The 126,627-nt window shown below is 44.7% G+C and overlaps 1 protein-coding gene and 1 pseudogene across 1 annotated transcript; one reads left to right on the top strand and one right to left on the bottom strand.

The window, feature by feature from the left end:
• Positions 1 to 9,801: 9,801 nt before the first annotated feature.
• On the bottom strand, positions 9,802 to 98,012 carry STAM (signal transducing adaptor molecule). The gene is made up of 14 exons (XM_037837660.1): positions 97,781 to 98,012; positions 69,753 to 69,837; positions 33,634 to 33,709; positions 33,439 to 33,534; positions 32,952 to 33,098; positions 28,543 to 28,633; positions 26,679 to 26,871; positions 25,373 to 25,467; positions 22,741 to 22,829; positions 19,116 to 19,203; positions 18,673 to 18,727; positions 18,026 to 18,179; positions 16,258 to 16,409; positions 9,802 to 11,583 (listed from the first exon to the last, which is right to left on the bottom strand). Exons 1-14 carry the CDS (start codon positions 97,818 to 97,820, stop codon positions 11,403 to 11,405), a joined length of 1,542 nt encoding a protein of 513 aa, XP_037693588.1. The 5' UTR covers positions 97,821 to 98,012; the 3' UTR covers positions 9,802 to 11,402.
• Positions 78,154 to 78,630, top strand: LOC119535168 (annotated as a pseudogene).
• Positions 98,013 to 126,627: the final 28,615 nt, after the last annotated feature.

Raw genomic sequence — 126,627 nt, 5'->3', positions numbered from 1 at the left:
CGTGGGGACCACCCCAGCACCCTCTGCCTCGCCAGGCCCGGGTCTGTGTCATGGTCAGGCCCCAGACCCTCACCACTGCTGTCTAATAGAAACACAGTGCGAGACCCGCACACATGGGGTTAAATTAAAAGTTAAAACCAAAAGTTAAATAAAGTTAGGTGGCACAAGGGTCACCCTGAGGTAGAGTCCTACCCAACAATGAAGTTATGTTCAACGGGAAAAATACTTCACATTGCTTCAGTTTTCCAATTAAAATTAAATAAGTTTTAAAGTTTGGTTCCTTAATCGCACTAGCCCGTCAAGGGGTCAAGAGCTCAGGGGCCGGCTCGGCCTGGGCGCCTCCGTCTCTCTAAAGCAGGCACAGAGCCCTGGCCTCCCCAGGGCGAGGCGGAGAGGGTGACGGCGCAGGGCCGGGCCGGGCGCTCAGCCAGCCGGGGGTGTGGGCCTCACGAGGCCACAGCACCCGGTTTTATTCCAAAGAGAAGACAAGACTCTATTTCAGGAGAAATGTCCTGGTCATCAAACAGCACCTACTTTAAAGAGCATTTTTTAGCTCTATGCTGGCCAAAAGAAACATGTCAAACTGGTCGGGCTGAGCCCGTTTTTAACCTGTCTTAAGGTGCTTTTTTTTTTCCTGCTGGGGTTCACCCTGCACAAATTTTTCAGTTTGAATCTAAATTTCCTTTATTGTCAAAGTTCTGGGGCCCCGTCACGGCAGCCCCGAAGAAAGGCCATGCACAGCGGCAGCCTGTCCCTGGAGACTCTGGCCGCCCCGCTCCTTCCTCACCCGAGGAAGGGACGGTCCAGGAGGGACGCGGGAGGGGGCTCAGTCTCGGCTCGGCCCCTGGAGGAGGACGGGGATCTTACCAAACACCCACAGGAAGCCTCGGGGCCCGAATGTGTCCCCGAGCTCAACTGCGCTCCTCCCCGCCTGGCCAAGGGAAGGAGGGTTTATGCTCCAGGCTGCATATACTCCTTCTCTATCACTTTAGCGTATAGAGAGCATTTCTTTAAAACTCAGAAATCAGCGGTGGCTAGCCCCCCTTCTCTTCTCAACATGGCTAATTTACAGCACAGCCTACGCTCTAACTCTTGTTTGGCAAAAATGAAATGTTCCACATGATTGATATACATGGGAACAAGGTGTGCGAAATGCAGATTTCACATCTGCTACATGTGATATTGCCCACAAGCAACGTTAGATGAAACGCAGAACACAGCACCAACCAGAGCTGTGTGGGGATTTACACACACACAGGTACACACACCAGCTCCCCCTGCCCACAGCATGGGCTGTGAGCTCACCTTCTGATCTCAGAAAACCCTGCCTCCCACTAGTCACTGACGAGGTTCTCGAGTGCCGCGCTCCTGACCCTATCGCATAAGCCCCAACGCATGTCACTGTGCAGTTTTGCCTAATACCATGATTCTTAGAACACATTTGTACGTTTAAACAGAATACACTGTATTCTGAGCTCCATTTCACCACAATTATAACAACTGCAGTCCAGGATCCCAGTGTATCTGTTGGGAACACTGTGGATGCTGTTTCTGAGCTGTGTATTGAGTTTCACATCTCTCCAATGAGAATTCCAGGACTAACTATCTGGAAACAAACAGCATTTGACTAATAAGCCAAGAAGTTACGGACAAAAAGAGTATTTAGAAATATCACTTACAAAAGACATTAAACATAGTAATTTAGATCATGCTACTCAATTTTAATTTAGTGCTTACCTCTTATTCAAAAATGGGAAATAATTCAAAGGTTTTAATTTCAAAATATTTACTTTTGACAATACTATCAAAACATATTACCTACACATAGTTCCTTTACCAATTAATCTCACTATCCTCTCTTTTATTTAAGTCTTGAAAATAGCTTCCCTGACCATTTTGAATTGTAACATACATAAAACATTTAGCACAAACTGGACTCATTCAACTTAAATTTCTCCATTGAAAGCATAAACAGAACCATGTTTCAATAAATATTCTTCAGCAAATGAAAATTTTTGATTTTTGTCTGTCACATGTATATGGCAGCATAGTTTAATACATATATATAGATGCTGGATGAAAGTTAAAAAAGAATTCTGTTCCTACCATGCTACAAAGACCTTAAAGAAATCATTCTCTTTCAAATACATGAAAGGCATGCAGAGAAGTAGAAATATAGAAATATTCCATAGTTTAATGGAGTAACCAAAAGCACAGTAATTTACCTCTCCCAGGTGCTGGAAGACTTCCTTCAAATCTGTGTTCTACCTGAAGAGAACCCTCGACCAGCCCTCCCAGGGCCCCCGCCCCAACCATGTAAACCAACTACTATTTGGCAACCACAGGAACAAAACCAGACTGTGCTGAGTCCTGATAATAAACTACTCCACTAAGACCTATTAGAATGTAACTCCTTTAAAAAGGAGAAAAAAGCATTAACTACACAAACAAAAAATTGGTTTTTACTATGACATAAGACAAAGAACTTTTTTGATGGGATGGGGAATGGGATAAAACCCAACCAGTATTTACTCCTTGACCCATTCGAGAGAAAAATCAGCATGGGATGGCAAACCTATTCCAAAAGACAGTGATTATTCCTGCTTACAAAAGGAGAATACAAACAGCCAAACAATGATAAACAACTAGAACTTTGTCTTCCCCCCTACCAAAAAAAAAAAAAAACAAAAAAAACTATAGCAAAAAGCTTATCTAGACAAGTTTATTCAATACTTCAAATAAGCAATGATTTCTTTATCTGATCCCATTAAATAAAAAATAAATTAATTTAGCAGGCTTTTTAAAAAATGCCAGCAAGAATCCAGTCTTCTAAAGTGTAAGTAGCAAAACTGAAAATAAATGTATTTTATTTTTGGAATTTTACAGAGCTATATAAAATAACATTATAAAATAATGTATTTGACACAAAAAAGTTGATTAAAAAAGATCAATTTTTCTTGAACTTAATGGCTAGGCTAATACACATTTATGTGAATAACCTATAACTAAACAATAGAGAATCATATGTTTTAGGCCAAATATTTGTGATGCCAAAAAAAAAAAAAAAAAAAAAAAAAAAACCCACACAAAAAACCATGCTATTGCTGATTCTGCACTCAAATTCTTATTTGGAATATTAGAAAAACAGGCTTTCTTAGCCAGCACCAAAGATGGAAACTACTGGTTTCCACAGTACTCTAGCATCTCCTGCCACCTGCTGACTAACACACAAAGCAGCGAAAGGCTGGTGAGTGACAAATACTGCCTCCAACACCACCGTCAGGCCGACCGACCAAAGTACCACCTGCTACAAAAACACCCAGAACAGTAACTTCCTACAGCCCAAGGCCACCTCTCCCCTTAATCTGAAACAACATGCAAATACAGCACACGCAGCATCACTATAACTAAAGATCTAGTGAATGAAAGCCTTCTGCCTAGAGCACAGATGCTCCCAGTCGGGTCACTCACCCAGGAAAAAAATCTCAGCACTTACTACTGCAAATAAATATCCCCAGATTACTTCCAGGAAGTCAGTTATGACCATATGCTAGAAACAAGGCTTCCAAGATTACCTACCTATAGAAAAACACGTTCCCAGGCCTCAGTACCTAGAGAAGCCTGGGTCCTAGGTCACTGTACCCTTGCAGCCAACCGCATTCCGCACCCCACCCTCCCAGCCTCTGGGGACACGCACTCAGGGAAGGGCAGGGAGATCTGCAGGGAGAGGGAGAGGGCCCGAGGGCCTGGTACCACCCAGTCCTACAGCTCAGGGGCACAAGGAGGCCCGGAGGCAGCCACGGACCTGGCCAAGGCTCACCTAGCCGGGGGTGAGCACCCCATTCCCTGCACCAATGAGCCCACGAAGTGACCTTCCCACTTGTGCAGAACTGAGCTCCGGCAAGGTCGCCGTGGCCCGGTCCACACTCCCCTCGTCACCCCGACCACCAGCCCTGCCACCCAGCCCTTCGCTGGCGATCAGGGGCCGCCGGCTACGGAGCCCTGCCCGTGCAGGTCAACATGTGCCGGCCACCGCTGCTGGAGACGGGCCGGTTATAACGGAAGCTTGGCACTGGTAAATATTAAACATTAAGTGAATTTACCTGTACTCTTGATCTCTTCAGTCCCTTTGGGCAACAATCTTGAAGTTACAGAATATCAAAGATACTTTTACGGAAACCTCTTTTCCATGAGGGAAGAGGAACAAATTCCAAAACAGGACTTACATTTTTTAGTGTTTTTGATTCTATGGAAAAATAACCACATCAGTTGGACTTTCTACGTAACTTTTCCTAACTTACAGCATCTTAGGCTAACAGACTAACATTATACATAATCAATTTCATTGAAAGCCTTCTCAACTGTCTGCACATCGTATGTCTTCAAGTAACAAGGTGTGTAAGGATTCTGTAGTTAAAAACCTTATTCTTCTTACCATGGAAACAAATGTTTATTCCATTTTGAAAAGCCATTACCAACAAATAATTTAAGGTCCTAGCTAGCTGTTTACACACATTATTGCAACTTGTGGGTGTGTCTCACTTGAGCGTGGTTATCAGTTTTACTCAGCCAGCTTTCAGTTGGTAACCAACTTGATGAAAATAAATAGCGATTAGAACTTTCAAAAAGGAAGGACTTTCCCCTTTCCTCCTCTTCAGTGATTTCAACATCTTAATAGAAGATCTAACTACACAGTAATAAGAAGTCTTTTAGAACAAACATGCCCAAATTTATGCATCCCAAACCAGACCCATGATTGCTGATTACATTTCTAAAAACACCTAAAAGCCAGCCAGAGTGAAGCAGCTGAGTGGAGCTGACTGTGCTGGAACGGGGAAGGAGACTTCCTACTAGTCTTTCAGCAGCACACCTTTTCTTCAGTAACCCCTCCTCAGTCTGAGGACACAGCCGCGGGGACCACACATCCACGGCCTGAGTGTACACTCGGGACGCAGGAACCGCGCTTTCAGGCTGACGGTGCTCACTTAGGCGTGCAGCTTTGGCTGTAAGCGCGGACATTTCTGCTTCATTACCTCTAAACATGAACCACATGGTTCTGACTAGTTCTTTTAGGGGTGAGGACAGGGCAGCGAGTGAAACGATGCCATAAAGACACAATCAGACGAACCCCGGACGTGGGGCCTTCTGTGAGACTCCGGGCCTGGGTCTTAAAAGTCACTCCCGAGGCACAGCCCCTACCTTCGCAGAGGCAGCAATCCAGTCGGGGAAGACAGACACTGTACAATTACAAGTGTAATGAGTGGAAGATGGCGGAGTGGTGAGGAGCAGAATTTCGTCTCTCCCCTAGAGCAGCTGGCAATTACCCAAGAACTATATGAAACTGTTTTCGGGGTCTCCAGCAACCAGTCACACATCAGACGCAAGTTTGGAATTGGAGGAAAAGCTGAGAACGAAGCGAACATTGTAAGCTCCCTGGAGCAGGGGTCTGGCGCCCCTCCCCACCCAGACCTCACAGACTGTCTGGCTGCCGGCTCCCTGAAAGGGGGGAAAAAAAAACCAAGAAACAGCAATTTGCTGAGGGCAAGAAGGGAGGCTCAACCCAGCCTCAACTGCAGAATTAATTAACAAATTAATTAACTAACTTTGGGAGCTGGGGTGCTAAAGAAGGGCTGGGCTCCGAGAAGTGGGGGCACGTAAAAGTGGGCACCCATTCCCAGACTCCAAAAAAGCCATTTTTTTTTTCCCCTACATTTTGTCCCTTCTGGCTTCTCACTGATCCCTTATCTTTTTGCATTTCAATAGCCCCCGGCAGGGGTGGAACTGCAGCGGCTGGAAAGTAATTATCAGACAATAGCCCAAAGCATATCTTTAAATGCTCTATTCTGACACTGACAAAACTTCCAGGCTGGGGAAAGACTTTTAAAAGAGACTCCTTTTTTTTTTTTTTTCCTTTTTTCTTTTTCTTGATTTCTTTTCTACTTTTTTTTTTTTTTTCTTAAATCTAAAAGTAATATATGTGGCTATTTTCTATCGGAAAGCCCAGGTTGAGGGACTAGGCTGGGCTTGAGGGGAGACAGAGTACCTACAGTGTCTTTGAATTCCGTATTCACTACTGAAGGCCTCCACCCCCGTCTTTAATTGGCAACTCAGGCTGACCAAGGAATCTACCTGGAGAGGCCCCAAAGAGGAGAGAGGAGAAGGGAATAGTGCCCCTGAGAGACAACTGGAGTTCTGAGGATTGGGAGAGTGGAGGGAGGCCCAGCTCAACTGGCAGTCCTCCTTCTGGGAACTCAGACCCCAGGGGCTGGAATTCAGATTCCGGCTTCAATCAGCCACGCCCCTGACAGGATCAGAGTCACCAGGAGAACTAAAGGCTCTATACCTCCTTACACTGGTGGGGGAGCTGCGGGCTGACCAGGGCCACCTGCTGGACAGGAGAGGAAAAGCACCAATTCTAAAGGCCTCATAGGAGGGTCTCCTTCTCAGGAAAACTCCATACCCTCCCAATGAGACCTGGGCCTCACTAGACTGGGAAAATGTGACTAGGGTCGACCATATCTGAGGAGACCCACTCACAAAAAGGTTACACAGAGGCAGAACAAGAAACAGAAAAAACAAGAGGGGAAAAATTCTGATCAACTAAATAGAACCTAAGTTAGAGGTCTAGAATAAGTTGAACTGAATAACAGAGGCCAGAGAACAAAGCCAACCAACAAGAAAACCACTAGGTAAAAGACATAAAAGTCACTCCCATGAGGAGAAAAAAAGACAAGGAGACTATTCCAGATTAACAGACAGTACAGGGACATAAAAAATGCAGTGTATCTTAAATGGATCCTGGACTAAAAAAAAAATCTATAAAAGTTTGGAGGGCAACTAAGCAGAATCACTTGTTTCCTTAGATGTCATAATGGTGTAGATTATGTAGGAGAACGTCCTTAACCCTTAGGAGTCTAGTTTACAACATGTGCAATTTTCAAATGTTCACCCAAAATAGTGTGTATATACACACACGTGTACATATAAACATGTATGAAGAGATAAAGCAAATGTGCTGAAATGTTAATGAAAAGTGAGTCTAGATGAAGAATATTTGGATGTTCAACTTATTATTCTTTCAATCTCTCTATAGGTTTAAAAATTCTCAACATAAAAAGTTGGATGGAAAAGTGTCACGCATGGTATCATACTTCAAGGTGCCAACTTAGTAGGCTCTGAGGTATGTTAGAGACAGGGACAAACACAGTGTACATGGAAACCAACCATACAAATAAAATTGATAATGCAAAGACGTCATCTTTATATGACCTGAGTGAAAAAAAAAAATAACAAAGACTAAAACATTCAGTGGCAAGTCAGATCAGTAAAATAAGTTTGGTAAAATTCAAAAAGAAAAAAAAACATGTCACAGTTAGTGTGACTAACAGGAAAACAGTCAAAGACGATGTGCCATATTTCCTTGTAAGAAATAATAATCTTATAGAAGACCCTTATAGGCTGACGAATATTTTAAAGAAAACATTGCTCACTTACTGGATAATAGCAAAACTAAACAACGTACTTTTAAAAATCTCAGACTAGCTCGTGCACACAATGTTTTGGTACACATTTCTGACAGTGAGTAACAGGAAATGCACAGCAGCCCCCCGCCCCTCCCTTTAACCCCACCCTCCAAACCACTGGTCTGCTGACTGGGTGCACCCACCTGCTGCATAGACAAAACGATCCACTGGGATAAGAGAAGAAAACATTAGAATTCCTGTTAGAAACTTCTCTCCCACCTGTTTTCGATTTCTACTTTCTGGTATGTTTTATTATGTATGATATGCAGTAGAACTTGGACAATTCATAAGTAAATATACACACATTTTTTGAGGCTATATGTGCAAACATTTGTTATTGATCAGGGCATCTGATTATGTTCGGTACTACTCTCCTTTAAAACCGACAGAGCTGTTTTAAGTCTCTGAACACCAAAAGCGCTTCCCACCGGCCTCTGTGGCTCCTCCTCCGCCCTCAGGAAGCAAACGCGTCTCCTCGTCAGAGCCCGGGCGGGCGTCTGGGAGCAGACAGGGCAGGCAAAGCGCAGCACGGCCACACGCCCAGCCCAAGGTACAACACTAGACCACGTTCAACGTGGAATCCAAGACTTCAAACACCGAGATCTAAAATGCTCTAGAGTATTGTTCAACTATTTTTGAAGGCAGGAACATCTCAGAAGAAAAATATAATACTAAGGATATAAGTTCAAAGAAAGACTACAATAAAAAAGAATGTACAAAAATGAGTCAGCTTTGCCTAAATTCAGGGGATATGTCATTATAAACAGTAGAGGAAATAATCTAAGTACCTGATAAGAACATTTAATTGTACCATGATTATAAATAAAGGAAAATTAAAGGTAAGGCCTTTGAGAAAACATTTTAGGTAAGTTTCTTCTATATATTCTAAGGGATACAAAACAACAAAACAAAAACAGAAGAACTAAACAATTAGAAAATGATCCAAGAGTAAAAGGTTTAAACTATATTTTGTTATATATTTAAAAAGTGATATAATAAGAAGTGATAGTTATTAGGACAATTGTTAAGTAAACAGAAATAGATGAGGAAAAGAAAATAGTGATATTTAATGTATTAGATGAAAATTTGACCAATTCTATAACAATGGACCTCTTTTTAGAGAAACAATTGACATAATTTGTAGCTACAAAGTTTATCACGTAGGGCACCTCTTTGTCTTCTATAAACTTGAAGCTTTAGACTAAAGATATTTTCAAGCTGGATTATACAAATGTCACACTTGAAAGCTGTATCTGTCAGTAAAGAATGATAGTGGCCTGTTAAGCATTTTAAAAACAAAAATTAAGAAATATAGAAATAAAGTTCCAGAGACGTTTAAAATGAAGACGGTCCCTCCCCTTGCTGAGTAGGGAGATAGCGCACAAGGAAGGAGGCCGGAGCTGGGAGGACTAGGCAGGACTAGCAGGACTAAACCAGGACTAGCAGGACTAGGCAGGGCTAGCAGGACTAAGCCAGGACTATAAGGACCAGCAGGATTAGCACGACTAGCAGGACTAAGCCAGGACTAGTAGGACTAGCAGGGCTAGAAGGACTAAGCCAGGACTAGCAGGGCTAGCAGGGCTAGAAGGACTAAGCCAGGACTAGCAGGACTAAGCCAGGACTAGCAGGACTAGCAGGGCTAGCAGGACTAACAGGACTAGCAGGACTAAGCCAGGACTAGCAGGGCTAAGAAAAACTAGCAGGACTAGGCAGGACTAGCTGGACTAGCAGGACTAGGCAGGGCTAGCAGGACTAGCAGGGCTAGCAGGACTAAGCCAGGACTAGCAGGACTAAGCCAGGACTAGCAGGACTAGCAGGACTAGCAGGACTAGCAGGAAGCGAGACCCTGCTGAGCGGCCCCAGGAGCATGCAGGGTGAGGGCGCTGACACAGGTGTCTGAAGGCCCGTGTGGGCTGCTCGGCTGGGACTGGGCTGCGTTTTTCCCATCTGGATGCCACTGTTTTATGTAAACAAACCTCAAACTTTATAAAGGATATAAATTGGAAACTAAAATTTGCTTCACAGAAATTCACATTATAGTTAATTCGTTTTAGAAATCTATTCCTTCAAATAGGGACAGATATCTTAAAGAACATTTTCTTAAAAGTGCAACACAGATTTCAGAACAGTGGCCCGTGCTCCCGAGCAGGCCGCCCTTGCCCGTTTCCATCCTGCCGTGTCATCTGCAAGGGGGAGGAGCAGTGCTCCACCTGTCAGAGACTTTCTCACCCGGGATTTTCATTCTTAAAAAATGAAAGGCACAAACTAATAGAGGATCTGTTTTAAGTATTCATTATTTAAACTTTATAAGCCAAGTAAGCCTAGTAATGCAATAGATAAGGAAAAACATATACATATTGTAATAAGAGTATTTTCATTTCACGATTCTTTGGCTTTTATAGGGCAAAAACATTCTAGAGAATCTGTAATTGATTTTTCCACATGAAGGGTATCAAAATTAAAACAGGAACACCAACCATGAGAGGGAAGCACTTAAGTTGAAGATGGTGTTTAAATCTGAACCTATGAAATCAGTCACCATTTAAGAGAGGACTTCCACAGATGGAATCCTTTGTGAGAAAGGAAGCAAACCAACTACCTGATAACAACAGTCTCAGAAAACAAAAATTAAATTTTTACTTTTGGCACAAAACTTGGTAAATCAATGTGCCTAATATGTTGCTTGACTCAAATTTTCAGTTGTTTAAATAAAAGTGTTAAATAGTAATATAGTACAACCAGGGGAATTACAAATATTTAAGAAGAAAGGCTAAAATAAATGCCAGTGGAAAATATTTTTCATATAAATTAAAAGAAAAATACTCAAATTCAAAAATACTTCTGAAAGGAAGCCAACATAATTCTATTAGAATCCCATAGAGCAGCCCCAAAATCCATTTGGAAGACAACAAATACAAAAATTGTTATGCAAAGTCAGAAATATAAATTACTTTGAAACATCTGCTTATATTCATTTTAATAAAGAATTAAAGGCTACAATGTGTTAGAGACACAGATTTAAAAGACGGGTGAATTAAATTGTGTTTACACCCTAAATAATCACAAGAGATGGTCAACTGTAGTGTAACTTGTGCTCCTTTCCAGTTTAAGCGCGTCTCCAGTGCCGCTGAAAGACACAGTTCATAGCTTAGAAACCTCATAACTATCTTTAACTATGAGGAGGGAAATCGTTACTTCTTTTAAAATAAGATAAAAAGAATGTAATTCTACTTAATTTGCCTCAGGGTCTCACAATATTCTGAAAAATCCTGCCAAGATGCCAATATTTAAAAGGGAAAGTTATCCTGTTATAATCACACCAAAACTTGACTCCCGCACGCTGGTGTGCCCGCAGCCCGTGCACAGAGGCTGACGCGTTTCCCTCGCAGCAGTGAAAGGTTTGGTGTAACCTGAAGCCGAAACAGGGACAACACGATGCCTTCACGTCAAGATGCTACCACTGGGTTCTCCTGCAGTCTAGAAGGACAGGCTAATTGTCTTAAATCTACACAAAATGTTACAGAACATGGTAGTTGTTCATGATTAAAATAAAATAGTAATGTAAATTAACTTAAGTGTTAAATATATTCACATGATCACCATCGTGAAGCAAAATGGCCTAGGAAGTTACACATCAGTATGTACATAGTATTTGCCACAACAGGGTTTGTAAGTCTGACTTTTTACAGACCATGTAATTTTACGAGACACTCTGGAATCGGTTGTTCCGTATTATGAAAGGCAGGAATTAAATGTAAGTCGCTTCATTCCTCGGGGGTGGGGGCTTCCGAACAGTCAGTGCAAACTGCGCGGCGCTCTGCCTGCGCCCACCGGGGAGGTCCTGGGCGCCGGGTCCTCTCGCCGCCAGCCGCCTCGGGCCTACAGCAGGGCCTTCGGGGGGTAGGGCTGCGGCGGCGGGGTGTAGTCCGGCGGCGGGGCCACGCCGCTCCCCGCGGGCGGGAACACGGTGAGGTCGGCGGCCACGGCGGCGGCAGGGGGCGGGCTGAACACCGCGGCCTGGCCGGGGTACGCGTGTCCTTGGACGGGCCCGGCCATGGCGCTGTGGAGGGAGACACCCGTTAGAGGCAGGCAGGTCGCAAGGCCATTTACAAGCGGGCGGAAGTTACCCCCAGGGGTTCACTCACTCGGTCGGCAGACATTTATTAACTGCCTACCCTGGGCCAGACACCCTTGTTTCAGGCACTGGTATATTATCGTAAAGAAAGGGGGAAATTTTTGCTCCCATCACAGAGCTTACTTTCTAGCAGAAGGAGAAAGGAGGAAGAAGAGTGAGCACGGCAGGCCCAGAGGCCCTGGGCTGAGGGGTCGCCAGCATGGTGTGGAGGCAGCATCTGAGCAGGGACCTGAGAAACGAGGGAGGGCCCGGGCAACCATGTGCAAAAAGGGCATTTTCCAGGCAAAGCACCCAGGACGCCCAGGGCAGGGCGAGCCAAGGGCAGGGTCCGAGGTGCAGCTGACCACAGGGCACCCTGCAGGCCACGGCACAGGCCGGGCTTGGCCACAGGAGCAACGTGGCTGGCCGGGGGCTCCTGCAATTGCACAGGGGAGTGCTGACAGCAAGGCAGGGGAGAGGACAGGCTCTGCTTCCAGATGGATTCTAGAGGCTTCAGGACAGGATCACGGGCAGAGTGGCGACAGGAGGACAGCAGTGGGCTGGGGAGGGGGCATCAGAGGGCATCCCTGGACATGTCCTGTGAGACATCCAGGAGTCAGCCATGGAGTGTGGGGTGCGGGGCGAGGCTTGGAAAAGACAGACTGAGGTGTGCATCCTCAGCTGTGGGTGGTGCCCGCTGTCCCGGGGCTGGACCCCTGAGGGGGGAGCAGGCAGAGAAGAGAGCAGTCCATCACAAGGGGGGTCTGAGGAGGGTGGCATGGAGGGCAGAGGACCAGAGAAACGGTGATGGGCAGGGAGGAGTCTCTCCAAGAGGAGGAGGGGAGGGGCAGCTGGCAATGGGGTGGGGGGGGTCACTGGGAACAGGCGGGCGCCTCTGGCAATAAGGGAACCGGGCAGCTCTGCTGGCCTCACTTCTATTTCCCTGAAAACACAGAAGCAACTGCAAGGCCTCCTGTGTGCCCGCCCGGCGCTCATCAGCTCTGCACCCACCATCCCTGCCCTCCTGCCCCGACGCTGCGGCCGTCCACGCCCCACCGAAGGCCTCCCACTTACACACGACCTCCTGCCAGGGCGGTCCTGACTCACCATCTCCACGGCCTCTCTCCAGTTCCCAACCTAGTATGTGCTTTCCTACCATTTGTAAGGCACTACGTTACCCATAAAGAGAAACACTAAGTCCACTAACACTGATATTGCTCCAACATTTCTAGTAAAAGTGTAAAACATGCTACACAACAGACAACTGCCCCAAATTTTCAAAATATTGCCTATCTTCTTATTTCTGAACTACTTTCCTCCAGTGTTTTATTGTTTATATAGCAATTGTTAAATTCAATGCCCTTGTACTTTGTTCAATTAAGCTGATTCACTATTACAGTAAATGGGACTTCACAGCCACACCTCACCAACTACCAGGGGCCTTAGGGGTGCTTAAAGGCCTTCCACATGCTGCTCTGTGAGACACAAAGCTGTGTTACTTCCATCACTGAGGGCCAGTGCCCCGCTCTGGAGCCAGAAGGCCTGCTGGGGAGTCTCGGCCGGCGGACACTGCCCTCGGGGGGCCTCCTCCAGGCGGCTGCGAGGAGGAAGTGCACCTGGCACGCACGAGCACCCCGCGGCTGGCTGTGGCTGAGAGTGCCCCTGCCATCTCACGGCTATTTCACATGCTCTCCCTGCTTCCGATCTGACTCCTTACCCGGCTCCTTGGCTCCTCAACGGAACACCCCGGGGGCTTCACACCCAGCACCCCCTCAGCATGACCTTTAACCCCTCGGGAGGAGGACCCTGCCTGCCTCCCACGCCTCCTCTCTGCACCCCAGGGTTGCCGAGCCTATTGCGTGATGGGGATCTCCTCTACTCTCCTCGGCTCGGGCGCATATTCTTGCAAAGCTGCCCTGGTCCCTGGGGCTCCCGAAGTGCCCACAAGTGCCTCCAGGGCAACTAATATCTTGTGATCAATTACAGACTTTTTTTTTGCATGTTTTCCCCTGCTAGCCAGTAAGCCCCTTGAGGCTAAGGAACTAAATCACACTTGACTGTCAAGGGCCTAGCAGCACCTGGCACAGACTAACTGCTCCATAAATGGGCTGTGGGGGCCTCGCAGCTTCGCCCCACCGTGCACCTTCCCCAACTTTCGACGACTGTCCTGGGGGGAAGAAGGACAGGAAAGGGTAAAGCCCAGGACCAAGATTATATGTAAAAGAATAAGAAATTGCCTCCCAGATATGAAACTACAGTGAAAACCTGCCCACCGAAAACCAAAAATCCTCACTGACCTTGATCTGCAGCTGGGAAGTGTGGGTCAAATGCTGTCCACCCCTAATGCATGTGATTCTGACTCGCCCTCCTCCTCCCAATTTTGTTAACCTGCTTTGCTTGGCTGGCAATTTCTCATTTCCTCATTTAAAAAATAAGCATATATATGTGTACATATATATGCACACACACACACTTTCGTTTTACACTTTTATAAATATTATATATATTACATATTCATATTATCCTTTAAAAATTGCTTCAAAACCTTTGTGCAGTCCTTGCAAGGAATAAAAAAATATACCTCACTGGCCTAACGCAGCCCCTGAAATTCCCATCATTAAAATGTAAAGATCTGTTTACCTAGCACGTGCTGCCTTCCTACCGGCTGTGAGGCTCCGTGTTGCACAGCGTAGGTGTAAAGGGGCATGAGCTCCACTCCAGTCCTCGAGACACTATAGTTACAAGCATGGAGCATTGCTCAGCCATAACTACACGGATGAAACTTGAGGACATCGTGTTGAGTGAAAAAAGCCAGCACACAAAGGGAAAAATTTTGCATGATCCCACTTCTCTGAAATATCCAGAACAGGCAAATCCACAGAGACAGAAACTAGGCTCGAGGTGACCAGGGGCTGGGGGGAGGGAATGGGGAGCGGCTGCAGAACAGGTGCAGGGCTTCTGTTCGCACAGCACTGTGAACGTACACAATGCTACGGACAGTGCACTCGAGGACGGTGAAAGCAGGAAATTCCATGGTATACGTGCGCTATCACAATAAAGTTTTAAAACAGAGAGATGCTTTAGTGGGGGCGCCGACAGGTGAAAAGGCAGTTACACAGCAGGATGCAATGTGACAGCAAACACGGGGCTCTCTGACAGCAAAAGGGGGGGATTGTGTCAGAGCTGGGGGCAGCTCAGCCAGGAACTGAAGAACAGCCAGGAACGGGCCAGGCAGAGAGGTCTGAACATGTCAAGGAAGCTCCCTCCAGAAAGCACGGGCCGACAGGTGCAGGTACGCTGAGAGAGGTGCAGTGGCCCACGGCGCCGCACAGGTGGAGCCCGACCCCTGCCACCCCCATCTGTAAGGACGACTCCAAGGCCTGGACCCAGAAGATCAGGTCCCAGTGCCTCCAGAAACACGGGGGCCCAGGAAGCAAGTGACAGGGAAGCAGGACAAGTGGGGGCGGGGGCTCCTGGCTGACACTGAAGTACCCGGGGGCCTCCCATCCACAGACTGGCTGGCTCTCCCCAGCACCGACCTCTACCATCCCCACGACCCAGACTCTTCTGGAATGGCCACTCCCCACATGCTGCTCATTTTGCCAGATTTCCACTTAAAAAAAGCTCAGGGACAGAGGCAGTGACACTGAAGGTTGCTCCTGAGCCACGTAACCCACAAGGGAAGGCCTTCAAGAGGCCTAAGGTCACTTCAACGTCCCAGATGTGGCCTCAAAGTAAGGCCTGACCTGCCCAAGCTCCTCCAGAGGACGGCTCTTTGAGGATGAAGAACACAAAAATAGCCAGGACAGTGGAGAGGTCCTGGGCATCACCAGCCCTGACGGAAAATTTACTAGAAATGCACCTGTCTCACCCAGAAACTTCTGAGGTGAGTCAGGATATCACAGTCTAGAACAGGTACTCTCAGAAGCCTATGCTTCATTCACTTCATGGGAAAAACTTCCACTTAGATTCCCACTGAGGCAGAAAAAGCATTTATATAATTAACAAGCAACTCCGTGATAGGGAGGACTCAAGTAAATGAGGAAACCTGGGGCCTGTCCTCATGTATTCAACTTCTTGCCCGGGGACCTACAGGGACAGACAACTGCTTGTGCCGTCTCGTTTCTAACGGTCTACTTTTCTGTAATGTAAACAAATTGAAAAATGTAAAAACATTGGAATGTAAATTCCAAGGTAGGGCAAAAGTGAGGAAATGTTTGTCTTTGAGACATTCTAAAATAGTAAATTGAAAATTTAGATTTTATAAGAAATTTGTGGAAAAATGATAAATTATCATTATCAAATTTAGGTTTTTTTAAAGTCCTTATCAAGTATCATCATAGGCTCAAATAAAAACAAAAGCAAAAGAATGCACGATAGAAATTTTAAAAATTAAAAAAACCAGAGCTGAAAGGGCCTGGAGCTGCTCAGCGAGTCGGTGAAAGGGGCTCTGAACTGCCGCGGGGGGTCCGGTGGAACCGACCATCCCCTCCCCACCACCAAAGCTGACACGGCAATAGTGACCCTCTACCCACAAATTTCCTGCCTGGTTCATACGGTTACGGATGATGGGGCACGCTGGGGTTTTAAGAGCACAAACTCTACACATCGTCCAATTACTTGGGGTAAGACGCCTGGGCCTGCTGGCCGGGAAGGGCCGGGCTGGCCGGGGGAGGCAGCTGCTCGGCGGGAAGGCTGTAGCTCTGCAGACGGCTCATCTGGCTGCTCCCCGCCACCAGGTAAGCCCCGCTCGGGGGAGGCCCCGGGTACACCTGCAGCGGGAAGGACGGAACACGTGAGAGAGAAACAGGCTGCTTACAACACAATTGCACTACATGTTTAACAGGCACACCAAACTTTCTTTACAGGGGCATTCAACTGCAAAATGAAAAGTTACGTATCTGGAATTGTGAATTTTTAAAAAATTACTTTTCCCATTAGACGTTTTACAAAGCACTTTTCAGCGAAGTGGGCTTCTGTTCGTTTTTGTTCTTAGGTAAACATTAGCTAAATTCATTTATCTCCATACAGAAGCAGTAAAGAAACTTGTTGAGACTGTTACTAATATGAACTCCTTTCCATGTTGGTATTGGAAGCACCTCTCTAGAAGGAATCCCAGAGGATGTTTAGGAAGTACATGTGGATCCATCATTTTATGCCAGTAGACGACGTTTACCTATGGATACAATCTGTATTTCCTACACTGCAGTACACTGAACATCCGACAACCTAGCCTTCCGCGGCACGGGTCTGCAAACTACTCCTACAGCGGCCCAGACGGCGATCGCTTCAGCCTTGGGCCCCGGCAGTACGGAAAGCAGACAGACAATACGAAAACAAATACGCATGGCTGTGTTCCAACAAACTTTAGTTACAGAAATGGCAGCCGGCTGGGTTTCTTTTAATTCTGAAGAGATTTAAATCTTAACCCTTTAAAACCTAAAACACACAGAATGTTCTAATCTTCTAAAGTATTCATTAGCACCTTCCATGTCACATGTTTGAAAAGATGGGGTGAGGCGGATGCTGTGGGCTGGCAGCCGTGGTGTCGCCAGGGGACGACGACAACACTTGCCTGGCGTGGCCCTCTTACACCACCACAGATGCCACCACTGGGCTCCAGAGCAGCCCCAGAACTGCCCCTGGTCATGCTGGATGTGAGGGTTTTTCTGCTCAGGCTGGTGTCAGGCCCCTGGAACAGTGTTCCCTGGCCCCCGTCCCATAGCTCAGCTGCTCTCTCCAGGCTCCCCTCCCCACCCAAGCCAGAATGATGGCCTCAACAAAGTGTGGGCCCACGTTTGTGGGCACAGTGGCTCGTTTGGCTAACGACCCCTCTGCCCAGAAACTTCTGAGCTTGCAGTGGACAGACGGAAAGGGCTCCGTGTTGCATGTGTTCTCACGGAAAGGACAAAAAACACTCCAGATTAAAGCAGCTCACTATAAAACTCCAAACTGTACCTACGCAGAAGAATTCAATAATAATTAGAAATTCTACTCAGACAAAAACTGCAGTTCTTAATCCGATAATTAACCTATGAAGCTTTAGAAATATAGAGATATTTGGGTCTCACCCCTGAAGATTATGATTCAGTAGTCTGGGGTGAGCCAGAGTATCTGTATTTAAAAAAAATAAAAAAAAAAAAAAAGGGTAACTCTGATTTGAACCCCTATATAAAAGCAATCAAAAAAGGACTATGGGTATAAGTTGTTTATTCTATACTGTTTGCCAAACAGAATATTCTTTTCAATTTTATTTTCATCCTAAACATTACTTTTAGAAGAAAAAGTTTTCAGAAGTTTCTGTGCATGTTTTAGAAAGAGTTATTCCAAACAATCTCAAATGTATCTGAGACTATGATAGGATACACCTGAGTAGCTAAAAGCTCACCTGAGACCCAGCCACGCCAGGGGTCTGCACGTAATACTGCGGGTTCTGTAGCTTTGCGTACATGGAGTACATGGGGTCTTCATTGATTAACTTCGTGTACAATGAAAGGGCCTCCATCACCTTCACGTTAAGCTCTGAGAGCTCCGAGTGCTTTCTGAAACATCACACCAATTTGAAACAGCTATTTAAATGATGTGATGTTCTAAATAAGACACATTTAAATACCAAAAATAGCAAAAAGTGGTAAAACAACACATTAAAAATTTAACCTTGTGACAGAAAATACCCTGCATTTTAGCCCCGAGGCCACCAAAATTCCATGTGCTGGGGGGACTCTAGCTCACTGTGCTTGTGCTTCCATCTGCACCTTGAGGTACCCAGGCTCCCCCCAGTTACTACAGACAGGCCCCTGGAGCTCCGGAAATGCCCCTTTTACAAAGATGGGAAGAAGTCAGCCCTTATTCCCAAAAGGACAAACACAGTGAAGGTCAACTAAGGCGTCACTCAGAAGATGCACAGGCGAGCCTAATTCCACACGCCTACTGAAAACAAGAGGACAGGAGGTGGTTCCCTGGGTACATCTTTAAAAAAAACCAGAAACAAGGCAGCTCGCCCCCGACGCATGGCAGGTGCACGCTGCTCCTCACCTGTCAATGTCCTCCAGCTTCTCGTCGATGAGCGGTCCCATCTGGTGGCACATTGCTGAGGACAGGGTGGGAAGAAACATAAGAAAACACAGCACAAGGACGCCCACCTTTCAGAGATTCCTACAGCTTAAGGAATAAAGCTTTTAATACGGAGTAATAAAAATTATATTAACCTCAATCCACAGAGCTCAAGATTGCTTTTCTTAAAGTACAATGGTGACAACTCAATCTAAAATATTTAATTTAGATAGAAAACTACAATTCAAATTCTACAAAGGCTTGAACTGCATATAAAAGTGAGACGGGGCCAAGGAGAAGTGAGAAACTAACTTGTTTTTTATATCATTCTCACTTTTACTTAAATATAAAACCACTGTGTAACAGAATGATAGATGTAAACTGAGTGCTTTTTTATTGCCAAGATAAATGGAAAACAAGCTGACCTTCAAGATGAAGGAGCTCGGGCAGCTCTGGCTGGTCATCGCTAGGGTCTGTGCTTTGCAACATTTGCAGCAACTGGTCCATTTTATCCTACAGGAATAAAGCAGTTAGTCGAAAAAGCAACAACCCTCCCGCAACAACACGTGCTCATGGGTGAACGGGCCGTGGACACAGCATGACAACCCGACTGTGCTTTCAGGGACTGGCTATCCCTGGGTGCTCCTCCACAGCGCGTGACGCCAGCGTCCGGGAAACTCCCCACCGACCCGGAAGCAGCTAACAGAGACCTCTGCAACAAACCACAGCAGGAGCGCGCTCGTCTCCCGGGCCCAGGGCTGCCTGCAGTTTCGGGTGGCTCTGAGCAGGGAGCTGCTGGCCGGTCACACCCACCACAGCAGCAGGGGGGCCTCCGTCCGGGCGGCAGCGCTCGTGGCTGACCACTCAGCGACGCCTCACCCCCTGTGGGGGCCACCACAGCGGTTTAGCAAGGCCAGGCCCAGCTGTGTACAGCTATTCTCCCAGGCAGGGCTGTAGGGATGTGTTCTATGCTTTCTTTCTTCTAAGGTTTCAGTTCATCATAAAGGTCTTTCCCCTATGTGGGAAAGGCTGGAAGGTGTTGCAAACCAATGGCTCAGATTCATTTCAGAGAATTCTTTACTATAAGGACCAATGGAACCAGTGAAGCCATCACATCCTGTGTATTTATACGTATGTCCCTAAAAATCAAAATACAGATCTAATGTACCAAAGACTGTTACTAAAATAATTACCAACCTTTCCCAACATATGGCTGCTAAGTAATTATGTTACTAAACACAGGTACATATGATAAACAATTTAAAGACTACCAATTCTAAGCAAAGCAGTTATTTAAAACCAAAACAAAAACTGTACTCTGTGTAGAAGGAAAGAAGTTTGAGAAATGAGTCAATCACCAGTGAAAGTGGCACAAGTGTATCAAAAAGCCCTTCCCAAGTCAGAAGAATCCTATACTTTGAGAGGGACACTGTTTTCAATGTAAAAGATTCCCAATTTTCATTTCATTTAGTCTAATAAATGAAAGCTTATGAAGGAAAAAAGTTTGCCTGAAACAAAAAAAACTACAGCAAAACGAGACGGCAAGTCCACGCACGCGTGGGCCAGTTTTGTTCCTCTGTTCACCACGTCCTGCCCACTGCCCGAATGACGGACTGCAGGGGCCGGGCTCTGGGGCAGACCACCAGGGGGGCAAGGGCCCTTCCGTGACGCATTCGGCAAACACGGTTTCCCAGGCCCTCCTGGATTCCTTGGCACTTTGTGTAATCTTTTGGAATCTGTTTCTCCAAACAGAGGTCTTCAAACTTTGGCTCCTGTCTCCCCTAAAAGAATGCTATAAACCTGTAAAACCCCTCATATTAATTTTAAAGACAACTTCTCACATTTTCCACGTTTTAAGGGTTACAGAGGATATAATTTCCAGAATATTTTAAAATGTTGAAATTTTAAAACAAAACTGTCATTTAAACATAATCTTTTAAATATACCCCAAGAAATTAAAACACAACAGCAATTTGCACCCATCGTTAACATTTAAAAATCACAGTGACAGTTTCTGTCAGGAATTTCAAATTGCTCACTTTTCCTCCTTAAACTCACCATATTTCCATCTGACTTCTAAAAATTTTTATCCTAATGTAATATCCTTCAAAGTCTTCTGTTGGTGACCTTATCAAATTTCTTTGCAATAAAAATATGTATACAAATTGATGACAATGCTAAGTGTTAAAAAAAATTCTTCTGGAGGAGTTCATGATTACTATTAGCAAGTAATAGGTCAAAACAACATAATTGTATTTCAAATTTGAAAAAGAAAACAAGCCAGAGTTCAGCATCTACTCTATTCCTCTTTCATTGATGAAAATCATGAGAAATCTTATTCACATAAATAAGTAAATGAGGTTTGTTATAGAAATACCATGCAGTTCTTTGAATATCTTCTGAGTTTTATGCTAGAAAACACAATGACCTGTCACAAAGAATTACCTTTAGTAATCTATAGCTGACAATTCACTTGGTCCTTCTAGTTTGCTGATAGCAAAAAATACAAACCCACCTGAGCTGTGCTGCCCAGTCATTAGACTCATTACTCTTTTAACCTGGACCCCGATACCTGAAACTGTCCATGGAGATGTGGACACTCCGAGGCAATGGGCCCCAGCAAGGCTCAGGGTGGATAAGGGCAGCCTTTCTCCTGGAAAGTGGGAGAGTTCTCAGAAGATCGGTTTTAGGAAATAGTATTCATCAGAACTGAGGATCTGAAAAAATTCTCCTACAACGATCTACAGCAGAGTGAGCAAACATCTGTCAGGATCAGGCTTAGCAGCTGCGCCGCCACTGCAGGGCCAAAGTGGCCCCAGACACTACGTACCTGAGCCAGCTAGGCTGCTTCCAATAAAACTTGTCTACAAAAATGGAAAATGGGCAGGATTTGGCCTGTGGGTCACTTTGCATCCCTGACTGATACAATGTAACGGGTGGTTGTTGGCTCCATACTCTAATATTGTGCCATTAAGCTGGCTCAGTGCAGTTATGTTAATAGTACTCAAAAAGGTGGTAACAGGGAGCTCAAGGAGAAAAAGGCAACCACAAACATGCTTAAAGGTGGAAAAGTGACCAGTTTTAATCTTTTACTTTTTATATAGACAATAGCAGAAATGTCTAAAAGCTTAAATTAATAGGATAGATTACCTTAATTCAAGAAAATCCAGGTTTGAGCTCCCAATAATACAAGTTTGGAAACTAGTGTATGGTTCCAAAATGTATGGTTTGAGCTGTCACCAAGCTGACACTATTTTTTCAAACACAATCATGAAACTATGTACTGTTGTTTCAGATGTGGCAGTGGCCTACGGAAATAGTTAACATAAAATGAGCATAAGCTTTTCTCCAAATACTACAATGTGTTCAATCCAAGGAGGAACCAAGAATCATTCCCAATGATATTCAACACATTAACACTGCTTTTATGAAAGGGTTTACATAAAAATGAGTGGTAATTTAATTTCTAGAGGCAGTAAACCAGTTTTACTTATTCATAGCTCGCCAGTGAGGCGTGCCTTCCCGAGTGATGTGCAAACAACCTGAGTGCCCATTGCCAAGCACACGAGGAAACTGGCACTCCCATCTAATACTGATGGGAGCGTACGATCCCATTTTGTGAAGAGCTTAAAGGTACTTCTTAACAAAAAAAGACACACAGATCCTCAGTTTTCTGAGCAGTTTTATTCCTGGATAGCAACTCTAAAGATACAGCAATCGAGGCTCAAAAAATTCTTACTATAACACCATTTGTAATTGCAAAAAAACCCTGTAAATGACTTGGGTCCATCAACAGAATAATTAATTACGATAAATCCATTCAAAGGATGTTTAATAGGAGTTTAAAATAATGAGGTAGAGCTAAATGTACTGACACAGAAAGTAGAATGGGACTAGAAAACATTTCGAGAAGAATCTTTGTACTGTTTGAATTTTATAACAACAAAAACAAAAATACATGCATTTCTTAAGTAACCATTTTAAAGCAGACAAGAAAAACAATTAGATTTTGATACAAAGTAACCACCGCTGCCCCCAGGAAGCACTTACTTCATCAATACAGGCTGGTTCTGGCTCAGGCTCGATGGTTTCCACCTGAACATCGTCACTGAATTGCACTGTCTTCTTCTCCGTTTTAACTGCGAAATACACAAATTTATCATTTCTACATAATGAATTTAAAATTCAATTTTAAAAACTTTAATTTCCAAGAGAGAATTTGGATTTTTCTTAAATTCTTATTAAGTTGAGAGACTCCATTTTGGGAAAATCAACAGAGCATTACTTTATGAAATTCTATCAAGATTTCTTAATTTTTTCGTCTAAAGACTACATTTTTCACAAAAGATACTTCCATAAAAATAAGTTATATTCCTGAAACAAAAATTTACTACCTACCACATATCAGTGTTTAGTACACTGATGGACAAAAAAACTAAAGCTTCACAATGGCATAAACGAACCTTCACAATAGCAAAAATAAATCCTCTTTTTAAATGACCAGTCCTTTCAAAGAAAAAACTCGTTTTACAGAAAAAACATGCTATTTTATGTAGTGACCTGGAAACTGAGCTGTATGCCCTCTGCTATACCACTCAGAGAATTTTCCCTAAGAAGACAACACCCAAGCCAGCGGAGAACTTGGAAAGCGGCCGTGGCAGGGATCTGAATTTCTGACTAAATCAATCTTTATTTTCTAGTTATACTACACTTTGCAATGAAAGAAGGGAAGAAGCACATCTTCCCTTGTTCATCATGCCAGTTTTTAAAAGCATTTCCCATCGCACAAACCAGTAAACAGAAGGCTATTTTTAATATAGGGAGCCAGCCGTCTCCAACGTAACAATGAGGCATATACGGCTTCTAAGGAATGAGCTTCTCCAGATGAAGACTGTACTTTTCATCCTTGACTCAATGTGGTCAGTCAGCAGGGAAATATTATTAAGAATCAGGAGGGAAAGGGGACGGGAGAGGAGCTGACCTAAGAAGAGAAACAGTATTTGTTCAACTACCAAATGTGCTTGGTGGAGTACACTTACATTTCCCCAGTTGAGTCTCCAAAACAAGCCCATGAGAGTGCCCACTTCCCAACAAGGCTCACATGGCTTAGGAAGACTAAAGACTTGCACAAGAGACAGTGACGAAAGGCAGAGCTCGGATCCGAAGGCCGCCCCACCCAGTTCTCCGGGTCTGGGACGTGCATGAGAACTAGAGGCCATGTCACTTAGGATTCTGTGTGGGCTTTCAAGGAATAAAATGGAAAAGGTTTCATTTCCAACATAAAGAATATAGTCATCCTATTCGAATCACCATAAAGCAGAAGTCTACAAGCCATAACAAGTTTCAGCCAATTTCATTTTCCCCTGGGGAAGAACCATCAACTACAGATGCTTCTGCTCTTCCCATCTGGAGCTCTTACCCAGCACGAGGCGAGCACAGCACCGCACTGGCACTACAGGCACCACGTGCTAGCACACACGGCCAGCTCGTCTCCCGGCTGCCCACAAGCCTACGTCCCTTCTTCTCACAGGGACTGATACTACCTTCATGTATGATACGCACTTACATATGGAATATACATAAGTAGGTATAAATTAGATAAATACACTATCTTCCTGCTTCTCCAAATCAAGCCAGGCCAGGCAGGACAGATGTTTCTATCTGACAGGTTACGTGAAGAAGCCTCTGCTCCCTCATAAAGAAAACGCCAGCACCTGTTTCCCAATCTTGAGAATGTAACCCTGTTACATCAACCCTGTGCTCCTCTTTTGGAAGGTCCAGAGCGAAACATCTGAGAAGAACCAAGAGCACTCACACTGAAGCCGCACTGCTATTTGGTGGGAAAGATAAGAGGTAAGATCTTGGATCTCATCCTGAATCAAAGTCCAAGACAATTTCATCCCTTCCAACAGCTGATTCAGGACAAAACAAAACAGAATACCAGCTCCAGTAGCAGCAGCCCAGCATAAATGTCAACATACTGTGCACCAAGTTCATACAAGTCTCAACAGTGTGTTTTTGAGTTCCACCAAGAATGTCACTAAAAGAACTGGCATCAGGAATCTGACTCTACAAAAATGACAAGAGACATCCTGGCCTACCCATAGGAGGGCACGTTATACAGATCTGTAAGTCCTCTTGAAAGAGAAGTGTTCTTATGTTCTTAAAGTATCTCGTATTTATGTATAATTTATACAATAAATATTTAGGTGGTTTCAATTCTGGTAAGACACAGCAAGTACAAGAAGCTGCTGGAAATAAAGAGATGACTAGGACAAAGGACTTTTCCTAAAATTCTTCTAAATTAAAAAAGACCCATGCATTTTGTGGTTTATAATTTCATTGGTCCTTTCTATCTGGCATTATGGATAGATGAGATGAGCTTTTGACAGATAATAGTATCTTACCAAGTTATATACAAAAACTCTTAAAATGTCAACAGCCTAAAGATCTCGGTAGACAGATGATTCAACTCTTAGATTATTTCCGGTTAATAATATGGTACTACCTTCATGTATGTGTATGCACGTACATATATATCCCACCCAGAGAGCTGCATGTTCAGTAAAGACCTAGAAGGCTAACATCTAAGAGTCGCTTCTCCCAAGAATGGCACTTACTCAACATTTAGTAAGACAAGGGTTCCAGATTATCATCCATTGGTAGGCTGAGAAATACTTACTCATTTCTGGTTCAGCAGTGAGATCTGCTGTCACAAAATTAGAGGGAAATAATCCCAGGCCTTGATGGGTCTCACCTTTCCACCAGTTAGGGTCACTATGAGGAACAAAAAGAATGCTTTACAAAATAAAGATTATTTCTACAATTTTACAAAGTTTATCTTGTGTAGTGTTTAATGCCAATTATCACCAGATTCGAATCTCATGTCAATCCAATGAAGGAGGCAATGAATGGATTTTTATTACTAATAAGAACTGAGGTCTCAGAGAAGATAAGAAGCAATTAATATTAAACACACAGTTCTTGTCTTTCCGAAGGAGTGAATCTGTGGAGACATAATAGAAAGCTATAAACTCTCCCCCAAAGAAGGGTCCCCGCACCTCCAAGCACTTTCACCTTTAGGTGGTTCATGGGCGCTATGGGAAGAGGGGGCCAGGCTTGGCTGGCACGTTCCCCCGACACAAGGCACTGCCAGGGACATCATCTGTAGCGGAAATGTGCGCAAGGAGCGTGCCCGCATCCCGGTGCCTGGCACACGCAAACAGAGCTGAGGACAGCAAGTGCCCCACAAACATCTTCTGAATGAAAGAATGATCAGGGCTTTGCACAATTCCTGGCTGACAAGCTCAACCTTATCCCATTTTCTTCCAACTCAAGAAAAAAATACTGGAATATAAGAGTAATAACTATAGGAAAAACCTTGAATCTAATTTATTTTTAAAAATTACTAGCAAATTTTAATATTCTTTATCAGTAACAATTCATTTCCAAGAAGCTAACATCAGAAAACTGTAGAAAATAAACTGATTTGTTGTATCACCATTTCTATGATAATGTAAATATGTTAATCTGTGTAAAATGAATTTGTTCCACAAGGATATATCATTCTGAGTTAAAAAACAAAACTTATTATGTGTTTCTTACAAATTCCATAAATATAAACACCTGTGCTGGGTATTTTCTAAAATATAAAAGTTTTTACTAATTTAACAATCTATAATACTGTAATACTCATATTACTCTTAGATAGAACCAAAAATGAATGGATTAAGCCAGGCCACTGAAATAAATAATAGAAGAGAAATAAAATAAATAATAGAAGAGAAATAAAAGAGAAAAAAATAAAGCACAAAATAAGGATCCAGGCAAAGCAAGCAACTTTCATATAGAGCAAATATCTGAGTGTTTATATATACTTTTTTTCATCAGGTAACTGAGTTCAATAGGAATAATGGGGAAGACAGGAAATACAGAAATAATAAGTTATATGTTTTCACAGGAATACTCAATTTAATATTAACCTTTACCTGTCATCAAGAACTGTAATAATTTCTCCTGCTTTAAACGTAAGTTCATTATCTTCGGCAGCTTCAAAGTCATATATGGCACGAACCTTCCGGCCTTCGTGCTGGTGGTTTGTTAAGAGACCGGATGTGCTGGGGTACAAGCTGGAAAGTGGGGTTGGCTGTTGCCTCTGTTCCTTCAGGGATAACTCGATGGCTGGAAAATAATGGGTTTAAGAAGACCCAAAATGCTAAAATGTCCAACAATCCAAAGAAGCACCAACAGAGATCTGAAGGTAATTCAAAGAATTTAAAAGTAGTTTTCTTTCAATAGTCTGGCTAGAAACTACAACATACTTTGATATAATACACTGAAGAAAAATTATTGTTCCTTTTATTTATTTACAAATGAAAATTTTAAAATAAACCAACTAACAAAAAATTGTACAGAATGACTCATTTTTACTGATACAATTCAAATTATTCTGAGTGAATAAAAAAATGAAGACTCATGGATTCATTTGGTTTGTAGCTTAGCTGCTGATATTTTACATTTTCTTCCACTTTTTAAACATATTCCTATATTCTATAGCTTAAGTTCCCAAAATGGTCATCCCACTCTCCAGGGCAGTCGGAGCCCCAAGCCCGGCTGCAGACTCACTCCGCAGAGCCGCAAGGCTGCCGCCGAGAACCCGCGTCCTCCTGCTCCGAGGGCTGAGGGTTGCGCTGAAGCCGAGGGTCCCCAAGCTCGACCTCAGGTGCCGCCGGGGGCCCCTGCAGCACCGTCTCAGTGCATCTGACTACCTCTCTCAACTCAACCATAGCTCCTCCTTCCCGCCACCCCTGCTCTAGACTGACAGAAGACCTAACATGAAAACAATAAAGCTATCAGAAAAAGATAAAGCAAAAATTTTTTAGGACCTTGGGTAGGGAAAAATATCTTAAGACACAGAAAATAAAAAAATTGTGACTACCTCAAAATTTAAAACTCATTTGATAAAACACACCATTAGTTAAGGTATAAGTCAAAAACCAGAAGATGACATCCGCAATAGATACAATACGCAAATGATTAATACCCAAAATAAAGACTCTACACATCATTACTTAGGCAGGAAAAAGCTCAATAGGAAAAAAAAAGCAATTCACTCAAGAGGGAATCAAAACAGCCAATAAGCATATAAAAAATACTCAACCTCACTAGTAATCAAGGAAATGAAAATTAAAATGGGACACCATTTTAAACCTATCAGATTTGCAAAATAAACTCTGAAAATACCAAGTGTTTTCAGGAGATAAAAAAAAAAAAAACCAGGAGGGGTGGCTTTCCTGCACACGCAGCGAAGGTGAGCACTCACCCACCCCCGAACCCAAACCCCCGCCTCTCGTCACAAACAATCGACAAAGCCACACGCACGTGCACAGAAAACACACATGTGTACAAGGATGCTCACTGCAGCACTGCCCAGGACGGAAATGGGGAAGGCCCGAATGCCCGTCCCACTACGGTATGGTCATTAATACACTGGAACACGATACAGCAGTCCCAAGTGAACTGGATTTCTATGTCTCGTTATGAATAATGTTGAGTAAAAAGAGTAATTTGTAGAATGGTACAGAGAGTTTCATACCATATATGAAAAAAACAATTTAATGGACTCAAAGGGTGCTTTACATTATGAATGGATATATATTGGTAGTCTTATCATAAAATTATAATATCAGACTGAAAGGTACATATGATGGTGGTTGTCTCTGAGGAGAAGGGGACAAAGTGTATTTCAGCTTTAGCTATAAAGTTTTATTTCTTTTAAGGATCTCAGACCAAAAAAAAAGGTTGAATCGGAGACCTCTCTTCTTTCTGCCATCAGGGACTTAACACACGCACCTTTTGCTAGATCTTCTTCTTCCTTGCTGTTGGCCGCTGTGCCAGGGTCTTTGGCCGCCAGAGCTGGGCTTGCTTTGGCTTGCTCTGCAGCCTGCCACAAAGACAAGGACACAGTGCTGAGAGGTGCTCTCAGATTTCCTCCCCCTCTAGGAACTTGCAAGACTGCATGAATTTACACAGACTTCAGAAGAAGGGAGAAACTGCTCTGGAAAGAGAGGGCAAAGAGGCATAACTAGGGAAAACATCCCCCAGGTATGCAGGTGACATCCAGTCGCTGAAGTGGGCAGTGCAGGCCCAGGTGTGCAGGAGGCATCTGGTCACCAGGACGGAGCCATGCAAGGGGTTAAACTAAACTGTCTAGTATGCAAATCAGAAGAAAAACTAAACTAACAGCAGAGATTTAAAAATCTGAAAAATTCTGAAACCAGGAAAGGGGTTGGGAGGTGGAAAGAGATAGCTATTTTTAAAACAGTCTTTCAAATTTTAAATCTATGCAAGTTATATCTGACTGCTTCCTTCAAAACTAAAAGTCAGGATGCTATCTTTAGGAGCCCAGATTTATATTATACATAGCAATATAATTAACTTACTAACCTGAGCATATTTTGTGAACATGTGTTGTCAATGAAGTAGTGTGCAACCAACATAAACATAAACCGATTCACCCTTTTGGGATGACCAAGCCTCACACCCCTCGCCAGGCCTCTCGGTTTCTGCAGTGGCAGCCAAGGCACAGCAGTCAGCCCGGCCCACCAGCTCCTTCCCAGCCCAGAGACCACCAGTGGCCACTGCCCAGTCCATGCACTGGCACCCGCACTCCGACACACACATGCTTCTGTGTGCAACACCCCCCACCCCCTTCTGCTCCATCCGTTTTCCCTAAAACACGGCTTTCTCAATGAAGAACTCCTAACCGCCTTACTTAGGCGTTCCTGCCCTGTTCCCACATGGCACCACGATCTGGGTGCTTGAGAACGTAGGCCGTGGATCAGGCAGACCTGGGCTCAAATCCCACAGCCACCTCTCTCCAGCTCTCAAGACCCCATCTGCAGAAGGAGGGCAAAAACTGCACCCAGTCTCCCAGGCCGATGCGAGGGTCGACCTGACGCCTGCAGCTTCCAAAGTCAGGTGAGAAGGGGTCCATTCGGGGTTGAAAGCAAAAGCGCTGCATTGTCTCATGGGGGTTGCAGTGTGTGCAGATGGAACGCAGGAGACAGCCACAGCCAAAGGATGTGGGGTGGGGAGTAGACGGAGGACACAGTGACAGGTTCCTACATTTTATACGACACGCTACAATATTAGCTTGAGGGAGACTGTGGAAAGGAATCTAATTGCAATCCCCGGACCAACCAATAAAACAAATGAATTCTAACAAATATTCAGATGGCCACATGTACAGCACTTAGAACAGGCCTTGCTCCGTGGCAGACCATCAGCCCCCTTTTTGTGATCTGCCTCCCCGCCCAGCAGGCAGATGGTCTGTTAGGAAACAGGGGACACAGCAAGTACTCCGTAATGTGCTTGCTGAGTGAATGAAAGGCACACTATTCAACACCATGGTAAAATAAAGTTCCATATCCTTCATATTCATCTCATAATGCCAAACAAATGCACAAGACATTTATTTTTAGAAAAGGTGGTTAAGACTAAATTCTTTGGAGTTCACTGAATACAACTTCAATCACTTTCTATTATGATTCATCACTAGTTCTAATCTTTCGAGAATGTTTCAACCATCGTACACTCCTGAGAATTTGGTATGCTCAGTCAGAGACAAACTCTTTCATCAGGTATGAAAACTGTTCTCATGATTTAGTGAATTTTGCAACATAGGCAAACTGATCCCTTGTGGTCTGCGAAGGGATCTGATCAGCCGAGGAGCAGGTGCAGTGGAGTGCCTGAGCCCCGCACCCGAGCCGCACGCCCCTCGCGGCTCCCTTCTGCCCCCAGGTCCCAGGCCTAGCATTAACGCGCAGGGACAGGGCGGTGCTGGCATCACATCCTTCTCGACTGCCAAAGTGAGAGCCGCTGCAGCTGGGAGGTGCAAGAAACAAGCAAGCCCATCCTTAGTGTGTCAACATAATTTTCTTCTGTATTTTTATGAAAAAATACATTTAGAAAAATTTATTTTCATGGTTTTTGGTTAAGTTTGCTTTGACAAAAATCAAGTCTGATTAAAATGTATCACAATGACTGAAGCAACCAAGTGGCTTCAAAACCCAGGGAAGCCCTGCCATTAACAGCAGTACCAGTCGCTGGCCGGCCCTGAGGAAAAGGCAGCTCCAGCAGCTCCTCTCTGCGAGGCGTGCAGCCAGGCGAATGAAGCTTGAGGACATTATTATGTTGAGTGAAATAAGCCAAAAAAGAAGGTACAAATACTGCAAGGCCTCAGTAACATAAACTAACTATAATGAGCAAGTGCTGAGAATGAATGCGAGAGCACAGGTTCCCAGGGATAGAATGTGGGCAGAGGTTGGACAACCGATAATTAAGGAGCACAGAATGTTCAATAAAGCTCATTGTAAAGGTTCCTAGGTTGTAAGCTCTTACAGCAGTCACATCTACTCCTGAGTTTTAACTGTTATTTTCCAAATTCTGCAACGGTGTGCTCTTTGTGTATAACCTGGCAATTCCCTGGAACTTTGGGTATCTGTGTGACACCTGCGACTCAGAGTTCTGCAGCTCTGAAAGTCAGCATTATCCCATACAACAACTGTTCAAGAAGCTAAAAAAGAGACCAGACATCAATTAGAGATATGAATGAAACGGACTTGGTAGGACTAAGGTAGATTAGAATACAGGGTAAAGGATGATACTGACTGTATTTTAAAACTCCAACTTCTGTGTGAGACCAAAAGAAAAGAAATTTATTTGGTACAAAATTTATATTTTCGGTAGCACACTATCTAATTTAACCTGTCTGGTCAGTTTATTTAAACATCATAATTACACGGACCCTAGAATAGGGCATGAGCTCTTGTTATTCTGTATAAGCTAATGTAATACCCCAATAAATCCCAGAATATTTTGGGCAGAAAATGAAGTATTTACAAAGTCCCCTTGAGGTTCTGGAGAAAAATGTAGAACTATGAAACTTCTCCACCTGGAGAATTCCTGTTCTGCTCTTAAGCAACAGGGGCTCCCAATTTGGTGGGCCACGCCCTGGATCTAGAGGCTTGCCCTGAGGAAACCTCCCCCTCCAATGGCAAAGCTGAGCCTACTTGTAACTATGCCTAACAGTCACCCCCAGAGATCCTCTTCTGTTGCGCACATGTGGCCTCCCTCTCTCTAAGCCAACTCCGCAGGGGAACTCACTGCTTTCTCCCCTACATGGGACCTGACTCCCAGGGGTATGAATCTCCCTGGCAACATGGGACATGACTCCCAGGGATGAGCCTGGCTCTGGCATCGTGGGATTAAGAATGCTTTCTTGACCAAAAGGGGGGAAAGAAATGAAACAAAATAAAGTTTCAGTGGCTAAGAGATTTCAAATCAGTGGAGAGATCACTCTGGAGGTTACTCTTACGCATTATATAGATATCCCTTTTTAGTTGTTAGTGTATTGGAATAGCTAAAAGGAAATACCTGAAACTGTTGAACTGCAACCCAGTAGCCTTGATTCCTGAAGATGACTATATAACTATATAGCTTATACGGTGTGACTGTGTAATTGTGAAAACCTTGTGACCGACACTCCCTTTATCCAGTGTATGGACAGATGAGGAGAAAAATGTGGATAAGAATTAAATGAATAATGGGGGGTAAATAAGGGGTAGGGATGTTCTGGGTGTTCTTTTATATTTTTACTGAAAAATTTTTTTTCTAGAGTAATGAAAATATTCTAAAATTGATTGTGGTGATGAATACACAACGATGTGATGATACTGTAAGCCACTGGTTGTCTACTTTGGATGGATTATATGGTGTGTGAATATATCTCAATAAAATTACATTTAGAGAAAAATTTTTTTAAAAAAGAGCTTCTCTTCTCTTTTCCCCTTTACGTCTTAAGCAAGAGAACTTCTAAACTCATCCCCTAAATTTTAAGACTCTTCTAATTCTTGAGCTATAGTTCTCTATAGATGAAATGATAGCACTAAAAGCATTTTATAAGACTTTCAATATGACTTAATATATAAGGCAATATAGTCTATACTATTAAAACTGTAAACAAATTTAAGAACTGCAATACAACCAACCTAAATCAAACATTAAAGCAATCCATTTACAGAGGAACCATGGGAAAGTACAGTTTGGAACCTATTAATATTATATTGTAATATTTTTCTGTCCCGTTCAAATGGAAGATTATCATTTAAAAAAAAACTTCCTCTTCAGCAGTAAAAACCTCCTGGATTTGGCGACTTTGGAGAAGCGAACCTTGGCGCACGCACAACCCCGTACCGCACCTGGGAGCCGACTGCCGGGAAGGAGACCCCCTGCTCCCTCAGGTTCTTGATCATGGCGGCGATCAGGCTCAGCTGTGGGTCGTTCTTAAACTCATCTGTCCATTCAACCATGAGAGCTTTCAATTTCTCACAGACTTTAGGATGACCCTAAGGGATAGAAAAAAAGTAAGTCTGATGACTTAACACAGATAATTTAAATATAAAAATGAGAAAGTGTTGTAGCTCTCTTTCTGAATCCCAAATTAGCCCAGCAGCAGATTGTACATATGAAATGAAGTAAGCATAGCTGTCTGCCAGAAATAAACTAATTTTATGTTCACACTATGATAATGATAAAACATTTACTTATGCTGTGGATAGACAGGGACTAGAAAGGGTAAATATAATATGCAAACTATTTCACAATTCAAAATGCACAGAACTAGACAATAAAATACATGAAGTAAAAAGACTGCCTTAATTCACTTCCGGAAATAATGCTCCTTACCTTGTTTAAAACGTTGCTTACTTCACTAGCAAAATCTCTAGAACATACTTCCAAATGAAAAATTTTGCCACAGTTTGATACACACGCTCCCAGAAGCTGAAAGCAGAGAATCAGAAGTTAGAGAGAAGAGCGAATGCCAAGAAGCCTCGGTGGAGGGAGACAACTCTAGGAAGAGTGCAGCAGGGACACCCTTACCGTCAGCGCTTGCATGGCGACATGGGGGTCTTTATGGTTGACCCTTCTCATGACGGCCCGAAGACAATCCTTAGGTCTAAAACGAATGAGAAATGCAACCATCAGTCAGCGGTGCCCCCAGCCCACTGCTTCCTTAACCATTGTAGGCAGTGCAGACCACATTACAAAACGGAGAAAATGGCATAGTGAAGGGGTTTAACTAATTAATGATACAACTTAAAAACTGTACACTATTAGAGGACTTCCGGGGAAGGCGGTGGAGCAGGAGCTCCAGGACTCAGCCCTTCCACCAAAACAGCTGTTTTAACAGCAGGAACCGCCTCAAACTCCAGAGGCCAGAACCCTGTACAGCATCCCGGGAAGAGCGGGAGGAAGAGGCTGCTAACTCACGGTAGGAACTGGAAATTGCTCTCTCGGCAGGGCAGCTTCCAGCGCCCACCCCCACTCACATGGGAGGGCACACGGGGCCCAGTCCCTGGCTCGCTGCTGGTGACAGAAAGGGCCGTACTAAGCCTCTTCCCCGCTCACTGACCATGGCTTTTGACAAGTGCATGCGGGTCTCAGGGTGCCGACTCTGAGGGCAGCCACCGTTCCAGCCCTCCCCAGGCAGGGGCAGAGACCCTGGAGAGTTAAAGGCGCTTCTCAGGGCTGCGGGGACAGCGAGCTGACAGCTGCGTCTGCTGGCCAGGCCAGGATGGCTCAGCCTTGGGAAGCCATTGGAGAAGTTCTGGCGCTCTTCTAAACCATCTACAGGGCCCTTTGGAGCTGGTCTGTGCCCCTTCATGTGTCCCTGACTCTACTGTGGCTGGGAGAGACCGAATTGGGAAAAGCCTCCTGGAGTGACCCTCCTCCCAGAATGTGCCCTCCAGGCAGAGGCAGCAGAGACAACAAAAGAAGTGTGAGAAACTATAGAGGTGTACGGACAGTCTGGGACAAAGGCCTGACGGCTGCAGACACCTGGGGGACGAGGCCTGTCCCTGGGAAATAGAGGGGACAACCAAGCTCCTGTAAACAGGGGACCCCAAAACAACTAGCAAGCAAGATCCCAGGACAAGACAGAGGCCTAGAAAGACAGGGAAAACCCTGCACACTGCATTCACCTTGGGCAGGCCTCCCTGAGAGGAGGGCTGAGGCTCAAGAAAATCTCTGTCTTATCGCCAGCTGGTTACAAAACCAAGAAATAGACACCCCAGAGAGTAATTTCAGAGTTAACATTTTAAAATATTAAAATGTACAGACTGAAACAAAAGAGTACAAGACAAAGAAAGATCAGGAAATGATGGCCCATTCAAAGGAAGAGGATAAAAATCCAGAAAACACCAACAAACAAGAATGTGAACACACTGAACAAAGCCTCTAAAAAAAGGATCTTAAAAATGCTCAAGGAGATGAAGGAAAGTACAGAGAAAGAACTACAGGACATCAGGAAAACAATGACTGAACAAGTGAACGCAGCCTAGGACAGCTATGGGACACCATCACACCCACCAACGTACACAACATGGGAGTCTCAGAAGGGAAAGAAGCAGAGAAAGGCGCAGAAGGAACAGTTGAAGAAATAATGACAGAAAACGCCCCAAACTTAGCAAAAGACGTGGATAAGCACATCCAAGAAGCTCAGAGAACACCATACAGGATAGCCATGAAGCAAAATACACCCTGTCATATACAGATCACACTATCAAATGCAAAGGACAAGGAGAGAGTTCTGAAAGCTGCAAGGGAAAAGCAACGTGTTATGCACAAGGGAGGCCCAATTAGATTGAGCAGCGATTTCTCATCAGAACCCTTGGAGGCAAGGCAGCGGTGGGTTGAAATACTTAAAGTGCTGAAAGAAAACAACTGCCAGCCAAGAATTTTATATCTCTCTCTTTCAAAAACAAAGGGGAAATTTTTCTCAGATAAACAAAAGCTGAAGGAGTACAAAATCACTAGATCTTCCCCACTAGCAATGCTAAAGCGAGTTCTACAGACTGAAAGGAAACGACATTAGACGGTGGGTCAAAGCAGCGTAAGGAAATGAAGATCTGTGGTGAGGAAAACCATTTGGGTAATGATAAATGCCAGTATCATTGTATTGTACTGTTTGGTATCTAACTCCACTTCTTACTTCCTAAAGGTGCTAAAATGCAAATACATAAGAAGTATGATAAGTCTACATTTTTAGATATACAATGTACAAAGATATAAGTGGTAACAAGTACAAAAAAATGGGAACACTCATTCTATGAAGCAAATATCACTCTAATACCAAACCCTGATAAAGATACTACAAGAAAGGAGAACTACAGACCAGTCACTCTAATGAATACATGTGGGAAACTGAGTCTTCCATGTTGCCTGAGGCATATCTAGGGTGGCGACTTGGAATGCTGAGCCGCAGGCCTGCAGGGAATGCCATGCAGGCCCGCCCTGTAAAGAGGCGTGTCTTGTGACTACCATTATCTTAAACCTAGATTGGATACACCTGATGGGCTCTCCCCCACCTGAGCACCTTTAGCATATACATCTGATCTTCTGAAATAAATAGCTGGAGCAAGGCTGCATTGTCGTCCACGTAGCACGAGATGCAAGTGGGCCCCCTGCTCCCTTAATTCTTGGCTTTGTGTCCGTGTCTCATCCCTGCGTTGCCCTGTCAGCAATAAGTGGCGCCCGACGTGGGGCTTAAGAACCGGACCTGGTTCCTGACAGAAGAATCGCTTGAACGAAGGAGGTACAGCGGCGCTGGAACTCGGGTGGAGGTAATGGCCGTGTTTGTATGCGTTCCTTGTAGAACGACCCCAAGCATTTTAAGCAGGGTAATGGGTAATGTTGAAGGACACAATAAATATGTTTTCTGTATTTCCCTCTTACGGCAGCTGCTGCAGGCCAGCGGTGTCAAGGTGGGGGAGTCATAAATCTTAGAATTGCTACGGGTTATTGAAAAATACTGCTCTTGGTTCCCTACCCTTGGCTCCCTTGAACTGCATGACTGGGAGCGGGTAGGTAAGGAATTGAAACAAAAACATATGCAAGGAGTTGATTTACCTGTCACTATTTGGTCTACACGGTCTTTAATTAAGTCTGTTCTTAAAACTTTAAAAACTGACGATGATGAGGAAGAATACGAGTCTGATGACAATACTGGTCCCAATCCTCTTTCTGATGATGATAAGGGTAAAAAAGATCCAGTAAAATCTCAAGTTTTTTATTCTTGTCAATGCCCCAAACCTCCTTCTGCGCCTTGCTGGGAGGAATGGCCCCCCGCCTCCTCCGCCGCCCCTTCCTGCACATAGCTGTACCCCGGCAGTTAAACCTGCCCGCCTCTCTGGCACACAGCAGGGTCTGGCAGAAGCCAGGCGGCAAGGAGATGTAGAGGCCATATGTTGTCCTGTTGCCTTCCCTGTTACGGTTCGTGAGGAAGTGCCTCCTGGACAAGACGCTAATTATCCTGATGGGGTTTATACTTACTTCCATGAGCATGTCCCATTTGTAGTTCTTAAAGAATTGAAAAAGCTGTACAAACACATGGGGTTCATTCCCCTTTTTCAGTTGGCATATTGCAAAGTTTAGCTGAAGGTTCTCGTCTAATTCCCATAGATTGGACCATATTAGCCCATACAGTCCTTAGCCCAGGAGAATATCTACAATTTAGGACTTGGTGGACTGAGCATGCAGAACGACAGGCTGCACATAATCAGCAACAGAAAGTAAATATAAATTTAGATCAATTACTGGGCCAAGGAGCTTATTCCACTGTTGAAAATCAGTCTGTTTATAATGATCAGGCAATCGAGCAGATTCGCCGTTGTTTGCAAGCTTGGAACAAAATTGAAGCTAAGGGTAAAGCTGCACAATCCTTTCAAAAGGTTTTACAAGGGCCAAAAGAATCGGATCCAGATTTCATTGCCCGGCTCCAAGAGGCAATACACCAGCAGGTTACTAGTTCAGAGGCTGCCGATACTATTTTGCAGCTGCTAGCATATGAAAATGCTAATAAAGATTGTCAACGAGCCAATGCCCCATTTAAAGGTAAAGCTGATCTTACTGGCTATATTCGTTTATGCCAAGATATTGGGACTGAAGGTTATAAAGCAGAAATGATGGCTCAAGCCATGGCTAATTTGAGATTTGGCTCTCGTTTCACAGGAAAATGCTTTTCCTGTGGAAAAGTGGGTCATACCAGAAAAGAATGCGGTCACTTTAAAAATAAATCTCCACAAAAGCAGCCTGGTATGTGCCCAAAATGCCAAAAAGGTCGACACTGGGCTAACCAGTGCCGATCTGCTTTTCATAAGGACAGCACCTCCCTTTCGGGAAACGACAATCGGGGCGAGCTCCCAGCCCCTCACAGAAAGGGAGCGCAGCAGTAGACCTCGCTGCCAATGCTGAGGTATGTCTTCTCCCCAATAATCCTGTTAAGGTTCCCACCGGCTATTATGGCCCCTTACCTAAAGGGACGGTGGGTCTTTTGCTTGGACGCAGTTCTCTCAATCTTAAGGATGTCTGTGTACACACTGGAGTCACTGACTCTAACTATACTGGGGAAATTCAGGTGGTCATGTCTTCTTCTATTCCATGGACTGCCCATAAAGGTGAAAAAATTGCTCAACTCTTATTATTACCTTATGTACCTGTTGGTTCCTCCTCTAAAAATGGGGAAAATGGAAGTTTTGGTAGCACAGGAAAGGCAGGAATTTTTCTCACAGAGGCTCTGCAGGAGCCGCGCCCTATGTGTACCCTTACAATTCATGGGCATAGCTTTACTGGACTTACAGATATGGGCACAGATGTCTCTATTATTAGTCAACAACATTGGCCCCGACACTGGCCTTTGCAAGAGGCGCGAATTACTGTTGTGGGCCTAGGCTCCCCTCAGGGACTTATGCAAAGTGTTCGTATTTTGCCCTGCCTTGGCCCTGAGGGACAGAAGGCCACCTTACAACCTTATGTGGCTGCTCTGCCTCTTAATCTTTGGGGCAGAGACCTTCTTGAACAATGGGGTGCTACTGCACATATCCCTCCTCCTAGTGGAGTGTACAGTATTCAAAGCCACAAAATGATGGCAAATATGGGGTATGCCCCTAGCCGTGGGCTTGGCCCACGTTTGCAAGGTACCCCTTCACCCACCCAAGTCTCACCAAAATGTGACCAATTTGGTTTAGGATATAAACCTTTTTAGTGGCGGCCGCTGTTCATTCGCCTCCCAACCTGTCCCATTAGTATGGACGACAACAAAATCAGTATGGGTAGAGCAGTGGCCGCTTACAAAAGAAAAATTAGAGGCTTTACATGAATTGGTTCAAGAACAATTGTCCTTGCAACATATCGAAGAGTCTTTTAGTCCTTGGAATTCTCCTGTGTTCCCAATAAAGAAAAAATCAGGAAAATGGAGAATGTTAACTGACCTAAGAGGTGTTAATGCTGTCATTCAGCCCATGGGACCTTTACAACCTGGGCTCCCCAATCCTAGCATGATTCCTGAAAACTGGGCTTTAGTGGTCATTGATATTAAAGACTGTTTCTTTTCCATCCCTTTAGCTGATCAAGATAAGGAAAAATTTGCTTTTACTATTTTCTCCCTTAACAATAAAACCCCTTCTAAACGATATCAGTGGAAGGTTTTACCACAAGGTATGCTAAATAGTCCTACAATATGTCAATATTATGTCGACCGTGCTTTACAGCCTATTTAAATTTTCCTAAAGCTTATATAATCCATTATATGGATGATATTTTGTGCTCTGCACCTCAGGAGACTGAAGTAAAAGCTTTGTTCTATGCTGTTCAAAAAGCTTTACAGAATGTAGGATTGCATATTGCTACTGACAAAGTGCAACGTACTTTACCTGTACAGTATTTGGGTTCTAGTATCAATAGACTTACAATTCAACCTCAAAAGGTACAACTCCACAGAGATGCTGTTACCACCTTAAATGATTTACAAAAACTACTAGGGGATATTAATTGGCTTTGCCCCAAAGTAGGTATAGCTAACTATGAGCTCTCAAACCTATTTTCTCTCCTTTGTGGAGATTCTAAATTAAACAGCCCTAGATCTTTAACTTCAGCTGCAGAGAAGGAATTACAATTAGTGGAAGCTAAAGTTCGACAAGCTCAGATATCCCGTGTTGATCCTACACAACCTTTATCTCTACTTATCTTTTCCACTCCCAAATCCCCCACAGGCTTGCTTTTGCAAAATGATAAGCTTGTAGAATGGATCTTCTTGCCCAATTCTTCTGTAAAATCCATTTCCCCTTATCTAGATCTCTTAGCTACTTTAGTTGCTCAAGCCAGAAAAAAAGGCAAAACAACTCAATGGTTTTGACCTTCATTTAATTGTGCTCCCTATAACTGCTAAAGAACTCTCAGTTATTTTGCAACAACATCTAGCTTGGCAAATTGCTCTAGCTGACTATGTCGGGCAGGTGGATAATCATTACTAATGAATGGACAATGGGTACTTTATTAACATGGGGAAGAGGTTATGCTTGTGTTTCCCCAGGTGACTAATGAGCACCACTTTGGATACCGGCCCGACGACTGAAGCCATACCATGAACCCAGCAAAGAAAAGAGAATTCCTATGGGACGTCGAGCCACCAGTGATGCAGTTCCAGGGTCTGACACTGAAGACAACAGTGATCTGGCCAACACCCCGAACTAGGGAAGCCCGACATACAACTTGGGGGCAGATAAAGAAATTACATCTCCGGCATGTGCTCATTCTGAAAATTATACCTATTGGGCTTATATTCCTAACCCCCCATTGCTCCAACAAGGCAACAGTTCGTTCAGTTTTCCCTCCTCATTTTGGCTGCCTGGATCCAAACCATTGTAGGGCATGGAGGCCACGGGGCATAGGCTGTCAAGGAGACAAAACATCACCCTGTATGGCCCTGGAGGATGGCTGGTTAGCCAGAGACGGGTAAGATTCCTCAGGGAAGGAACAACCTAAGACAGGCACAGTTGCAGAGGGGCCATCAGGAGAAAACTTGGGGGCCAACAGAGGTGGGGTACAGAACCTCACCCCCCCAGCTTTGTGAGGGTCTGAACCCTCACCCCTTTTTAAGGGAGGTCTCCTGCCCCCATGGCTACTTTGTTTCCCACACCCTGCTCAGATCGGAGCCCAAGTGGCAGACAGAGATCTGGCCAGCAGCTAAAATAAAAAGGGGGATATGCGGGAAACTGAGTTTTCCATGTTGCCTGAGGCATATTTAGGGTGGCAACTTGGAATACTGAGCCGCAGGCCTGCACGGAATGCCATGCAGGCCCGCCCTGTAAAGAGGCATGTCTTGTGACTACCATTATCTTAAACCTAGATTGGATACACCTGATGGGCTCTCCCCCACCTGAGCACCTTTAGCATATACATCTGATCTTCTGAAATAAATAGCTGGAGCAAGGCTGCATTGTCGTCCACGTAGCACGAGATGCAAGTGGGCCCCCTGCTCCCTTAATTCTTGGCTTTGTGTCCGTGTCTCATCCCTGCGTTGCCCTGTCAGCAATAAATACAGATGCAAAAATTCTCAACAAAATACTTGCAAACCAAATCCAATGGCACATTAAAAGAATTATACACCACGACAAAGTGGGTTATATTCCAGGCATACAAAAGTGATTCAACTCAAGAAAAGCAATCAAATAGAACACATTAACAAACTGAAAGAGAGAAATCACATGATCATCTCGACTGATACAGAAAAGGCATTCAATAAAATTCAGTATCCTTTCTTGATAAAAACACTTCAAAAGGTAGGAATCTGGGGAAACTTCCTCAATATGATAAAGGACATATATGAAAACCCCACAGCTAGCATCAATGGTGAGGGACTGAAAGCCTTCCCCCTAAGGGAACAACACAAGGATGCCCACTGGGACCACTGTTACTCTACACCGTGCTAGAAGTTCGAGCCAGAACAATCAGACAAGACAAAGAAATAAAAAGCATCCAAATTTGGAAAGGAAGAAGTAAAACTCTTCACTATTTGCGGATGACATGATCCTATATTTGGAAAATCCCGAGAAATCTACGACAAAGCTACTTGAGCTAATAAATTCAGCCAAGTGGCAGGATACAAAATTAACACGCAAAAATCAGTAGTGTTTCTACATACTATTAATGGCCCACCTGAGGCAATTAAGAAAACAATTTCGTTCACAATAACAACTAAAAGAATCAAGTATCTAGGAACAAAATTAACCAAGGATATAAAGAACCTGTACAAAGAAAACTACAAAACACTGCAAAAGGAAATCATAGAAGACCTAAATAGACGGAAAGACATTCAATGTTCACAGATAGGAAGGCTAAATGTCATTACAATATCACTTCTATCTAAATTGATCTACAGATTAAACACAATACCAATTAAAATTTCAAAAACCTACTTTGTAGAATTGGAAAAGTTAATTATCAAATTTATTTGGAAGAGAAAGGGAGCTCAAATAGCAAAAAAGCATTCTAAAAAAAGAATGAAGTGGGAGGACTTACATTTCCTGACTAAAGATTACTATAAAGCCACAGTGGTCAAAACAGCATGGTACTTGCACAAAGACAGACATATTGATCAAAGGAAATGAATTGAGAGTTCAGACATAGACCCAACATCTATGGCCAACTGATTTTTTAACAAAGCCCCTAAATCCACTGAGCTGGGACAGAACAGTCTCTTCAATAAATGGTGCTACGGCAAATGGATAACCATATCCAAAGGAATGAAAGAGGACCCCTACCTCACACCCTATACAAAAATTAACTCAAAGTGGATCAAAGATCTAAATGTAAGAGTCAGTACCATAAAACTCCTATAAGAAAATATATGGAAACATCTTCAAGACCTAGTAGGAGGTAGTTTCTTATACCTTACACCCAAAGCACAAGCAACAAAAGAAAAAATAGATAAATGGAAACTCCTCAAGATTGAACACTTTTGTGCTTCAAAGGACTTTGTCAAAAAGGTGAAGAGGCAGCCAACTCAAGGGAGGAGAATGTTTGGTAACCATATATCTGATAAGGGTTTGATATCCGGTATATATAAAGAAATCCTGCAACTCAACAATAAAATGTAAAACAACCCAATTATAAAACGGGCAAAAGAAATGAATAGACATTTTTCCAGAGAGTAAATAGAACAGACTACAAGGAAACATGAAAAAGCGTCCTTCTTCACTAGCTATTAGGGAAATGCAAATCAAAGCCACAGTGAGATATCATCTCACACCTATAAAAATGGCCGCTTAATATTAAACAGGAAATCACAAATGTTGGAGAATATGTGTAGATAGGAATTCTTATCCACTCCTGGTAGGAATGTATAACGGTACAACCACTGTGGAAGGCAGTTTAGCGTTCCCTCAGAAAACTAAATATTGAGATGCCTTATGACCAAGCAATTCTGCTACTCAGTATATACCCAGAAGATCCGAAAGCAGAGACATGAACAGACATTTGCACACCAGTGTTCATAGCGGCATTATTCACAAAAGCCAATAGATGGAAACAATCCAAGTGTTTATTAACAGATGAGTGGATAATAAAAATGTGGTATATACATAAAATGGAATATTGTGCGGCAATAAGAAGGAATGTGTCCTGAAGCAAGAGAAAACCTGGATGAACTTTGAGGATAAAATAAATGACATATGAGTGAAATAAGTCAGATGCAAAAGGACAGATATTGTATGATTTCACTAATATGAACTAACTGTAACATGTAAACTTGGGGTCTTAAAACATAGAACATAAGGTACCTAGAGACAGACAGAAGGTAGAGAAAGGGGAGTGGTTGCCTAACACATACAGAGTTTTTAACAAGGCTGAACTCAAATGTTTGGACACGGATGGAGGTAAGGGTAATTTGTTATTAGAATTAAGAGTGAATTTGGTTGAAAGGGGTTGTTTAGAATCATGTATGTAACTGATTAACACTACAAATATAAATAAGTTCTTGCATGAACTACTACGAATGTATGGCACCTGTACAAAGAATTAATAATAGAGTGGTTTATGGGGAAAAAATTACCTGTTGCAGGCTATGGACTACGGTTAACAGTAATACTTTAATGTTCTTTCATCAATGGCTGCAGGTGTGCCATGCAGATGTTAGGGGTCAATTATGGGGGAGATAAGGGATCTGGGGTGTTGGGGGTTTTCTTTATGTCTAATAATTTTCTTTTTGGAAAATGAAAATGGTCTAAAACTGAGTGTGATGATGATTGCACAAGCAAGTCATGCCACTGTGAGACACGGATTGTATACTTTGGATGGAATATACAGCACATGAGTATATATCAATAAAATTTGCAGATAAAAAAAGAATAGAGCTGCTGTGAATGTTCATGTACATGGCAGAAGTCTTTATATGGACATATGTTTTTATTTCTTCTAGGAGAACACTTAGGGGTACAGGACTGATATTATTTCTTCCTTAAATATTTGTTGACCAGTGAGACTTATCTGGGCCTGGGTTTTCTTTGCGGAGCGTTTTCTAAAATTCACATAAGTTTATTGAGGTTTTCTATTCTTAAGTATTTTTTTGGGTGTCTCTCAATGTATTTGCCCATTTTTCTTAAGTTGTCAAATTTATTAGCATAAAATTGCTTATAATGTTTTCATGTTATTTTAATATCTTTCTCATTCTTGACATTATAATTTGTGTTCTCCCTCTCTCTAGATAGAGCCATCAATTATCCATCAAAGAATAGGTTTTTTATTTCATGGTTGGTTTTTTTTCCCCCCATTTGTCTACTTTTTATTTGGTAGATATCTACTTCTTATTTCCTTTTTTCTACTTACTCTTTTTTAACCTTTCTTCTTCTAGCTTTTAAGGTGGAAGCTTAGATCATTAATTTTATACTTCTTCTTTTCTAATATAAGCAATTTAATCCATAAATTTTGTTGTAAGCACTGCTTTAGCAACATCTCACAAGTTTTGATAATTTGTTTTCATTTTCACTTTAAGTGAAATTATGTTCTGGGGATTTCTTTTGGCCCAAGGTATGTGTTAAAGGCATACCTCAGAGATACTGCAGGTTCAGTTGTAGACCATCACAATAAAGCAAGTCACATGAGTTTTTTCCTTGCCAGTGCATAAAAAAGTTATGTTTTCACTAAACTATAATCTATTAAGTATGGAATAGCATTATGTCTAAAAAATCAATGTACATCTAAATTAAAATTAATACAGACGTGAAGTGAGGACGTAGAAATACGGCACCAATAGATTTGCTAGACACAGGGTTGCCACAAAAATTCAATTTGTAAAAAACGCAGTATTTGTGATATGCAATAAAGTTAAGTGCAATAAAATGAGTATACCCTACTTAAATATGTGTTTGATTTCCAAGTGTTTGAGGATTTCCCTCTTTCTGTTATAAATCTGTAGTTTGTGTACTGTGGTCAAGGAATATACTTTGTATGATTTCAATACTTGAGAATTTTGTTGACATTTGGTTTTTGGCCTGGAACAAGGTCAATCTTGATGAATAATCCACGTAAACTTGGGAAAAAAACATGAATTCTACTGTGGTTGGGTGGAGTGTTTTATAATGTTAGTAAGGTCAACTACAATGATATTATCATTCAGGTCTTCTATATTTATGCTTTTTACAACCAAATTTAGCAGTGTGTTGAAGTTTCCAACAGATTCATCTGTTTTTCATTTGGTTCAGCTAGTGTTTTCTTTTACATATTTTCAAGTTTTTCTGCTATGTTCATACACTTTTAGAATCGCTATGTTTCTTGGAGAATTGGCCCTTTCATCATTATGTAATAATCCTATTAGTATCCCTTGTTCTGGAGACTACCAAAGCTCTTCTGACTTTTTTCTTTAAACTCTTTATTTTGAAATACTTTCAAAGTTACAGGACCATTACAAAATAATACAAAACCCATAAAGAGAACTCTCCCCAGATACTCAGATCCACCAATTTCAACATTTTGCCACATTTGCCATATCATTCTATCTGTCCGTCTGTCTATTTGTCTACCAATTTTAGGAATATCTGAGAGTAGGTTGCGTACATCATGCCCCTTGGACACATAATGCCCCAAAGCACATTTTCTAAGAACAAGGGTATTCACTTATATAACCACCTTAGGTAGTTATCAAGTTAAAGAAATTTAACTTTGATTTAAAGCTCACATTCCAGTTTTTCCTACTTCAGTGGAAGCTCCCCCTCCCCCTCTTCCCCCTTCTTCCTCTTCTATTAATTGTGGAAACATATATACAACATGAACTTTCCCATCTCAACCAATCCCAAGCTCACCATTCAGTGGGATTAAGGACATTCACAATGTTGATGCCACCCTCACCACCATCCATTACCAGAAATTTCCCATCACCCCAAAGAGAAACCCTATACCCATTATACATTGACTTACTGTGTACTTGGTCTACTTTCTGTCTTTATGAATCTGCATATTCTAATTATTTAATAAGGTGGAATCATATCTATCGTTTACATCTCACTTATTTCACGCAACATGATTTCAAGGTTCATCCATGTAGTGGCATGTATCAGGACTTCATTCTTTTTTATGGCTGAATAATATTCCATTGCACATACATATCACATTTTATTTATCCATTCACTGGATGATGGACACATGGGTTGCTTTCATCCTTTGGCAACTGTGAATAATGCCACTATGAACATCAGTGTGCAAATATCTGTTCGAGCACCTGCTTTCAATACTTTTGGGTATATACTTCGCAGTAGGATTGCGAAGTCACATGGTAGTTCTATACTTAGCTTTCTGAGGAATTGCCCAGCTGTATTCCACAGCAGCTGAACCATTTTACACTGCCACCCTCAATAAATGAGTGTTCCTATTTTTCCACATCCTCTCCAATTGCTTATTTTCAGTTTTTTCTTTTCTTTTTTTTAAATAGCAGCCATTCTAATGGATGTAAAATGGTATCTCATTCTATTTTTTATTTGGCTTTCCCTCAATGGCTAATGATGTTGAGCATCATCTGATGTACTTTCTGGCCATCTGTATATCTTCTTAGGAGAGACGTCTGTTCAAGTTGTCTGCTCATTTTTAAGTTAGTTTTTATCTTTTTGTTATTAAGTTGAGGGATTTCTTTACATATACTGGTTATTAATCCTTTGTCAGATATGTGGTTTCCAAATATTTTCTCCTGTTATGTAGGTTGTCATTTTACTTTCATGATAATATCCTTTAAGGAACAAAAGTTTTTGATTTTGATGAGGTCCCATTTATCAATATTTTTTCTTTTGTTGCTTGTGCTTTGGGTGTAAAATCTAAGAACCACTGCTTAACACAAGGTCCTACAGATGATTCCCTGTGTTTTCTTCTAGGAGGCTGATAGTTCTAGGACTTATAGCAAGGTCTTTGATCCATTTTGAATTGATTTCGGTATATGATGTGTGAGGTAAGGATCTTCCTTCTTTTCTCTTTTTTTTCTTGTAAATGCAGATCCAGTTTTCCCAGCACCATTTGTTGAAGACATTATTCTTTTCCAATTGAGTAGTCTTTGCTGCCTTGTCAAAAATCAGCTGGCCATAAATGTAAGGGTTGATCTCTGAGCTCTCAATTCTATACTATTAGTCTATATGTCTGTACTTTGGCAAGTACCATACTGTTTTGTTTACTGTGACTCTGCAATAAGTTTTAAGATCAGGAAGTGTGAGTCCTCCAAATTCATTCTTCCTGCTCAAGGTGGCTTTAGTGATTTGGGATCCCTTGCCCTTCCATATAAATTTGATGACTGGCTTTTTGAGTTTTGTAAAGAAGGTTGCTGGAATTTTTGAATGGGATTGCACTGAATCTATAAATTGCTTTGGGTAGCACTGACATCTTAATGATCCATGAACATGGAATATCCTTCCATATATTTAGGTCTTCTTTAATTTCTTTTAGCAATGTTTTGTAGTTTTCTGTGTACAAGTCCTTTACATTTTGGATAGATTTATTCCTAGATATTTGATTCTTTCAGTTGCTATTGTGAATGGAATTTCTTGATTTCTTTTTCCAGTTGTTCACTCCTTGTGTATAGAAATACTACTAATATTTGGGTGCCGATCTTGTTCCCTGCCAATTTGCTGAATTCATTTATTAGCACTAAGAGCTTTGTTGTGGATTTCTCAGTGCTTTCTGTACACAGGATCATATCATGTGCAAATAGGGAAATTTTCATTCCTTCCTTTCCAGTTTGGATGCCTTTTATTTCTTTTCCTTGCCTAAATGCTCTGGCAAGAACTCCTAGTATAATGCTGAATAACAGTGATGACAGTGGGCATCCTTGTCTTGTTCCTGATCTTAGAGGAAAAGCTTTCAGTCTTTCACAATTAAGTAAGATGTTAGCTTTCATCATCAACCTACCTGTATCTTTGACTTCAAGGTGAGTCTCCTGCAGACACACATAGTTGGGTCATGCTTTTTTATCCATTCTGCCAATGTGCCTTTTGATCAGAGAGGGTTTTTTTTCCTTTTCATTGTTTAACTATTTATTTTGAAATACTTTCGCATTTATAGGACAGTTACAATAATAATATACCCCATACATAGAACCCTCCCCCCCAACTCCAGGTACCTAAGGTTCAATTTTAACATTTTGCCACATTTGCCATATCATTCTCTCTCTCTCATTCTCCCTCTCTCCCTCTCTCCCTCTCCCCCGCCCCCAGCTATCCATTTTCTGAACACTGGAGTATAGGTTGTATACATAATGCTCTTCGAACACTTAATACTTCCATGTACATTTCTAGGAACAAGGATACTCACTTATGTAACCACCTTAAGTGCCGTTATCAAGTTTAAGAAATTTAGGATGGAGATAAAGTTTACAGTCTATATTCCAACTTTTTCATATGTCCCAATAATGTCCCTTTGAACCTTTTTTCCTCCCGTCAGATCCCATCCAGGATCATGTACTGCATTTAGCTGTCACTGTCTCTTTAGTTGCTCTTTTTTTGAAATTGTGGGAACATATATACAACATAAACTTTCCCACCTCACCCCCTCCCAAGTATACCACTCAGTGTGTGTCGGTTTGAATGTATTATGTCCCACAGAAAAAGCCATATTCTTTGATGCAATCTTGTGGGGCAGACATAATAGTGGGGATTAAGTTGGAACGTTCGGATTAGGGTGTTTCCATGGAAACGCGCTCCACCCAACTGTGGGTGATGATTCTAATTGGATAATTTCCGTGGAGGCGTGGCCCCGCCCATTCAGCATGGTCCTTGATTACTGGAGCACTATATAAGCTCAGACAGAAGGAGCGAGCTTGCTACAGCCATGAGGGACACTTTGAAGAATGCACTGGAACTGAGAGAAGAGCTTCTGTTCACAGAGACATTTTGGAGACGGCCTTTGAAAGCAGACTTTCGCTCCGGAGAAGCTAAGAGAGGACAAATGCCCCAAGAGCAACTACAAGTGACACTTTTGAGGAGCTGAAGCCTAGGGAGGAACGTCCTGGGGAGAAAGCCATTTTGAAAGCTGAACTGTGGAGCAGACACCAGCCACGTGCCTTCCCAGCTAACAGAGGTTTTCCGGACACAATTGGCCATCCCCCAGTGAAGGTACCTGTTGTTGATGCATTCCCTTGGACACTTTACGGCCTTAAGACTGTAACTGTGTAACCAAATAAACCCCTTTATAAAGGTCAATCCATTTCTGGTGTTTTGCATTCTGGCAGCACTGGCAAACTAGAACACAGTGGGGTTAATGACTTTCACAATACTGCAGTAACTTCACCACCTTTTTTACTAAAACTTCCCCATCTCCCTTAACAGAAACCCCTACACTCATTATGCATTTACTCCCCGCTCCTGCTGCACACCGACCCCAGGCCCCCACCCCAGCAACCTGTATTCTAATTTCTGTCTCTATGAGCTTGTATATTCTCCAATATTTTCTTTGTAGTTATCATAGGGCTGAAATTTAACCTTCTAAATATATAACAATTGTGTCTGCTTTGATACCACCTTAACTGTAACAGTACACACAAACTATGTTCCTAAACTCCTCCTTACTTAACCCACTCTTATGCAGTTCTTGTCACAAATCACGTTTATATATTACGAGCCCGAAACTACTGATTTGTCGTTACACTTTATCATTTGTCTTTTAGATCCTGTAAGAAGTAAAAAGTGGAGTTACAAACCAAAAATACAATAATACTGACATTTATATTTACCCATAGTCTTTGGGGAGAAAGCATCTCCTAGATGATGCCTAGATTTAGACATTTTCTTGGCCTCAAAACCATGAGCAAATATATCCCCATTGGTTAAGCTAACCCATTGCATGGGTCTTGCTTGAGCAGCTCAGGAAACTAAAACAATGTCAAAAACATTTCCAGTGTTAGACCCAAAAGAGCAGATACATGATTCCATTCATTTTGAAATTCTAAAACAGGAAAACTTAATCTATAATAAGAAAAAGCAGACCAGTAGTTCTCTAGGGAGGGGAAAATCTTTGGAGTACTTAAATGGTCTCTGTCTCAATTGGGATAGTGCCTTCACAGGTTTAAGTATTTGTCAAAACTCATTGACCTATCAAATGTAGACTTATAAGAAGTAATTTTATTTTGGATACATCACACCTCAGTAAAACAGATTTTTTAAATGGCAGGCCATGAGTGAGGCAAACTTGCAATTCATTGGAATTTATAATATCTGATATATAACTAACAATAAAAACAGAAAATAATTTCAATTTACAAAATATCTATGTGCTAGATTCCTATTTAAGTAATTTACATGATGAACAAGACACCTGTTCACTGTTCAAAGCAATCACGGTAAACTGAATCTCACAGAAGTTCAGTTCCTTGCCCATGATCATATAGTAACCAGCACAAACAGGATCCAAGCCATATAAATGAAACTAAATAACAGTATGAACCTAAAAAGGAAGTACCTTTCAATGAATTAAGATAACATAAGCTGGGAGCTCTTTATATAAGTCAAAGGAACATAACCTCAAAATATTAATTCATCAGATTGAAATGAAATATATATCCTTTAATACCTTCTATAAAACATTCTCAACATCTATATAACACTTCAACTAATAATTGCAGAATGCATCTATTCTTCTCAAATGCACACAGAACATTCTCCAGGACAGACCACATTTTAGGCCATAAGTCAAACCTCTATAAATTTAAAAGGACTGAAATCAAACAAATTATACTCTATGATCAAAATGGAATGAAATTAGAAATCAATAACAGAAGGAAAAACAAAAACACAACATACCAAAATTCATAGGATGCAGCAAAAGCAGTACTTAAAGGGAAATAACACCAGTAAATGCCCATATTAAATAAAGATCTCAAATCAATATCCTAAGCTTCCATATTAAAAAACTGGAAAAAGGAGAACAAGCCAAATGCAAAACAAGCAGAAGAAATGCTATAATAAAGATAAGAGATGAAATAAATGAAAATGAATAGAAAAATAGAGAAAACAAAATCAGAAGTTGGTTCTTTAAAAAGATCAACAAACTCAACAAACCTTGAGCCAGACTAAGAGAAAGAGAAAACTCAAATTATTGAAATCAGAAGAGAGGACATTACTACTGACCTTATGGAGGGGGGGGGGGGTTAAAAGGGATTACAATTAACAAATGGAGGCCAATAACTAGATAAACTAGATAAAATGAACAAATTACTTCAATGATATGAAAGACCGAAACTGACTCAAGAAGAAAGAAAAAATGTGAAAAGACCTAAATAACAAGACATTGAATTAGTAATCAAAAATACTTCCCACAAAGAAAGCCAAAGACCAGAATTCAGCGAATTCTATCAAATATTTAAAGAATTAACATCAATCCCTTACAACTCTTCCAAAAATTAGAAGAGGAGGGGGCACTTCCCACTTATTCTATGAAGTCAGTATTATTCTAATACCAAAACTAGACAAAGACATTACAAGACAAAAAGCTACAGGTTAATATCCTTTATGATTATAGATGAAAAAATCCTCAACAAAGTAATAGCAAACCAAATTCAGGAACATATAACATGACCTAGTGGGATTTATCCCAAGAATGCAATCAGTTCAACATATGAAATTCAGTCAATGTAATACACCATACTAATAGAATAAAGGACAAAGCCCACATGATCATCTCAATAGACAAAGAAAAAGCATTTTGCAAATACTAATGATCTTTCATGATAGAAATATTCAACAAAACTAGGAATAGAAGGAAATTTCTCTCTAATAAAGTGCATCTACAAAAACCCTCGGTGAACATCATACTTCATGGTGAAAGACAAAGTTTTCCCCCTAAGATCACGAATCAGACAATGTATCTGCTCTCACCAACTTTACTCAACATTGTACTGGAAGCTCTAGCCAGAGCAACTAGGCAGGAAAAAGAAATAAAAGGCATTTATATTGTAAAAGTAGTAAAACTATCTGTCCTTACAGATGATATGTATGTAGAAAATACTAAGGAATTCACACACACAAAAAAAATACTAGAGCTAATAAATGAATTCAGCATGGATGGAGGATAGAAGATCAATACAGAAAAATCTGTTATGCCTCTATACACTAGCAAGGAACAACCATGAAATTAAGAAAACAATTGCATTTATAATAGCATAAAAATAATGAAATTCTCCCAAATAAATTGAACAAAAGGAGTAGAATTCCTATACACTGAAAACTACAAGACATCATTGAAAGACGTCTGGGATCGAGGAATGGAAGGCAATATTGTTAAGACAGCAATAGTGCCAAATTGATTTACAGATTCAATGTAATCCCTATCAAAATCACACCTGGAATTTTGCTGAAATTGGCAATCTGATCTTCAAATTCATACAGAAATGAAATGGACTGACATCACCAAAACAACCTGGAAAAGAAGAAGAAAACTGGAAGACTCACTTTCTGATTTCAATACTTCCTACAAAACTACAGTCAACAGGACTATGTGATACTGGCCTAAGGATAGACAAACAGATTAGTGGACCAGAATGAGAGTCCTGAAATAAACCAGCACATTCATGGGCAATTGATCTTGACAAGGGTGCCAAGACAATCTAATGGGGAAAAGAACAGTCTTTCTAATAAGTAATGCCCAGACGACTGGACACCACACTCAAAAGGGACCAACAGCCTAAATATAAAAGCTACAACTATAATACTCTTGGAAAAAAAATACAGAGATGTAAATCTTTGTGATTTTGGACTTGACAATGGTTTCTTGGATATTGTACCCAAAAGTAACAAGAGAGAAAATAGATAAATCGAACATCATAACGAAAAGCTTTTGTGCTTCGAAGGAACCTATCAAGAACGTGAAAAGACAGCTGACAGAATGGGAGAAAATAATTGCAAATCATATATCTGCTAAAGGACTTACATCTAGAATATACAAAGAACTCTTACAACCCAGTAATAAATGACCAATAACCCAAATCAAAAAATGGGCAAGGGATATGAATAGACATTTCTCCAAAGATACACAAATGATCATTAAGCACATAAGAAGATGGTCAACAGCATTAGTCACTAGGGAAATGCAAATGAAATCCACAAGATACTGCTTCATTGCCACTAAGATGGCTGTAAACAAAGAGACAGACAACAACATGTGAAGAAGAAATCAGATCCTTCTTATATTGCTGGTGGGGTTGTAAAATGGTGCATCTGCACAGCAAAACAACTTAGCAGTGCCTCAAAATATTAAACATATTAGTAACCATATGACCTAGTAACTCTACTCCAAAATATAGATAACCTCAAGAGAACTGAAAATACATGTTCATGCAAAAACATGTATGTGGATGTTCACAGGATTATTCATAACAACCAAAAAGTGGAAACAAACCAAATGCCCTGCCCATCAAGTTATGAATGGATAAACAAAATGTGGTACATCCATACAACAGACTTATTCAGGCAAAAAAGAAATGAAGTACTGATGCATGCTATACCATGAATGAACCTTGAAAACATTATACTAAGTGAAGAAGCCAGTCACAAAAAACACATATTGCATCATTGCATTTCCATGCAATATGTAGAATAGGCAAATTCATAGACAGAAAGAAGATTAGTGGTTCTCAGGGCCCAGGGGAACGTGGAGTGATTGCCCAGGGGTATGGCATTTTCTTTTTAGGGTACTGAATATGTTCTGGAATTAGATAGTAGTAGATAGTTGCAAAAATTTGTGAAAATACTAAAAACCACTCAATTGTGTATTTTAAAAGGTTGAATTTTATGGCATGAGAATTACAAATCTCTACAAATTTATATCTATTTACCTACCTACCTAATTAAAACACACACACACACACACACACACCATCTGAATCCCAAATGAGCCTTGGAAAACATGACTGGGAAGGATAATTAAAAAAAAAAAAAAAAAAATGCATGATCATAGGCAAAACTAGAATTTAACAAGTAGGATTCCTAATTCTAATGATATTTAATTGCCTGTTGGGAAGCTTTCCACCTAAACAGCCTGGGGAAAAAAGAAAAAAATACCACAATAGAATATTTATTGAAAGCTTATTATGTGTTTTCTAGTTTGCTAATGCTGCTGGAATGCAAAACACCAGAGATAGATTGGCTTTTATAAAAAGTGGGTTTATTTGGTTACACAGTTATGGTTTTAAGGCCATAAAGTGTCCAAGGTAACACATCAGTAATTGGGTACCTTCTCTGGAGGATGGCCAATGGTGTCCAGAAAACCTCTGTTAGCTGGGAAGGCACGTGGCTGGCATCTGCTCCAAAGTTCTGGTTTCAAAATGGCTTTCTCCCAGGATGTTCCTCTCTAGGCTGCAGTTCCTCAAAAATGTCACTCTTAGTTGCACACGGGGTATCTGTCCTCTCCTAGCCTCTCCGCAGCAAAAGTCTGCTTCCAACAGCCATCTTCAAACTGTCTCTCATCTGCAGCTTCTGTGCTTTCTTCAAAGTGCCCCTCTTGGCTGTAGTTCCTCTTCAAAACATCACTCACAGCTGCACTGAGTTCCTTCTGTCAGCCAGCTCATTTACACGGCTCCAGTGATTGAATTTAGACCCACCTGAATGGGTGGGGTTACACCTCCATGGAAATTATCCAATCAGAGTCATCACCTACAGCTGGGTGGGGTGCAGTCCAAAGAAACACTCAAAGAGTTACAATCTAATCAACACTGATAATGTCTGCCCACACAAGACTACATCAAAGATAATGGCATTTGGGGGACACAATATATTCAAACTGGCACAATGTGTCAGGCATTCAACTCTGATTTTAAGGCTCTTTTTCTCTTCTATCCTAGAGATTTTGTAGGATTGTGACAGTATCTGATAGAAGCATTTGACTGAAGAAATAATATACTAAACACTATTTATTAGACTTTGCCTTTTTCACCATTATATTTATTTCAGGAATCAGAATCTACAAGCTCATGCTAATTTTTGCAGCTGTGAAAACCATGCTGACACATAAAAACACTGAATGTTCATTTTAAAGCACTGGTAGAGGCCAAATACAAATAAAATTATCTGACTACCAAAATTAAAGTCGTAAAAAAAAAAAGATCCAAAGATGATCCAGCTAACTGAACGAACATCTTAGAAAATAATTCTCTTTACTCGCTTTACCAAAACTTTCTGATGTATTTTGTTTGTAAATCATTTTTAAAGGAAGAAAAATTTAAACTATGGTAACTTTTGGAAAGGGGATTGGTGATAACAGACTGTGACATGGAAACTTTACTTTTTATATTATACATTTCTATATTGTTTGAATGTTGTACCAAGGCAATTTTAAAAACCAAGGCAAAGCAGCCTCTGAGGATGACTGAGTTACCGAACAGTGCCATCTGCTGGACAGTCTGGAAAGTGCAAGGGAATTGAACACTTGTAAAAAGATGCTCCAGATCCTTTTTTAGGATCACAGGAGCTGGCCTACATGCCCTGCACAGAAACCCAACCTGGTTTTGGCTGAGAAAGACAGACAACACAACTGTCAAAGCAGGACTCTAAAACAAACCCAGGTCTTGCCGACAGGCAGAAAACAGAGCACCACTGGAAGCCAGCAGGTCTGTATCACCACACACAATGAACAGGGCGTACCTCCTACTGCTGTGGCGGACCACTTTGAGTGCCTGACTCTGGGGGAAAGACTGAGGGGCAGAGCCAATCTGACAACTGGCTGGCGAGAGAAATGAAGATACAGATCAAAGACAACCAGTAACAATACACTAGGCAAAAGAGAGAAAACAACCTCCAGAATAAACTAATCAAGAAAATCAGATGCCTGGATGGCAGAAAGTCAAGAGCCACACGAGGAAACGAGGAAACGTAAAGACATGGCTCAGTCAAAGGAACAAACTAACACCTCAACTGAGATCCAGGAGGTGAAAGAAATAATTAAAGATTTTCAAACAAATCTAAATCCAATCAATGAGTTGAAAGAAAATGTCACAAAAGAAATGAAGAATATAAAGAAGACACTGGGTGGCCATAATGAAGAATTCGTAAGCTTGAGGAAACAAATGGCAGAACTTATAGGAATGAAAAGCACAAAAGAAGAGATGAAAAAACACAATGAAGACATATAGCAGCAGACTTCGAGAGGCATAATAAAGGATTACTGAACAGATTCTTTCAGAATTTTAAGAAAAGAACTGAAAAATATGGGCAGGATCTCAGGGACGTGAATGACAACATGAAGCACACAAATATACATATTATAGATGTCTCAGAAGGAGAAGAGAAGGGAAAAGGAGCAGAAAGAATAATACAGGAAATAATCAATGAAAATTTCCCAACTCTTATGAAAGACATAAAATTATAGGTCCAAGAAGCACAGAACACCTCAAGCAGAACTGATCCAAATAGACCTACTCCAAGACACTTAGTAACCAGATTTAAAAATGTCAAAGACAAAGAGAGAATTCTGAAGGCAGCAAGAGAAAAGCAATCCATCACATACAAAGGAAGCTTGAATAGACTATGCACAAATCTCTCAGCAGAAACGATGGAGGTGAGAAGGGAGTGGTATGATATAGTCAACATACTAAAAGAGAAAAACTGCCAACCAAAAATCCTATATCCAGCAAAACTCCTTCAAAAACGAGGGAGAGTTTAAAATATTTACAGATAAACAGACATTGAGAGAATTCGTGAACAGGAGACCTCCTCTATAAGAAATACTGAAGGGAGTGCTACATACAGGAAAAAACAGAAGAGAGGTTTGGAGAAGAGTGTAGAAATGAAGATATCAGGACACAGAAAGAGGGTAGAGATCAGGCACTGATGCTCAAAGAATATAGAATGTTCTAGAGGACTGACTGCTTAGATCCAGAAATGGATAGCACAATACTGTGTGATGACAGCACAATATTGTAAGTACACTGAACAAAGATGACTGTGAGTACAGTTGAAAGAGTGAGGTTAGGAGCATGTATGACACCAGAAGGAAAGAAAGAAGATAAAGACTGGGACTGTATAACTTAGTGAAACCTAGAGTGGTCAATGATTGTGATTAAATGTACAAATACAAGAATGTTTTTACATGAGGGAGAACAAATGAATGTCAACTTTCCAAGAGGCTGAAAATGGGATGGTAGTGGGGGGAAAATATAACTACTGCAAACTAGAGTCTATAGTTAACAGTAACGCAGTTATATGCTTCCATTAATTGTAACAAAGGCAATATACCAAAGCTAAATGTCTATATGAGGGAGATATAAAGGAGGGGTATGGGGTTCTTGGTGGTAGCGGTGTTGTATGAACTTTTTATTGTATTTTATTTTTATTTTTTCATTTGTCATTGTTTTTCTTTTTATTCTCCTCTTCCTCTTTTTTTGAAGAAATGGAAATGTCCTTATACCGACTGTGCTGGTGAATGCGTAACTATGTGATTATACCGGGAACCACTGATTCTTTCCTCAGGGGGGAATGTGAGCCGAAGGCACCGAGCCTCCGATCCCGACAGAGAAGCCGCACGCCCGGCTTCGGGCCCGGTCTGCGCGTAGGAGAAGGTGGTGCGCGGCTTCCCCCGTGGTCAGAACGCTGGGGATGCTTAGGGCGGACTTCCTCATACCACGATTTTTTTAATCCTCCGTCATTTTATAGTTTATTTGGAGAACTTAGGGTGATCTGGTTTATGTTACCAGGACCCTCGGCAGGTAGGTTTAGATCCAGGTGGCCGAGGCAGGGTAAGAGTCCCGAGCAGTCTCGTCGGCTGCTGGTCAGGTGAGCCACACGCCGTGGGCTCTGGGGAGGACTGAGGGGAAGGGGACGTGTATCTTTCCAGGACAAGGTAAGGCGGGGTGGGCTGAAGTACGGAAGTTAGTGGGTTTGAGTGCAGCTCATGAGCTGATTCGTACACAGGGCAGCAATCTAGATTTTAAAAAAAAAAAAAATTATTGTTGCCATTTGATGTAAGTCTGAAGTTCTATCAAGTGCAGAGAGATCTGTTTGTAAGGGCAGATTCAGGAATGGTGGAGGGGATTTTAGGAAAAGCATTTCACTTTGAGAAAGATGAGGTTTACTATCAAAATGTGACCAAGTAACAAATTGTTGAATTATGTAGTGTATAAATAAAATTTATATTTTTTAAACCTTTATTTCTAAGGAAATGATTTTATTTTTTAAGAGTTATGTGTTTTAGTGTTGTGATAGTTTGGAAAATATTCTCAAGTCTCAAGGGAAAGAAAAGAGCCATTATTGTGAAATTTTGTTTAGTCAGAACTGGGACCCAGAAATAGGGCTCCCAGGGGTGCTTTGAAAAACCCTCCTTAATTCTTCCTCTCTTGTAAAAACCCCATTTTCCTCTTCTTTAAATCATAGATATGTATGTGTGCATATTTATGTTTTTTGATTTAAAAAAACTAATATAATTAGACAAAATATTTCTGTTGTTTTTTAAAATAGGTAATGTTTCATATGGCTCAAAAATTAAAATAATTTAAAAGGTGAGCATTGAGAAGTCTAAATCTCATCTCTGTTTCCCACCCCCATCCCCCTATAGGTAACTGCTTTTATTAATTTCTTTTGTATCTTTCCACTGTTTCTTTATACAAATACATGTTTTCTCCTCATTCTTATACAAAAATCAGCTATTATTAGTCCGCATTTGAAAATTTTCCTTAATATATCCCATCAGTCTTAGAAGTATATTTTTTGTAATGTCCATTGGTACTGAGTGGTTGTCAAATTGACAAGTTTAGAAATTGTTTTCTAGTTTAACATCAGTTTTGACTATTGACATATAGAATATCTGGCACATTTTAATAATCATTTAATGATTTAATAAAAATTATTTAATAACTTTAAATAATTGTCTCAATCTCAGGAAACCTCATAGATGTATTTCCTGTAGATTATAAAAACAAATAACCTGGAATGCTTGACTATGCTGGACTTAAAACTTTAAACCATTTTCTGGACTTTTTTTCCCTGGCTTCTCGAGACATGCATGTGACTTTTAGTGTGCAGTTCCAGTGCATGAGCAAGGGCTGCAGTATGCCCAGCCAGGGGGCCGTGCGGCAGGCCAGGCAGTCTCTGTGTTTACAGATCCACAGAGCTTTCAGAATGATGGTGGCGATTTTCTTTAACATGTTTTCACATATTAAGCTGCTTTTCTCTATTCATTTTGATTGATTTGCTTTTATTAGCATATATAAAAATAATTATGAAGGGTGGATATTGACTATCCATAATAACAAGCTAAAATTTTCTATAATTGATTTCTCATATGTGCTATTATAACACGTTAATGACCTCTTCTTAGTTTTAGCCAAAGATTTACTTGACAGAAGGTGGAAAACATGATATACTGCGGGTAGCTGAGCTTGTGCCTCGACTTACCAGGCCTGGGCCAGGGGACCTGATATCACCCCCTGGGGAGGGTAGTAGGTACGGGTGTGAGTGCCCTCTGCAGCCCCCCCGAGCCTGAGGAGCGAGGTCAAGGCAGCTCCCTTTTCCTCACCCAAAAATGCCACTGGCAGGGGAGGCTTGCCGGAGGAAACCGCCTTTCTCCCAACTGCCCTTTCCCCACTTCCTTATCTTACCCACATACTCCCTTGTGCCAAGGCCACTCCTGCCACCGCCAGTGCGCATGCACCGTGGCCAAAACAACCCCCGCCCGTTGCAACGGCTCCTGCGTCCTCTCAGAACCAATCCTAGCCCCTCTCCCTTCAGTATTGCCATTTAAGGCTGCTTCACCTCCTTTCCAGCCCTGCCCTTCTTACCAGCCTATATAACCTGTAATCACCCCTGAATAAATCTTTTTGGCGCATACTCCTACTGGATGAAGAGTGTTTTTGTCCTTATCGCCGCCCTCCACACCTTGCACGCCTCTCGCCGAGGACCCTGGCCACGTCCTCCGCCTCGCCTTCGCCTCCGGGAAAGAGCCCCCGCCGCCGGTACCCTTTAAGCAGCCCCGAGAGCTGAGGGCTCGGCTACCGGCCACCACTCCCCCTAGAAGCAGTAACCCCGACCGCAACTGGTGCCCCGTGTGAGGAACGTCTCCACACAACAGTTTGGCAGGTCACCCGCTCGCCCGGACGCCTCTCCAGCTTCCCGTTTCCTCGCCTGCAAGGTAAGGGCCGCCTCTCCTTCGCCGCTTCCGGAGCCGTGGGAGGTTCCTTGCTCCGAAGCCGCTCCTCCCTTCCCCCACGCTCTCTTCATCCAGTAGGAACTCCTCCCTTCCCCCACGCTCTCTTCATCCTCTTGTATGCGCACTTCTATGACCCCCGTTCCTCCTAACACTCTCCCTCTTCCCCTCCATTACTTTGCTGTAGTTCTTTGTATCTTTATTTCCTCATTTGGTGCCGTGTGCCTCTTTGCAATTGCCCCCCCTGACTGCTCCCGTTGCCAAAGGGCACTGCTTTCTGCTCTCGCCGTCTCCTTCGGCCTTGCAGCCACAGTTTATCTCATTCTCTCTGCTCGGTAAACAACTCCTCCTCCTCCTCCCCGCCAGCCGGGCCGGCCCGGCTCGGGAACAACTCCCCCTCCTCTCCCCTCAGCTATGGGTAATCGTATATCTACATGTCAGGCACCTCAAGTTCGTGCTCTAGCGGGTCTCCTAGACACGCATCGCTGTAAAGTGTCTGTCCGGCAGCTGCAGATATACTGGGATCTCCTGCTGCCCTTTAACCCATGGCTCACCACTTGCCATCTTTGGGACCCTGTTACTTATGATCGCCTTATTAATCGAGTCACCAACGCCATGGAACATGAGAGCAAGCGCTTCCCTCCCGGCTTGCTCCCCACCTTAATAACCATCCGCTCCTGCCTTCAAGGCTCCCTCCCCCCTGATAGAGGCCCCGACAAATCCAAGGAGGCCCTATCAACCCAGCCAACAGATTCAGATAGCGATACTAATTCAAATCATGACTCGGACACGGAGTCCTTAGTCGAGCAGATTAACAACGCGCTCGAGGTGACTCCCAAAAAGCAAGATAACACTGCGCCACGCCAAGATGGCGAACTTCCTCCTTCTTCTTCCATCGAGGGGAGGAAATGCTCTGGCGATGACATCAGCCCTAAGCCCTGCCGGAAACCGCATACGCTTTACCCCGCCCTTCCACAGGGCGGAGCTAGTCCACCATCTTGTGCCTTGAACCCCGCCCTTTCACAGGGCGGGGCTGATCCACCATCTTGTGTCTTAGCCACGCCTACCGCGCCGCCATCTTGCGACGCTTGGGGCCTCCCACTCCCGCCTCTCCCTCCGGCGAGCTCCCCCTCGGAGCCGCTACCGGCAGCTGCCGCCGCTCCTCCCACCCTGCCGACTAACAACCCCTGGCTGCCTTCTACACCTCAAGGCAACCCTTGGGGCAACGCTCCCCCTACCCCCACTCCCGCACCAAGCCCTCTGCAAGCGCGTCCTCCTTTTTCTCGTGCTTTTCGCTGCTTTCCTCTTAACCTTGCCCCCACCCCACAGAAACCGTATGACTGGTATCCCATTGACTTAGATACTATCAAGCAGCTTCGCAGAGCCGTCAAGGAGGACAGGTTAGGTAGCCCATATGCTTCCCAAATACTACAGGATCTCGCCATGAACTATTGCCTCCCCCAAGACTGGGCCTCGCTTGCCCGTTCAATTTTTAACCCCGGTCAGTTTGTTGACTGGCGTGCTCACTTCCAGGCAGAAGCAGCTAAGCAAAGTGAGCAAGACGCAGCCACTGAAGTCTATCATCACCCCGAAGCCTACTTGGGCACGGGAGCGTTTATAAATGCATCTACCTATATTAATGCACCTGCCACCTTTTGGCCTATCCTTTGGAAAATCGCCTTACGAGCGTTTGCCAATTGCTCTGCCTGTCGGCCTAATAAATTCACCAAGCTCTTCCAGGAGCCGAGTAAGCCTTTCGCCACCTTTGTCTCCAGAGTCGAAGAAACCTGACCTGCGCTCGAAAGGTAAGTAATCCCCAGGCCCAATATTACATGTGCCCATCCTCAAATCCTGAAAAATTGTACTGCAATTCCCCCAACAAGTACTACTGTGCATACTGGGGGTATGAAACATTAGCCACTAATTGGAAGCCTCCTGTTCCTAATCATTTCCTTACCCTAAAGTGGGCCCCTACAGGGTGCAAACTCCCTACAGTTAACTGGCTCGGCCAAGAAAGCGAGGGATCCTGCACACATCTTAATCTTACAGTGCAGCTCCCCACTGATCCCTCCTGGTTACTCGGTCAAACTTGAGGCTTCAAAATCTATGAGAAAGGAGGCGACCGAGGATCACTTATTCTAATAAAAAAGGAGGCTATAAGCCAACCATACCAAAATACTGTTTTAAAAACACCCTCTGGTATAAGTCCCAATAAAGTCATTAACCCCCTTTTTCCACAGCCTTCCAGCCGCACCTCAAGTACAAGCAGCGCATCCGAAAACTGCACCTCAGCTGCCAACAGCGCATCGCCAACCCCACCACCCCAACCTTTTCTGCCCCCCTCTCGTTATTCCTCTCCCCTCCTCAGCCTCATCCAAGCCGCCTTTGCCTCAGTGAACTCCTCCAACCCCAATTTTACCTCCTCCTGCTGGCTCTGCCTCTCCACCTCTTCCTCACTGTACGAGCCCGTTGCCTCCAACCTCTCCTTTTCAGAAAGCACAGAAGACAGCCCCGTAGAATGCAATTGGAATACCTCTGCCGTCCCCCTGACCTTTCATTCAGTCTCCTATACAGGAAAGTGCGTCCGCCCTCGCTCCAGTAACTCTCCCGACCTCACTGCCTGTGCCAGCTACTCATCTCCCAGCAGCTCGGCAAAATTTCTCATTCCTCATAACTCCTCCCAATGGCTCTGCTCCTCTACAGGACTTACCCCCTGTCTCAGCACGAATATCATCAGTGAATATAAAGAAACTTGCCTCCTAATTGTCCTTATCCCTAGGGTCTTATACCACAGCGAAGAAGACTTCTTCCTCCGTCTGGAAAGAACTACAGCTCCTGCCCTTCTGCAAAAGCGAGAGCCCATCACCGTCCTCACAATTGCCTCCCTCCTAGGTCTTGCCGGCGCTGGCACCGGAATCGCTGCACTAGCCAGTCAAGGCTCCGCCCTAACTCACCTCAGGGCGGCTGTTGACGAGGACATTCGCCACCTACAAAACGCTATTTACCATCTAAAAAATTCTGTTAATTCCCTCTCTGAGGTAGTGCTCCAAAACCGCCGAGGTCTTGACCTTCTCCTCCTCAAAGAAGGAGGCCTCTGCGCCGCCCTAGGAGAAGAGTGCTGTGTTTATGCCAATTCCACAGGTCTCGTCGAGGACAGCCTGAAAAGGGTCCGAGAGGGACTGGAAAAGCGTAAAAGAGATCGTGAAGCCACCAGTTATTGGTCCAGTTTTTTCACTCCCATCCTCCCATACATCCTTCCTTTTCTTGGCCCCCTATTAATAATTATTCTAGCTCTCATCTTAGGACCCTGCCTCATACGCAAAATTGTCCAGCTTGTAAGAAAACAAACGGATGCCATTTTTTCCTCGTTCGTGCAAATCCAGTATCAGCGACTCGCCACCTCTGACGCCCCCCACTCCAAGATGACAACCAACCCTCCGCGACCTCAACGCCACCGGTCAACCCGCCGACCGCGAGGCCCTTCCCAATCACCTGAACATCGCTCTCGCCTCGAGTTCCAGCTTCTCTGAACCCCTGAACTTTAAACCCCTCACCTTCGCCCAGCCCGCTGCAGCGAAGCCATTGTCAAATGCCCGGGCACCACACCAACACTGAGCTCCAGCCTCGCTGAGCCACCGTCAACCCCTTTTTCCCTTCCCTGACCTCCCCCTTCCCTCACCCTTAGTGGGCCTCTCCGGTAAAGCCTCTTCCTCTAATTAGAAAAGAAAGGGGAATTGCGGGTAGCTGAGCTTGTGCCTCGACTTACCAGGCCTGGGCCAGGGGACCTGATATCACCCCCTGGGGAGGGTAGTAGGTACGGGCGTGAGTGCCCTCTGCAGCCCCCCCGAGCCTGAGGAGCGAGGTCAAGGCAGCTCCCTTTTCCTCACCCAAAAATGCCACTGGCAGGGGAGGCTTGCCGGAGGAAACCGCCTTTCTCCCAACTGCCCTTTCCCCACTTCCTTATCTTACCCACATACTCCCTTGTGCCAAGGCCACTCCTGCCACCGCCAGTGCGCATGCACCGTGGCCAAAACAACCCCCGCCCGTTGCAACGGCTCCTGCGTCCTCTCAGAACCAATCCTAGCCCCTCTCCCTTCAGTATTGCCATTTAAGGCTGCTTCACCTCCTTTCCAGCCCTGCCCTTCTTACCAGCCTATATAACCTGTAATCACCCCTGAATAAATCTTTTTGGCGCATACTCCTACTGGATGAAGAGTGTTTTTGTCCTTATCGCCGCCCTCCACACCTTGCACGCCTCTCGCCGAGGACCCTGGCCACGTCCTCCGCCTCGCCTTCGCCTCCGGGAAAGAGCCCCCGCCGCCGGTACCCTTTAAGCAGCCCCGAGAGCTGAGGGCTCGGCTACCGGCCGCCACTCCCCCTAGAAGCAGTAACCCCGACCGCAATATACCTTTTTTCTTTACTTGATTAATGGACACATTTAGGTAGTAATTCTTTGATTCATTCAAACAGAATTAGAAGGATAGAATGATAATTTTGTGAAAAATATAAATGTAAGCTTTTGGGGATGAGTTTGTGCAAAATGTTTTCCATTGGCTCTGGGTTGTCTTGCCCTGGACCTGAGCTATGGTCAAAGTTTTAAGTCCAGCATAGTCAAGCATTTCAGGTTATTTGTTTTTATAATCTACAGGAAATACATCTATGAGGTTTCCTGAGATTGAGACAATTATTTAAAGTTATTAAATAATTTTTATTAAATCATTAAATGATTATTAAAATGTGCCAAATATTCCATATGTCAATAGTCTATCAGCTAGAAGTTGATAGACTATTTCCTGGTTTTGTAAGGGAAAGTGATCTCTGACCAAGACATCTCAGAGTTGGAAGGGCAGCATGAGATAGGAGTGGAGCTCTTCCAATATATATTTTGCTTTAGTCATATTCTCAATATACAGGCCTTCATTTTTCAAAGTTTTTAAAGAGCTCTTTTAAGAATGATAGCCAACATATATTGATCGCTTATTATGTGCCAGATCCTGTTTAAATGCTTATAAATATATTTAATTATCACAGCAGCTCTAGGTACTGTAGGTTCTCCCAGTTTACAAATGAGAACTCTGAGTCATGTTTAGGATTCTTTCATGTAATTTAAACCAGGAGAAGGGTTCCAGTAGGAATGAAATTAAAGGATTTTCCTAAAGCACCATATTGATTTCCATGTGTCTTTCACTTTCTTAATGTGGCAGAATGACTTTAGTTTATATCATTCTCTGGGCATCAGTCATTTTTTCCTTTGCTTGACAAACACTTGTTGAATCCTGAACGAGCATCAGGGTTTGGGTGTACAGTGGTGCATGAAGCAGACCCAGCCTTTGCGTCAGTGATGCCAGTAGTCTGCAGGGGAGACAGAGAGAAGTAAACACAAGGAGACAGTGAGCAGGGTGTGAGGGTGCAGAGTAAAAGGAGACCCCTCCTTAGATCTTTCAGGGAGGGGCCTGCGTGAGGGGACGTCCATGCTCTGATTTCCACATTGGAAGAAGTGAAGAGCTGAGAGCAGAGCCTCCCAGGCAGAGGGAACAGCATGGCCATGAACACCGCATGGCAGAGAAAACCAGAGAAAACCCAGAACCTTCTGAGACCATAATACAGAGTAGCTGGAACAGAGGTGAGCTGACCTAAGTGAGCACGGAGTTGGGTGTTAGAGAGTTAGAAAAATGGAAGGTGATGGCTGGAATGTGGGATGCTTGAAGATGGGATTATAGAGGATTTATTAGTCAGGGCCCTCCAGAGAGACAGAACCAACAGGGCGTGTGCATGGTGTGTGTGTCTAAGGAGATTTACTGTAAGGAGTTGGCTCCATGGTGCAGGCTGCAGGCTGGAAGTGCAGATAAACGCAATGTGGTGATGATGTCCTTAGTCTAGACTCCGGGTGCCCTAAGCACCCCCAGCGCTCTGACCGCGGGGGAGGCCATGCACCACCTTCTCCTACACGCCGACTGGGCCCTATGCCGGGCAGGCTGCTTCTCTCGGGCATGGAGGCTAGGTGCCTAGGGCTCACAGTAATTTTAGGAGCCTTGAAAACATTCCAACTTACTTTAAAATAGGGAGAAAAATGAACTTTTAAGTCAAAGAAAACGTTTTCATATACAATATTGACATATCTGTCTCTATAACATTACAGTGATAAAATATTTTTAATACACTTTTCATGGCTGGAGAGGCCACGAATGCAAAAGTGCACAGACCTGGAGGAAGTCCAAACGCAGTCCTGATGCTGACCATTGCCTACCTCGGGATTACCAAGATGCAGCAAGAACGTTAAAACCACTTATTTTAAAGAGAAATCTCATTAGCCAACACCGAGAGCTTTACTTTTTAAAAAATCTCAATAATATTCACATTATTTAACCCGTTCAAACAACTCTATCAACAAGAGCTATAAAGAGATACTCCACTAAGCAACCAAATAAATACTTAGAAACTAACAGAGATTTAAAGGAACTAGAGAATAACAACTGCTAAGGGAGGAAAAAATGAGCGGAAGGAAGAAAGGAAGAGAGGGAAGGAGAGAAGGTGCACGAATGGGAGAAAAGCAATGATTAAAAAGATAAATGGACCCTCTCATTACTTAAATGTCAGTAAAGCTGAAAATACTTCCTAAGAAAATTCATAGATTATGTCAATTAGCATATACAAAGGATAACTCAGATATTAAGGAATGTACTGAGAAGGCATGTTTTATAAAAATAAATTTAAAAATTTAACAATGAGCATATCTCTAAACCTGTTGATACTGGATTTTTAAAAAAACCAGAAAAGTAGAAAAAGATTTTTAAAAATACAAATCAAATTTTTCATATGTGAAGGTGCAATAAAACAAAAAAGGAAAAATAATAATAAATGCTTCTGGTATAATGGCAATACAAAGAAAAACAAATTAATCTCTATGCCACCTTCATTATATATCATACAGAATTTCAGATGGGTTACAAATTTGTTTTTTAACTAGAAAAAAATGAGATATTTATAATAATAAAAGAGATCTGTCTTTTCATTTCAAGCAAAGTACCAAATTATTATAAAATGTGTCTACAAATGAAGGATGCCAAAGTAAAGATAAAAAGAAAAGCAAGAGTGAAAGGGAGGAGGAGAGATTCTGTCTGCATCTGGAATGCTAGATAAAAGTTCTATCTCCAAAATATACAGGAATGCCTCTAGTCGATATCCAAACTCTCAAAACATGACCTTAATCCAACTTTACACATGTTAACCTGACACATGTGAACACTCTGCACGTTAGCTCCTCTGACACTCACCATGGCCCCTCTGAAGTAGGTCTTATTCTCCTTCTCCTGTGACAACTGTGAAACTAAGGGCCACCCAACACCCCAGCTAAGGGGGAGCAGAGGCCAGATGGGGACTTCTCACCCCAGGGTCACACTGTCAACCACTGAGCTCTCTGCTTCCCTCCTCTGTACAATACAGATCTATGGCCCTTTCATGGACAACTCTACCTCCAGCTGCTAGAAACAATTCCCTCGAGTGAGGATGGTTTGAGTGCTTTGAGGATTTGGAGAACCATGGTACTATTCTCAGTTGAAGGGATGAGAAAAGGCTCTGTGGGACTAGTGGTATCTAAAGTGGTTCCGGAGGGAACTCAGAGACTAGCCACGGGAGCGGAGACCATGTCACCCCAAGGAGCCGACTGGCCAAGGCACTGCATTAAGACAGGAGCGCACTGGCAACACGAACACCTGAATCAAAAAGAATGGTCCATGGAGGGGAGTGAATGATTCCGGGGACTAAGGAACCCAGACTTGATTCCGAGCAGAAGGCAGGGGGGCATGGTCACAGCTGTTACTCGGCAACTGGGTCTAAGGGGACTCGGACGGAGTCCTGACTAGGCCTGGTCAGGAGTGGAGGCCAGGGAACAGCCGTGTGGCACAGCAGCAACCCAAAGGCCCACTAACCAAATGCGCTCCCAGGGCCAGAGGGAACAGGACCTAACATACGAGGAGATGGGGTCACGGTGGGGAGGATCTTTGGAGACCTGATACGGGGAGCACATTAGGGACCAAAATGGAGGGACAGAAAGGCCCTGGAGACAAACTCCCCCTCCCTGATTTGGCACATGCTCAAGAACTTAACAAAGGAAACTTTATTACATACACATTTTCAGAGATATTATGAGGGCACACTGACCAAATTTAGAAACAAAAATCCATATGGAGGTAATTCTCAGGCTTTAGGTACAAATAACAGAATAATCCTGTCATTCACAGAAACAGGGTTTGATAAAGGATGGAAAGTAGGCATGAGTTCAGGTTTCCAGGTGGTGAGATTGAGGTTTATACACCATGACATCCAGAAAAGATGTGTCCCCAGAACTAGCGTTTGGGTAAGAGGACTGAGAGCTGAAGATACAGGTGTTACATGTTTTTGTTTCCCAAGCTGCCTAAGCAAACACCATGGAATGGTTCAGCTTAAACAATGGAGATTTGTTCGCTCATGGTTTTGAAACCAGGAAAATGTCCAAATCAAGGCACACTGAGGGGAGGCTTTCCTCCTGAAGATCAGTGTTCTGGGGCTGGCTGCCGGCGACTGGCTCGTTTCTCACAGGACAAAGTAACAACAGCATCTGTAGGTCCCTCCCTACTCTCCCGGGTTTCACTGATGTTAGCTTCCTGCTTCTTTGGCTCTCTCTTTCTTTGTCTGAATTTCATTCTCTCATAAAGGACCCCAGTAATAGGATTAAGACCATCCTGAATGAGGTGGATCACATCTCAACCAAAGGAGCCTCATCAAAAAGTCGTATTCACAATCGGTCCACAGGAATGGATTAAATTTAAGGACATGTTTTTCCGGGGTACACACAGCTTCAAACCACCAAACACCCATAGGAGATTTCCAAAGAAACAGTAAAAAAGAAGAAAAATGGATCAAGAAAAGTTGAAGGAACATCTCTACTTTGGGGAGCAGACAGAGGAGCCAAAGAGGGGGCCAGTGGAGGGCTGAGAGTGCACCCAAGAACCAGGTGCCACGAGGAGCACTCCCCGGCCTTCCTCACGTGCAACTGCACACGGAGAACCATGACACCCGCACGGCACAACGGGGGAGGGAGGCTGCCAAGAGCTGGGGGTCACTGGCTCGGGAGGCAGGACTCCATTCACTGTCAGGGCTCTTGCTGCACTGTCTGGAAAGCACGCGACAGAAGCCAGGATGTGTAAGACTATCTCCCTCATCTGCTTTGCTTCTGACAGTCACTAATCAGTTGGGGAGAACGCTGCAGTAAGAAAGAGCCCAGAAATAACCATGAAACTTGGTAACTAGGAAATCACTAATGACTCTAAAAATCGCTGGAGAAAGTGAGCTTTCAGGAGGTAAATATGGACAAGGGCGACTAATTAAAAGATCAATATTTTTCCCAGTAGTGTTACCCTAACTGGTTATAAGGAGTATCCTTAAATGGGATAACTTTTCAAATTTTTCTAACAAAAATGCTGTCTTTTTAAACTAAATAATAATTGTGATATGCTTTATCTTCTACCCCGTGTTTTCTTCAGATTTACAGAAAGGCAGAATTGAATTAAAGTCCTCTGAAAGTCTGCAACACTTACCCAGTGCGGGACTGACCAACTTTATCACAAATATCCAAAATGAGGCCCCAATCCTCAGCAGTATTCATCTCACTGGTTGCTTTCTCTGCAAATTATAAAAAGACATTACAGAAATGTTATAAAACAAATCTCTAAAAGATACACGCTCACATTCAAATTTCTCAACTAAGCATAATCAATTACCAACAGCAAATCAGAAAAGCTGCCAGCAGTCTGGTTATGAGATGTTCACATTCATCTTTTTAAGAGAAGGAAGACAGCAGAGCAGGAAGCCCCAGGAATCAGTCCCTCCACAAGAACTACTTGAATTAGCTCTTTCAAAACTCAAGAGCCCGGTGGATCACTGCGCAGCAGCCAGGGAAGCATGGGAGGAAGAGGCTGGTAAACTGTGGGAAACACAACACAACTGCACTGCACTCTCAACGTGGCGGTCACCCCTGCTCAGCCCCTACTCCCGCTGCAGGCAGCAGTGGGGTTTCACCCCTGGTGTAGACTGCTGGTGCCAGAAAAGGACATAAAACATGGTTCCCCAGGATGGGGGTGTGGGGGATGCAGCATAGCTGATAGAAGATCACGGCTTCTGACTAGCCACCTTAGATCGCTGGGGGCCTGTTCCAACCTGCCCCGGACAAAGGAGGCAGAGGAGACTGACAGAGAGTACACTTCCTCACAGCTGCGGAAGGCAGTGCAAAGTGCCAATTCAACAGAGCTCACCTTTGGGGAGCCCAGGCTGGGGTGGAGTGGGGTGGGGTGGGGTGGGGAGTCCTCCTGCCCTCCTGGCCCCTCTCTCAACCTCTCCCCAGGGCAATCTTAAGCCAAACAGGAACTCCCTTTTGGGTCCAGTGGCCTTGTTCCAGCTGGGAAAGACAGATGAGGAAAACTCTTCTCCATGGTCCCCTCCCAGAGGTTGCCCTCCAGGCAGAATCGGTTTGAGGCAGGAAAGTAGAGTAAGAAACAAATGAGTCAGATGGCAAAGGCCTATGTGCTTTAAGTCCTGCAAAGGAACACCCAGGAGAGGGAGAAGGTCTGCTTCCTGTAGAGTAGAGGGGCATTCAAATTCCTGTAAACAGGAATTCCTAAAGCCATGAGCAAGCACAAGCCCAAGACAAGATGCAGGCCCAGAAAAGACAGGGAAGACCCTACTCTTTGCATTCACCTTGGGCTGACCTTCTTTATAGGAGGGTTAAACTCGACAGGAGAGCACCAGCCAATGCAAAGCAAAATTGCAAAGACTGTGAAAGGTGTTTTTCCTAAGGTTTGCTTGGTTTTATTAGCTCTGACACTCATGAAAATCTCTGTCATATCACTAGCTGGATGCAAACTCAATAAACAAGTATCTCAGGAATAAATCCCAGTGTCAAGATTTTAAAATATTAAAAAGTACAGTGTGCAACAAGAGTACAAGACAAAGAAACAGGAACCGATGGCAAATCCAATAAAACAGAGCAGAAATCCAGAAAACATCAATAAAGAAGACCAGACTGTAGATAAATCAGACAAAGCCTTTTAAAAAATGATCTTCAATATGATCAAGGAGATGAAGGAAAATACAGAGAAAAAAATTATATTAGGAAAACAATGAATGAATAATGTGAGAATCTCAATAAGGAGACAGAAATTTGTTAAAAAGAAACCAAACAGAACTACTAGAATTGAAGACCACAATAACAAATAAAAAATTCCCAGGAGGGCTTAAGAGCATATTGGAGCTGGTAAAAAGAATCAGTGAACTCAGCCCAGAGAATAACAAATATAATAAACCTGAAGAGAAAAAAGCCCCACCACATTGTGATCAAGCTGTTAAAAGCAAAGAACAAGGAGAGAGTTCTGAAAGCTGCAAGAGAAAAGCAATGTGTTATATACAAGGAGTCCCATTAGACTGAGTTAGACTTCCTATCAGAAATCATGGAGACAAGAAGGCAGTGGGTTGAAATATTTAAAGTGCTGAGAAAAAACAATTGCCAACCAAGAATTTTATATCTGGTGAGACCATATTTCAAAAAGAGAGAGAAGGACTTCCGGAAGATGGCAGTTAGGAAAGAGAGGGCAAAAAAACACCTCCGTGAAAAATACTAGATAAAAGTCAGAAAGTGACCCAGAACACCAGTTCCAGCGACGCACCAGCTGGAGAAGATCTGCTAAATCCACAGGGACCATGCACTTGGTGAAACTGGGAGTCTGCATTCTGAAGCAAGTGAGTCTGCTGAATATCTGGCAGCCACACTGCGGTGTGGAGAAACTGTGGGTTGGCATTTGGAGTCCGACTAGTTCTTTTTAAAAACCCAAAAGCGGCTGTGGATACGGCAGCAAGAACCACACAGGGAAGCACAGTAGGAACGGCGTCTCCACAACCTGTGGGTACGCCTCAATATATGGCATGGACGATAGCCTTTTGCGCACCCGCTGCTAATTGTCTCAGAGCTAGGAAGGCAGGGGTCAGCCCAAAGGGGAAAAAAACCATGCCCTTTACAGCCATCTTCCCGGCGGGCTTGGCACCAGCGCCATAGCCCAGAGTTGCGCCAAAAAAACCAGTGCGACGGGAAGTGTTATCAGCAACACACGCACACGCCACAATATCTGGTGTGGACAATAGCCTTTTGCGCATCTGCAGCTAACTGCCCCAGAGCTAGGAAGGCAGAATGGTGCGAAAAGGGGGAAATTAACACGCCCCATTCAGCCCTCCTTTGAGCAGGCTGGGAATGCCCCTACACGGCCCTGCAGCCCAGAACTTCCCTTAAGGGTTGGCACACACCTGTGACATACCACAGCCTTCCCTCAGCAGAGGCCCTAGAAGGGCATGGCTCAGAAGAGGGACCCACTCGGAAATCCCAGGGACCAGATGCCAATACCAAGGACTTCTGGGTCAGCAGCAGAGACAATCTGGTGAGACTGAACTGAAGGTTTAGACTTGCAACAGCCTTAAATCTCCAGGAACACCTGGGAGATTTGATTATTAAAGCCGCCCTCGCTCCCTAACCACTCAGACACACACCCCACATTCAGGGTGGACAGCACCAACACACGCAAAACTGGTGCACCAACTGGACACTACAAAAATCAGACCCCCACACACCACAAAGACAAAGTTGGGGAGAACTGGCTTGAGGGGAATAGGTGACTTGTGGATGCCATCTGCTGGTTAGTAAGAGAAAGTGTACACACCACCAAGCTGTAGATCTGACAAATTAGAGGGAAGTCTTTGAATTAGCATACATATCCTAAAAGAACCCTATCAAGTTAAGCAAATGCCAAGAGGCCAAAAACAACAGAAAATTTTAAAGCATATGAAAAAACCAGATGATATGGATAAACCCAAACCCAAACACCCAAATCAAAAGATCAGAGGACACGCAGTACTTGGAGCAATTAATCAAAGAACTTAAGACAAACAACAAGAACATGGCACAGGATATAAAGGACATGAAGAAGAGCATGGCACAGGATACAAAAGACATGAAGAAGAGCCTAGAAGAACATAAAGAAGAAATTGCAAGAGTAAATTAAAAAAATAGATGATCTTATGGAAATAAAAGAAACTGTTGCCCAAATTAAAAAGATTCTGGATACTTACAGTACAAGACTAGAGGAAGCTGAACAACGAATAAGCAACCTGGAACACGACAAAACAGAAAATGAAAGAACAAAAGAAAGAATGGGAGAAAAAAATCAAAAACATCGAAATGGATCTCAGGGATGATAGATAATATAAACGTCCAAATATAAGACTCATTGGTGTCCCAGAAGGGGAAGAGAAGAGTAAAGGTCTAGAAAGTGTTTTCAAAGAAATTGTTGGGGAAAATTTCCCAAACCTTCTACGCGATATAAATACACAAAGCATAAATGCCCAGCGAGTTCCAAATAGAATAAATCCAAATAAACCCACTCCGAGACATTTTCTGATCAGACTGTAAAATACTAAAGAGAAGGAACAAGTTCTGAAAGCAGCAAGAGAAAAGCAACTCACCACATACAAAGCAAAAAACATAAAACTAAGTAGTGACTACTCTGCAGCCACCATGGAGGCAAAAGGCAGTGGCACAACATTTAAAATTCTGAGAGAGAAAAATTTTGAACCAAGAATTCTTTATCCAGCAAAGCTCTCCTTCAAATTTGAGGGAGAGATTAAATTTTTCACAGACAAACAAATGCTGAGAGATTTTGCTAATAAAAGACCTGCCCTACTTGAGATACTAAAGAGAGCCCTACTGAGAGAGAAACAAAGAAAGGAGAGAGAAATGGAGAAAGGTTCTGTAATATTAAATGAAGGTACATTTTTTTAAGCCATATACTGACCACTGAATATAAGTTTGGCTTTCTTATCATCATAGCCATCATAAGACACAACCCTATATTAAATTATTTTTTATTCCGTATTTCAGAGAGCAATAAACAGACATTGCAGAATGGTGACATTATGAAGGAGAAAACATACTTGGTATCACATCCTGTTCCATCCTACCATTTCTTTCACTCTTTTTCAAATGGATAACTCAGGTTTATGGCATGGCATTCTTTCTGAAACACTAGAAGTCAGAAGATGAAGAGAACTGCCTCACTTTTCTGATCTGCTGATTGTAAAAGTGGGTCATCTCACTTAACTTGTAAGATGACTCTTAGTTTCCTAACTGATAAAACCGGAATTAGACTAACTAAAAACTATTAAATTTAAGTCTGGAAATATAGACTTCTTTTGAAAATCCAAAGGAATACTCTTATACCTTTTCAGAGCATTGAAAAATGTGTATTCTCAATTATGTTTTATTGGTTGGTGTAGATTAGATGCCATTGTTTGGAGATAGGCATGGGATATATAGAGCAAAGGCATATAGGGAACAGAGTTGGTGAAAATGTCTATTTATATATGGAGAGACATCTGTTATTGTAGTCACTGAACCACTAAACTTAAGTGGCAATTATTAACTTCTATTTCATACACTGAAACAAAAGAACATTAATTGTGGACCCAAGATTTGCTATTATTGCCTAGCTATGGAAAATACTGAACGATTTTAGCTTCTGAGTTCAGATAGAGGGTTTGGCAAAAAAAAAAAAAAAATCTATTCTCTGATCCCTAAGCTTGTATAGTTTACAGTGAGAACTGCTATAAACAAAACAAAATTATCTCAGTGAATTTAGTTCCTTGGTTCAGATAAAAATAATCTTAATAGCAAGGGTTACGTGTAGGCATGTTTGTAAATATACAAAGGAGGAAGAGGGGGAAGTATTGATCTGTATTCAGATTTATTCTGCAACCTATGTATGGTGAAGAATAGTGCAACAATATCCTCATCTGTGATATCAAATAAGATGACCATAAATATCTGAAAATTAAATATTATTCTGAAACTTAAAAAAAAAATAATAGAGGGGCATATAGGGAAAAAATATACCTATAGCAAACTAATTACAGTTAGTAGTACTTTAACGTTCTTTCATCAACAGTAACAAATGTACTACACCAATACTATGAGTCAACAATGGAGGGGGGTAGTTAGGGGTATGGGAGGATTTGAATTTCCTTTTTTCTGTCTATTTCTTTTCTAGAGTAATGAAAATATTCTAAAAATTGAAAAAAAAATTAATTGTGGTGATGGATGCACAGCTGTATGATGGTACCAGGGGCAACTGATTGTACACTTTGGATCTTTGGATAATTGAATGGTATGTGAACAATCTCAATAAATAAAAAAATTTTTAATTTAAAAAAAAATGAGAGAGAAATTAAGACATTCCCAGACAAACAAAAGCTAAGGGAGTTCATTACCTCCGGACCTGCCCTACAAACAATGCTAAAGAGAGGTTTCAGACTGAAAGTAAAGGACACTAAACAATGGATCCAAGTAGCATAAAGAAATAAAGACCTCTGGTAAAGGTAAACATACAGGTAATTATAAATCCTAAAAATACCATACAGGATTTTTGCCTATGTAACTCCAGTTCTTCCTACAGGTGCTAAAATGCAAATGCAAAAAAAGTAATGATAAATCTATGGTGCCATGCACAAATCTACATACAGTGTACAAAGATAATTTGTAACAAGTACAAAAAAATACAGGAGGAGAGGTGCAGAAACAGTGTACGTGTATGCTATTAAAGTCAAGTTGGTATCCAATCTAATGTGATTTTTATATAGGTAGGATGTTAAATTTTAATCCCCGTGATAACCACAAAGAAAATATATGGAAAATATATCCGGAAAGAAATGACAAAGGACTCAACGTGGTATAATACAAAAAAAATTAAATAATATAAAAGTATATTAGATAACATATACTGATAAAGGGGGCAATTCAAGAAGAAGATACAACAATTATGAAAAAGAGCAAAACCTCAAAATACATGAAGCAAATATTGACAATTCAAAGGTAGAAACAGACAGTTCTACATTAATAGTAGGAGACTTTAACACACCACTTTCAATAATGGATAGAGTATTATGATGGTTAGGTTCACGTGTCAACTTGGCCAGGTGATGGTGCCCAGTTGTCTGGTTAAGCAAGCACTGGCCTGTTATTGTAAGGACTCTCTATGGCTCATTAGTGAACCAGAAGGCTGGTTTATTAAATCATCAGTCAATTGACTGCATCTACAGTCAACTAAGGGAGTATCTTCAACAATAAGAGAATCCAATCAGTTGGATTTAATCCAATCAGATGAAGGCTTTGAAGGGAGAAGAGAGAACGTCCACTTCTGCTTCAGCCAGCCAGCCTCTTCTGGGAAGTTCATCGAAGACCTTCATTGGAGTTGCCAGCTCGTGGCCTGCCCTATGGAATTTGGACTCGTGCATCTTGCCCTCCAGAATTTGGACTCGTGCATCCCCACAGTTGTGTGAGTCACTTCTAAAAAATCTCATATTTACAGATATCTCCTGTTGGCAGTGTTTCCCTAGAGAACCTAACACAAGTATCTAGACAAAGGAAGATCAATGTGGACATAGAACACTTGACTGATCCTCTAAACGAACTAGACCTAACAGATTTATATAGATTTATATAGCATTTATATAGCTTTATATAATTTACATATATATAATAAATAGATTTATATAGCTATATATAGATTCATATAGCAACTGTTCTAGTTTGCTAATGCTGCAGAATGCAAAACACCCGAGATGGACAGGCTTTTATAAAACGGGTGTTTATTTCACTACACAGTTACAGTCTTAAGGCCACAAAGCATCCAAGGTAACACCTCAGCAATCAGGTATCTTCAGCGGAGGACGGCCAGTGGTGTCTGGAAAACCTCTGTGAGCTGGGAAGGCACGTGGCTGGCGTCTGCTCCAAAGTTCTGGTTTCAAAATGGCTTTCTCCCAGGACGTTCCTCTCTAGCAAGCTTGCACCTCTTCAAAACGTCACTCACAGCTACACTGAGTTCCATCTCTGAGTCAGCACGTTTATATGGCTCCACTGATCAAGGCCCACCCTCAATGGGTGGGGCCACACCTCCATGGAAATATCCCATCAGTTATCATCCACAATTGGGTGGGGCGCATCTCCATGCAAACAACCTAATTCAAACGTTCCAACTTAATCCCCACTATTCTGTCTGCCCCACAAGATTGCATCAAAGAATATGGCTTTTTCTGGGGGACATAATACATTCAAACCAGCACAGCAACAGAAAGCACGTTTTATAGATTTTTATAGCAACAGAAAGCATGTCTTTCTCTAGTGCACATGGATCATTCTCCAGGAGAGACCATACCTTAGGTCACAAAACAAGTCTCAGTAAATTCAAAAATATTGAGATTGTATAATATATCTTCTCCAACCACAATGGAATGAAGATAGAAATCAATGGGAGAAATGAAAAATTCACAAATATGTGGAATTTATTAACATACTCTTAAATAACAAATGGGTTAAAAAGAAAATCACAAGGGCAAGTAGGAAATACCCTGAGGTAAATGATTTAAAACATACCACACCAATACTTATGGGATGCAGCAAAGGCAGCAGTGAGAGGGAAATGTATAGTTCTAAACGTTTACATAAAAAAGGAAGTTTAAAATTAGAGACCTAACTTTAAAATGGAGGAACAAGAAAATGAAGAAAAAACCAAACCCAAAGCAAGCAAAAGGATGGAAATAACAAAGATTAGAGGAGAGAGAAATGAAATAGAGAATTAAAAAAAAAACAGAATCAACAAAGTCAAAAGTCAGTTCTTTGAAAAAGATCAATAAAATTGACACACCTTTAACTAGACTAATGAAGAAAAAAACAGAGGACAGAAATAATGAAAATCAGAAATGAAAAGGGGGACGTTATCACTGACCCCACAGAAATAAAAAGGACTATAAGAGGATACTACAGGTGAAGAGGCCACGATCCGGGAGAAAATGCCGGAGTCGCCGTCAGAGGTGCGGACTCCCCAGCAACTGCCCCCTGCCCCGCTCATGATGCAGCCTGCTTCTGCCAAGGGGTACAATCGAAGGGACTAGATCTTTATTGAATTTTGTGTTGAAGACAGTAAAGATGTTAATGTAAATTCTGAAAAATCTAAACTTACAGTCAGTTGTCTTGGAGGAAGTGATCATTTTAAGCATTTAAAAGAAATTGATCTTTTTCATTATATTGATCCAAATGATTCAAAGAATAAAAAAACAGATCAATCTTATGTTTTTTTTACGAAAAGGAGACTCTGATCAGTCATGGCCAAGTTTAACAAAAGAAAGGGCAAAGCTTAATTGGCTTAGTGCGGACTTCAATAATTGGAAAGACTGGGAAGATGATTCAGATGAAGACATATCTAATTTTGACTCTCAGACTTGATGAACAACATGGGTGGTGATGAGGATGTAGATTTACCAGAAGTAGATGCAGCAGATGATGATTCACAAGACAGTGATGATGAAAAAATGCCAGATCTGCAGTAAGGAATATTGTCATCATCGGGATTTTGAGAAAGAAAAATAACTTATCTGCAAGATTTCATGATTGAGAAAATTCCTGAGTTGATAGCTCTAAAAGCAGATGCTGTATTTGCCTTTTAACCCATTTTTTCAACCTGTTTGTTTTTTAAAAGGCTTCACTAAGGGTTGATATGTCCCATTGTATGGGGCAATTTTGAATCAGCGAAGGGAATAGCCTTATGCATGAACATTTCCCAGACTTCCATGAAGCTGTTGAGGCCCTAGGCAACTTATACCACAGTTGTAATAAATAAAAACATTTCACCTAAGCCTCCTTTCTTCATATCATAGATACTGGCACGATAGGAAGCTCTCAGCTTAGAGAAAGATTACATTTTAGATTTAAGAACATGGATTCAAAGTGGCTGAAAGAAATTGATACCTTGAACTGTTAACCTGCTGTTTCTCTGGTGTATCCTTCAGGATTGTTCCATTAAATTTTAATTTTTTAAAAAATTTACCCCACATTATTGTATGCCAGTGATCACTTTCAGTGTTCAAGATGTATCTTAGCTAAAACTAGTGAATGCCCTAAATTAGATGGTTTTTGAAGCCTGTATATTTGGTATTGTTTAACCCTTAGGCTTTTACATCTCTTGCACAGAGGACAAAGAAAGGCTGTATGTTGTTGCTTGAGAGTCTGGACATTTAGACCAAATTTGTAATTGCATTGTCAGTATGGCAAATGGGTGAAAAAAATGTTTAATATACTAGGGTTTTTTTCTTTCTTTTTTTGATTCAGCTTATACCAGGGCTGAAAAACTTCAATTTGTGTTCAGGACAATGGGACTTTTTTTTTTTATGTCTACATTCATTCTAATATACCATTACAAGACTTCTTGGCTGTCCCTTTAAGTGTCTGGTTTACTGTAATTTCATGTAGTATTACCATTTACTGGAATGGAGTTTTTATTTTTACTTGAGGAAGAATTGGGGAATATTCCTCAGTTTGAAAAGAGACTTGCTGTAATGTTCACAGGAAACCTTTCTAAAGTAGATCTGCAATAGAAAATTGTAGATGCACTTTTCAGCAGTTAGAAAAGAAAGTGTTGTGATTTGATTGAAATAAAAGTAAATGTGTTGGCCTCTAAAAAAAAAAAAAGGATACTATGAACAACCATGCACCAACAAATTAGATAACATAGATGAAATGCACAAATTGCTAGAAACACACAAACTACCTACACTGACTGAAGAAGAAACAGAAGATCTCAACAAACCAATAACTAGTAAAGAGACTGAATGAGTAATCAAAAATCTCCCAACAAAGAAAAGTCCAGGACCAGATGGCTTCATAGGGGAATTTTAGCAAACATTCCAAGAAGAATTAACACCCAGCTCAAACTCTTCCAAAAGCATCAAGAGGAGGGTTTACTCCAAAGTCATTCTAGAAGGCCACCAGCACATTCACACCAAAGCAAAAGATACCACAAGAAAAGAATATTACAGACCAATACCTCTTATGAATAGAGATGCAAAAATCCTCAACAAAATACTAGCAAACTGAATCCAACAGCACATTAAAATAATTATACACCATGATCCAGCAGATTTAATTCCAGGTATGCAAGGCTGGTTCAACACAAGAAAATCAATTAATGTAATACAACACATTAACAAATCAAAGGGGAAAACCACAGGGTCATCTTGATTGATGCAGAAAAGGCATTTGACAAAATCCAGCATCCTTTCTTGATAAAAAACATTTTGAAAGACAGGAATAGAAGGAAACTTTCTCAACATGGTAATGGGCATATATGAAAAACCCACAGCTAACATTGTACTCAATGGTCAAAGACTGAAAGCTCTCTAACTGAGATCAGGAACAAGACAGATGCTCACTGTCAGCACTGTTACTCAACATTGTGCTAGAAATTCTAGCTAGAGCAATTAGGCAAGAAAAAGAAATAAAATGCATGCAAATCAGAAAGGAAGAAGTAAAACCTTCCCTATTTGCAGATGATATGATCCAATACCTAGAAAATCCTCTGAACTCTACAACAAGGAACTAGAGCTAATAAATGAGTTCGTCAAAGTGGCAAGATACAAGATTAACATGCAAAAATCAGCAGTGTTTCTACACACTCCTAATGATCAATCCAAGGAGGAAATAAGGAAAAAATTCCACTTACAACAGCAACCAACAATATCAAATATCTAGAAACAAACTTAAAACAAGAATGCAAAGAACCTGTATTCAGAAAACTGCAAAACATCGTTAAAAGAAATCAAAGAAGACCTAAATAAATGGAAGGACATTTGTGTTCATGAGAGTTCACAAATAGACCCTCACATCCATGGTCAAGTGATTTTTGACAAGGATGCTAAGTCCATCCAACTGTGTCAGAGCAGTCTCTTCAACAAATGGTGCTGGAAGAACTGGATATCCTCATCCAAAAGAATGAAAGAGAACCCCTATCTCACACCTTATACAAAAATTAACTCAAAGTGGATCAAAGACGTAAATATAAAAGCCAGAACCGTAAAACTCCTAGGAGAAAAGGTAAGGAAGATCTTCAAGATCTTGCAGTAGCAGGTGGTTTCTTAGACCTCACACCCAAAGCATGAACAACAAAAGAAAAAATAAATGGAACCTCCTCAAAATTGAATACTCTTTTGCTTCAAAGGACTTCGTCAAGAGGGTGAAAAGGCAGCCTACTCAACAGGAGAAAGTACTTGGAAACCACATTTCCAGTAAGGGTTTTAATATCCAGGATATACAGAGATCCTACAACTCAATGACAAAAAGACAAACAACCCAATTCAAAGGGAAAAGGGGTAATGAATGTAAAACTCTGTGAATACACTAAAAGCCACTGATTATACACTTTGGATGGATTATAAGGTACGTGAACATAGCGCAATATAATGGCTTAAAAAAAAAAAAAAAGAACTAGCACAGCTGTCAGTCACTATTGCCGGTGGTTCTTGCCCTGCCCATATATTCCCTCAGCCCACCTCTCACCCCAGTCCCAGTGGACAGTTGTCCTGGAGGCCTATGGCTGCCAGCATCTCTCAATCTGAAAGCATTCTTTAGAAAAAAAGAATTAAAAGACAGCATGGTACTGACACAAGGACAGACATACAGACCGACGGAATTAAAACTGAAAGTTCAGAAATCATCCCTCACATTTATGGCCAACTGATTTTTGACAGGGGGTGAAGACCACTCAATCAGGAAAGAATGGCCTCTTCAACAAATGGTGCTGGGAAAACTTATGTCCACATGCAAAAACATGAAGGTGTAGCCCTACCTCACACTATATACAAAAATCAACTCTAAACAGATCAAAGACATAAATATAAGAACCAGAACTATCAAACTCCTAGAAGAAAATGTAGGGAAGCATCTTCAAGACCTTGTGTTAGGCAATGGTTTCCTAAACTTTACACCAAAAACACAAGTAACAAAAGAAAAGAACAGATAAAAAGGACTTATCAAAATTAAAAACTTTTGTACATCAAAGGACTTTATCATGAAAGTAAAATGACAACCTACCCAATGGGAGAAAACATTTGGAAACTACTTGTCTGCTAAAGGTTTAATATCTAGAATATTTTTTTAAAAAGCCCTACAACTCAAAAACAAAAAGACAAACACCAAATTAAAAATAAGCAAAAGAGCTGAATGGACATTTCTCCAAAGAAGATATACAAATAGCCAAAAAACACATGAGAAGACGCACAACATCATTAGCCATTAGGGAAATGCAAATCAAAACCGCAATGAGGTACCATTTCACAGTCACTAGAATGGTTATTATTTAAAAAAAAAAAAATTAGAAATGTTGGAGAAAAAGTAGAGAAACAGAAACATTTATTCAATGTTTGTGGCAATGTAAAATGGTACAGCCCTTGTGGAAGATAGTATGGCAGTTTCTGGGAGAGTTAAATATAGAATTACCATATGACCTGGCAATCCCACTGGTAGGTATATACCTAAAAGAATTGAAAGCAGGGGCTTGAACAGATATTTGCACACCAATGTTCACAACAGCATTATTAAAAATTGTCAAAAGATGGAAACAACCCAACTGCCCATTAACCGATGAATGGATAAACAAAATGTGGTAAAGACATATGTTGAACTATTATTCAGCCGTAAAAAGGAATGGAGTCCTGATACATGCAACAACATGAATGAACCTTGAAGACATCATGTTGAATGAAATAAGCCAGACAAAAAAAGGACATATATTGTATGACCACAGACATAGGGGACTGGTGGTTTGATGGGTTGAGCTCTCTACCACAGGATTTACCCTTGGGAAGACTGTTGCTGCAAAGGAGAGGCTAGGCCTCCCTATAATTGTACCTAAGAGCCTCCTCTTGTATGCCTCTTTGTTGCTCAGATGTGGCCCTCTCTCTCTAGCTAAGCCAACTTGGCAGGTGAAGTCACTGCCCTCCCCTCTACGTGGGATCAGACACCCAGGGGAGTGAATCTCCCTGGCAACGTGGAATATGACTCCCGGGGAGGAATGTAGACCCGGCATCGTGGGATGGAGAACAATCTTCTTGACCAAAAAGGGGATGTGAAAGGAAATGAAATAAGCTTCAGTGGCAGAGAAATTCCAAAAGGAGCCAAGAGGTCACTCTGGTGGGCACTCTTATGCACAATTTAGACAACCCTTTTTAGGTTCTAATGAATTGGGGTAGCCTGTGGTAGATACCTGAAACTATCAAACTACAACCCAGAACCCATGAATCTTGAAGACAATTGTATAAAAATGTAGCTTATGAGGGGTGACAATGGGATTGGGAAAGCCATTAAGACCACACTCCCCTTTGTCTAGTTTATGGATGGATGAGTAGAAAAATAGGGGAAGGAAACAAACAAACAAACAAAGGCACCCAGTGTTCTTTTTTATTTTAATTGCTCTTTTTCACTTTAATTATTATTCTTGTTATTTTTGTGTGTTGCGGTCGGGGTTACTGCTTCTAGGGGGAGTGGTGGCCGGTAGCCGAGCCCTCAGCTCTCGGGGCTGCTTAAAGGGTACCGGCGGCGGGGGCTCTTTCCCGGAGGCGAGGGCGAGGCGGAGGACGTGGCCAAAGTCCTCGGCGAGAGGCGTGCAAGGTGTGGAGGGCGGCGATAAGGACAAAAAACACTCTTCATCCAGTAGGAGTATGCGCCAAAGAGATTTATTCAGGGGTGATTACAGGTTATATAGGCTGGTAAGAGGGGCAGGGCTGGAAAGGAGGTGAAGTAGCCTAAAATGGCAATATTGAAGGGAGAGGGGCTAGGATTGGTTCTGAGAGGACGCAGGAGCCGTTGCAACGGGCGGGGGTTGTTTTGGCCACGGTGCATGCGCACTGGCGGTGGCAGGAGTGGCCTTGGCACAAGGGAGTATGTGGGTAAGATAAGGAAGTGGGGAAAGGGCAGTTGGGAGAAAGGCGGTTTCCTCCGGCAAGCCTCCCCTGCCAGTGGCATTTTGGGTGAGGAAAAGGGAGCTGCCTTGACCTCGCTCCTCAGGCTCGGGGGGGCTGCAGAGGGCACTCACGCCCGTACCTACTACCCTCCCCAGGGGGTGATCAGGTCCCCTGGCCCAGGCCTGGTAAGTCGAGGCACAAGCTCAGTCCCCGCAATTCCCCTTTCTTTTCTAATTAGAGGAAGAGGCTTTACCGGAGAGGCCGCTAAGGGTGAGGGAAGGGGGAGGTAAGGGAAGGGGAAAAAGGGGTTGACGGTGGCTCAGCGAGGCTGGAGCTCAGTGTTGGTGTGGTGCCCGGGCGCTTGACAATGGCTTCGCTGCAGCGGGTTGGGCGAAGGTGAGGGGTTTAAAGTTCAGGGGTTTAAAGTTCAGGGGTTTAAAGTTCAGGGGTTCAGAGAAGCTGGAACTCAAGGCGAGAGCGATGTTCAGGTGATTGAGAAGGGCCTCGCGGTCGGCGGGTCGACCGGTGGCGTTGAGGTCGCGGAGGGTTGGCTGTCATCTTGGAGTGGGGGGCGTCAGAGGTGGCGAGTCGCTGATACTGGATTTGCACGAACGAGGAAAAAATGGCATCTGTTTGTTTTCTTACAAGCTGGACAATTTTGCGGATGATGCAGGGTCCTAAGATGAGAGCTAGAATAATTATTAATAGGGGGCCAAGAAAAGGAAGGATGTATGGGAGGATGGGAGTGAAAAAACTGGACCAATAACTGGTGGCTTCACGATCTCTTTTACGCTTTTCCAGTCCCTCTCGGACCCTTTTCAGGCTGTCCTCGACGAGACCTGTGGAATTGGCATATACACAGCACTCTTCTCCTAGGGCGGCGCAGAGGCCTCCTTCTTTGAGGAGGAGAAGGTCAAGACCTCGGCGGTTTTTGGAGCACGACTTCAGAGAGGGAATTGACAGAATTTTTTAGATGGTAAATAGCGTTTTGTAAGTGACGAATGTCCTCGTCAACAGCCGCCCTGAGGTGAGTTAGGGCGGAGCCTTGACTGGCTAGTGCAGCGATTCCGGTGCCAGTGCCGGCAAGACCTAGGAGGGAGGCAATCGTGAGGACGGTGATGGGCTCTCGCTTTTGCAGAAGGGCAGGAGCTGCAGTTCTTTCCAGACGGAGGAAGAAGTCTTCTTCGCTATGATATAAGACCCTAGGGATAAGGACAATTAGGAGGCAAGTTTCTTTATATTCGCTGATGATATTCGTGCTGAGACAGGGGGTAAGCCCTGTAGAGGAGCAGAGCCATTGGGAGGAGTTATGAGGAATGAGAAATTTTGCCGAGCTGCTAGGAGATGAGTAGCTGGCACAGGCAGTGAGGTCGGGAGAGTTACTGGAGCGAGGGCGGACGCACTTTCCTGTATAGGAGACTGAATGAAAGGTTAGGGGGACGGCAGAGGTATTCCAACTGCATTCCGAGGGGCTGTCTTCTGTGCTTTCTGAAAAGGAAAGGTTGGAGGCAACGGGCTCGTACAGTGAGGAAGAGGTGGAGAGGCAGAGCCAGCAGGAGGAGGTAAAATTGGGGTTGGAGGAGTTCACTGAGGCAAAGGCGGCTTGGATGAGGCTGAGGAGGGGAGAGGAATAACGAGAAGGGGGTAGAGGAAGCTGGGGTGGTGGGGTTTGAGATGTAGTTGAAGTACGTTTAGTTGGAACTAAGGTGCGGCTGGAGAGCTGTGGAAAAAGGGGGTTAATGACTTTATTGGGACCAATGTTAAAGGGCTTTTTTAGTACAGCCTCCTTTTTTATCAAAATAAGGGAACTTGGGTTGGCTCCTTCCAAATAGATTTTGAAGCCCCAGGTTTGACCGAGTAACCAGGAGGGATCAGTGGGGAGCTGCACTGTAAGATTAAGATGTGTGCAGGATCCCTTACTTTCTTGGCCGAGCCAGTTAACTGTAGGGAGTTTGCACCCTGTAGGGGCCCACTTTAAGGTAAGGTAATGATCAGGAACAGGAGGCTTCCAATTAGTGGCTAATGTTTCACACCCCCAGTATGCACAGTAGTACTTGTTGGGGGAATTACAGCACGATTTTCCAGGATTTGAGGATGGGCACATGTAATATTGGGCCTGGGGATTACTTACCTTTCGAGCGCAGGTTTCTTCGACTCTGGAGACAAAGGTGGCGAAAGGCTTACTCGGCTCCTGGAAGAGCTTGGTGAATTTATTAGGCCGACAGGTAGAGCAATTGGCAAACGCGCGCAAGGCGATACCTCTGAGGATAGTCCAGAAGGTGGCAGGGACATTAAGATAAGCAGACGCATTTAGAAATGTTCCAGTGCCCAAATAGGCTTCAGGGGGATGATAGACTCCAAGGGCTGCATCTTGCTCACTTTGCTTAGCTGCTTCCGCCTGGAAGTGAGCACGCCAGTCAACAAACTGACCGGGGTTAAAAATTGAACGGGCAAGCGAGGCCCAGTCTTGGGGAAGGCAATAGTTCATGGCGAGATCCTGCAGTATTTGGGAAGCATATGGGCTACCTAACCCGTCCTCCTTGACGGCCTTGCGAAGCTGCTTGATAGTATCTAAGTCAATGGGATACCAGTCATGCGGCCTCTGTGGGGTGGGGGCAAGGTTAAGAGGAAAACAGCGAAAAGCACGAGAGAAAGGAGGACGCGCTTGCAGAGGACTTGGCGCGGGAGTGGGGGTAGGGGGAGCGTTGCCCCAAGGATTGCCTTGAGGTGCAGAAGGCAGCCAGGGGTTGTTAGTCGGCAGGGTGGAAGGAGCGGCGGCAGCTGCCGGTAGCGGCTCCGAAGGGGAGCTCGCCGGAGGGAGAGGCGGGAGTGGGAGGCCCCAAGCGTCGCAAGATGGCGGCGCGGTAGGCGTGGCTAAGACACAAGATGGTGGATCAGTCCCGCCCTGTGAAAGGGTGGGGCCCAAGGCATAAGATGGTGGACTAGCTCCGCCCTGTGGAAGGGCGGGGTAAAGCGTATGCGGTTTCCGGCCCAGCTTAGGGCTGATGTCATCGCCGGAGCATTTCCTCCCCTCGATGGAAGAAGAAGGAGGAAGTTCGCCATCTTGGCGTGGCGCAGTGTTATTTTGCTTTTTGGGAGTCACCTCGAGCGCGTTGTTAATCTGCTCGACTAAGGACTCCGTGTCCGAGTCATGATTTGAATTAGTATCGCTATCTGAGTCTGTTGGCTGGGTTGATAGGGCCTCTTTGGATTTAACGGGGCCTCTATCAGGGGGGAGGGAGCCTTGAAGGCAGGAGCGGATGGTTATCAAGGTGGGGAGCAAGCCGGGAGGGAAGCGCTTGCTCTCATGTTCCATGGCATTAGTGACTCGATCAATAAGGCGATCATAAGTAACAGGGTCCCAAAGATGGCAAGTGGTGAGCCATGGGTTAAAGGGCAGCAGGAGATCCCAGTATATCTGCAGCTGCCGGACAGACACTTTACAGCGATGCGTGTCTAGGAGACCCGCTAGAGCACGAACTTGAGGTGCCTGACATGTAGATATACGATTACCCATAGCTGAGGGGAGAGGAGGGGGAGTTGCTCCCGAGCCGGGCCGGCCGGCTGGCGGGGAGGAGAAGGAGGAGTAGTTTACTGAGCAGAGAGAATGAGATAAACTGTGGCTGCAAGGCCGAAGGAGACGGCGAGAGCAGAAAGCAGTGCCCTTTGGCAACGAGAGCAGTCAGGGGGGGGCGGTTGCAAAGAGGCACACGGCACCAAATGAGGAAATAAAGATACAAAGAACTACAGCAAAGTAATGGAGGGGAAGAGGGAGAGCGTTAGGAGGAACGGGGGTCATAGAAGTGCGCATACAAGGGGACGAAGAGAGCGTGGGGGAAGGGAGGAGTTCCTACTGGATGAAGAGAGCGTGGGGGAAGGGAGGAGCGGCTTCGGAGCAAGGAACCTCCCACGGCTCCGGAAGCAGCGAGGGAGAGGCGGCCCTTACCTTGCAGGCGAGGAAATGGGAAGCTGGAGGGGCGTCCGGGCGAGCGGGTGACCTGCCAAACTGTCATGTGGAGACGTTCCTCACACGGGGCACCAGTTGCGGTCGGGGTTACTGCTTCTAGGGGGAGTGGCGGCCGGTAGCCGAGCCCTCAGCTCTCGGGGCTGCTTAAAGGGTACCGGCGGCGGGGGCTCTTTCCCGGAGGCGAGGGCGAGGCGGAGGACGTGGCCAAAGTCCTCGGCGAGAGGCGTGCAAGGTGTGGAGGGCGGCGATAAGGACAAAAAACACTCTTCATCCAGTAGGAGTATGCGCCAAAGAGATTTATTCAGGGGTGATTACAGGTTATATAGGCTGGTAAGAGGGGCAGGGCTGGAAAGGAGGTGAAGTAGCCTAAAATGGCAATATTGAAGGGAGAGGGGCTAGGATTGGTTCTGAGAGGACGCAGGAGCCGTTGCAACGGGCGGGGGTTGTTTTGGCCACGGTGCATGCGCACTGGCGGTGGCAGGAGTGGCCTTGGCACAAGGGAGTATGTGGGTAAGATAAGGAAGTGGGGAAAGGGCAGTTGGGAGAAAGGCGGTTTCCTCCGGCAAGCCTCCCCTGCCAGTGGCATTTTGGGTGAGGAAAACGGAGCTGCCTTGACCTCGCTCCTCAGGCTCGGGGGGGCTGCAGAGGGCACTCACGCCCGTACCTACTACCCTCCCCAGGGGGTGATCAGGTCCCCTGGCCCAGGCCTGGTAAGTCGAGGCACAAGCTCAGTCCCCGCAGTGTGTGTGCTAATGAAGGTGTCGGGGACTAGTTTAGGTGATGAATTTACAACTATGTAATGGTACTGTGAACAATCGAATGTATGATTTGTTTTGTATGACTGTGTGGTATGTGAATATATCTCAATAAAATGAAGATTTAAAAAAAAAAAAAAAGAACGGAGTCCTGATACATGCAACAACATGAATGAACCTTGAAGACATCATGTTGAATGAAATAAGCCAGACAAAAAAAGGACAAATATTGTATGATCTCACTGATAGGAAATACTTAGAATAAGCAAACTAACAGTCAGAATCTAAAATACAAGTACCAGAGGACGAAGTAGGAGAAAGGAGTAAGAAGTTAAGACATAAATTATTCAGAGTTTCTATCTGGAATAATAGAAAGTAGTGACTGGAGCAGAACATTGCGAATACAATTAACAGTGCTGAATTATACATTTTAATGTGATTCAAAGGGGAAATTTTAGGTTGTACATACGTTACTACAATAAAGAATTAAAAAAAAAAATCACGGGAATGTACAACACAGTGAACCCTAAGGTAAACCATGGATTATAGCTAATAGTACAATTATTAAAATGTGTTTTCATCAATTTTAACAAATGTACCACACTAATGCAAGGTTAAACAACTGATGGCATAGGCAAATGACGCATTTTATGCACGATTTTTCTGTAAACCCACAACTTCTCGAATTAAAAAAAAGGAGGGGGGATAGTGGTGGAAACTGCCTTTATTTCCTATCACAACTATTTTCCCCATTCACACTTCAGTAACTTTTTACTTTAATATAAAAAATAAGTCACTATATATAACTTTGTAGCTAGCACAGTGTGACTGTGTGATTGTGAAAACCCTGTGGCTTGCACTCCCTTTATCCAGTGTATGGACAGATTAGTGGGAAAATGGGGACAAAACTTAGATGAAGAATAGGGTGGGATGGAGGGGATGGAAAGACCTAGGTGTTCATTTTTACTTATATTTTTATTTTGGAATAAGGAAAAGGTTCAAAAATTGATTCTAGTGATGAACACACAAATGTATGATGATGCTGTGAATAATCGACTGTACACTGTGGATGACTTAGGGCGGGTGAATATATCTCCATAAAACTGTATTAAAAAAAGGTAATGAACAATGAGGGGGGAGGACGGAAAGGGGATGTTTTGGATACTCTTTTTGTTTTAAGTTTTATTTTATTTTTTGGAGTAATGAAAATGTTCAAAGATTGACTGTGGTGAAGAATGCACAACTATTTGACGATATTGTGAACTGATTGTACGCTTTGAATGATTGTATGTTATGTGAATATACTCAATAAAATTGCATTAAAAAATAATGAGTGGGGCGGTTGTACAGGAACTCTGTATTTTCAGCTTGGTTTTTCTGTAAACCTACAATTTTCTAATAAAAACTCTTAAAAAAAAAGTCATTGATTTTTCTTTTAAAAAATTTATATACAGTTTACTCTCACTAGGGATTAAAGACTAAAATAAAAAATATTACTTTCATTACTAAATAATTCTTAGTGAACAAACATGGGTTAGGTACAGATCTCATCAAAATGTCTCAGACAATTATTTAGATAGTTTGCTTTGTTTGGGGGGAAATTGTGAGGGAGGGATGGAAGGAAATTCATGAAAGACGGAAAACAAAGCTTTGACTGAATATTTTCTGTTAAATCAAAATTTGACAAATTAAGAGCATCAACAGAGGTATAGCAGATTGAACAAAATCATCTACTTTAGTTCCCTCCCTTTATTTCTTAAAAAGACAAACACAAAAGGATGAGGAAAACATGAGAGGAAATACCAGCAACAATATCTTGAAATCTGTATAACAAGATAGATACATAGTAACCACCAGCTGAGAGGCCCTAAGAAAGGTGAATTCCATACCGGCAGTAAAAGCTTAAGAACTAACCAGTTTTCCCACTGAATTCTGAAACTCCTCAAGCAAGAACTGGTAGCAGAAAGAGCGGCTGAACTGGAGGGTAATAAGGCAAGTGGACTTAGCATGAGGAGAACGGCGTGAATGCTGTCTGAGATGCAGGTAGATCCCCACTGCACCTCCCTATGCAAGACAGCTAGCAACCACCTCTCCCCTCCCTGAGCAAGAATCACTGTTTGCTTCTGCAGGACAAGCAGGGCTTTTCTGGACTAGAGGACACCAGGTGCAATTGAAACATGGGTACCAAAAATAAAGCGGTCAAGCAACTGTGTGCATGCAGAGCCCTGCTGTGCAGGCCTGGTGGCTATCCTCAGAAAGCCCTCCCGGCCAGGAGAGCCCTGGGCTGGGGTCTGGGAACTGGACTTGGGGAGGGTTTCTGCCATTCCCAGACCTGATCAGAGTGGCTCACTGCACCTAAACTGTTTGTACCAATGATGTGGTTTATGCTGAGCACCAGCTTTCCTCCTGGGAGTCTGGCATTTGGGGAATCACAGATAGTGCCAAAGAAAAACCCTGGGGAATGGGTCTCTAATGATCCTCACTGGCTGGCACATGCATCGCCACCACTTGTTGCCAGGGAGTTAAAAATGCTCCGTGTGAGTCCACCGATGGAGGACACTGGAAGCTCGGGCTGGTCTCCCTGGATTTCTCCCATGCACCTGTTCCCTTTGTGCTTGGCATCCTTTCACTGGAATACGTCATGGCCGTGAGTACAACTATACATTGAGTCCTGTGAGTCCTCCTAGCAAATCACTGAACCTGGAGGCTATCTTGGGATCCCCAAACACCCAACCTCCCAGAAATCAACATATTCCCACTCCCTTACTCCCCATCCACAATCAGATCTTCACCTTTGAGTGGAAGATCAGAAGACTCTTCTCTGGAAACTGCAGGCCAGCCCAAAAGGAAAGACCCGAAGATGCCAAAGAAAGCAGTGGGGGAAGGCGGTAGAGAGAGGGTCCACAGTTAGTGGAGCACCAGATAAACCTATAACAAAACTCAGAGTCAACAAGGCCAAACCACAAGATCGGAGCTTCCATCTGCTTTTTACATCTACAATAGTAATCAAGGATATTCAGCTATCTGAGAAAATCTTCTAACATGGAAGATGAAGCAAACACAGTAAAAAGAAAACTGAACAAAGCAGCTTTGAAGAAACAGAGTCTCTGTAGAAGGGGAAAAAACATCAAAAAAACCAACATGAATATCTTCCGAGACAACAGTCAAAAGGGAAGGATAACCAGTATTGCCCGGAAGAAAGACACTCTAGCAATGACGTCACCAAGATCGTCACTAACTGTGCCAGTTTGGATGTACTATGTACCCCAAAACTCATTTTCTTTGATGCAATCTTTGATGCAGACGTATTAGTGTTGATTAGGTTGGAATCCTGTGATTGTTTCCATGGAGATTTGACTCAATCAACCGTGAGCGAGACCTTTGATTGGATAATTTCCATGGAGGTGTTGCCCCACCCATTCAGGGTTGGCCTTTATTGGATCACTGGAGTACTTTAAAAAGAGCCACACAAGCCCAGATGCATAACAGCTAAGAGTGACATTTTGGAGAGCAATTGAGTGACATTTGAGAAAGGACAAAACACCCCAAGAGCAACATTTTGGAGAACACCATTTTGAAATGCAACCTGGGAGCAAGCAGATGCCAGCCATGTGCCTTCCCAGCTAACGGGTTTTCAGACCCCACCAGCCATCCTTCAGTGAAGGTACCCTGTTGTTGATGCCTTATCTTAGACACTTTATGGCCTTCAGACTGTAACTTTGTAACCAAATAAACCTCCTTTATAAAAGCCAATACATTTCTGGTGTTTTGTAAAACAGCATTAGCAAACTGGAACACTGACATTCTTATTTTTCTAACCTGAAATGGACTGGAGGGTGGCGAGGGCACCCATAACAACATTCCAATCTGTAAAGGTTGGTCCTGATGATATAATAATGAAGTTCTTGCTCTCCCACTCCCCCAGTGCCCTGTTGCCTGGGTCAACAGAGCCACTGGTTTCCCCATTCTGACGTTACATTCTGACGAGAGCTGGGGGTAGGTCCTGGTCAGTTTAAAAGCAGGAAATGGAAAGTGGCCAACTCTATCCCAATTCCTTGAATGCTTACAGTACCTGATCCACACCACAGCCCTAAGGATAGAGCCTCATTGACCAGTCAGTCATGGCTACCAAAGAGTGAGGGTAGTATAAACTGGCGGCAGCAGGTGACAGCCAAGTGGTAGTGGTAGGGTGTCTCTGCCTAGCCATCCTATCATCTTCTAACATGGAAGATAACAAAATTCATTCCTAGTGGAAGAATTAATACAAATATACAAAACATTTGAGATCTTGGTAAGGTGATTTATTTGCAAGAATTTATAAAATTTGGACATATATTCAACAAAATGGAATGAACTTCGACTCTGTGCCAAGCACTGTCAAAAGGAGCTTACAATCTAAAAGAGGAGATGAAACCAGCAGATAGAGGCCTAAATATAAGACAGAAAAGGTGTCACAGAAACAATGAAAAGCCCTAAGGAAGTTCAAAGAAAGGTAATGAGCCAAAGGGGGAGAGAAGTATCAGGAAAGGCCTCTTGATAAGTTTTACAACTAAGACATACAAGAACAGGATTAATAATGAACTCTTCTGTTTCTGTTTAAGTGAATAAAGTCAAAAGTAAAGTTATGAAAAACAGAAAGAGAAATATAATGAAGCTAGGCTGGCAGTTGGGGATTGAATCATGTCCCCCACAAAAGGCATGTTCAGGTCCCAAGCCCTGGTCCTGTGGCTGTGAACCCATTTGTAAACAGGATTTTTGAAAATGTTAGCTGAGGTGTGTCCAAACTTAATCCAATATGGCTGAAGTCCTTATAAGCAAAGGAAACTGGAGATGGAAAGAGAAGCCAAGGGGAGTTGCCAGAAGATGGAAGTCACAGGACCATGGAAGAGAAAGAAGACGCCACGATGTGCACTGCCATGTGACAGAAAAGCCAAGTACTGAGGATCACTGGCAGACAGCCCAGAAGGCTGGGGGAAAGCATTGCCTTGATGACACCTTGATTTTGGACCTCTCCTAGCCTCACAACCATGAGCCAATAAATTTCCTTTGTTTAAGCCTACCCATTCTACGGTATTTGTTTTAGCAGCCAGGAGACTAAGACAACTATTAATAACAATTCCACATGGTTCTGTGAATAACAAATGAAGTCAAAACTACTTACTTTCTAGAGAAAAGCAGGGTTCTTGGAAAAGGGAAAAGCAACAGAGAAAAATAAGACTTTCTTCCAAAGAATTCAAAACTTCATAATGATCTCATTTTATCCTTAGATTATCCTTCCACCAATTCTCAAAGAGAAGGCTGAGTAATTTGCACAGCAATATCCAGCAAATCACATGAGGAGCCTCATTTGAATTTCATAGCAGTTTCATTGGATTGGACAACTTCTCCCTGATAAGCAGCTGCTTTTGATTTTCTCAAGATTTATGCCTGTCAAAGCTTTGAGGGGGTGAGAAATGCTGACAGGATGACTGGCTCTCACGTTCCTCTGTAGGAAAAGGATTGCCATTTGGTCAGCTGGGAGACATAACAGTTCATCAAAAATGGCCAAAGGGGAAAGCAAGTAAGTCCTAAAGCAATTATCCTCTTTTTGAGATTATGGGAATAGATTCTACAAAAATGTCTCATCAGATTTCCTGACTACTGGAAAGTGTTAACTGTTAGGAAGAACAACAATCTGAAACTCTGCTAACCAGAAAGGGAAGGCAGCCTGGAAGGAAGAGCATGGCAGCACCTCACAGAGGAGCACAGAGCAGAAATGACAGCCGACAAGCATGAGCAAGAACAGCTTGCAGGAAAGTCAAAACACAAACAAGAGCTCCGCTTCTTAATAATCCACTGGACATCACACTTTAACACAAGAAAAACTATTTCTTTAAGAGGAGCGAAAATGTATCCACTGCTTGCCACATGCAATAGTGCTTCACATCCATCATCCCTTTAATTATTCTAATGAGGACGAGTGATGAGAAGGTCAGGCCAGAGGAGCCTCACCTGAAAAAGCACAGTGGCGCAAACCCAATCAGCAAGTGTGCCTTCAGGAGGTGAGGCTAGAGACGTTAAAAAAAAAAGAGAGAGAGGTAAATGCTACAAGGTCTCCCACGCTATGCTGAAAAGTTCAAATTAATGTGAAATATTTTAACCACAGCAACCATAGGATTGCATTTACATTTTAGAAAGATCACTGCCAGCAGCCTCTAAGGTGGCCAGGACAGACTGGAAGCAGGGAGAAACGTCCTAACCTAAGAGAGCAGGGCGAGACCTGTCCTAGCAGCTGCAGTGGGGACAGAAACGGAGGGAGAGAAGGAGTCAAGGGCTGTGAGGAAGAGAAAATGTGCAGGTTACAGCGACACCTGACTCCAAGAGCGCCCGGCACACAGCAGGCAGGGTACACCTGAGGCTGGGAACTGCAGAACTACAACCAGAGGAGTCAAGATGATACTCAGGTTCTGGGCCTGTGTGACAAGGTAAACTGAGGTCCCAGATATCTAAACACAAGAGTTGAATTACTGCAAGAAATGCAATGTTCAAACCAGTGCCATTTATTCATTAAGTATTTACTGAATGTTTACTGGTGCTGGACACTGATTTCATAGCATATTTGTTCACACAGCAGTGAACAAATCAAACAAAAATTCCTGTCCCCAAAGAACTCACATTCTAGTAACATGTTTAGGTGCGTTTTTGGTTTTGTTTTGTTTTGTTTTGTTTTAAGGAGAAAGCTACTGCCAGCCCTTCATCTCTTTACGTGAAATGTTGTATTACATAAATCGGTTAGTGGTTTTCCGATTCAGTTTCAGTGTATAAATAAAGCTAAGGATAATAAATTTTAAAGAAATGCAACTGTATACAAATGTTAAGTGATTAACAACTACATTAAATGAATTACTGGGAGTACTTTAATATCACTGACATATTCACTGGTAGACAAAATGAGAAGGAATGTTGTTAAATGTATTCTACATTCTGTATTCTATATGCTATACTAGTAGATATTACTATTTTACTCTGTGCAAGGATTTTGTATTGTAAGTCTCTGAAAGCTCACTTTGATAGACTAACTTCTCATGATATTTCTATACAAAGATCATGAGGAGACAACTGATCCAAATACCAAAACTGACTAACTTTAAAAAGCTTTTCCCAGGCAAAACAAACTTCCTGCACTCAAGAAGTGTCTAGCAGGCTCAACTGACACATCCTCCATTCAACAAACATTTGTTAAACACCCACTATAATAATTAAAGAACATAAGACAGTATACAACCATCTTTAATGCTAAACAACAAAAGGTGGTGCAGGATTTTGGAAAGGGGTGGAAATTACAGTGGGCTAGAACCGTGGTTCTCAACTGAGGGCTATTTTGTTCTCCCAGGGGACAGCTGGCATTGTCCGGAGAATTTTTTTCTGTCATGACTGTCGGTGGGAGTGGGAGTGGGGGGGTACCACTGGCATCTAGTGGGTAGAGGCCAAGGATGCTGCTAAACATCCTACACTGCACAGGCCAAGCCCCCACAAGAGAGAATTATCTGGTCCAAAATGTCAATAGTGTCACTGCTGAGAAACTCTGGGTGAGAATAATCAGGAAATGATTCATTTAGCACAAGCTGGATTCTGAGTTGGCCTTAAAACATGAGAATATGAAGAAAGGTGGAAGAAATATTAGAAGCAAAAAGCACAAAGCAAGAAGGAGCCTGTATTTGAACTGGCAGTGCAGGTTGGGAACGAGTTCAATGGTAAGCAATTCATCCAATGGGAACATGCACTCAAGAAGTCAGTAGGACATAAAAGTGACTGGGTAGTTGGTAGCTAGATTATATAGACCCCTGAAAACTAGATAAAGGAGCCGGAAACAGATGAGGTAGATACTAAGTTGTTTTATTTTAATTTTTTGCCCTGGAGAGTAATGTAATAAGTTGTAAACTGCCTGAGAACAGCAACCATGTCTTGTTCATCAGTCTCTCTCATGCCACTGAGCACAGTGACCTGTAAATAGTGTGGGCTCAGGGCTTAGGGAATTAAATCCAATCTCCCAGTTAATTATTAATTACGTATTATTGCTGATTGCTAAAGTTCCATCCACTGCTAAGATGCAGGACATCTCTTTAAACTGGAACAAAAACGCTATTATTTATTAAGTGCCTACAGTCAAGGTACTGTAATAGGCCCTCTATACATTTTATTACATTTAATCACAGAACAGAGTAATGTGATTTCCCTCACTTTAAAGATGAGAACACTGGAGCTGAAAGAGCTTAAGTAACTTGCCCATGATTTCACTCTGAGCTGTGAAATAGTGGTGATAGGATTGAACCCTTTTTTAGTGTTACCCCAAATCTCTACATTCCTGCGACATGCTGTAAGAGTTAAGAGTAAAATTCAACCCCCACCTTTCATACTTAAAGTAGGCAAAGATACATAAAACAACTCCATAAAGTTGTACTTACGCTTCTTTACCATGGTAATTGTGAAATTCTGCCTTAAGGGAATAGAACTTGGTACTTGGCTTGCTTTCATTCTACACCTGTGTGCCAAGGTAGTTCCTAAGTGCACTCCAATCACCCCAAAATTCCCTCGGAAACTCAAACTCCCGTAATTATTGGCTGCACTGCCACGATCAGCATCTAATATCAATGAATCAGAAAACGAGCAATGAGCACTTTAAACGCCTCCGCAGACTCAAGGTCCTCTGCCACGCTCTGCAGACTTAACCTAAGAAAAGCGCCCCAACGGCTCAGATCCTCAACTCGGCTTCAGCTGTTGCCCAGATCCCACCCTTAACCGACGCTGCCTCGTCCAGTTACACTGCAAAGGAGACGCGGGGCCCCTCGTTCGCGAGCGCCCAGGGCGCGCTGTCACCGCGGTCAGCTGCCCACGGCCCCGCCCGGCCCCGGCGCCCCCGCGGCCTCGGCCCCGGCCCCGACGCAGCCCGGGACCCCCGGGGGCGCGCCGCCCGCCTGCCACGCCCCTCGGGAAGGCGCCTCCGGGACGCGGACCCGCGGGCCCCGAGCGGCGGCCGAGCACTCACCCACATCCTGATCGAAGGGGTTGGAGGCGAAGAGCGGCATCTCCGCGGCGTGCGGCCGGCTCGCAGGGAGCCCCTCGACAGCCCGGAGCGAGCGCGCGGCGCAGGAAGGCAGGCTCCTCGGGCGCGGACAGCGCGGACGCGGGCTCAGCAGGCCCGACGGCTCCTCCCCGGCCTCGCGGCCACTCGGCCTCACCCGGCAACCGCGGGGGCGGCGGCCACAGCGGAGCGCGAGGACCCCGCGCGCGGCATGCCGGGAGTCGGGGCGCCCTGGACTCTGCCTGAAGGGAGCCCGCCCGAACCCGCCCGAACCCGCCCCAGTACGCGGGCCGCCGCCGGGCTCCCGCTGGAGTCAGCCACGCCCGGGAGTGGGGGCCGTGCCTGGGCCCTCTGCCTCCCCAGGGCCGGGCTCTCCGGACGGCGGGGTCCTCCCGGCGCGCCTAAGCCGGCCCGCCCGCCGCTCCCGCTGGGTCCCCGAGGCTGCCCGGGGAGCAGGGTCGCGCGGGGCTCGGTACCTTGGTCGGCGTCGCAGTCTGCGGTCCCGGAGGAAGGCTGGTCCGCTCTCGGAGGTGCGGTCATGGGAGCGGGTCGCGCTGGGTCTGTCCCCGGCCCCGAGGAGGGGGCGCGCGGCGGCAGGGCGACGGCCACTCGCGACTCTGGGAGCTCCCGGCAAGGACTCCTAGGTGGCCTCCTAAACTCAGCAAAAGAGAAAACTGAAAAATAGACTTGGAAGTTAGTGAGTCCTAGTGACTTAAAGTGCTTATTTAATAATGTTACTTAGGAGTTTTTTCAGCAAAATTAGTCTCAAATGCAGAAATCGCGAGAAGCATTTCCTGAAGACTTTGTATCCCATTTGGAGCAAATTTCCTTAGAGCATCTTGCTGATAAACTGAAAGTAGGTAAATCATACCCAAATTAAAACACTTCCAAACGTCGCTTGTAAACAAATACTTGCAACATGTCCACAACAGGATTAGTATCCATGAAGGCTGAAAAAGTAATTCTCTCTTCTAAAAGTGAAAATGAGTTTAAGCGGGAGTTAGCAATTAAAGCAATAGTTAAACCGTTTTTTGTCACTCAGAGGTTAAAAAGAATACTGTTCAGTGCGCGCAAGGGCGTGGTTGGAACCCTGCACACACTTTGTCGGCTGAAGAGGGGTTTGATGTGATCTTCTTGAAGGAAATATTTGTGAGCATGCACCAGAAACCTGTAAAAACACCAATACCTTTGGACCCAGCAATTCCACTTTTTAGAATTTATCCAAAAGACACTTTAAAAAAAAAAAAAAAAAAAAAACAGGCAAAGATAGTAAAGACAACATTGTCTATAACGCTGAAGCATTGTAATCCAGCATGAAGAGATGGGACAAGCCACTTCCCTTCTTGGTGCAGTTTTGCATCTGAAATATAGGGACAGTGGTTGGGTTGCAGGCAGCAAATGGATGGTACCAGAGAGCCCCTGGAGCAGTGCTTGGCATACACAGAGCACTAAGGAAGAGTAAGCAGTCAGTATTAGTATGGTCCAAGGAATTAGGAGTGCCCACAATGTAAAAACCACGCAGCCATCGAAAGTGATAATGTAGATCTGTATTTACATAGAAAGACATTTGGAATACATTAAGTTTTAAAAAGCAAATTACAAGACTATGTAAAATTACAAAATAACTCCAGCTAAAGAAAGACTGAAAGGAAAACATGGAAATACTGATGTTTATCTCTGAATGGTAAGATTCTGGACAATTTTTTGTTATGCATTTAATATTTTCCAGATATTTTGATGATGAGCAGGTGTTTCTCATAAAAGCAGAAAGTTTTTTAAAGAATGTAAAAAGTATTTGTTAGTAACGCCAGGTTCTTAAAATGTTGAAGAGACAGTGCAAGTACCAAAAGCTTGGTTGTGTTTCATTATGACAAACACAACAGTCTTCCAAAACATAACTAGGGATTTGAAGCAGAGCATTCTCCCACAAAGGCTTAAGTCTTGATTACTGGGCTGACAAAATCAGGTGACACCTTGCTACCTCAAGTTCCTGAGCAGTGTCTGGGGCACATGATCATAATTGGCCTCGTTCAGAGCCAGGTATTTATGAAAATGCATTTTGTTTTGCTTTGTGCTCCAGTAATGAGACCAAATTAGGTGTCACCAGCACTAAACTAATGATCAAATTGTTCAAGCCTTGATCATCAACATATGAGCCTTGGAAATGGTCACAGAAAAATACATATTAGTCTTGATAGCATTATGTATATATCCTGGCCTAGAAGGATGACATTTTTCTAATCCCTCTTTAGCTAGTTCAGGTCATTAAAATTAATACACTAGAACTACTAAACATTTTTAATGGGAAATTTATAATGTTATGTTTAACATAAAGGCCAAATAGAAAAGTGAAATGGTTTGTATCTTGAGGTTAACTTTCTCTTATTCCTTTAAAACATTCTCTCCAGGAGTTGCAGGTTTAAGTAGTACCCTATTTTTTAAAACATTATAAAGAATAGATTAATTTTACATTGAAATGTTTCTTTAATATTATGTGTTGAATAAATTCTATAGTTAATTTTTAAATGGTATATCTCTGTGGCCCATAACGTTCTTTGAAATTACCTGTATAACTGCTTGTTGAATTGTACTTTGGGAGTTACCACCTTTCTGTGGTATATGTTACATTTCACAGTAGGGAGGTGGCTGGGGTTGTGGCACTGTGACCCAGGGCATTCTTGGAGGTTTGCTCTCTAACTGCTTGTTGAATCATGCTTTGAGGGTTGTTACTGTTTCATGTATATGTTGGATTTTGCAATAAAAAATGAAAAAAAAAAAAGTTTCTGTAATACTGTGTGTTGAATAAATTCAGTAGTTAATTTTAAAATGTTATTTCCCTTCATGTCTTCTAAATTGTAAGGTTTAGGAGAAGGAAAATCTAGGAAATTCAATATTTCCAACCTGAGTGAGAATGATTAATAGTTCTCATATTTAATCTGTCAACAGCCGCACTAGTAATATTTATCATCTTTTAGGTGAATTCCTACATTCCACTCATACCATTCTGCTAGAATGATTTTTCTAACTCGCAAATATGATTATGTCATTCCCCTGCCTAAAATTCTTACATAGTTTTTCAATCACTCAGTCGTTCAATAAATATTCATTAACTACCTTATGCCAGGTCCCATTCTAGACGCTGGAAATACTGTAGGGATAAAAAGCTCTTTGTGATACAGCTTTATTTTTTTTGGAGTACAGCCGTGGGGAAGACAGTCACTAAGGTAATTAAAATTAATTGCATGATTACAAGTGTGTGGAGTGGTCCACTGCCTTCAGGATTAAGTCCTAATTCTTTTAGTGTTACAGCCTCAGTGAATTGACCCTAGAGTACCTCTTACACCTCATCTTGCCACACCCTTAACCCAGACTGTGTTCTCAATCTTTCTGAACTCCCTGTGGTTGTTGGATGCCACTGTACTTTCTCATTTCTTCAAATGAGAACTCTTTTTGCCTTTCCTGCTCATATACTCTATTTAGCGCCTACGTCTGCACTAAACCTACACCCAGAAGCCTTTCCTTTATTAGTACCTTCCCCATATTAGGCCCCGTTTTAGTTTACTAGGTTGCTTAAAGCAAATACCATGAAATGGGTAGGGTTAAACATGGGCACTTATTTGCTCACAGTTTTGAGGCCGGGAAAATGTCCGAATCAAGGTGATGCTTTCTTGCTGGTGATCCTTGGCTCCTCTGTCAGATGGTAAGGCACACGCCAGCCTCTCCTGGTCCCCCTTCTCTTCTGGATTTTGTTGATTTTGGCTTCTTGGATCTGTTGCTTTCTCTGGGTTTCATTCTCTTATAAAGGACCCCAGTGACAGGACTAAGACCATCCTGACCAAGGAGGCTCACACCTTAACCGAAGGAGCCCCATGGAGAGCTCCTACTAAAATGGGTTTACATTAGATTTAAGAACATGTTTTTCTGGGGTCTGTACAGGTTTAGTCCACCACAGGCACATAATAAATATTTGTTAATGAATTGAATGGCTGCATCTGTCAAAGCACTTAATGGTATTATATTTGATCCAGGTGTCTATTACTTCAGAAAACCACCCCAAACTTCATGTCTCAGGGAAACGACAGTCATTTCTTTTGCTTACATATGGGAAATGTGGTGAGACCTCAGCAGGGACAGCGTGTCGTTCCGTGCAGTGTCAGCAGGGTGGCTGGGAGGGTAGGATGACTTGGCAGCTGCAGGCTGCCATCACTTGGACGTTCACCCACACGTCTGGCAGTTGGCTTCCTCTCTGGGGCTCCAAGCCAGAACAACATGTGGCTTCTTGTGTGTCGGCCTGGTTCCTCAGCACGCTAAACGAGTTTTTGGCCAAGCACTGCAAGAGACACGAGGAAACTGCCATGGTCTTAAGGCCTGGGCTGGGAAGTGGGTGCAGCATCATTTCAGTGACATTTTACTGGACAAGCAGTCACAGCATCTTCACATCAGGAGAAAGGAAATAGACCCTGCCTCTTGGGGGGGCTATATTTTAAAACTACCACAGTATGGTAACTTTGTACTTGTTGGTATAAACATCAATCTCTGTACATCCCTCTATTTCCATTGCAGGCTCTTCACAGTCATAAATGTTTCATAAATGTTTGCTAAATGTGGTAAAGAAATAAAATATTAAAATGCCATAGTTCTATTACCAACATGAGGGGGTAACAAGACTCAGGCTTACATTTTTCACCATAAGCAAATGAAACGACAAAATATATGAAACAACTGATTTTGGATGCAGGACAAGAGGTAGTGTAGGACTGTGGTGCCAGGGAGAGGGGGGTCGTGCCGTCTGGTTGCCTGGAGTCGGTTTCTGGACTGTGTCCTGGGCAGAAGAGACGGGGATGACCCAAAATGAACCAACAGTTCTCGCAGTGTTGAAGAGACCAAAATCAGAATTTGGGGAGCCCAAGGGGCTAGCAAACTGGAGGACAGAGGAGGGAGCTATGCCAAGAAAGGACTCCAGAAACCTGTGCAGGAGTCCCAGTGCTAATCTAGACAGTGTTAGAGTAAAGCTCTACAAAGCTGAGAATTACTACCAGGCGACTATAATCTGAAAATTCCCGAGTTTGTCCAAGTCTGGAAATCATTCGTTTCCAAAGCCAGAGGGGGCAGGCCTGGTTGAATACACTGGGGCATGTCAGAGGAGTTGGGGTAAACCAGCTGGAGAGAAGGCTACTCCAGACCCACCCTAAAAATGTTAAAAAGTAACCCTTGAAAGGCTCAAACTGGCCAACACATAATTTAACTGAAGGGTAGAACAAGTATGAAACTTAAAGGGAATACAAAAAAAAAGATACAGCACTCAACAATGAAGATGCTACAACTGCCAGCCTTCAATACCAGATATACAGAGGCAGGAAAATGTGACAGGAACCAAGAGGACAATCAGTCCATAGAAACAGACCCAGAAAATAGAGACAAATGAACTATCAAAACGAACCAAGAGGAAATTCTAGAGATGAAAAATGAAATATCTGAACTGAAAATTTCACTAGATTAGCCATAGCAGAAGAAAAGATAAGTGTACTTGAAAGTAAAAGACCAGAAAGTATGCAAACTGATGGACAAAGAAGGCAAAAAAAAAAAAAAAAAAAAAAAAAAAAAATTTCAGTGACTTATGAGAAAACATACAGCAGTGTTTTACATTTGTAATTGAAGTCATAAGAAGTGAAAAATTGGGAGAGAAAAATGTCCATATTTTCCCAAATTTAATGACAACTATATTCCTATAAATCTGAGATGTCAGTGAACTCCAACCTTGATCAACACAAAGAAAATGACAAAAAGGTACATCATGGTCAATTGCTGAAAACAGTGATAGAAACAAAATCTTAAAAGCAGCGGGAAAACAAAAGGAGACATTTACACCCAGAGGACTGAAGATAAGAATCACAGCAGATGTTAGAAATTATGCAAGATCAAAAAGGGGGCGCAATGGAACAGTGTCTTTAACTCCTGAAAGAAAAATCTGGCAACATAGAATTCTGTACTAGCAAAAATATCTTTCATAAATGAAGGTGAAATAAAGAATCTTACATGCAAACAGAAGCTGAGAGAAGTCATCACCAGCAGACCTGCACAAAGAGAACTAGTAAAAAATTAAAAAAATAAAAAAGCCTTTAGGCAAAGGAGTCTGGTATCACATGGAAATGTGAATTTGTACAAAGGAATGAAGAGCATCAGAATAGCATGAGTGTAAGTATAACAGAGGGTCTTCTCACTTTAAAATGTCTTTGAAAACAAAAAAAAATCTGTTGTGGGGTTGATTACATAGGTGGAAGTAAGAGATGGGAAAACAATTTCAAAAGGTTAGAAGGGGGAAGTAGTGTTGGAAGAGTTCTTACATTATACATGAAGTGGTATAATATTATTTGAAAGTAGACTTCAGTAAAGATGCCTACCCGAAGCCCTAGAGCAATACTGCCCTGCCCAAACAGAGAATCAAACAAGAGAGTAGAGATAGTAATACGATAACAGAAATAAAATGAAATCTTAAGAAAACATTCAAATAATTCCAAAGAAGGTAGTAAAAAGGACTTATACACACTTGGAAACTAAGTAGCACACTCCTAAGTAACCCATGGCTCAAAGGAGAAATCAGTGAAAAAACAAAAATAGGGAAAGTAAATGAAATTAAAAGCTAAGTTTCTATAGCCAGATGATGAGGAAAAAGAGAAAAAGCGCACATTGCTAATTTGAGGAATGAGAAGTGACATCGCTAGAGATGCTACAGGTATGTTAATAAATGACTATGATGACCAACATTATACCTGTCGATTTGACAGCTTAGAGGAAATGGGAGTTTCTTCAAAGGCACAAACTCAGGACAGTTAACCTAAATAACTCTATTTCTATTAATGAAACTGAATTTCTGGTTTAAAATTTTCAGCAAAGTTAACTCCAGACCCAAATGGCTTCACTAGAGGTTACCAAGGGGTGTGAGGAGATTTGGGGGAGGGGGTGATGGATTACCTTCATTATTTGATTGAGGTGATGGTTTCATGTATGTGTGTGGATATGTGTGTGTGTATATAAATATATATACACACACACACACAGATACTTAACCAATTGTACACTTAAAATATGTACAGTTTATTGAATGTCAATTGTATCTCAATAAAACTGTTAAAAATTACAAGAAATTACATCCTTTGCAATTATTTACAGTTATGATGAAAAGTTTTAGATAACCACTTAAGAATATGCAAGAAGGTACAAAGTTACAAAACAAAAAGGTTTGAAAAACTACAGGGTCAGCCCATTCCCCAGCAACCTGACTGGCCGCCTCCCAGCCTCTCCTAGCAGATGTTCTCTAACAGCTGCTGCTTCTGACTAACCCAAGGTTTTCACCTTGATATTGGCAACATGATTCAACATCTTTTTTTGAGTGGGCTGGACAATCTGTATAATCAGAGTGTATAAATAGCCTATTAGCAATGAATATTTCTTAATAAATATAAACTCTCCCGACTTATTTTAGCGCATGGCTTAAACTTTTGTCCCCCTTCCTACTATAAAGATCCTACCTTTTCTTTCTGAACACCCAATAAATGCCGCAGGCTGGGTGTGTGGCTTAGCAGCGCTCACCGAAAGGTCTGGGTTTGGTTGACCCTACTGACTCAGTCTGCAGCTGGTGTGGCCTGAAGGATCTTTGAAAATGAAGCCCTCGTCAAGGAATGTGCACTCCACTCAAATTTACCATTCATTCCAAGACTTTTCAGAGGCTTTTATGCATATTAAAATAAACCATGGAAAATTTTGAAAACAGATGACCCCAATTTTGAAGGTAGTTAAAAGGTTCTGAGCACAATGGGGAAAAAATGCCTATATTTACAGTAAGGAGATTTCCTAGAGGAAAAAGCCATCTTCATTCTAAAATTCCCTGAACTACACGTATGCCAATGTAGAAAATGTTCCAAAATGGAGCATTGAAAATATTATTTTTATATAGTGTTTAATTGCATTGGAGTGGCAGTGTCCCTGTGCCCGAAACCTGGGGTGTAGGCCCCACCCTCTCCAAGCATTGGGGTGGCAGCTGAACTCTCCCTGAACACAGGGCACACCCTGTTCTCTCTGAGCTTTGGGGTGGTGGCCAAACCCTCCCCTAATCTCAAGGCTGAAGGCCTGCCCTCTCCGAGATCAGGGGTACACCTGCCCCCTCCACATGGATGAGTGACCTGCTCCCTTGGCCCTTGAAGTCATTCAGTGTGTCCCTTCTCTCCCCTTCGGTCCAGGCTGGCAGTACTGCTATTCTTGCAAATTTCACAAAAACTTTGTTGGCTTTGTGTGCAGTTCAAGAGGGTCCAAACCACCAGACGGAAGGACTTTGCTTGGACCCTTCCTGGATAGCTGCATTTGCAGCCCTGACTTCCAGGGAAACGACCGGCTGGACCCATGCTCAGTTAAACCCTCACGTGGAGCACCATTCTCTGGGGACTTGCCTCCTACAAGCTCAGGCAGGGCCCGGGGAGAGCCACTTCCAGCCCTGCTCTCAGAGCGCACTATCTGGATAGGCTGAGAATTTTGAAAATCACCAATTTCTGGTTCCTTGGTGCTTAAGAGTTTAACTTAACCATTTCCTCTCGCATTTAACTATAAGCTGCAAGGAGAAACCAGGCTGCCCCTTCCACACTTATCTCAGACATCTCCTCTGCTAAAGATCACTTTCACGTTGCACTTTCAGTCTCACACCGGTGTGGAGAGCCGTCTCCCGGGACGGGCATAGCGCATGCGCTGTAAACCTGCTCCAAAGTCCCCCCGCCCATCGAATGAGCCAAGATGGCGCCCATATCCTGCTTCCGCTTATGACGTGCACACTCACTATTCCTATCTGCCAATTGAGTGCATATGCGCGGCGCTAGATCATTGGTTATGAGTAGAGTACTTAAGAGTTTGCCCAAGCGAACCTCGGGGAGACAGCCCACTAGGAGCCGTACCTGACGGCCACATCGAGGCTGCTCTCCCGCGAGGCACTCTGCCCCGCGTGGAAACCTGTAACAGAGAATGCTTATCTAGCTTCAGTAAAAGACTTGCTCTCGCAACCGCCGTGTGGCTCGAGTCGTGACTTCCAGCCAGGTCAGTTTGCGTGGTCTGCATCTCTCTCTCTCTCATCCCTTGTTTCTCCCCTCGCCGGCCGGGGAACAGGGGTCGAGCGGGGCGGCGCCGGACAAGTGGTGGCCCGTACGGGGAACGCTCCTCCTCCTGCCTCGCTCTCGACGGTCCCTCTGTGAGGAGAGCAGCGCTGCGCATCGAGCTTACGGCGGACTTCCCGCGCCTGATCAACGCGAGAAGGTGAGTGCGTCTTATTACATGATAGTTAGGGCCCGTGGGTTTTCAGGTGACCCCGGGGGACTCGGAAGAGCTCTCCGAGTGACTGAAGTATAGTGCCGACTGCAATCATGGGGCAGTCCGGAAGTTCACCTCTCTTAGCTCCCTTAAAGAACCTTTTGAAACAACGGGGTATCTCGGTCAGGAAAAGCTCCCTTCAGCGTTTTCTTGATGATGTTGATACTTTTGCCCCTTGGTTTGCCTGCACCGGCAGCCTTAGCCTACCCTCTTGGATGAAGCTCGGTCGCGACATAGACCGAGCGCGCCAGACGGGCGTGTGTATGGACCCGATTCTAGTACCCATATGGGAGACCGTCCGTGCGGTCCTTGAACTAGAATCGGCTGCCGGCCTAAGCCCGTCCTCTGCCTTGCAAGAAGCACGGTGCGCGCTCCAAGAAACCCAGTCAGTTTCGTCAGCGGACGGCTCCTATAAGGGCAAACCGCCGGAGTCCAGTGACTCTGACTCAGAGTCAGATAGCGATACTGGCGAGGAGGCGGAAGCATCCCCGCTAATTGAGTGGGAGGAGCCTCCCGCCACACCCGTGCGGCCTTCCGCCCCGCCAATGTCTACCGCTGCACCCCCAGGGACACCCCGGCTCCCAACTGACGCCTTGGGCGGTCCCACCAAAGGACCTCGCCGAGAGCTCCCTCTAGTGGCCATGCCCAGTAAATGTAATTATCCTTTGCTGCCAGACCCGGAAACCCCGATGGGCCGGTCAGGGGAGGGGCAACCTTTGCCGTACCCCCCGCCCGAGTACACAGGCCCTCAGGACCCTTTGCCATTAGGTAGTGGTGGGAGACATTTCTGGAGATGGAACCCTTTCACAACATTTAGACCTTTTGGCATGCTGGGTGGCTACCAGCCACTTGAGCCGCAGCCAGTCTCAGAAATGTACCCGGTTATTATCAATCCCCAAGGTGGCAATCAGCACGAATCATATGATTACAAACTATTGAGGGAATTGAGGCAGGCCGTCCATCAGTATGGCCCCAATGCCCCTTATACCTTGAACATGATCGAGAACCTCTCTGCTCTAAATCATACACCCGCAGATATTTTTCAGCTAGCCCGTGCTTGCTTGCCGTCAGGCCGATTCATAGATTGGAAAGCATGGTTTGAGGAGTTAGCTGAAGAGCAGGCCGCAAGGAATGCGGCGGGGAGACGTGGCGGGTGGAATGCTGACATGCTGTTGGGGAGAGGCGCCCATGCCCAGAACCAAACGGGTTTCCCACAAGAGGTCTACGCCCAGATCTTCCGCTGTTTTGTGGGTGCCTGGAAAAAGCTAACAGGTAAGGGAGAGGCTCAGGCCTCACTCAGCAATATACACCAAGGCCCCACAGAACCATTTGCGGATTTTGTAGCCAGGATGCAAACCGCAGCTGAGAGAATCTTCTCAGATCCAGGAGTAGCAGAGACTGTGGTTAAGCAAATGATTTTTGAGCAGTGCAACAAGGAGTGCAAAGTTATCCTGGCACAAAACAGAGCAAAAAATTTGACAGAGTGGGTCAGGCTCTGTAGAGATACTGGCAGCCCTTTAACTAATGCAGGTCTAGCTGCCATGCTAGCTAGCTCCCTACAGGTGGCTACAAAAGGCCCGAGAACCTTAGGGGCAAAGTCTAACGGGTGCTATGGCTGTGGCCAATCAGGGCACTTTAAGAGAGATTGTCCCAATAGACGTCAGCCCCCTGCCACTCAACGGTTTGGCGAACCAGGTGCAGTAACCAGGCCGTGTGGCCGTTGCCACAAAGGCCCCCACCGCGCAGAAGATTGTAAATCGGTTTTCGATGCGCAGGGTAGACGCCTCTCTGGCCGCCCCGAGCAGATTCCAAAAAACGGGAAGAGGGGGTCCGCCCTTTCGACGGACCCCCTTGCATGCCATTCGACAACACAGGATCCGATCAAATTCGTGCGTCCCCCGGCTCAGCAGGACTGGACCTCTGTGCCACCTCCAGACTCGTACTAACCCCCTCCATGGGTGTCCAGTTAGTAGGGACCTCCTTCAAGGGGCCCTTACCGGCTGGTACTGTAGGGCTCATATTGGGGAGAGCATCCACGGCCCTGAGAGGATTAACAGTTATACCAGGACTTGTAGATTCAGATTTCACAGGCCGTGCCCAAGTTATGGTTCAATCTCAGCGGGGCACCTTAGTCATTGCAGAAGGTGATAAGCTGGCGCAGCTCCTGCTCTTACCCAGCTTACATGCAGTCTTTCCAAGCAGAATCAGACAGAGAGGGGAAAAAGGGTTCGGATCCAGTGGAGCGATTTTTGAGGGACTCCATATGTCCCTGGAGTCTCGACCTATGCTAACCATTAAGGTGCAAGGCAGATCTTTCTTGGGCCTGCTCGATACAGGGGCCGATCGGTCTATCATAAGACAACAAGAATGGCCCCCCACCTGGCCAACGAGCAGGGCGGAAGAGCCCATTAGAGGAATAGGCCAGGTTTCGGCACCCATGCTGAGTGCCGCTGCCCTTCATTGGGCAGACGAAGAAGGACACCAAGGTAGTTTTCAGCCATATGTACTAGCCCTGCCTGTTTCCCTGTGGGGAAGAGACATTCTTACCCAGATGGACGTTACCTTGACCAGTGGTTGCTCCCCAACCTCTAAGCGATTGTTAAAAGGAATGGGATATGTCCCCGGCAAAGGCTTAGGAGCCTCGTTACAGGGACGTGTAGAGCCCATACAAGCTACCTCCAACATTGTCAAGCAAGGCCTGGGTTTTTCCTGGGGGCCACTGAGGGAATGTTCCCACCCACACCCATAAAGCTAAAATGGAAAACCAGATCTCCGGTTTGGGTGCCTCAGTGGCCCTTATCACGGGAAAAGCTCTCCGCATTACACACTCTGGTGTCAGATCAGCTAAGAGAGGGCCACCTCATTCCCTCCACATCACCTTGGAACACCCCTATTTTTGTCATAAAGAAAAAATCAGGCAAATGGAGGTTGCTGCACGATTTAAGAGCCATCAATAATTGCATGGAGCCTTTAGGGCCCGTTCAGATGGGGTTGCCCCTCCTTTCGGCCCTGCCAGAGCGTTGGCCTGTTATCATCATAGATATCAAAGACTGTTTGCGGTCGGGGTTACTGCTTCTAGGGGGAGTGGCGGCCGGTAGCCGAGCCCTCAGCTCTCGGGGCTGCTTAAAGGGTACCGGCGGCGGGGGCTCTTTCCCGGAGGCGAGGGCGAGGCGGAGGACATGGCCAAGGTCCTCGGCGAGAGGCGTGCAAGGTATGGAGGGCGGCGATAAGGACAAAAACCCTCTTCATCCAGTAGGAGTATGCGCCAAAGAGATTTATTCAGGGGTGATTACAGGTTATATAGGCTGGTAAGAGGGGCAGGGCTGGAAAGGAGGTGAAGTAGCCTAAAATGGCAATATTGAAGGGAGAGGGGCTAGGATTGGTTCTGAGAGGACGCAGGAGCCGTTGCAGCGGGCGGGGGTTGTTCTGGCCACGGTGCATGCGCACTGGCGGTGGCAGGAGTGGCCTTGGCACAAGGGAGTGTGTGGGCAAGATAGGGAAGTGAGGAAAGGACGGTTGGGAGAAAGGCGGTTTCCTCCGGCAAGCCTCCCCTGCCAGTGGCATTTTGGGTGAGGAAAAGGGAGCTGCCTTGACCTCGCTCCTCAGGCTCGGGGGGGCTGCAGAGGGCACTCACGCCCGTACCTACTACCCTCCCCAGGGGGTGATCAGGTCCCCTGGCCCAGGCCTGGTAAGTCGAGGCACAAGCTCAGTCCCCTCAATTCCCCTTTCTTTTCTAATTAGAGGAAGAGGCTTTACCGGAGAGGCCCGCTAAGGGTGAGGGAAGGGGGAGGTCAGGGAAGGGAAAAAGGGGTTGACGGTGGCTCAGCGAGGCTGGAGCTCAGTGTTGGTGCGGTGCCCGGGTGCTTGACAAGGGCTTCGCTGCAGCGGGCTGGGCGAAGGTGAGGGGTTTAAAGTTCAGGGGTTTAAAGTTCAGGGGTTTAAAGTTCAGGGGTTCAGAGAAGCTGGAACTCGAGGTGAGAGCGATGTTCAGGTGATTGAGAAGGGCCTCGCGGTCGGCGGGTCGACCGGTGGCGTTGAGGTCGCGGAGGGTTGGCTGTCATCTTGGAGCGGGGGGCGTCAGAGGTGGCGAGTCGCTGATACTGGATTTGCACGAACGAGGAAAAAAGGGCATCTGTTTGTTTTCTTACAAGCTGGACAATTTTGCGGATGAGGCAGGGTCCTAAGATGAGAGCTAGAATAATTATTAATAGGGGGCCAAGAAAAGGAAGGATGTATGGGAGGATGGGAGTGAAAAAACTGGACCAATAACTGGTGGCTTCACGATCTCTTTTACGCTTTTCCAGTCCCTCTCGGACCCTTTTCAGGCTGTCCTCGACGAGACCTGTGGAATTGGCATATACATAGCACTCTTCTCCTAGGGCAGCGCAGAGGCCTCCTTCTTTGAGGAGGAGAAGGTCAAGACCTCGGCGGTTTTGGAGCACTACCTCAGAGAGGGAATTGACAGAATTTTTTAGATGGTAAATAGCGTTTTGTAAGTGACGAATGTCCTCGTCAACAGCCGCCCTGAGATGAGTTAGGGCGGAGCCTTGACTGGCTAGTGCAGCGATTCCGGTGCCAGCGCCGGCAAGACCTAGGAGGGAGGCAATTGTGAGGACGGTGATGGGCTCTCGCTTTTGCAGTGGGGTAGGAGCTGCAGTTCTTTCCAGACGGAGGAAGAAGTCTTCTTCGCTATGATATAAGACCCTAGGGATAAGGACAATTAGGAGGCAAGTTTCTTTATATTCGCTGATGATATTCGTGCTGAGACAGGGGGTAAGTCCCGTAGAGGAGCAGAGCCATTGGGAGGAGTTATGAGGAATGAGAAATTTTGCCGAGCTGCTGGGAGATGAGTAGCTGGCACAGGCAGTGAGGTCGGGAGAGTTACTGGAGCGAGGGCGGACGCACTTTCCTGTATAGGAGACTGAATGAAATGTTAGGGGGACGGCAGAGGTATTCCAACTGCATTCCGAGGGGCTGTCTTCTGTGCTTTCTGAAAAGGAGAGGTTGGAGGCAACGGGCTCGTACAGTGAGGAAGAGGTGGAGAGGCAGAGCCAGCAGGAGGAGGTAAAATTGGGGTTGGAGGAGTTCACTGAGGCAAAGGCGGCTTGGATGAGGCTGAGGAGGGGAGAGGAATAACGAGAAGGGGGCAGAGGAAGCTGGGGTGGTGGGGTTTGAGATGTAGTTGAAGTGCGTTTAGTTGGAACTAAGGTGCGGCTGGAGAGCTGTGGAAAAAGGGGGTTAATGACTTTATTGGGACCAATGTTAAAGGGCTTTTTTATAACAGTATTTTTCTTTGGTTGGTTTAAAGCCTCCTTTTTTATTAGAATAAGTGATTCTCGGTCGGTTTCTTTTTCATAGATTCTGAAGCCTTAAGTTTGACCGAGTAACCAGGAGGGATTAGTGGGGAGCTGCACTGTAAGATTAAGATGTGTGCAGGATTTTTCACTTTCTTGGCCGAGCCAGTTAACAGTAGGGAGTTTGCACCTTGTAGGGGCCCACTTTAAGGTAAGGTAATGATTAGGAACAGGAGGCTTCCAATTAGTGGCTAATGTTTCACACCCCCAGTATGCACAGTAGTACTCGTTGGGGGAATTACAGTACGATTTTTCAGGATTTGAGGATGGGCACATGTAATATTGGGCCTGGGGATCACTTACCTTTCGAGCGCAGGTTTCTTCGACTCTGGAGACGAAGGTGGCGAAAGGCTTACTCGGTTCCTGGAAGAGCTTGGTGAATTTATTAGGCCGACAGGCAGAGCAGTTGGCAAATGCTCGTAAGGCGATTCCCCAAAGGATAGGCCAAAAGGTGGCAGGTGTATTAATATAAGCAGACGCATTTAGAAACGCTCCAGTGCCCAAATAGGCTTCGGGGGGATGATAGACTCTAATGGCTGCATCTTGCTCACTTTGCTTAGCTGCTTCTGCCTGGAAGTGAGCACGCCAGTCAACAAACTGACCGGGGTTAAAAATTGAACGGGCAAGCGAGGCCCAGTTTTGGGGGATGCAATAGTCCATGCCGAGATCCTGCAGTATTTGGGAAGCGTATGGGCTACCTAACCCGTCCTCCTTGACGGCCTTGCGAAGCTGCTTGATAGTATCTAAGTCAATGGAATACCAGTCATATGGTTTCTGCGGTGTGGGGGCAAGGTTAAGAGGAAAACAGCGAAAAGCACGAGAGAAAGGAGGACGCGCTTGCAGAGGGCTTGGTGCGGGAGTGGGGGTAGGGGGAGCGTTGCCCCAAGGGTTGCCTTGAGGTGTAGAAGGCAGCCAGGGGTTGTTAGTCGGCAGGGTGGGAGGAGCGGCGGCAGCTGCCGGTAGCGGCTCCGAGGGGGAGCTCGCCGGAGGGAGAGGCGGGAGTGGGAGGCCCCAAGCGTCGCAAGATGGCGGCGCGGTAGGCGTGGCTAAGACACAAGATGGTGGATCAGCCCCGCCCTGTGAAAGGGTGGGGTTCAAGGCACAAGATGGTGGACTAGCTCCGCCCTGTGGAAGGGCGGGGTAAAGCGTATGCGGTTTCCGGCCCAGCTTAGGGCTGATGTCATCGCCGGAGCATTTCCTCCCCTCGATGGAAGAAGAAGGAGGAAGTTCGCCATCTTGGCGTGGCGCAGTGTTATTTTGCTTTTTGGGAGTCACCTCGAGCGCGTTGTTAATCTGCTCGACTAAGGACTCCGTGTCCGAGTCATGATTTGAATTAGTATCGCTATCTGAGTCTGTTGGCTGGGTTGATAGGGCCTCTTTGGATTTAACGGGGCCTCTATCAGGGGGGAGGGAGCCTTGAAGGCAGGAGCGGATGGTTATCAAGGTGGGGAGCAAGCCGGGAGGGAAGCGCTTGCTCTCATGTTCCATGGCATTAGTGACTCGATCAATAAGGCGATCATAAGTAACAGGGTCCCAAAGATGGCAAGTGGTGAGCCATGGGTTAAAGGGCAGCAGGAGATCCCAGTATATCTGCAGCTGCCGGACAGACACTTTACAGCGATGCGTGTCTAGGAGACCCGCTAGAGCACGAACTTGAGGTGCCTGACATGTAGATATACGATTACCCATAGCTGAGGGGAGAGGAGGGGGAGTTGCTCCCGAGCCGGGCCGGCCGGCTGGCGGGGAGGAGAAGGAGGAGTAGTTTACTGAGCAGAGAGAATGAGATAAACTGTGGCTGCAAGGCCGAAGGAGACGGCGAGAGCAGAAAGCAGTGCCCTTTGGCAACGAGAGCAGTCAGGGGGGGGGCGGTTGCAAAGAGGCACACGGCACCAAATGAGGAAATAAAGATACAAAGAACTACAGCAAAGTAATGGAGGGGAAGAGGGAGAGTGTTAGGAGGAACGGGGGTCATAGAAGTGCGCATACAAGAGGACGAAGAGAGCGTGGGGGAATAGAGGAGTTCCTACTGGATGAAGAGAGCGTGGGGGAAGGGAGGAGCGGCTTCGGAGCAAGGAACCTCCCACGGCTCCGGAAGCGGCGAGGGAGAGGCGGCCCTTTACCTTGCAGGCGAGGAAATGGGAAGCTGGAGAGGCGTCCGGGCGAGCGGGTGACCTGCCAAACTGTCGTGTGGAGACGTTCCTCACACGGGGCACCAGTTGCGGTCGGGGTTACTGCTTCTAGGGGGAGTGGCGGCCGGTAGCCGAGCCCTCAGCTCTCGGGGCTGCTTAAAGGGTACCGGCGGCGGGGGCTCTTTCCCGGAGGCGAGGGCGAGGCGGAGGACGTGGCCAAGGTCCTCGGCGAGAGGCGTGCAAGGTATGGAGGGCGGCGATAAGGACAAAAACCCTCTTCATCCAGTAGGAGTATGCGCCAAAGAGATTTATTCAGGGGTGATTACAGGTTATATAGGCTGGTAAGAGGGGCAGGGCTGGAAAGGAGGTGAAGTAGCCTAAAATGGCAATATAGAAGGGAGAGGGGCTAGGATTGGTTCTGAGAGGATTCAGGAGCCGTTGCAGCGGGCGGGGGTTGTTCTGGCCACGGTGCATGCGCGCTGGCGGTGGCAGGAGCGGCCTTGGCACCAGGGAGTGTGTGGGTAAGATAAGGAAGTGGGGAAAGGGCAGTTGGGAGAAAGGCGGTTTCCTCCGGCAAGCCTCCCCTGCCAGTGGCATTTTGGGTGAGGAAAAGGGAGCTGCCTTGACCTCGCTCCTCAGGCTCGGGGGGGCTGCAGAGGGCACTCACGCCCGTACCTACTACCCTCCCCAGGGGGTGATCAGGTCCCCTGGCCCAGGCCTGGTAAGTCGAGGCACAAGCTCAGTCCCCGCAACTGTTTCTTTTCTATCCCACTTCACACAGAGGATACCCAAAAATTTGCTTTTACTGTGCCCTCTCTAAACCAAGAGGAGCCCTGTCACCGCTTTGAGTGGACGGTCCTGCCCCAGGGCATGACCAACAGCCCTACCATGTGTCAGTTGTATGTCGCTGCACAGTTGGCCGATACCCGGCAGCAATTCCCCAAAGTAAGGATCCTTCATTACATGGATGATATCTTGCTGACTCATGAAAGCCCAGATCTCCTTAACGCTGCACTATCACATTTGGTTCTTACACTTAGAGAGGTCAATCTTGAAATAGCCCCAGAGAAGATCCAGATGACCGAGATTGTCACCTTCCTGGGAGCAAAACTTACGTCTACTCAAGTCTCCCCCCAAAAGGTGTCTCTCAGGTTAGATAAACTGAACACCCTCAATGACTTACAAAAACTCATGGGAGACATAAATTGGGTTCGCCCATATCTGAAGTTACCCAATGCCGAATTAAGACCCTTGTTTGACTTGCTTAAAGGGGATCCGGACTTAGCTTCGCCCCGGTCCTTCACCCCTGAAGCGAGACAAGCACTATGCCAAGTAGAACAGGCACTCAGTAATGCCACGTTAAAAAGAATAAACCCTGATAAGCCTTTCGAAGCTTGCCTGCTGCCGACGGTGTCGCAGCCCACGGCGGTGCTGTGGCAACAGGGGCCATTACTCTGGATCCACCCCGGAGTTTCTCCAAAAAAGATCTTAGAGCATTACCCTACCGCAGTTGCAGATCTGGCCCTGGAGGCCATCAAGAAGGCCATCCAACACCTTGGCCAACCACCAAAAAAACCTTAGAGTACCCTACTCTCTCCCACAAATTGAGGTGCTTACCGGATGCATAGATCAATGGGCTGTTCTCCGATGCACCTTTTCGGGATGTATTAATAACCAATATCCCAAAGACCCCCTCTTACAGTTTGTCACCCAACATCCGGTAATCTTTCCCAAAGTGACTTCGTCTAGGCCACTAGCGAACGCCCTCACCGTGTACACGGATGGCTCCAGCTCCGGTACAGGGGCGTATTGTGTCGAGGGGGACACTCCCAAAACAGTACTCTTCCATCCACAAAGGCCTCAATGGGTAGAGCTACAGGTTATCATCACTGTTCTGAAAAGCCTCTCTGAACCCTTGAATGTTGTCTCGGACTCTGCTTATGTTGTAAACTCTGTACAGATACTAGAGACAGTGGGCACTATTAGGTATTCATCTACAGTAAGAACATTCTTTATCAAATTACAGGAAGTTATATGGGCCAGGCGACACCCTTTCTACATAACTCATATCAGAGCCCACACGGGCTTGCCTGGCCCCATGGCCCAGGGAAACCACATCGTAGATGTGGCCACTCGACAGCTACACATCTTTCCCACACTGGTGCCATATCAACAGGCCCGAGAGTTCCACGCCAAGTTTCACATCAATGCAGGCACCCTAGCTAAGCGGTTCAGCATACCACGTGCAGCTGCTCGAGATATTGTCCGAGCCTGCAGCAATTGTGCGGAGCAGAGAGCAGTCTCCTCGGTTGGGGTCAACCCTAGGGGTCTCACCCCAGGGGATACTTGGCAGATGGATGTCACTCATCATTCAGAGTATGGTAAGGTCAAGTACTTACACGTGTCGATAGACACATATTCCCAAGTTTTGTTTGCCTCTGCTGAACCAGGAGAAAGAGTCTCCCACGTCGTTGCACACTGCTTGGCTGCATGGGCGGCTTGGGGTAAGCCAAAAACGTTAAAGACAGACAACGGACCAGCCTACACTAGTAAATCCTTCCAAAAATTTTGTGACAACATGGGTGTCCAATTGAAACATGGCATCCCCTATAACCCTCAAGGGCAAGGAATCATCGAGAGAGCGCACAGGTCGCTCAAAGACTTGCTCAAAAAACAGAAAGAGGGGATAGGTCACGGCCTATCCCCAAAGGCTCAACTGTCTGTAGCCTTATTCACGTATAATTTCTTAAATGAAAATTCACAGGGCATGACACCTGCCCTTCAGCACACCACCCCGAGTCCTCCACATAGAGGTCTAGTCCGATGGAAGGATGTCCTGTCAGGACAGTGGCAAGGCCCTGACCCCGTGCTCAGCTGGGCCAGAGGCTCTGTTTGTGTCTTCCCACAGGAACCAGGACGTCAACCGGTGTGGGTTCCGGAGAGATTGGTGAGAACCGTATCAACGCCCGAGAGCGCTGAGAAGCTGCAGCCTGACCAATTGGGGAACCCCCAACATGACACAAGAGACCCAACCTTCAACGCTGGTGACGACCAGCAAGATGACCAGCGAGATGATGAGAATGATCCTGACCGCCTCCCCGTCGTCCAGGGGGAGGACCGGTGATCCCAACCCCTATTCCCCTATAAATACCCTCCTGATTTGTTTTCTCTTTCTCAGCAGTGTTGCAGTGGTTCAGGGAGAAGATCAGTTCCTCTGGGGCCTCTGGCACCATCCCCCGACGCTAGCTCCCTTTTCTGCGGGGTCCCCCGCCTCTCCTCAGTTCTTCACTCCTAATTTAACTCTTAGCCTCCATCATCTACCTTTGCCTGCCAATGTTTCCTCCATAACCTTCAACGAGACCTTTCCTCTAACCGATGACACGCTGATCCTTTCATTTGCTAATCGCTCTATAGCTAATTGTTCCTGCGCAAACAGCACAAGTACTGCCTGTGATACCCATTGCACTCAGGTGACTTTTGGAGTCTTGCTAGAATTTCTTAATACCTCGGCTGGCTATCAACAGGATTGTGAGGGGTTGCTTAACAAAAATGAGACGAAAAGATGCCTCAAGCTTTCTGGGTTTAGACCAACAGTCCTTAACTGCTCTCGAGATCCTGATGTCCCGCAGCCTCCTTTCCCCCCTTGCGCGCATGATCTGCACAGGAAAGCCACTCTGGAGGACTTCTCTTGGCACAGCTGTATGCCCGTGAGGCACCCGTTCCTCTTAAGTGAGGACTGGTGGCTCTGGTCCGTGCGCCCTCACATACGTAATTTCACAGCAATAAGCAAGATCCGAAACTATACTGAGGCATCGGCGTGGGGTACCGTAAACCAATGTCGAGAACCGTTAATCGACCCCATAGCCTCCCGTATCCAAACCTTCGCTCAGCATTTGGCCTGCAACCCCCTGGGGGCATGTCTGGACCTGCGCTATTTCATGCTATTGAATGGTACCCTTACCAACACGTCAACCGACGCGACGGGTAACTCTACCACTGCCAATTGTTCTTTTTCGGGTGCAGAGGGAACATATGCTGATAAGAATTGTTCCTTCCCTTTGCACAGGCAGGTTTGTGTGCTCCCTCCCTTCGCCTTTCTACTCTCTACAGAGTCTACCTTCAACTGTTCCAGCGTCCGCTGTACCCTGTCTGAATGCTGGAACGGATTCCCTCCCTACGCCATCCTAACCTACCGTCCCAGCTATGTTTGGGTCCCGGTCAACACCACTGATTGGGTAGGCCCTATTACCCAGGTTGTGTCAACGGAAAACTTTCCGTTTTCTGGGCCTTTTAATCCCTCCCTTAACAGGAAACCAAGAAGTGTCAAAAGCTGGCTGTGGAACCTCGGCGGCATCGTCGCTTCAGTGTTCGTCCCAGCAGTGGGGAATGCGGTGCTTCAAGCCTGGACAACGGAGCAGATCGCCCTGACGATGGAAACAGTCAACACTTTAGCCAATGCCACCCGGGACGCGTTGCACGCCCACAATCTAATGTTAGAGTTGAATTCGCAAGCGATCCAGAAAATGCAAAGTGAAATACAGGAACTTGGACAGGAGATAGATGGGCTCTGGAAAACAGTCGAGCAACTGTGTGACACCCGATGGATCCTTTTCAGACTTTGCGTCACTCCGGTCAGGGCCAATGTAACTGCTAACACCCACAAAGTCTCTGACTGGCTTAAAAATACTTATCTGCCAACTTTTGCCAATCTTACCCAGCAGGTGGACGTCAGCCTGGACAAGATTGGGACCGTTAAGTTGACCCCCGTTAAGTTCAACCTTGCCAGTTTGGTAACTGACCTGTGGAACCGAGTTACCTCCTGGTTTTCATGGCCCAATCTGACCACTTGGGTTCTCCTCGCTATAGGGTTGTTGGTGGGTTTAGTAATCGTCAAATGCCTGTTAGAACGCTTGTTTCAAGCACAGCAGCAACTGCGCGTTACCACTATGATGGCTATGTCTTCAACCTGTAGTACTTCTGACAGTAGCTTCTATACTGATCGATCCCCGTCCCGGCCACTCGGGGTGGGGCGCTCTGGGGCCAGGTTCGCGGCAAAGTCCATGGCCGTATCCCGGATATAACATATAACTCCAGCAGTCTTAATTTTTGTCTCAGGCGAGTCTCTTAGGCGGAGTCCCAGTTGTGGCCAGACTGGACTCTGGCCATTGCACAGAGACGCCTAGTGACGCCTTTGACGCTGGTTGCCACTCTCCTGCCCCAACCGTCTTTCCCCAGTTACGAGGCGAAGTACTGTAGGGAGAGTCACGTTGTTTCCAGCTCACGGGCTCTCCGGTCTCTATATGAGGTAAGCATTCTGGTCGGTGCTAGAGGCTCCGCCGCTAAATGGCTGAGACCTAGTCCAGACTCCCCAAAGCACCGGAACAAATTGTGAGCCATCTGGGTTCACGGGAGCACACTCATCACTGGGGACACTGGGTCGATATAAATAATAAAGGGGGAGATGTGGAGAGCCGTCTCCCGGGACGGGCATAGCGCATGCGCTGTAAACCTGCTCCAAAGTCCCCCCGCCCATCGAATGAGCCAAGATGGCGCCCATATCCTGCTTCCGCTTATGACGTGCACACTCACTATTCCTATCTGCCAATTGAGTGCATATGCGCGGCGCTAGATCATTGGTTATGAGTAGAGTACTTAAGAGTTTGCCCAAGCGAACCTCGGGGAGACAGCCCACTAGGAGCCATACCTGACGGCCACATCGAGGCTGCTCTCCCGCGAGGCACTCTGCCCCGCGTGGAAACCTGTAACAGAGAATGCTTATCTAGCTTCAGTAAAAGACTTGCTCTCGCAACCGCCGTGTGGCTCGAGTCGTGACTTCCAGCCAGGTCAGTTTGCGTGGTCTGCATCTCTCTCTCTCTCATCCCTTGTTTCTCCCCTCGCCGGCCGGGGAACAGGGGTCGAGCGGGGCGGCGCCGGACACACCGGGACATAATTCAGCCAGGTTTTCTGCTACTCTATAGCAAGGACTACCTTCCCTCCAGCTCCCAAGGACACGTGTCTTTCCAAGGCCTCATCAGAAGTAACTTGAACACCCATATCTCTACCAACAATCTCTTCAAACCACTGCAGTCAAATTAACCTGTGGAAAGAGAGTTCCTTCTGCATGATTTTCCCCCTCACATGCTGCCTTTTAAAATAGAGAGGGCCTCAACAGGTTACTGGTCTACGTTTCTCCTAATACTTCTAAGATTTAATCAGCTGCACAACACATTTTTCCTCAACTCTGAGTTCTTGGCCTGGAAGGCCCTCTCTCCATCTGCGTGTTTGGAGTCACACTAATTTGTCAAGTGTTCAAAACCGATTTCTCGGAGGAAGCGTTTTCTGATCACCCAAACAAGTTACATTTACTGACACCTCTTTAATTCCCATGGCACTTTGTCATTCTCTTTTCAAACTTATTTTACCCTGCACTTGATAATACAACATGAGCTTGGGAGTCAGGCAGACCTTCCAAAACCACTACTGAGTTGGTAACCTTGGGCAAGTTACTAACCTCTCCAGACTTCAGTTAGCTCACTTGTAAAATATGGATAGTAATCCCCAGCAGCGGATGAACTGAGCTATAGTGCCTGACACACGAGAAGCAGCTGATGATGTCACTAGCTTGGACTACAGTCATTTGTGTGATTTTCTTATCTACCATGAAAAACCGTTAGCTTCATGACAACAGGCCACATTTCTCAGGGATTTTGTTATCACCCTCTGTACATAGCACATAGTATATTTCTCACTTTTTAAAGGAACCCAGTTTTACAAATCTGTTGCCATGTTTTTTATCCCTAGGGTATTTTAAAGTTGTTTGTTTGTTTGATTCCAAAATGTTCTTATATTCGGGCCTTCCCCAATCAAGATGGCGAAGTGAGAAGCTTCAGGGCTGCATCCCCGCCTAGAAGCTTTGAACAACCAGTAAGAACTGGCAGAAAAGAGTTAAATGACTGTAGAAATGGGCACACCCCGAATCAAAAAAAAAGTTTGCTTTAAAAAGTGGTCGGATCTTGGGGCACCCTGGCTGGTCCTCCTTCACCCCTCAAGAGATCAGTACAGAACCAGCCCACGTGTCTCCTACAGATCCCCAGGTCCAGCTCTGGAGGGAGCACAATGACCCTCGTGCACATGCTGGAGCATGGATGCCTGGCCCAGTCCTTCTGGGCGTGGCCTGAGGGACTCGCTGTCCCAGAACTTGCCCTGCATGTAGAAGGCAGCTCGCTGAGCTCCCTGCAGTAGGCTGTGGGACAGCTGTCATGTAGCCGCCTGGGGCACAGGACTGCTTCTGTAGGACACTCAGTGCAGGGCCCAGGACCATGGGGAGACTGTTCCCTAGGGAAGAGGGGACATTTGGAGCCATTTGAAAGGGGGGATTTCCTAGCACCAAATACTCATGCACAAGACAGGATGCATGAACAGAAAGGATCAAGGCGGCCCCGACACTTTGATCTACAGCTATTCTCTAGACTCATATGAACAAGCTCTCAAAAAGAGCACTTGCACAGGATCAGTCTGCAAAGACTGGGAAAGGTGTTTTATTTTTTCCTGCGGGTGACTGAGCTTGTACCTCGACTTACCAGGCCTGGGCCAGGGGACCTGATATCACCCCCTGGGGAGGGTAGTAGGTACGGGCGTTAGTGCCCTCTGCAGCCCCCCCGAGCCTGGGGAGCGAGGTCAAGGCAGCTCCCTTTTCCTCACCCAAAATGTCACGGGCAGGGGAGGCTTGCCGGAGGGAACCGCCTTTCTCCCAACCGCCCTTTCTCCACTTCCTTATCTTGCCCGCACACTCCCCTGTGCCAAGGCAACTCCTGCCACCGCCAACGCGCATGCACCGTGGCCAGAACAACTCCCGCCCGCTGCAACGGCTCCTGCGTCCTCTCAGAACCAATCCTAGCCCCTCTCCCTTCAGTATTGCCATTTAAGGCTACTTCACCTCCTTTCCAGCCCTGCCCTTCTTACCAGCCTATATAACCTGTAATCACCCCTGAATAGCTCTCTTTGGCGCATACTCCTACTGGATGAAGAGTGTCTTGTCCTTATCGCCGCCCTCCACACCTTGCACGCCTCCCGCCGAGGACCTGGCCAAGTCCTCCGCCTCGCCCTCACCTCCGGGAAAGAGCCCCCGCCGCCGGTACCCTTTAAGCAGCCCCGAGAGCTGAGGGCTCCGCTACCGGCCGCCACTCCCCCCAGAAGCAGTAACCGCGACCGCATTTTCCCTTCTTTTATTCATGTATTTTCTATTGTTGTCAGCTCCTAGTATTCAAAGAAAGCTCTGTCATAACACCAGCTTAAGGAACAGACTCCCCAGAGTCTGAATTCCAGTGATAACACATTAAAATATCAAAATATACATGTTTTAACAAAAGATTACAAAACATGCAAAGAAACAGGAAGTGATGGTCAGGCAAGGGAGATTAAAGCATTAGAAACTGTCAATGAGGAAGATCAGACTTGGGACATTAAACACAAAGACTTTTTTAAAAATGTTCCTAAATATGTTCAAAGAGCTAAAAGAAAATATGGACAAAGAACTAAAGGAAATTGGGAAAACATTACCCATCAAGAGATGGAAATTATGGAAAGGAACCCCCTATAGTTCAACAGCAGATTGGAGCTGGCAGAAGAAAGAATCAGTGAACGTGAAGATAAAACAATTAAGATCATCACTCTGAGGAGCAGAAAGAGGAAAGAATGAAGAAAAGTGAATGGAACCTGAGGAACTTGTGGGAAGTCATCAAGTTTTCAATATATGCATTGTGGGAGTCCCAAAAGGAGAAGAAAGAGGGAACAGAACAGAGAGAATATTCAAAGAAATCATGGCTGAAAACTTACCAAAGTTAACAAAAAACTTGGGTATACACATCCAAGACACTCAATGAACTCCAAACCGGATAAACCCAAATAGACCCACACTGCGTCGTGTTATAATCAAACTGTTGAAACTGCCAAGGATAGAGAGAGAATTCTGAAAGTCACAAGATAGAAGCAATGTATCACATACAAGTGCGGGACACTGATTACGTGCTTCAACTTGGCGGGCCTGGGCTGGGGGACCGGATCCACCCCTGGGGAGGGTAGTGGGCACGGGCGACAGCGCCCTCTACAGCCCCCCGGGCCTGGGAAAGTGAGGCCGGAGGCAGGCCCCATTTCCTCTCCCAAAATACCAGTGTTAGGGGAGGCTTGCCGGAGGGAACCGCCTTTTCCCCACCCCCTTATCTTGCCCGGACACTCCCCGTTGCCAGCGCAACTCCCACCACCACCAGTGCGCATACATTGTTGCCGGACACCGTTACGGGAGCAACTCTCGCCCCTTTTCAATCAACCTCCGCGCCCTCTCAGAACCAATCCAAGCCTTTAACCTCTACAGCTACCCCGCCCTCTAAACCGCCCGATATAAGCTTGTACTCTCCCCTAATAAACTCTCTCTCTCTTGGTTTTCTTCATCCTAAAAGAAACGTGTCCCGCCTGTTCCTTTCTCGCCGCCCTCCATACTTTGCACGCCTCCCGCCGGGGACCTGGCCAAGTCCCCCGCCTCGCCCTCGCCTCCGGGAAAGAGCCCCCGCCGCCGGTACCCTCGGAGCAATCCTGGGAGCCTAGGATTTAGCAACCGGCCGCCACCCTCCCCCAGACGAGCCAACTACGACCGCAACTGACGCCCAATGTGGGGCCCCTGGAATTAAAAGTCCTCTCTACGCAGCGGTCCAGTAAAACCACCCGCTCGCCCGGACGCCTCTCCAGCTCCCCTTCTCCTCGCCTGCAAAGTAAGGGCCGCCTCTCCCTCGCCGCCCCGCGGAGCCGCCTCTCCCTCGCCGCTCCACGTCTGGGGCCGCCTCTCCCACGCCGCTCCGCGCCCGGGCCGCTCTTCCTTTCCCGCATTAACCTAACTCTTGCCCCCAACTACCTTTCGTCTTCTCTTCCTATATCCCCCCCATTCCTCCTAACACTCTTCCTCCAGTAGCTTTCCCTCTTCCCCTCCATTACTTTGCTGTGGTCCTCTGTGTCTTTGTTTCTTTGTTTAGCGCGGTGTGCCTCTTTGCAACCGCCCCCCCCCCCAAACTGCTCTCGCTACTAGAGGGTCCTGCCTTCTATTCTCACCGTCTCCTTCAGCCTGGCGGCCACGATTTACCTCATTTTCTTTACTCTATAATCAACCCCCCTTTTTTCTTTTCTCACTCCGCTATGGGTAATCGTCTATCTGCACGCCAAGCACCCCAAGTTCACGCTCTGGCGGGTCTCCTAGACACACATCGCTGTAAAGTGTCTGTCCGGCAGCTGCAGGTATACTGGGACCTCCTGCTGCCCTTTAACCCATGGCTCACCACTTGCCATCTTTGGGACCCTGTTACTTATGATCGCCTTATTGATCGGGTCACCAACGCCATGGAACATGAGAGCAAACGCTTCCCTCCCGGCTTGCTCCCCACCTTAATAACCGTCCGCTCCTGCCTTCAAGGCTCCCTCCCCCCTGATCGAGGCCCCATTAAATCCAAGGAGGCCCTATCAACCCAGTCTACAGATTCAGACAGCGATACTAATGTAGACCACGATTCGGACACAGAATCCTTAGTCGAGCAGATTAACAACGCGCTCGAAGTCGCCCCCCGAAAACAAAGCAATACTAAGCCTCGCCAAGATGGCGAACTTCCTCCTTCTTCTTCCATCGAGGGGAGGAAGTGCTCTAGTGATGACGTCAGCCCTAAGCCGGGCCGGAAACCGCATGCGCTTTACCCCGCCCTTTCACAGGGCGGAGCTAGTCCACCATCTTATGCCTTAGGCCCCGCCCTTTCACAGGGCGGGGCTGATCCACCATCTTGTGTCTTAGCCACGCCCACCGTGCCGCCGTCTTGCGACGCTTGGGGCCTCCCACTCCCGCCTCTCCCTCCGGCGAGCTCCCCCTCGGAGCTGCTACCGGCAGCTGCCGCCGCTCCTCCCACCCTGCCGACTAACAACCCCTGGCTGCCTTCTACACCTCAAGGCAACCCTTGGGGCAACGCTCCCCCTGCCCCCACTCCCGCGCCAAGTCCTCTGCAAGCGCGTCCTCCTTTCTCTCGTGCTTTTCGCTGCTTTCCTCTTAACCTTGCCCCCACCCCACAGAGGCCACATGACTGGTATCCCATTGACTTAGATACTATCAAGCAGCTTCGCAGGGCCGTCAAGGAAGACAGGTTAGGTAGCCCATACGCTTCCCAATTACTACAGGATATCGCCATGAACTTTTGCCTCCCCCAAGACTGGGCCTCGCTTGCCCGTTCCATTCTTAACCCCGGCCAGTTTGTAGATTGGCGTGCTCACTTCCAGGCGGAAGCAGCTAAGCAAAGCGAGCAAGACGCAGCCACTGGAGTCTATCATCACCCCGAAGCCTACTTGGGCACGGGAGCGTTTATAAATGCATCCGCCTATATTAATGCACCTGCCACCTTTTGGCCTATCCTTTGGGAAATCGCCTTGCGAGCTTTTGCCAACTGCTCTGCCTGTCGGCCTAATAAATTCACCAAGCTCTTCCAGGAGCCGAGTAAGCCTTTCGCCACCTTTGTCTCCAGAGTCGAAGAAACCTGCGCTCGAAAGGACCCTGCATTATCCGCAGAATTGTCCAGCTTGTAAGGAAACAAACGGATGCTATTTTCTCCTCGTTCGTGCAAGTCCAGTACCAGCGACTCGCCACCTCTGACGCTCCCTACTCCGAGATGACAACCAACCCTCTGCGACCTCACCGCCACCGGTCAACCCGCCGACCGCGAGGCCCTTCTCGATCGCCTGAACATCGCACCAACCTCGAGCTCCAGCTTCTCTGAACCTCCAACTTTAAACCCCCCACCCTCGTCCATCCCGCAAGCAGCAAGGCCCCTGTCGAGCGCCCGGGGCCACACCAACGCCGAGCTCCAGCCTCGCTGAGCCACCGTCAACCCCTTTTCCCCTCCCCGACCTCCCCCTTCCCTCATCCCTTAGCGGACCTCTCCGGTAAGCTTCTTCCTTTAAT

Source organism: Choloepus didactylus, chromosome 5 (genome assembly GCF_015220235.1).
Source record: "Choloepus didactylus isolate mChoDid1 chromosome 5, mChoDid1.pri, whole genome shotgun sequence".
Lineage (NCBI taxonomy): Eukaryota > Metazoa > Chordata > Mammalia > Pilosa > Megalonychidae > Choloepus > Choloepus didactylus.
The sequence above is the reverse complement of the archived record's forward strand: the minus strand, read 5'-3'. Positions and strand labels throughout refer to the sequence as shown.

Coding starts and splice junctions, on each gene's coding strand:
- STAM (XM_037837660.1), bottom strand. CDS start 97,820: ATGCCGCTCTTCGCCTCCAACCCCTTCGATCAGGATGTGG. Junction 28,634..32,951: donor TCCCGGCAGTCGGCTCCCAG/GTGCGGTACGGG, acceptor TCTTTGTGGCAG/GCTGCAGAGCAAGCCAAAGC. Junction 18,180..18,672: donor AAGCTGGAGGACATTGACAG/GTGAGGAGCAGC, acceptor GTGATGTTTCAG/AAAGCACTCGGAGCTCTCAG.